We start from the raw sequence: 139,965 nt of genomic DNA on the forward strand, positions 1-139,965 counted from the left end.
AAAAATGCCCTATCAAGAGGGGCTCAACCCTGCCAGCTTTCTCTTGAAAGGCTCTTTCTGGTAAGAGCGATTTATCTGCAGATACAACTTAATTTCTCTGGGCCTGATTATTCACTGTTTTGCATGCTGAGTAACTCTTTGAACTGCTACAAAGTGAAAAAAAAAAAACCCAACAACCAAAGGCTGCCTTACATTCCACAGGTGTAGTTCTTTTACAAATAAAAAGTGAAGACAGGAAGGAGTTTGTAGGTGGTGTTTGGAGGTTCTTACTGTTGCTTCCTGAAATCAGGAATACGTTACCATTTTAAAGCTCTCTGCAGGGATACATAGGATTTTATTAGTGCTTGGACTTTAAAGTATATTATTTTAGTTGTTTGTTTGGGGTTGTTTGTTTGTTTGTTTTAATTTCCATTCGGGTGTCTTTTTCTTTTGCATACGGTGATGTTCATGATTTGATTTTCTCTTCCAGTGTTACAGCCTCATTTCTATGATACATGGTTTCTAAATGCCTTTTAGCTCCTTCTCCCATTTTTATGCTAGAAAGCAAAGCAAACAAGCAGTACATGGCCTTTAACCTTATCTTCCAGGCAACACTATCCATATATATTGGTTATCTTCTTATTTTGCTAACAGAAAACAGGAAGATATAAATGTGTAGACATATCACTTGTTTTATACACAGGTTCTTCTGGGGTGAATGCTTTCAGTTCCAGGGAGAACATGCAGCAGATGAACACTCAAATGCGGATAGATTTTGAACACTCAAATGCGGATAGATTTTGAAGTACCTCAGAAACCACGCTCTTAAATACAAGCTTTATGCAAGCAGACATTTGAAACCTGCCTATTTAATAGTGTAGTTGGTATTAAAATATGGGCCTTCATTGGCAGACCTCACATGATGCCCACAGCAGGAGCAGACTGAGATTTGCTTTCTTTTCCTTTAAAAGTGCCCTGAACAACCAACAAAACTCAGTTACTGATGGCTCACTTTAGGGTTGATTGTAAGTCTTACTCAAACCTTTTTTTTTTATCTAACTGGGTTAATTAGGTATTACTTTTCACCTAAATAATGGTTTTGTAATGTCTTAATATTTCAGCTCCTGCACCTGCTTTCATTATGCAAGTAAAAGATCTCTTCTATAGAGAGACACCTATTTTTACCAAACATGTACAAGCTAAATTGGTTTTGAAATTTCCATTCCTCTGTGAAAACTAACTGAAACTGGCCAACGATTGGCGACCATTCCCCTTCCCCAGATGATGGGGAAAGAGAGGATGATAGACAAGTGTGACTGCATAAACACTGTTCCTTTGGAAACAGCCTTAAAAAAGCCCTCAGAAAACACAACACTTTTCAGGTCACATGTTAAAGCTCTGTACAATCGGGGGTTTGAGATGTGCTAAATCTTACACGTTCTGCACAGTACTACTCACTTGAATAGAACTAATCACTCAAATTGCATAAAGCTAAGTGCTTGTTCAAATCCCCACATGACTGATGACTAATGTTCAGTACTTAAAATCCTGTCCAAATACAAAGGAACTGATTGTTGCATTTGAACAGTCAACTTTCTAATTAATCATAGTAATTTAAATCTCTATTGTTTAAAATATGTAAGGAGCATGACTTTGCTTCATTGATAGTCTGCTTTTGTCCTTCTGGAAAATTTTGCATATTAAATACCAAGCCTTAGCAGTAAAATATTTTCAGTCTGAAAGCAACTTAAATTCCATGTTTTATGACATATATTAAACTAGGAAACAGAGATAAAAGCTTCAATTGATTTGTGGATGCCCTGAATCTAAGAATAACTCGACTTGATCTTAAATGTGATGGTTGTTGGACAATTTCGTGGGCATGGAAAATTGCCTGAATGTGCCTCAGCATACAGTGCTATAACAGAATACATGGTTTAATGCTTCATCTTCTCTGGCAGCTTACCAAACTTTAGAACTAAAACAGCTATGTATTTTGCACTGCTGTATCTCAAGCAGGTCCAGAGAGTGACAGTAAGCCTTTTAGGGCAGGCACCGTTTTGTTGCCTTTATACCAGAAGCCCAGCTGGTACAGAAAGTACACTTCGGTGTCGGCACGAGGTATTTTCTAAGTAACCGAAGAAAAAGCCTCTCCCAGGCTACGCATCCCCTCTACCCCTCTCAAGAGGTCCTTCAAGCTGCTGTAATCCATGCCACAGCTGGGGCAGTGGGTTATCTCCCTCCCCGCCCTACCCTAACCTCACCCATCTGAGGATGGGCTGCCCGTCTCCCAGGGTGCTGGTCACCCAGAAGTGACTGGAAGCGCTCGGCTCCAGTCCGCGTCAGAGCCCGCCGCGTTCCTCCCGCGGAGACAGGGCATCCCCGGCGGGCACATTCAGAAGCAGCAGCATTAAGTAGGCACGCAAGCTTCGGGTGACAGAAGCTGGCTTCTGAAAGGGGGACAACGCCTACCCAGGGCCTGCGGAGCCCAACAGCACTCCGGATGAAGGCGACCAAAGGGATAAAGTGAGGTAATTCTGTATGTGTGGCTTCGGTAATTGACCCTACACCACCGTGACGAGGTGGAAGCGGGAAACCTTACAAAAAGCCCAGGCCACCCCCTAAGCCCTCCCCGGCGCCCATCAATCCCCTCGGGCCCGCTGCAGAGCCTCTGTGTTGGCGGGGAGGCAGCAGACACAGTCCCGGCAGAAGGAACAGCAGGACCTGAAGCGCGGCCCCTTCGCCCAGCCTCACCGCCACCCCAGGGAGGGCCGCGCACAGCGACTACCGGGAGCCTCGCTCCCCGGCCCACCCAGCTCCAGCTGCCGCAAAGCGCAGCCGCACGAGGGACAGGCTTCTGGGCGCACTGTCGCACTGCCGGAAGACGACGTTGCGCTTTGCGGCCCTGCTGCCCCTGAGAAGAGGCTGGGAAGCCCCGTTCGGTCTTTTCCGGGTGCCGCCGCTGAGGAAGGGTGAGTGTCCGGGGGATCTGGTCCCCGTTGGCGTGCCTGCACTCTCTCTCCGGGCCACGCTAAGGCAGCCTCTCTCTCTGTCTCTTGCAGGAGTCAGCATGCCGGCCAAGGGGCCCCTGCAGAGCGTCCAGGTCTTCGGCCGCAAGGTGAGGTCGGAGCGTGGCGCCCGCTTCATCGTCTCTTCGCTCTCCGGCTGGGCCGCACTCTGTGGTGTCTTTCTGCCCCAGCCGGGAAGCAGCGGCACCGGCTGCTTGGCAGGGTCGTGTGGCGGGGATGGAGCGAGGGAGGGCCCACGGTGGCGAGGCCTGCTCGCAGCGCACGTGTCCCGTTCCGTAGGTGCTGCACCGCGTCGTGTCCGCGGCGCCGTGCCGAAGCGGGGGGACGGGTTCCCTTTCCTTGAGAATGGGCCTGGGGCCCTTGAGTCGGAGTTTTGTCTGTTCTCTTGAGAGTACTCGGTAGCGGCCGCCGCTGTCGTCCTCAGGCCACAGAGGCTGGATTATTGCTGGTGTGTGAGAGCCGTGTTATGAGATGGTGGGGATAAGGGAAAGTTCCCACTGCTCCAATAATTCTAGGTAACAGGCTCTTTGGAGGAAATCAGTCAGGAAATACCTTGTTGCAGAACGATGAGGGTGTCTTCTATTTACAATTAAGTCTTATAACTGTCACATTGATGTTTATAAACACAGTTTTGTTAAGCTTGTGCTTTGATACCTGGGGAGTATAAGGAGGGGTTGTTGTTTAGTGTGAGATGTTGATCTTGAGCCTGAACCTAAGATTTTTACGTTGTTAATTAAAATTTAACATTGCTAGTGCCAAAATGAAATTCTGTACTAATACACATTTGGATTTTTAGAAAACAGCAACCGCTGTTGCCCACTGCAAGAGGGGAAATGGCCTCATTAAAGTGAATGGAAGACCTCTGGAAATGATTGAGCCAAGAACTCTGCAGTATAAAGTAAGTATCAACCCAGCCTCCTCTCAGATATTAAAATGTCATTATATACATAATTACTTGGTGATGGAGAAGAATTGCTTGCTTCACTAACAGTACAAATTTTTTGGTGTGTTTTTGCCTGGAATGGAAATGCTGTCATGAGAAATTCAGAAACCTGGCCACCTGTGGTTTCCTTATGGGGAAGGGTGGGCTTTTTGCTTAACTGGCTTCATGTATGCTATGTAATTATGTGGAGTATTTTTGGTACTTTACGTCTATTTTATTATAATGGGAGGACTTAAAGCCTTCATTTTTAAAAGATTGTTTAGGACTTAATGATACAGCTATTTAAGCACTGCTGATTGAATCTAGAACTGATTACATGACTATAAGGTGTAATGAATAGTGGAAAAAAACACCTACAGACTACTTCAGATCTTCAGTTTTAATAAATTCAATTTGGTTTTATGATACAGTCACAGCATTCTACTTAAGCTGTTCCCTTGCTCTTAATTCCTGTGTGCATGTGCTTGCTGTGAAGATTTCTGAAACTTACATAAATTCAAGACTTCATCAGATTTATGACACCAGTAGTAGATGAACTAGCAGAGAACCCTGCAAGAGTTGCTCTTAATTTGGGTGTATGCTTTTAAATTCATGGCTTTGTTTTTCAGAACTTTGCATAACTTCACATCTTGTAAATTTACCGTAAGTGCTAATCCTTGTGGTTTCTAATCACCAGTGAATTTTCTTCCTGTGTTTTATTTCCAAGCTGCTTGAACCTGTCCTCCTCCTGGGGAAGGAACGGTTTGCTGGTGTTGACATCAGAGTCCGTGTGAAGGGTGGTGGTCACGTAGCGCAAATCTACGGTATGATTTTTTGCAGGAATCTCTGGTGTGGGCTAGAACAGGTCAGGCCACTGTGGTGAATTGATTGACTGGATGCCAGGTTCCCACCAAAGTCACTTTTATCACTCTGCTACTCAGCAGGACAGGAACAGAGAGAAAAAAAGATGGAAGAAAACCTAGTGGGTCCAGATAGAATCACATAATGGTTTGGGTTGGAAGGGACCTTAAAGATTATTCAGTTCTAACCCCCTGCCACACCACAGGCAGGGACACCTTCCTCTAGACGAGGATGCTCCAGGCCCTGTTCAACCTGGCCTTGAACACCTGCCAGGGATGGGGCAGCCACAGCTTCTTGGGGTTACCTGTTTCAGTGCCTTATCCACCTTCACACTGAAGAGCTTCTTCCTAATATCTCATGTAAATGTACCCTCTTTCAGTTTAAAGCCATTTCCCCTTGTCACTACTTGCTCTTACAAAAATTCCCATCTGCAAAGGTAAACACAGCTTAAAAAGCAAAGGCTGTGTGTGGAATCAAAGGAAAACTGAAGATTTATTCTCTACTTTGCATCAAATGGTGATGTCCAGCCACTTCCCAGGAAGCAGGTCTTCAGTATACATATTGTTGCTTTGGAAGACAAATGTTACAATAACAAATGCCTGCCTTCCTCCTTGCTTTTGTTGTCATACAGTATGGAATATCCCTTTGGTTGGTTTAGGTAAGCTGTCCTGGCTGTGTCCTCTCCCAAGATCTTGCTCACCCCTGGCCTGCTGGTGAGCAGAGAATGTTGGAGAGGCAGCCTGGATGCTGTGCAAGCACTGCTAAGCAGTGGCCAAAATAGCAGTGTGTTATCAACTCCTTTCTAGCTACCATAGTAGTACTGGAAAGGCTGCTGTGGGAAAAACTGACTTGAGCTCAGCCGCACCCAACACAGCTGTGTATTTAAGAGACTTGAGTTTAGAATAGTAACTTGCACATCTTTATGTTCTGTTCCTTTTTCCACTGTGCAAATGTAGTTTTTTGTAAGGGCTTACTGGTTGTATTTTATGTGCAAAGCTGTAACATCAGGAGTAAGATGAATGAAGTGAATTGATAAAATTTTAAGGGAGTGTGAGGAAACAGTCTGCATCTTGCAGTGTGATAGGACAGTTCAGCTGAGCAGAAAGATTTGGGGAAGGGAAAAGGGGTTTTACTGTTAGAGGTTATATCTTCAGTTGCAAGTTACCATGCTATTCAAGGCATATTCCAGCTGACCTGCAGAGGGTCAGTTTTCTCCCCTTGCAAAGAAGCTTGAGAACACACTTAATGCTAGCTGTTGATAGAGTTGCTCTTTACACATAATAAGCTTGTTCTGCTGTTTTGGTTTGGGTATAGGTTAATGAAGTGGAGCTGAAGGTGCCTAAAGAACAGAGACATGTTTTAGTCTAGGAATTGATTGCATTTGGTTTTTCTCAGAAAATTTGGGTTATCATAGGAATCTTCATCTTGATGTTCTGACAGGTAACAACCTAACCCCACCATTGCAGTTATTCCCGTACACATGCTTTGAGTTTAGGTTCCTGTAGTACTGTGCTACAGGCTTATTGTGTTGAGGATTGCTAGAAGAACTGCTCATACCTTCCTACTGTCCCTTTTGCCTCCTTAGTCTTTGAGCACAGCGATCAATGTTATCTTTGTCAAAAAGTACAGATGTTTCAAAGAGCTGTATTACAGAGAACTGTGTGTCTAAGGATTTAGAAACTGGCTGCTTGTAGGTGGAAGATGAACCTACATTAGTGTTTGGGGGATGATTGAAACTGCCCTTGAACAATTCTTTGGCCGTCAGCTCTCAAATCGAATTGTGGGTGGCCCCTTGGTACAGGTTCCTTCAGATTTGCCAAAGTAAAGGTCACATGGAATCCGTGGGAGGGGAGATGAAGGAGGGAAAGGACAATCTGGGAGAAAGCAGGACAGCTTCTCAGATAACTGGCACTTTGTGTTTAAGTTTTAAATGCAGTTGCAATCTTTACTGATCCATTATTTTTCTTTAACAGCTATTCGTCAAGCTATTTCCAAAGCACTGGTGGCTTACTATCAAAAATGTAAGTTGTTTTGATTGTGTTAACCTTAAGTGGAAATGTATGGCTTCTGGTAGTTTTGATGAGGGGGAAAAAATGTTAATACAGATTTGTTCCACAAAAAACTCCCTAAACTGAGGATTTTAATTTTGGTTGGGTTTTTTTTGTTTGTTTGTTTGTTTTTTAACAGATGTCGATGAAGCTTCCAAAAAAGAGATCAAGGATATTCTAATCCAGTATGACAGGACTCTGCTGGTTGCAGATCCACGCCGTTGTGAATCCAAGAAGTTTGGAGGACCTGGTGCTCGTGCACGCTACCAGAAGTCTTACCGTTAAAATTGTTCTACAGTCATGTGGTAGTCAATAAACATGATTTGATAATTTTGATATTTGTAAATGGTGTTGTTTTCTGTGTGGGTGAATATTTTTTTTTTCACTGTTAAGATTGATGCACAAATTTATGGGCATTAAAGTAAAATCAGAGGGCTGTTGGCAGTTCTCTTTTATGCCTTCATAGTAAGTAAGTCTAGATGTACTGGGTCTTGGGAATAAGGATGAGTTTTCTCCTGTTGACCAATGTGTGGTTAGCAGAATGTGAAGGTTTACATCCTAGTTTTTTGTGGATGCATGCAATGGTATAGTAGTTAGTTAAAACAGGGTTCAGTCTTTGCCTTTCTGGGAAATTGAAACAAATGTGCAGACTTTCTAGTTCCTAGATGACTGCTCTTCCTGGTGTCACAAACTAGGAAGAGTAAGTAGCTTTTGTTCTTCCCATATGAAAATGTCTGAGTCTGTTTACAGACTTACTCAGTAGCGCACAAGAATGTGGATGTGAGTCCTAGGTAGTAACTTCTATATTGTATGTTAGGTGGCTTGCTTCAGTATGTCACCCTAGTGTAATGCAACACATGAAGTATGTCTCTGCATGCATGTTGATGCTGGCAATTCATGTTCCTGCAAAGGACTTCTGTTTTCCTTGTATATTCACCTAAAATACTGCACCAAGAGTAAGTTCCAACCACCACTATGGAATATTACATGTCAATGAGTACTGTCCAACAGCATGGATTGCTTTTGTTTCTGCCTACTCAGTGGCAAGGAATTTAACTCTTCAAGGCTAATTACCTCAACATAGGGCCAAGCGAGTGTTCAAGCAGCCCTTCTGAAGTATGTATTTAAAGTTTATATTAAAACCAAATTAGTTGTGGAAGTTTATTGAACTCCTGATATATGAAATATTAGTTTTCTGGATTAGGATGTCTAACTGTAGGAAACTTTATTTTTAAATTAACAAACACCATGTATTCATATTCAAAATAGTATTCTGTAAATGTGAAACATAAGGGTTTTGTGTTACAAATAAGATTGGGCCTGAATGAGTCATTCTTCAACCACATGCTCACACAGTGCAGGCACAGAGGGATGTAGACCTGGAGACCAACCTTAAATGATACAACAAAAATAAAAGGAAAAATCCCTTTGGAAACCAGACAGTTGCTTATGTTGTGAGCCAGGTGAGACAATTTGAAGACCTTAGGGAAGTAAATGGGAAAAATCTGGATCTGAAAATCTGGCAGTAATTTTCAAAGATCTGCCTAGTGTGTGTGTCTGTCAAACATGAAACGTTGGGGAAGGTCCAGTTTCTTGTCCACTGAAAATTTTCTTTCTGGAAATGAGCTCCCAGGGACAAAATATTCAGAGTCAAGTTCTGAGCAAGACATAGGATGCGTCAACAAAAGGCTGTATGGAAGGCCTGTTCTGTCCCGTGAAAGGGTTGCAAGTGAGGTCTTGGATGTGAGCTAACCCAACAGACATAGACACAAACCTGGACTGTTCTTTGTTTGAAAACCAGTTTGGAGAGGAACTGGAAGAGACATTGGAGTTTAATCAACTGAAAGCCCAGCTTCTGGATTGCTCTCTTAAGTCTGGTGTTCCTGCGTCTATTTTACACTTGCACTGCAATTTCAGTATTGGCGTGTATCTCAACCTTGACAGTTGAGATTTTTTGTTGGCTTTCTAGTGATGTGGTATTTCTTCTCTCGCTTGTTTAATGATAGATCATTTCAGTGTACTTGCTCAACACAAACCAGCTTCCTTTGTGACTTGGGCTGGGGAACTGGAAATAATAGGTGAATTTTGCCCTTTTGCTTTAGTTTAGGAAAATAGGTGCTCATGGCTTTTTATAAATGTTGATATTTGTGATGATGTATCTTTCTGCAGAAAGTCATTAAAGGCATGTTCACTCAAGTGTAGTTATTCAAGAGTTACATGTGTAACATTACCAAATTCCTTCTAAAAATGAATTCTCCATCCATCTCCCATTTTAACTGTTGGCATCTGCCACAAAATACTGCATTTGACCTGAATAGAAGTAGAACACCCTTGTTCAAACCCCTCATGCATCCGCTGAAGCTGAGGGCGCTGTTGTATATTCTGTCACTGATTTACATAGCAGGATTTTTGTCTTACACTAAGTGACTGAGATATTGTATTCCAGAGACTTGTTTTCTGTTTGGCAACATGCATTGTCTGCTCTCCTCAGTTTCCTTTCTGCCCCCATTTGTCATCCAGTGAGTTCCTCAAGAGTTTCTACCTTGTAGAGTTTTTCACAAATTACTCCAGCTCTTGGGCTGCTGTGAAATTGTAATGTTCTGCCTCCTAACCTGGCTTTCTAAGGAAAAGATGCTACGCAGGGCTAAATTCAATTGTGATTACTTGAATTCCTATGAGTGAAAACTGGCATCTTGATGGATGTTAATTAGCTTTGGCTGAGGAAAAATATGCCTTTTAGTTGTTTAGCTCATGTGGTGACTGAAAAGCAAGGGTTCACTCATCACTTAGACATGTACTGGCCTGCCAGTTGGCACATGCATACCCTATGCCATGGCTTGTCCAAAAGTGATTTTTGCCTAGCTGTTAGAGCTGTCAATTGCAGGCAAAAAAAAAGAGAGGACACAAAGTTACGGTGGTGTGAAAGTGGGGGAGGCAAGGGGAGATGCAGTACCTGATGCCAGTAACCTGAGGGGTAGATTTCACAGTTATGGGGAAAATCTGATGTATCAGGTTTTGTTTGGGCACAGAAGGGCTTGTAACTGGGGATTATTTTTTTTTTTTTTTGCTGTTCTTTTATGGAAAGGCTGAAAATAAAACTTACATTGCTACTAATATATCCAGAGATGATATCTGCATGTCATTCCTTCAACCAAAAGGCTCCTAGCATAATAAAAATGCTTTCTGAACTGAACTCTGAGCCTATAAAAATTCCCCGTTAATCCTGTCGAATGTTGTCATCCCCACAGACTTGCTTTCTAAATGAGAAATATTCACGGAATCAGGCTGGTGTCCTGGGTGGCTGGAGACTTTTACCGATCACCCACTAGAGGGCTTAACCTCGTTGGGGAAGCATAACTACCGTGAAGTCTGGAGGTGCAAGGAGAGAACCTGTTCATAGAAATGTTTCTTTTCATGATACCCCTGGTTCTGCAAGGATGGCAATCAAGCTCTTGGCACTGAGCATCTCCTCTGGCCAGAGGCACCCTTCCACAGAGAAACAATAGCAGTTTGGTTTTCAAGCCCCTGGCGAGGTTCTTGAGCAGTTGTGGAGGTGGGTCTTGGAAGAGAAGAAATGCTCATGACCTTGTTATTATCCAGTTCCTTCCTTAGTTTCACTGATGCCAATCCTTAGGAAGATCAGGTGCACACATCAAGATGTGGCCTCATTTGAACTGAAAATACCAATTCAGTGAAGGCTGGAGTGTGAGCTCTGAAAAGTACAGTGTTAATGACAACAATGGATCCAGTTCCAAAATAGGGCATGCTTGTACCCATGGCACTGAAGACAGTAATTTTCTAGCCCACTATTTATAATCCTAATGAACTGTGTAAGATATATATAAAATTAAATCCTCTCAAATGTTTTGTTGGAACATTTGGGGCAAATTTTCACTGTAATATAGAAATGTATTAATATTGAAATGTTTAAATATTATTTTAAAAGAAAAATCTGTAACCTAAAAATGTAACAGTAGCATTTTTAAATGTAGATCACTGTGATCTGTATTGTTTGTTTTCTTACAAAAGTATTTTCTAATGCATTTTTTCTGCTCAGATATTTCAGAAGTCCCAATCTGCGAGTATTTTGCTACTTGTGTATGTAGTGTGTATCATTACCTCGATACAATTTGATTCTTAATATAGTCCTCTGAGTTATAGTTCAGTGTACATGGCTGAATAATTCTTTTTTCTTATTAGATAACATCCTTAATATACTTGAGAATATACCGTTTCCTACCCTGCCTTAAGGAGAGATACTCAGATCTAACAAAGCCTCTTGCTCTGACTCTTACAAAATCCCTTTGCAGCTGATGAGGTTTAGCCTACTTCTTAAATATTAGAAGTTAAACAACTAAAATACTAACATTTGCCAAGTATTAATATATATAAATATATTAATGTATATTAATATATAAATATATATTGATATATGTAAAAAGGGTAATTTCAGTTAAACTAAGAATTCATTTGTATTAATGGAAAGATTTATTTTAAAGGCTGCATATGAAGCATGGTGTGAAACACAGTCTTGAAGAAGGAAAGAATTCAAGATCAGACTTCTCAGAAGAGTTTGAAAGAGTTTCTAAAACAGACTTAGCTTGAAAGTAAGATAGCATAGAGACTGGTAATGGAATTTAGAAACTCTAAAGCTTGGGTTCATCTCTGCTTGATCCTCTAAGAGTAGGTTTATGAGAGGGTGAAATGTTGATAGGTGCACCAAATAGTTCACAGTCTGTGAGTAGAACCATAGCAGTGTGTTAATTTGGAACTTCTTTTGCTTCTCTGGCACTCCAGAGTAGTTTTGGACCACTCTGGTGGTCTCTATCTATCCCTAGATAGTCAGAAATAAAAGTAAAGCAAAAAACCTCTTGAAATGTGAATTATGTGAATGTCAGCTTCTCAGATCCAACCATAACAAATTAATTCTTAAGAGATACTCCAAACACGGTGTAGTGTGACAACATGTCATTTTGCAGTAATTATCCTTGGACTACCAATGGTCCCAGTCTCAAAATAACATGAGTAGTAGGAGTTTCCATTAGCATTATATGTATCTTTAAAAGCACAATTTTTAATGATTCTGTTAATATTAGGGTAAAGCAGATAAGATTTTTCTATTTTAAAATATAATAGTTTTTAATTTGAGTGAAATGGAAGTTCATGTCTCTCCTTTTAGGACAGATAAGGAACATTATATGTTACTCTCTCAAACCATTTAGTTATAGTTTATAGAGTGGCATCATTGCAGGGTCTTGCAAAGGTGTTTCACTGTAATAAGCAGTAGAGCAATACTCAGTGCAAGCGTCAAAGCACACAAAGGTGTGTGACGACTGAAGGAACTCTCAAACTATCATGTTGTGGCAACATTTCTGTGTCATTGTCTGCTATGTTATAAAGGGCTGATTCAATTCAACAGAGGAGTAATACTCGCAGGTCTAGTCAAAGTGTAACTAATACAGACTCTGCTGAAGAGTTACTATGCATTACTAATGAGAGACATGCAGCCAGAAAGTAGTATGCAATGCTTGAAAAGCTCCTGAAGCTGTGTGTAGCTCCCAAACTTGATGTCTCCTTTTCTTTTCCTTTTTTGCATTGCATTATTTTAAATAATGCACCCAACTATCTAGCTTTTAAAGGGTTTAAACACACTGTAGAAATACCTACTTCTAAGATGCCATCGTAATCAAAGTCATTAATTTGGATAAATTCCCTGTTACTAAGATATACTGAAATGAATATTGTGGGAAAACTCAGTTTAATGATACCGTGGAGTATATTCATGCTTCATTCACTGCTGTCCTCTTTGCAAGGTAAGACCTTTATTCTATTTTCTATATAATGCTAATTTTTACAAGGATTTGTTTTCCTAAATATTTTAATATTACAGCTTCTTGTTTTTCTATCATTGCAAAGCAACTTTTTTGACCCTTTCTGGAATTCATGCATAATTTTTTTTTTTTTTAACACAGGTTAAAATACTGTATATTGCCATTCTGTCTCACAGGTGCAGAAACTAAAACACAACTCTTTTCCCTTTTCTTAAGATACATTTTTATGTCTGAATTTGTTACAAAACAATTATTTAGGAAAAAAAATTTAGACTTTTTTTTGTCTTGTCATTATTGTCAGATGAGTAAGCACCTAATGATCCTCAATGGAGTATGATTTTGTTTGAGCAGACTGTACCTGCCATTTGTTTAAACATATTTAGAATGCTAGGGTGAATAATCACTCTTCTAGTTATAGAAATGATCTTAGTTTCTATACAAATGAATCTTGTAGATAGTTTTCTTGCAGTAACTATGAAGATTTCTAAAGCAATATGAGAAAAAAGCAGGGGGGGTTATATTGTTTCAAAAAGCCTGAATTCCAGAGCATTTTAAATGATTTTCAGTTGAGTCTTGCAAGTAATATTCCGAAAACGATTATAGGTATCCACCCTAGAAGTTTGACTCTGGAAAGTTCTGAGCACCTCTTTTATTTTATCAGTTTTGTTCTGAGCCTCTGAAGAACTATGAAATTTTTGCTTTTTTTCTTGGTAGCACATACCAGAACTGAGATGATGGGAACTTGATGGTTAGTACTTGAGAGTCAAATTCTCAGGAAGAAATGCATGTAGTGCATCATCCTTTGGAAATACAAAATGTTTATGTGAAGGTGCTCTGGAAAATTTAGGATCATTAAAGAACAAAATTCAATAGCGTTGTTTTAAACTTGACAAACTGTAGAAAAAAACATTTAACTCGGTAACTCTTTATTCTACAGGATCTTATTGCAAGCTTTCTATTTTGAGAAGAAATTCAAGGTAAGATTTTTTTCCTTACTTGCTAAGTCCTACAAAGAGGACAAGAATGAAAGAGTGTGACACAGTGCAAATTAGAAAGTAAAATACAGCCTTGATTTTGACATGTAAAATGTCATATACATGTACATTGGATGTAAAACACACCTTCAGAATGTTTACAACTCTTTTCAAAGACTTTACATGAAGGGCATGGGCCCTTTGTTTGAAAATTTTTGAAAAATGGAGGTTCTTATGAAAAGTGATACTTCCATGCTGTTGAGAAAGCTTAGAGGAATAATGGAATGAAACCAGCATGAGATCATGATTTTGTGACTGGAAAAATACATTAAGTAAGAATCCTTCAGCAGTTTTAATTGCATGATAAAATCCTAGCTGCTATTTGAAGCACAGAAAAGTAAGTGCTATACAGCCTAAAGATAAACATTTTCAATACAAATTTTTATGTAGAAGATAAAATCCAAACAAAACCCAAACTAGGGCATGTTCCTGATCCCATTGAATTAAATGGGAACTATGACATCAATTCAATAGAAGCACCCAGTCAGACATAGCTTCAGATGTTTAATGATGTCTAACACACCTAGTGAACGCACGTCAGATGACATGCCGTCTTGGACTGTTGATAAAACTAAGTAGTTTGATGTCCTTGTTTCTAATCTTAATCAGAAATTTAAGGCAATAAAAGCTGGAGAGTTATCTCTTGCTGTTGCAAGTACCATCATGGTATATTCAAATAATACTTGAGGAAACTCACAGCCACTCACAGGCAGCATCAAGCAAATATGAAGCTGCTTTACAACTTTGTATCCTGTCATGTAAGCCTATTTTGCCTATTTATGTCTCCCTCACAAGCTCCAGGTACCTCCCTGTGCAAGCAGATACCAGAGTGCTGCCCAATGCTGTAAAATGAGACCACACAAAAAAGAAAAAGAAACAAAAACCCCACCTTTTTAAATGTTAACCCAAGAAAGACTGCTTTGATAAAGCGATGGTAATCAGAGAGAAACACTTCTCTCTGGGGAGCTGCTTATTCAGGTTGCTCCAGGGACCTTTGATTATACAACATCCTTTTTGTTTTCTTCCAGAAATGACTTTAATGTAACTCGACAGAAAAGAGATCTCGTAACAGCCGAGGTAGGTTATACCTCCAAAGCAGGAGGGAGGGAAAACCCTTCCTGCTTTTCTGCTCTGAGCCTTTGCTATGCTTACAAAGAAGCCTTTGTGGGGAGAAGGGCAGCGGTAACAGGAGGACAGTGTTGAGGGGCAGCAGCTATATACCTGCTCACCCCCCTCCTGAGCCCATGCCCTCATGCCTTCGTCCTCTCTCAGCAAAGCGCCTGGTGGGTGACCCACTGACGAGCTGACTGACGCACACCATGGGAAGTAGACCTGCGATCCCTTTGTCTGTTGTGAGGGAGAACAGAATGCCCTGGAAAGCTGTTAGTTTGGTGGGAGCCATGATGACGGCACCGCCAACAAGGATCCCTCTCACATGTGGTGCAGGGGTGGTTCCAGCCCGGCCCTGGTGTCTACCACTCTGGTCCACTGCTGCCTCAATGCTGTACCTCAGCAAAGTTGTGCTGAACCTTGATAGTAAACAGGGGAATGTTGCTCCCCTGCTGGTACACATCTCAGGCTACAGAGCCCAAACAGGGTTTGTAACCCTGTTGATGGGGGCAGATGGGTTGCCCAAGGTGATTCCTCCTCACGGTCCTGTGGGGAGCCCACAGCTGAACCATGGGTGATTTTGTCCAAGCCCCTTTGAGATCCATGTGCCTCCTGGCCGAGTCAGAAGGTAGCTGGTGTGAAATGCTGCAGTAAGGTGAATCGAGCCCCTGAGGAAAACAGGCCCTCAGGACTGACAGTCTCTCAGGAGGGAGCTGAGCAGGAAAGTGCTTTCGCAGCAAGGGCACTCTGCCTTCCTGAAATAATGTGAAGGCCAAAACCTGCTTTCCAGATGAGGACAGCTCTGAGTATCTATCAAGGTAAATGGACATGAGTCATCTTGTACAGGAAGGGAAAGGATTTTCTCCGGCTAGCAGCAGGCCATGCAGACCAGGAAGAGTTTTGGTGAGGGGGCCGTTCAGGTGGTGATTTGATGGACTCTATGTCAAGTTGATTTTAGATCGATTGTGCTACTTGGATTCATCCTACATAGTATTTCCCTTTGGAAAAGGGAAGTTTTTATGTCATTGTGGAAGGCATCAGGGAAACTTCACCTAACCCATTCCCTGTGCATTGCTGTTCACTTTGAGATCCATTATTTCAAACTCCAGAAGTGGAGAATGACTGGTGGCAGGAGGGAAGAAAGAATTTAGCTTACAAATAAAGACTTGTTGTTTTGCTTACAACAATTTGTTTTGCTTACTTGTGCAGCTGAAGTCTGGCATTTGTGTCTGTGGGAGCACAGAGGGTTAACTGTTTTCTCATAGAACATCAGAGATGGAACAAATAACCACAGGGAAGAAGAGCTATTTAAGCAAAAGGGCCAAGCTTTATAAAACTAAAGGATTTTAAATGGCCATGAAATATTTAACTACCCAGCACTTTACCCTGATAAACTTTCCAATCAGACTAGTGGGGCCAAAAACCCTTGAGTGCTTTCGGCCTGGGATAGAATCAGTTCTTGGAAGATATTATGCAATGTGACAAGCTGCAGTAGCAGAGTGCTGGGTCCAATCCAGGGCTTCCTTATACTCCAATGTTCCTTGGTTCCTAAACAAGACAGGGAGCAAATCATTCAGATCCACCTCCTCTTTTGTTTGGAGTGAACCAAAATTCAGTTCTGAAGGATCTCAAGGGGGACATGAAATCCATTGCAGCTGAAATTGCCACAGTGTGCAGCACTGAGCAATATCTAGAGAGAGGATGAAACGGATGAATATCACATCTTTGAGCCCTCCAACAATTGGTATTTGATCACAGTGAAAAGGGCAGGAGTGTTCTCTGTCCTGTTACTCATCCTTCCAAATGTAAATGCAAAACTTCTCAGGTGAAGTCTTGCTGGTTCATTGGTGCTGGAGGGTATGTGAAGGAGGCCATTGGTGATCCCACAGCACAATTGTATCCTTCCATGCTTCTCCTCCCTATGATGCTGGTTGCTGCAGTCACTGTCTTTCACACTGGCTCATGCTGCCAATCCCTCCTTCAGCACCCACGACTGTTCAATGTGCTGTCCGAGCCACAAATTATTCTTCTGTATCAGAAATCCCAACCCAGTGTTAGGCTGCAGGGCTTCAAGCTCGTATAGGCTCATTTCTAAAGTGCAAACACCCTGACTTTGGTTTTATGTTTCTCTGACAGATTCAAGCTTCTGCTCCATCACACCCTCATGGGGCCTTGACACGAAGTCCTCCAGGAGGTCAGTGCTGTGTTCCTCCCTTGCAAGACGAGAGATGGTCCTGAAAATGTTGCCTTCCCACCAGCTCTCCTGTGTTACTGTGGGTTGTGGAAGCCCTCCTCCTTGTGTCCCCTACAGAACCGTGCCTTGTCTTGTTTACTTGCTGGTAAATCTAGAGAGGGACTTTTTACAGGGGCATGTAGTGACTGGACAATAGAGAATGGTTTTAAACTGACAGAAGGGAAATTTAGATTAGCTATTAAGAGAAAATTCTTCACTATGGGGGTGGTGAGACACTGGAACAGGTTTCCCAGAGAAGTTGTGAATGTCCCATCCTTAGAAGTGTTCAATGCCAGGCTGGACAGGGCTTTGAGCAACCTGGTCCAGTGGCAGGGGGTTTGGAACCGGATGATTTTTAAGATCCCTTCCAAACCAAACCATTCTATGATTCTATGAAAATTCCTGTTAGAATAATACTTGCAAAACTAGGAACAGCCAACTAAACCAGTACTTTTTTTTTTTTAAGTTTTGAGGTGTAGTTCTATTGCAGTTTTTGTTTTCTGCCCCTTTTTATGTTTTTGGCAGAGGATGTGAGCATGTCTGAGAGGCATGTAACTGGTTATGCGAAGGGACAGGGGTGTTCAGGGAATGAGCACGCAGCTGCTCCTGGAGGGTTTTTAGCATTGTACAAACACATAAAACAGGTCCAAGTTACAGAAGCTGTTTTGCAGAAAAGTATATTGTATCCAACTGAACTTTGATATCCTTCCTGGAAAATACGCATGTCTGGGTAGGTGCTTTTTGTTGTGCTTTTCCATGTAAATAAATATATGTAATTTTACAACTCACAATTCTAACAACAACAAAGAAGTTTTCCACATTAGTGCTGTTCTATAAACAGCATTTTCTGCTTTGTCGGTATTTTCAGAGTATCTGTGTATATTTGGAAAGCAATTCTTAAACGGAAAAAATTCAAAACTAAGCATGGAAATAAGTTTTCACAGTGAAGGCTGATGTTCTTAGTCATTGGTAACTTCTGTGTGTGCTTAATTATAAAGGTCCCATTTTGTTCTCATTTAATGTCATTAGCAGCTTTACCACAGCATGGAAGGGCCTGTTTATATAATTTACTTCTTTCTTTTTGCAATGCTTTTTTAATCTGTCAGCAAGATTGTAAGCATTTATACCTGGGGTTTTCATGCTCCCCAAGAAGGAAAGCAGCTATCTGCAAAACCTGATGAAATTTTGCTTTTTGTGGGGAAAAGGATTACCTTTCTTCCCCACTTTTTGGAGAACTATGATTTAAACCCACCTCAGCAAATGATTAGTAGATGACAGTGAGGTTTTAGCTTCCAAACAGGCTATAAAACCCCTTAATGAAGCTGCTTTTAGAAACAATTGCTAATTATAATATCAAGAAGCCATTTCCATGGAATCTGGAGTCTCTGATTCCAGTCACCTCTTATGCAGAAATAACCTTTTTTTTGTAGCATGGAGGGAAGGTTATTTATAATTGTTTTTTACTCTGTAAGTTATATATTCTGGACTGTTCAGAAGCTGACTTTTGCTGTAATGCTTAGGAGGGAGGAGCTGGACATATGTATAAACTGTGCTGAATTTAGTCAATTAGAATAATCTGTGTCCTGTGTATTTCAAGATCAGCAGGACCGGGATTTGGTTTCTTTACATGGGAACTTGACCTTTTGTTTGCTGGGAGGAGGTTGACCTTTTGCTCCTTTGTTAGTTTACTTACAAGTTTCAAACCAAATGGGAGAGAACCTTGCTTCTCTTTTAACCATGGAACACAAAGGATAAAATTAGGTAGATGTTAAAAACTGGAGATTGTTGTTAGTTAATTTTCTTAGCTGATATAACTGCTTATGATCTAACAATAAACAGATTTAATGTGGATCTCTCAGCCTGTTTTCAAAATACTATATCTACTAAAAGGCTGCTGTGCTTGTTTACAGGTTCATGTCCTCTGGAGTGCCTTAATGGAGCAGCCTGCACAGAGGCAGGTGACTGTGACTGTCAGTTATTTCAGGCTCAAGGAAGCAGGTGCCAAATTGGTGAGTTTTGGGCCCAAAGAGTTGAGTTTTAGCTTCAACTGAGACTTAAGGAGCGGGTTTTTAAAACAACACTGTTAACAGCATATTTGTGGTTCCCCTGTGGTAGGACTGTCATTCCACTAGTACCTAATAGGATTAAAACGATATGCATTAAGGATATATAAAAAGCAACATCAGGAATGCCTACATGTTAGCACTTGAGTTGTAATGATGCATAGATATCGTAACAGATAGATCACTGTCTAGTACACCAGTAGCTGGCCAACTTTTTTTGTAGTTAGGTGAACAACCAAAAGTTCACTGAATTTTCTAACAAATAGTGACTTAGTTCAAATAAAATTACCACCTATTTCAATGCAGTAGTTCATGGAACCAGTGCAGGGTTCTGGTTTTGTGTGTAGGGACCAACAAGAATTTTCTTCCAGGATCTGCAGTAGAACTAAATCTCTTGCCTCTACTTCTCATAGAATCATAGAATAGTTAGGGTTAGAAAGGACCTTAACATCATCAAGTTCCAACTGCCATGGGCAGGGACACCTCACACTAGACCAGGTTGCTCCAAACCCTATCCAACTTGGCCTTGAACACTTCCAGGGATGGAGCATCCTCAGCTTCTCTGGGCAGCCTGCGCCAGTGCCTCACCACAGTAAAGAATTTCTTCTTCATAACCAACCTAAATCTCCCCTGTTTAAGTTTTAACCCATTATCCCTTGTTCTATCATGACAGTCCCTAATGAAGAGTCCCTCACCAGCATCCTTATAGGCCCCCTTTAGAATATTGGAAGGCTGCTATGAGATCTCCATGCAGCCTTCTCTTCTCCAGGCTGAACAACCCCAACTTTCTCAGCCTGTCTTCATGTGGGAGGTGCTCCAGTCCCCTGGTCATCCTCGTGGCCTTCTGGACTTGCTCCAACAGTTCCATGTCCTTTTTATGTTGAGGACACCAGAACTGCATACAATGCTCCAAGTGAGGTCTGACGAGAGCAGAGTAGAGGGGCAGGATCACCTCCTTTGACCTGCTGCTCACGCTCCTTTTGATGCAGCCCAGGATACAGTTGGCTTTCTGGGCTGTGAGTGCACACTGAAGCTGGCTCATGTTCATTTGCTCATTGACCAACATCTCCAAGTCCTTCTCTGCAGGGCTGCTCTGAATCTCTTCTCTGCCCAACCTGTAGCTGTGCCTGGGCTTGGTCTGACCCAGGTGTAGGACCTTGCACTTCGCTATGTTGAACTTCATGAGGTATTGAGATTCATGGAGTGAAGTATATAATAATTAAAATGTCTCCACTGAAGAAAATGAAAAGCTTACAATGATCTCACATGATTAAAACAGTATTATATGGATTTAAAAAAATAAAAACTGACTATATTTAAAGTTGAGGAAATTAGGTTAGCTTTTATCGTTACTAGGTATTTCCTTTTAAGCTCTTGTTTCCTTTCTGAGCTCTTACTTTTGTAGATGCCTGTGACATTTGTCAGTTTTTTACTGTGCTGCTTATAAGCTCAATGTTTTCTGTCCAGTACCCAACACTGGTAAGGACCGGGATGGGATTTGCAAATCGTGGGGACAATATCATTTTGAAACATTTGATGGCATCTACTACTACGTCCCAGGAAATTGCTCCTATATTTTCACAAAAGACTGCAGTACTCCAGAACCGCAGTACACTGTTTGGGTAAGTATGTGAGCATATGCTAGAAATAACACACTGAGTATTCCTGTATTACAGGAATTTCATTGTAAGTAAAATAAATAGAGAGACAATAAGTGAATCAGGCTGTTGCATTGCTTACTTAAATATAAAACTGTGCTGCTGGAAAATGTCAAACCACTGATGAAATGATAATCAACAGTCAGTATATTAAAAATAGTATTTCTTACCCCCCCCTATCCTAAAAAGGATCTCTGATCTCTCTTTTCTGGAAGCAAAAGTCCTAAAGCAGACCTTGGAAATAGCTATAAAATTTAGCTGTCAGGTTGTAAAAAAATTTGAGTTACTGAGTAAAGTGCAACCTGCCTGAGAGCTGGGCTCCCAAGCACACTGGGTACTAATTCACAGCCATCAGCATGCTTATGGGGAGCTGCCTCCATGGCCCATGGAAAACTCTGTCCCCTCTGTGGATTTGCATTCTAATTTTAGATTATCTCTGCGTCATGCAGTGAAGATTAACAGCTCAAAAGCCTTCATCTTCACCTATGCATGGAAGCACTCTTTTTAGTAATTTCCTCAAATTGCTGAGTATCAGTGATTAATTACTTTGGGTCAGGGAGAGTTCATACCTATACCCTCTTTGAAGGAAGATGCCTAATTTATCAGGCTGTTGGTTACTGTGGGGAGAGGATATGAGCTTATTGTATGATATTTTACACACTGTTTGGGATTTGGTGCTGACTGGGCAGGGGAGAGGAGACAAGAGGGATCTTAATTCTGAGCCCTAGTGGCCAAAGTGCCCCCAGGGGCAAGGGCCGACCTATATACTGATTTCTGCTCCTAGGACTAGTTTTCCTTTACAAACACACAACATCATCTTCCCCCAGATAATGTCATCTAGTAAAGATAAATCTGCCGTTAAAACTACAATTTCTGTTCACTCAGGTTATAGACAGATGCTGATACATCTGTCTTCCAAGATTTCATTTTAATTCTTTGGATTCTGTGTGCAGTTATCTTTTAGAACTTTTCAGAAAATGCTGTACCAAAGCCCAAGCTTATATTAAAATTTAGAATCAATATTTGAGTGGATTCCAGATGCTCTGGAAAGAGAGAAACTACCATTCAATTGCTGGAATAAATGTCATGCTTTGCTAAAAACTGAAAATGTTTATTCAGAAAAATCCTAAGTAAGGCTGAAACAATGCAGTCTCTACAGGCTGGGCAATGGAGAGCCAAGAACTTTGTCAGATCCTCACATTATTGTCCTTCTGGCTTTAATAATCCACCTGTCTAGAAGGGGAATACAAGAATTATTTAATTTTCCTTGATTGTGTTTCTGTCTTGGTTCAGGTTTACATGAGAACCATTCATCAGAACTAGTAACATTTATGATGTCTTTAGTTATTATTGTCTTTACACATAAGTATAAACTATAAGTAAAAAGTATAAGTAAAAACTCTTATGCTTACCCTCCTTTGGTTTATTTCATTCAGAGAAAGAGTAATTAGTTTTTACTTCCAGGATTAAGCGTCAGTTTAGGAAGATTAATTTGAGTATGTGTTACCACAGTATGTGTTTACCAACAGATCTTTTCTAAAAAGCCTGATAGCTCTAGTTACTTTTGCAGTTACCTTTACAATGTTGGCAAGATGTTTCTCAGTTAGTAACCTATTCAGCTTCACAGCATTGTCAAATAAACTGGTAATACAACTCCCATCCTTCTCACAGAACAGTGACACACACTCATAGGAAACATATTCCAGCTATCTAAACTCTGTCTACATTTTAATTTACCTAAATGATAGGTATCTAAAATTCGCAACTCATTCCTCTGTCTCATCAGCATGGTTTAAATTCAGCTCACAGACTATAGTCTAGGGCATCACACAGGTTTGGGTGGCTCAGCTTCACTGATATTAATGAAAGCTATTGAAGTTTTGCTCAAGCTCTTGGAGTAGGTATGTGCTTAAAATCCATTCAGACTATGTGAGTGTAATTAACTGTGTAGTTAAATGTTTAGAGCATATGCACAGAGAGTTGGAGACCTATATGCCTATCATCAGTCAGCATAAATCTGAACCCACAGTTTTCAGGTCCTGAGAGAATGTCCTGGCCAACAAAACCTATGTGATGTCTGAGAACAGGGATTTTTCTGCAGGAATTGTGATCTGCCATGCAGAAGGCTGGCAGTGCAAAGAAGCCTCCTTTTTGCCAGATTGTACAAACAAGAGTGCTAGTTTATCATGCTGGTTTCAAGGTCTGATTACACATTTTTTTAATGCAAGATCTACTTAGCTGCCATCAAACTGTAGACATGCAGTAGATGAAGAGTAGACATCCAAAATCTCAACAAATCCTGAGTGGTTCAGGAAGGTGTGCTGTAGTTCAGCTGGTGGCAGTCTCAGCTGGCATGGAGAATGCTGGTATTACACTGAGGTTTTGTATTGGCTTGTAGTCCCCTCTTATAGATCAGACCTCTAGAAACAGAGCAATAGAATTGTCTCCTCAGTGTAATTAGCAAGGCCCTACATTGACAGTTACAAGCTATCTCACTACTATGTTCCTGAAGTTCATCTACATAAAATAACTGGCTATATTACCCAGTACTTCACCCACTGTCTTGTGATGATTTGTGCTATAAAACTCTTGCTGTATTTCTCAGTAGTATTGAGTAGTGTGAACTTCTAGTTTTGCATATCTTTGTAGTTGTGACATTTTTATATTCTAAGTGTTTATTACTTTCAGTAATTACTGCCTAGAAATGAAGCATATCATATATGAGTTTATGAAAAATTGTATGATGACATCATTGAGAACAAAACATTTATTCTTATTGTGTGTACATTTTTCCTGTCTAAGGTTCATAACAGTCCCCACTGTTACGGTTCAGTATATACTTGTCAGAGGTCCATCAGCTTGTTTTTATCAAACCAAGAAGAAATAATTATTTCAGGACATGAAGTAAGAAAAGATGGAATCAGGTAAGTGTTCTAATGGTTTGATTTTAATTGCAAAAGGATAATGCAGAATTTGGGAAATTAATGCTTTTTACACCAGCCAGAGAAAATGGTTTGATACATACATCTATTGATTGCTCACTGTTCTATATTCTGCTCTGACAGACCTCTCGTGTGAGCAGATATAATGGTGCAGATGTAATATCTGAGTGAAGATAGCGTACACTTCCCACATGAATCCTGAGTTTAACTTCTCAGCTGCAATCTAACAATTACCCATCCCTACTTTCTATAGACAAAGTTGGTATCAGGCAATTCCAGCTAATCCTTGGTGCATCCTGATACCATTTTTATCAAGGCAGTTGTTATTTGTTCTTGGTAGCAATACTTAATGTAAGACATAATCTTCTAGACAAGTCTTAATTGGCTAAATCAAAGATCTTAAGCCCTCTTTTGGGCAAAAACTCCACAAAACATATCTGAGGTACATTAAATCCTCAAATTTACCTTTTTTTAATAAGTAAAAAGATGAATGCAAGGCTATCATGTTTGACTGGTTAATAAAATACAGGAAACTTCAAAGAGTTGTGGCCATACCGTTTGATATAATGTATCTGTTAGCATCTGAGTGTGATAGCTACTGTGATCCTGTTCATCCCAACAGAAACTACTTTGGAAGACTAGTATTAGATCTGTACTGCCATGTTATTGTCTGGCGGTCTTTGGCCAAAGGAGGAAGGTACACAGTATTTTGGTCAATAGTTCTGTACCGTAATTTCCTTCATTTGCAGATGAGGGCCAGGAGACCTCCATGTATGGATAAGGAGCTGCTGAGGAAACTTAGAGGGAAAAAAGAGGCTTATAAAAGATGGAAGCAATGACAGGTGGCCTGGGAAGAATACAGGAATGCTGTTTGGGAAGCTAGGGACCAGGTTAGGAAAGCTAAGGTCCAGTTAGAATTAAAGTTGGCTAGAGATATGAACGATAACAGGAAGGGATTCTATTGGTACATTGAAAATAAAAGACAGACTAGGGACAACCTGGGCCCTCTCCGGAAGCTATTGGGAGAACTGGCTGCCCTGGATTTGGAGAAGGCTGAGGTTCTTAATGACTTCTTTGCCTCACTCTTCACTGGGAAATGCTCTGACCACACCACCCAAGTCTTGAAAGGCTGATGCAGGGACTATGAGAATGAAGACCTTAGGCCCACTGTAGGAGAGGATCTGGTTTGAGACCGTCTAAAGAACCTGAACATACACAAGTCCATGGGACCTGATGAAATCCATACGCAGGTCCTGAAGGAGCTGGCGAATGAAGTTGCTAAGCCACTGGCCATCAGATTTGAAAAATCATGGCAGTCAGGTGAAGTAATGGGTTAAAACTTAAATGGGGGAAGTTTAGGTTGGATATAAGGAAGAAGTTCTTTACTGTAAGGGTTGTGAGGCACTGGAATAGGTTGCCCAAAGAAGTTGTGAATGCTCCATCCCTGGCAGTGTTGAAGACCAGGTTGGACAGAGGCTTGGGTGACATGGTTTAGTGTGAGGTGTCCCTGGCCATGGCAGGGGGGCTGGAACTAGATGATCTTAAGGACCTTTCCAACCCTAACTATTCTATTCTATGATTCTATTCTATGTTTAACCCAGTGATGACTCTGTGCCCAAAAAGGCTGCTGATGGTCATAGTGTCACACGGCTCCTCACACAATGCAGCAGGCTCATGAAGTCATGTATTCCTCATTGTGCCCATGCTGGGCTTTGAAAATAAAGATTCATTATTCTTTCAGGAGTCTAATTTGTACAACCAGTAAGTTTATACAGAACAGCATTCATTTTTGATGTTGCATATAGAGAAGGAAGCAGAAGAAAACATAGGAAAAACATGAGGAAGAATTGAACGGAAGTGACTGTATACACCTGGAAAAGAGGGTTTAGTGAGTTAGAAGGTGATGTTTTCTGTGGCATTTTTCTACCACTAACCTATCTCATCTGAAGCAGGCTGTTTATTTTTTTCAGATTAGTGTTGCCTCAGACAATCGGAAATGCTTTCTTTGAGAGACTGGCTGACTATATTCTGGTGAAGACCACCTTTGGTTTTTCTCTTGCTTGGGATGGAAACTCTGGTATTTATATTAAGCTGACAGAAGATCATAAGGGAAAACCTTGTGGCCTCTGTGGGGATTTTAATGGCAATAAACATGATGACCTGAAACTGCAAAACAGTAAGTCAGTAGCTTAGAAATATACCCTTGTGTGAATAGCTTCCATGCTCAATTTAAATATAGTACTGTAAAAAAGTAGAGTCCTGTTTCAATTCTTCCAGTAGAAAACAGAACATCTGCTCTACTCATCCTTATAATTAAAGTTTCTAAGGGAAAAGTTTCAAGAAAGTATTTAAACATATGCTTAAGTCTCTTCTTGCTCAGCGAAGTAGTTGGAGCATGTTTATCTTAGCGGATGAAAGTGCCTTCAGATAATAAATAAATTAACAAATGTGTGTGGTTTTCTCTATGTTTTAAGGTAGAGAGGGAGAGAATAGCCAAAATAGTAATATTTGCAAAAAGCACCATCTCCACTTGTTCCTTTGTATGAGCATCATAGAAGTGCCAGTTGAAATATGTAGATTTCAAAGCTGTTTCCAGGCAGTCCCTTGTATCCATACATGGCATAAGGCATCATAGGCCTCTGACTACCCTGTAGGATAAGGAGCTGCCCAATGTTGTGTCTGAGGCAGAGATTACTTGCTAAATTGGTAAAACATTCTGTAGTCTATGTAGGGACTACTCCGTAGGGATTTTTGTCCTACTTGCAATTAATGTGAAAAAAAAAAAACCAACAAACCCAAACCAAAACAGAAAAAGAACAAACTTGAGAATGTGAGGAATATTTTTCCCAGCCTCTGATAAAAACAAAGACAGGACTGTTTTACTGTTACCATTCATTGCTGAGAGAATCTCATCCCATGACCCTGGGTATTCTTGTGTCACAGGAGTTATCTCACTGAAACTGTTTTCACCCTCCCTTGGTTGTTTGGTTTTTTTTCTTTCCATTTTTAATGGTAGATAGTGGAGCTTTTTGACTTTCTAAGTGAAGGAAGATGCAGTGTGCCTATCTTTGTATAGTCTTTAAAAATGTGCTCAATGTCTATTTCTCATAATTCTTCTGCCATGGGAGCAGTAAGTTGCCTGTTTCATGCATTAACTTCTGCACAGCAGACTATACTATGTTTAATAATTAGTTAAAACTGGTGAGCTGTAATAGTGGAGAAAAATGGAATTTGGGGAGATAATGAATTCTCATGATCTCTAAAAAATAGTAATTACAATATCTTTAAATGTATTATCAGTTGTACAAGACTTCCAGCTCTTAGATACCTTAATTTCCAGAGCTCAATTTCTTCACCACCATAGTTTCTTCTAACATTTTTCTTCATCAGAAATTATGGTATTATCATAGTGTACAATCTAGAACTCTATGAATCATTTTAACCTTGAACCATTGTATAACATGAGGCCTTGACTCTGTGCAAATACGAAGCATGAAGTTCTGGTATCTTCAGAAGACTAGGCTGCTAATTCAAATTACTTCTAAACCAAAAAATTTTTCTAAGTGTTTCCAAATCTTATAAGTTATTTGGGATGATCATTTATCTTCCCCAGCTAAATTACTCCCCCAGTAATATAAAGGACACTTTTATATCTATTCTGCATCTTCCAGACTCTGAAAGCTCTGTATTTGCAATGGCCCAAGTAAATAAGTTGCTGCAAGGCATGTAATACTCCATCTCAAAGCACAGTTTAAAACCTTTTCTGTTTCCTTCATCTTTAATGGGATTTCTGTATTGCTCTAATATACAGCCTGTATTTATGTACAGAACTGCTTCAAGGACAGCAATTTTATTTTGTGTCTTTTTTTGAGGAGATACAAATATTTTTTCAAGCCATGTAGAAATGTAAATAAAATATTTTTAATATTTTTTGCAGAAGCAGATTTATGTCAACAGGTACCTCTAGATGAAACCCCAGCTTTTTATGTTTGTGCAAAGAGCTGTTTTGTCTCAGGGGGAGAAATGCTTTAAGTCTCCCTGGCTGTTGAGTAAAAGAGACTGGTAGTTAGTGTCTTATCTTTGTTTATTTGTGGAGATCCAAGAACAAATATCTGATTAGTGTGCTTTTGGGCTTTCCACATTGCAGTGTCAAACTTTGTACATCTTGTTCTAGAAACAGTTAGATTAAATTTTGGACAGTACAGCTCTGTGAAAAGAACTGTAGCTGATTTAATTTCAGTACCCTGACTCCTAACCATGCATAGATACAGATAACTGTAGCATAGATACCAATTACTGTAAGGGTCTTCAAGTTGCAGGCAATTTAGCCTTTTTAACACACTTAGAGAAAATATAATATTTAGTTCTTGCCACAAAAATATGGATATTTTGGGTCTGTTTCTTTACTGCCAAACTTCTTGTGTGTTCGTGTATCTTCCTCAGCCTGTTGCCATGGCTTCCAGTCATGCATCTTGTTCGTTAATTCTCCCATGCTCATGCTGTGAGGAGCGCTGGGCATGTAGTGGTGTGTTTGTTTTAGGGCTTTTCTGTAACAGAGGAAATGGAGGGAGATAATAGTGCTGACTGACATTTGTGAAACATGATGAAAGCCTTAAATTGTTTTAAAGAAATTTATTTTTTCTTAAGTATTCAATATATTATGCTTGTCCTTATTTGAATAGTTGTAATACAATTGTCACTGACTGCTCTTAAAAAACACCCAGCCAACATTTGTTCATATATTTTTTTAATATTTTCATTTAAATGCAGTAGAAAATACTTAAGCTAAAAAAGAAATGTGGGATCTTTCTACACCACCTATACCCTGAACACATCTGTAAGTGAGGCAATGAACACATTGAAAAACACCAGAAATTTCCAAATTATCTTTGGAGTTTGTATTGACAGTTTTATTTTTTTCCCTCCCCGGGTGCTCTTCCAATATTTTCATGCAGTAGGTGAATATACAGAAGACATTGCTGAATTTGCAAATAGCTGGGCCGTGCAAACAGATGATGTAGCTTGTGTACCTACTGCCTCAGATTTTTCCAGTCCTTGCTCAGCTGATGCAGAATCCACTGAGGTAAATGAATCATTCTTAATCTTCATGGCCTAGTGATGGTACAAGAATCTAGCAATATACACCATGTTGAAAAAAGCTTTAAATGAATTGAGGCTTTGAAAATGGGAAGATTCAGATCAGGACTGTTGCTAGGAAATGTCTGAAGATCTTCAGATGTTTAGCTTAGAAGTACAAAGGCTTAGATAAGATGTGCCAAGTGGCACAGCTCTGCTGGCAGAGCTCTTCTTTGCTGCAGTAAACTAGGGTTCAGTTTCCAGTCCTGGCATCTTACACCTTATTATTTTGGAAATCGTGAAATCCTGCAGAAGTAACATACTCAGCTCCTGCACTGAGACAAAATGATTTTTTTGTTATTTCATGCTTTTTCATCTCAGCTGGTTTAGGAGCAGCATGCAATCAAGACAGCCTAGGCAGAAGGGACAAATTTTTGGATGACTAGTGAAGGGGATATAATAATAAATTATGAGACTGAGAGATTCTGAAATTTTAACGGGGATCTAAAGGGTCCTCAATTAAGGGAACAAATCTAAAAAGAATTGTGCTTGCGCAGAAAGTATTTACTAACTGTTGTTTACTGATTCTCCTTAATGCACAGGACATATTCTTCAAGTGCCAAATATTCCTACAGTTTCCTTTTCTCAGCTGTCATGAAAGCATAGATCCATATTCTTATATTTCTAGCTGCATGAATGATCTTTGCAGGTAAGACTGAGGTTCTGTATTTATTTTTGACACATGAAATGAATGTTCACACTTTTGTTGGAGGCAAGAACTGAGCAGCACTGAGGGAAGTTAGGAAGAACCAAGCTCAAAATGAGACAGATGGGGTTTCTCGGTGGGTGATTTAGTGTGGAAACAAAGGGCACAGAATAAGCCTTCCTAGGGATATTTTGATTGCTAAAGGTTGGCATAGACTTAATGAAATACTAGACAAATACATGGCAGAGAAACCCATGGAGAAACACTAATGATAAAAGAGGAGCTTCTAATCACAAAACCCCTGAAATTGGTACTTGGAGGCCCTGAATCAAAAATACATGAAGATGATACTAGGAGAAAATATTAATGATATTGGAGGAGCTGGACCATTTGTTTGGTGGAGCTGGACTTTTTTATGAGCATTATGGTTCAGATCAGTAGAATTTCTCAAAATTGTTTTATTTATGTGTATTCAGAGTTGTCAAAAGGATTTAGTCATTAACTGGCTTTGGTGGGAGTTACACCCCCTCAACTGCTGGCATTATATGCACCCTGGTATATTTCCTTAACTCTCCAGACTCCTGTTTAGCTTTTGTCATTCAAAGTAAAGAGATGCTCCAGAGTGTAATTGAATAGATGACTGAGCTCTGTACCACTGCCTTTTTAGTGGGTTTTCTAAATTAAGAAATAATTGTCAAAAATAGGATTTTTACCAGATACTATAATGGCCTTCTCAGAATATCATCAATGTAATCAAAAACATACAAAAGGATCACAAGACTAAAAGTTAAAGTCACTCAGTATAATCCATTGCAACTCATTTGTTCATTATTAATGATTTTTCAGTTTCCTGATTTACCATGAAGATGGAAGAATTTGTGTCTGTAGGCATATCTCCAGTGTGCTTCCTGAAGTTTATGATCTATACATTGATTGCACTCAGAGAAGAAATGAGTTGTCTGTATATGGTCTCTTTGTAACTCAGGAGTTTATTGTGACTTTGTAGAAGAATAATGAAAGGCAAATTTTAAAAAAAGTAATTTTCAAATGTGATATTGCATCAGTGTCATGGTGTAAAGGCAGATTTGATTTTTGTGAACATATATATGTGTGTTGTATATGTGTGTTGATGTGAATTGTGTAAATGTTAAAAACTTTGAATGAAGTTTCTGTGACTCAGAACCTAATTAATTTAGGCTTATTTTGTTTATAAAAGAGACCTCTCTTCTTGTGGCTTAGTGTCAGTTTATGAAGTTTTTTTGTGGGGTCATAGTATATGCCAAGTATTCTTTTTATTAAGATCCATTTAATTGGATTAGATAAGGAAAGCTGGAGAGGCTCTGATCACTGTAACAAAGAGTATAGTGGTGTTTGATTTGATAACAGATGTGCTGAAAGCAGAATACAAACACAATATACTATTGTCTTAAGACCATTAATTTTGGAAACATGATCTTGTGTGTTGAAAGACAAACTCAGCTGATATGTCCCAGTCATGCTTATAATAGAAATGTCTTGTTATGACTAGTTCTTTTTGGCATCAAGTCCTTCACAGTGAGTGATGGGAGCTTTTGGACTTTCACAGTAAAAAAACATTGGTGATATCTCATCTTGTGTGACTTAATCTGAACAAAATTTGTGTTTACCTAACACTGATGAATATCTTTTTACTTGGTCCTGGTAAAAGCATCCTGCACATCTTCTTTTGTATAGACTAAGGCAGAGATAATGCTTTTGCCCAGGGTTGTGTATAAATCCTTGGGTCTGTCTATGGCATTCAGTGGATTATGCTTCTGGTGCTGAGCACTTCAGCACAAGTTCAGAAGTCTGCCAACAGGGCTCTTCTTTCCTAAATTCAAGGACTGACAGGCAATTAGAAGTTTGAACTTGTTACTTGGACCAGAATGTCTTTTATCAGTACAGGTCAGAGTTTTCATGTCATGCAGGAAGGGTGGGTTTTACCAAATGATAAAAGCACGACAGTGTGTTCAGTATAGCTTGCTCCTTTTCACAGTATTTTCACTATATGCTACTATGACTGAGTGGTGTCAGATATGTGTGAAGAATCCTGAGCAGTGTCCTGTGGCAGAGATTTGTAGATAGGGTCTGGATTCCTTCCTTACTCTCTTGTTTTATCATTTCAGAGCAGATGATGATGAAACATACTGCAGGGCAGTGACAGAGTACGCTAGAGCATGCTCTCACGCTGGGTCCCCAGTGCGGGACTGGAGGGATGACTTTCCTGCCTGTAGTAAGACTCTTTAACAAAGCATACTATGTGACCTTTGAGATACCCAATGTATTAATTTCAAATAATTCCATCTTGACAGTTTTGAGACTATAGGACTCAAACCTGTTACTGAAGTAGATCAGCCAGCTTCACTATTGCTGGAAAACAATGAAGTCAGTGTCTTGCTAGAGGAATATTTTAATTCCATTGTGATCTGATCTAGATCCCTATAAAACTCATGTTTCAACAGATCACTTGAAACATCATGTGTGCTGATTATATTCTAGGACAAAGAACAAACATCTGCAGACATTTCATGTTGCCTCTCTTCCCAGATGACCGTTCAGCCTTTACTGGTCCTACAGAATACTGTTAATACAGCTCCTAGTTATCACCACCACCCATCAATTGCAGTTGAGTCTCATGCATGAGATTTTGAGCTAGCTGAGATATGAGCACACGTTCCCCTGTCACAGAAGCTATAACTTCTTTTGCAGGGGTGATGTAAGAATTTGCTAAAGAAAGACTTAACTACTGATGAGAGATTCACCACAGTTTGTCAGTTAAAACCTCTCCAAACAATCCGTTGTACTTGATCTGAATAATTACCTATACTAGAAACACCGCACAACTGTTTATTTGAGAGAGGAAATTCGCCAGTATGGAAGGAGAAATTGCATTGATGTTCAATGTACAATGTATTTTTCTAGCTGAGAAGTGTGAAGACAGCTTTGTACACCGTGACTGCATCAGCTGTTGTCCACCAACCTGCACATTTGAAAAAGACTGTCTTGGCAGCAACCTACACTGCTTAGATGGCTGTTACTGTCCAGATGGTAAGTACTGTCAATTTTATATTAATAAAATGTGTAAACCTAATATCCAACATCATAATAAAGTTGTCAAAATAGACTGTGCTTAAGTTAAATCCTGAAAATATGAATACTGTAGATTCTTCTCTAGTTGTTGTTATTCTGTGAGTCCTCATTTTATTGTGTTCTAAACATTTCTCTAGCATGCAAAGGTGTCTCAGAATGAAATATCAGTTAAAATCAGCCATCACTAATGCTTTTTACAATAAGATGTTGCATATATTTAATCTGCTTATTCCAAAATCTGTCATGATCTATTTTAAACAGAGTATGTCTTATGTATGCTCTGTACAAGGAAGCAAATATGTTACTCAACAAAAATCAGGTACTGGACTATGAACAGTCCTGTTTCAGAAGGACTAAAGATACCTGACATCAGAATTTTTCCATTTTTGAGTCTATACAGCTTTACATGCTTAAGGCAGACATTTTTCATAAAGCAGCCCTTCAGAGTGACAACTGCTTTGAGAGAGCAACACTGTTCATCACTGTGAGCTCTCTGCACTCACCAGGCAGCTCTTTTTGTTGGTTCCTGGGTAAGACTGGTGGGATCACCTTTCGGCAGATTTGAGTGTTTCAGTCAGATGGGGGAAAAGCAGTGATCCAGAGTGTTAACTTAGTTTTCATTTCATTTGTTAACTTCCCTCCTGATAGGTCTCATTATGGAAAATGGAACTTGTATCTCTGTGTCGAATTGTCCTTGTGTTTATCACGGAACTGCCTTCCCTGTAGGCTCAAAAATTGAACAAGAATGTAGCAACTGGTATGTGAAAGCCTCATGCTTGTTTCCTCTCTCTGTGAGTGCTCCCCAATGTTAGCTGAACATCACAGTCACATTTGCATTTTAAGGAATAGTTAGTATCTATGTTTTATAGTCTTGGCCCTGTCTATCACTAAAATATTCAGGCTAATCTATGGAAAGGTTGAATTCAAGACATATTAGTTAGCACAATGCTTCTCTTTTTGCTAAAGATCTGAACACTGATTTTCTGTTTTGTGATTTTTCTTTCTAGTATTTGCATTGGTGGCATTTGGAACTGCACTGATCATGATTGCCCAGGTATCTGTATTGCATTATTCTTTTATCTCCTCAGTGAACATAGGAGATAAACTTTTCAGAGGACAACAGAAGCAAATATGATCCAAGGGCTTGGTATGCTAATTTAAGAAGAAAGATTAAGCAGATGGATGTTGAGTATAGCAGTGAGACAGCTGGTACAAAGCTGCTAACTGCCTGACCATATACATTTTACCTTTTCCTATTTGCTTCCCTAATTCAGCGTGTTACATCCACCTCTTGTTTTCTGTCTTCTGTTTATACTCTATGTTCTTTGGGGGAGATGGCTTAGTTCTACTGCCTCTTCAGTAGCTAGGCCAGATACAAGGATCTCCTCTCTTCTAGGTGCAATTGTACTGCATATAATAAGAAACCCATCATTCTGATGATCAGTGTGTTGTATTTTCTCCCTTGTAACAGCGGTTCATGTTTGGATAATGATTACATGTCTCTGTGTTGAGCTACTCAAGGGAACATGCATTAGTTGGGTAGTGAAACTCCCTAGACAGTTCTGTATCTTAGATGAGATTATACTATGAAACTTGTGAAAGAGAGAATTGTTTACAAATTAAGGATCCCCCTGTGACTGAGATAATGAACAAGTCTTAACAGTTACTAAGAAAAGCTTGACAGGTTGGATCTGTAGTGTAAAACAATTGACACTGAGAACCACTTCATTTGTCTTGTCTGCGTAGAGTGTGCATGTGGGGTTTAGTCGGATCCTGGGGGCTGAATGCCTGTTAGTAGCAGGAGCAGGTTAGATGTGCTCCCACAGAGCACCTCCTGCAGTAGCTGCAGCCAAAATGAATCTAGTTCATGTGCTCTGACACTGCCCCATGGTGTGAATGAAAGTGCAGTAAGTGGGGATCACTGGAGACTTGCTTCAGGAGTGCAGTCTTGATCTGAACTGGAAAATAAATATAGATGTGCCCTGAGGACAGCCACCTGCAGCCTCTACATGCAGTAACAAGCAGTGCCAGAGTACCTAGAATGAAAGAGTAAGAATCTTGCCTTCACACTCATTCATGCCAAAAGATGACGAGAAAGGAGATTCTAGGAAACTTCAGAATTGTAATAAAGAGAAAACTCTTTTGAATTTTAGAGAGTTCATGATTCAAAGGCATCCCATCTAGTTATAATCTGAAGATGCTGCACATTGATGTCTGCAGTGTGAAATGGTTTATCTGAAGGAAACAGTGGTATATAAAGTATTTTATTTCCAAATGCCGTAACAGCTACATAAAGTTACCCTGGATTATGTACTTAGAATTCAGGAGAAAATGTTTTATTTATGACTCCTACAAAACTCACAGAATAATTATACATTTTTATGCAAGTAAACACTCTTGTTCATCCTTTTTCTCTCAAGCTGAGTGCTCTATAACAGGTAGCTCTCATTTCACAACATTTGATGGACGCCATTTCACCTTTCTTGGGATTTGCCAGTACATTTTGGTAAAAGGCACTGGGAAAAACAAATTCACAATAACTTTACAGAAAGCACCTTGTGGACAGGTAAGTCACAAACATGTCCATCCATATTTCAGGAAATCTTGTATAGTTTCTACTGTAAATTACTGGGCTATGGTTTATGCTTCATGTTTTCTGTTTATGCTTTAAACAGAAAATATAAACTGAAACAATTTCATAGCTTTTTATGTAAGCAGCTGTATTGCTGTGTATTGTATTGCCTTTTGTAAAACAAATTGCATCTTTAGAGGGGTAAAGTCTAGAGAGTTATTTACTTATGCACATTAAACAAGTATATGCATCTTTGGTTATAGTACAAACAGATGTCTCAGGCTTTAGAAAAGCTCTTGCTGACAGCACTGAACAGATTTAACATGCTGCTAGGTAGGCAAGAGGGGTTTTTTTGGTAACATTAGATTTTGATGTGATATGTTATAGCATATTTACTTTGCTGGAAAAATGCCTTTTAGAAAACTACTGAAGAGACTAGCCACCACATATCTGTTTGAATATATTTTGGCAGGAATCCAACAACAGGCTTTACTAATAGAGGTGTTTATAAAAAACACTTATCTGCGAGACTGGATTTAATGATGTTATTAGTCACCTAGGCTCTCAGGAGAAGGAGCTCTGAGACTGTGACTCACAGCTACCAGTGTGCTGAAGCCTGGGATGGCTGAACTCATCAGCAGGGAGTGATACATTAAATCTGCCCTACTATGGGACTGTCTCTCAAAAGCTAGACTATGAGCTAGTGTCTGCTTTTTTTTTTTTATAAACACCCCCCTTTGTAAGCATAGATGTTGAGCTTCTGCATTTCAGATGGCCTCATTAAATGGTTGGTTAGGTAGCCACTGTGAGACAAGGATGCTACTGGAAATAATCCTTATCACAATTCTAGGTACCTTGGAAAGTTTCAAGATGAAAACACAGGGGGCCTGGGAACCATAAGATGCTTGATTTAGTTATGTGTCACCTTTTGTCCTGTACTTAGGTTCATAAATTTTGCCTGGATATTACTCTTAAAATGATGGGTGTTTTTGACAGTTTTTGACAGATATTGAGTTTTTGACAGATAATGAGATATTATTGCAGTATAATTCTGGAGAAAATATATCCTTTTGGTCTGCAAAGAGCATGACTACATTTCAAGGCGAGAAGTACCTTCATGTGTACAATAGTTTCTTTCTGCTGGATTGGCTGCATTTGGGCTCTGGTTGCACCAGCTTGCTATAGATGGGGTCAGACTTGCTCAAACACTGGTTAAACCAGCAATGAGGAGTACCCAGGGAGGCCATGCAAGTATGGCCTTTTGAACCCTGTACCAGTACTGGCGTCTCAGTCTAATTGCTACTAGACTGCCATAAGAGCTAAAATGCATTCTCCTTGCTCTTATATGCATATGCATGTTTTATTATATTCTAGGTACAATTTAGGGTGCTCTGTTTAATGCTTTGAGTGACAGTTTATTACCTGATGACAGTTCTGATACTTCCTTTCTATACAGCTGTTTTATCTCGTTTGTTTGGGTTTGCTTTCCATGGTAATACTAATGTCTCTGTTTCTGATGGTGAAACTCATTTCTACTTAGAACTTTGACCACGCCTGCATTGAGTCTATAACTCTAGTCCTCGAAGATGATGTGAGCAAACAAGTAACTCTCACAAGATATGGTCAAGTACAAACTGGCCCTAACCAAGTTTTTAACCTTAATGGTAAGAAGTGCATGGAGTAGATACCAGAGTTCACATTCTTTCTTTTATAAGCTCCAAAGCTTTTTAATAATATCTGTCTATGGAAAGGAATTCCTTCAAGCATAATTTATGAAACTCACAATTGATTACTTCTTATAACCTTAGTAGTGGTTCTAGAAATATACTTTTCCAGCCTGTGAAATAGAGTCTTTCGTGATGTCCTCATTTCTTTGTATTTCTTACATTAGAGAGTACCTGGAATTCCACTAATTTTGTTAAAGGGGGAGGAAGTAAGAAAAAGAAAGGAGGCAAAGAGAGGCTGAAAATCCTCTTGAGACTGATGTTAAGGTCTAGCTTGATGGAATCCATGCGCTTTGTGGGATCTACATTGCTTTCAGTGCTGACTTACGTCTGCCTGATTTCAGACAGGTTACTTCATCTTTTCAGAATGGATAGTAAAATAAATCAGTCTTAAAAGGATGTTATAAAATGCAGCACTAAAAGTGGAAATGATATTGCTAAATTTCGTATCTTACAGTGAACTGTAGTAAGAAAGAGTAAAGTAGGAGTTCCTCTTTCCCAGCTTTTGGCAAAACAGAGTTTAGGGAATTCTGTGTTGGTGCTTTCAGCTGTATCTTCTTTGAATTTGTTCAGTCACAGTACTGCTTTTGACATTCACAGCTTCCTATGGAATGAGCTTCATAGATCAGATAAACTTTCAGTTATGTTGACAGTTCTACTTGGTAACTTCATTTTAATTTAATTTTATGTCTCTTGAGTCAGTCTCTATTCACTGTTTTGTCTGTTACCATACCCTGTGACAAATACAATTGATCACAAATATTTTGGTGTTAGATTCTTGATAGTTGGGTGTATCTAGTTAAACGTATCAGTGAAGAACATCTTTAAGCTCACACTTTTTCTTTCTCTTCTCAGTTTATGCACCAAAGTATATATGTGTGCACGTGTAAAGGCTGCTTGTGAAGGTAGATCTGGTTTAACACTGCAGCTGCAAGTAGCCCCACAATGTGTAGTAAATGAATGCTTTGGCTGTGAAATTTCCATTTTCTCACATAATGGATTTGGTGGGAAGGAAAGCTGGGAATTTGATAGGGCCTTAGTTCACATACACCTTAAACAAAGAGCTGTACTGATGTCATGTCAATAGTAGCAGGAGAGAACCTTCAATCTAAAGATTGCAATACAGTTTACAGACATTTGCTAATTAATCTTATCCCTGGAGACTAAGAAACAAGTGGTTTCTTGTCTTGTCTTCTCATTGCTGGAGGCATGCAGTAGCATTGCTTTCTTCTAAAAAAATAAATAAATGTGAGAGTGGTTTCTGGATAACTCACAGGTACAGAAAGGCGAGAGACTTTTTACTGTTGACAGTAGTTGCAATTCCTGGTTTACACTGCTAATGAAAAAGAGATGTCTCATCAGTTCAGATGGGTGAGGTTATTTGGCTGCAGGTGAAGCTGTGCAGTTTCTCATTTTATTTTTATGTTTTCAGAATCTATTTTGCTTAAGAGGTAAACCAATACAATCTGGAAGCTGGATTTCAGTGCCTTTGTTTTTCTTTTCCTTTTACTCTGTGCAGGGGCTATTGAAATTCAGAATGTATCTTCTTTTTTTGTTCAACTGAAAACTACTTTTGGTTTGAAGATACTATTTTCTAAAGATGGAGAGAGGATCTATGTTCAAGTTGATGTCAACTGGAAGAGAAGAACATTAGGACTATGTGGAACATACAATGGGAATTTACGAGATGATTTTCTGTAAGTTGCACATTGTACATTCAGATTGTGTTTAAGAAGAATTTAATTTCATTAACATGCTCATACTTTATTAATGTAACCAATTAAACTCTCTTAATTAAAATGTTAGTGACTTAAAAATATGAAACTCATAAATTTAGCTAGGTCATAGAAAACTACCATATTATTTATAGAAGCTATTAGATAATGATATTTCTTGAATGCACTTTTTTCCTTCCCTGCTGTTCCATTATCATCGAAACAAATAGATGAGCAGTGACAAAAAGAGTGGATGATAATACCAGGATCATCTCACCTGATTAACACTTATTTCTGCTTGATTCCCCATCAAGTTTTAATGGAGAAAAGAATCTAATTCTGAACCATGGGAATAATTTAATTAGAAGGGCACATTTTCCTTATTCTTTTGCTTCATTTCCTTTAAAGTTCCTCAATCTATAATATCAAAACTTCTCTAGCAATAACAAATGCTTCTGAAATACTTGGTGAAGCCCAGCATCAAAATGCAAACAGCTCCCTTCTAGAACACTGACATTAACTAAGAGGTTAAATTTTTGACATTTCATTGAATGTACAAACTCAAATAAAGACCAAATTCTCATCCCATAAATGCCTTCTCCAGCTCATTTCAGAGTACTTGAATTAGGTGTAAGTGGGGGCAGACTTTGTAAGAGTATTTTGTCATGAGTACCACATTGAGGAGAAATCTTTGTTCCTCACAGATGGAAATTCTTTTGACAGGTTATGTTCAGTGTGACTATGCATCTAAAGCTTTTTGATGTATTTGTATCCTCACCCATGTAGCCCATAAGGTCAGCATGACAATTGCAGTGTTGATTTTTTCCTTTTCAGTTCTCCAGCAGGGATGATAGAAGGGACCCCACAACTTCATGCAAATGCATGGAAGGTTTCCTCAGCTTGTTCTGTGCCTATCAACATTCCAGTGGTTGATCCCTGCAATGTTAATCAGCAAAATGGTATGTTTTCACATGTGAGTCTGGAATTACCTGTATCTTATTATTATGGGACATTTTTTGTTTTCTCTGCCAGTCAAGAAGAATGATATGATGCGCATTTCTAGATTGATAAAGGAAGTATGAGAGACAGTGTCTTGCCAAGACAATGTTCAGATCAAAGGTCCTGTGTTTGGTTTCTCCATGCCTGTTGCATTAAAAGTTTCTTTATCCTTCATCTATGCTCTTTGACACAAATGGATGCAAACAATGTGATCTTTGTGCATTTGTTTAAATTCCTGAGTGAAGACTTAGTTTTGGCTGGTTGACATGCCTATGTTTTGTGTTGAACTTTCACTGTCTCCTCCTTTCCGTGTTGCTGTTCTTTTCAATTAATGAAGACAATGGGCAGACAGTAGTTGCCAATTTTGACAAAATTTAATGTTTTTAATGCTTCAGACATAAGGCCTCACTAAGGATGTGGGATTTGGCCATATTTAGACCCTGTGGGAGCAAGCCTAGAATAACCATAAACTTCTAAGAATCTGAGGCGTTCTGTCTTCTATGTCTTCAGCATTGGCTGTCTTCTAAAGAAGTACATTTCAGCCGATTTAGCTCTCTCCAAAATACTTTATGCCCACCTTCAGTTCTGTGCTTCCTCAGTGAAGGCAAAGTTTGACTTAAATGTAAGCTGCTTAGAGCAGGAGGGTGAACTAAATGACCCTCTGAGGTCCCTTCCAGCCTGAATTTTCTTGTGATCTTTTAATCATCACTGGAAAAATGGTCCTGCCTCATGCTACCACCTGTACTGAGCCAGCACAAGCATGTTTCCAGGTCTGTGATGAACTTAATCTGATGAAACTGAAAAAGAAATTGTTTGTTTGTCTATTTTGTCAGGTTACTTTTCAACTGAGTTAAGTTCACTCCTTGAATCTAGTTTACTGAGACTACAGAAATCCTTATGTCAGTGTGTGTATGTGGGAAGGAACAGAGAGGATGAAGGGTAGGGATGCTCCTTCAACAGAATTATAGAATAACAGATTGGAAGGGACCTCAAAGTTCACCTGTTCCAACTTTTCTAGGAAAAGCATGACCTAGACTAGATGGCTCAGCACCCTGTCCAGCTGGATCTTAAAAGTGTTCAGTGCTGGGGAATCCACCACTTCCTTGGGGAGATTATTCCAATGGCTAAGTGTTCTCATTGTGAAAAATTTTCCTGTCATGTTCAACCAGAATCTCCCCAGGAGTAACTTGTCCTTTTTACTCCTTGTCTTTCCCATGTGACTCCTTGCAAAAAATATTCTGTGCTATTCATTTGAGTAAGTGTCACATTAAAATGGATCAGGCTAAACCAGTGTTGCCTTCTCTTAGCTGGGTATGCATCTCACTGTGATATCATCAACCAAGAAGTTTTTGCTCCCTGTCATGCCTACATCAGTCCGGGGTTATACTACCAGCAATGCCGCTTCGATGCGTGCAAATGTGGAAGCAGCTGTTTGTGTAATGCTTTGGCACACTATGCTTACGTGTGTGGCAAGCACGGGGTCGTCGCTGACTTCAGATCTCACATTTCTTACTGTGGTGAGTAATGTTTACAGAATGGAACATTTTTTAGAAATATCTAAAATTCTATTCACTCCACAAAGTATAGGGATTGACCTTTTTTGCTGGAAACTAGAATTGTGCCATTGGGTAATAACATATTCAGGGGAGAACACAAATAGCCTTTACATTAGACACATGAGTCAGGGACCCTGAGCAATCTTACAGGCAATGCCTGTCCCTTTCCACTAGCTACAGAGATAACTTAGATTTCTGGCTTTGAACACCTTAATCATATGGAAGCTTCTATTAGGCTAAATTAGTCAGGTAGTTGCAGGAACAGGACTGTTCCTAAGGAAAGGCAAGCCAGGGTGGCAGGGGCTCCCCAGGTCAGGCAGGGCAGGGTGGAAAACGATTTGCCAAGTAGGATATAGCAATAATTTTAAACAAGGCATTTTTAAACCATACAGTAATGCCTCAACCTTAACTAGACCATTCTTCCTCTCTTGGATGCCTAAGTTACTAGATAGACACACCCACACATATAAAGAATAGATGTCTACTGCTTACAAAATAGACAATTCCAGCCAAGGAGCTGTCTAACATAAACCCACCTGAATCTAAATAGTTCTAACTTATGATGAAATCAGTAAACCAGCATGTTTTTCTCATGCATTTCAACTCACCCCAGTGCAGCAAGAGAACATTTTGCTTCTCCGTTTTGCAATTCCATTATATGTTCCTTTGTTTTCTATTTTTCACATTTTAAGAGTGTGTTCTCCCTTTTCTCTCCCTCTCTCTTCTCCAGCTGTGATGTGTCACAGTGGTATGCTTTATCATCAGTGTTCTTCTTTTTGTAAACATTCCTGTGCTTCACTTTCTATGGCAAATATCTGTGGTGATGACTGTGCAGAAGGATGTAATTGCCCTGATGGGAAATATTTTGAAGAGTCAGTCAACTTTTGTGTGTCGATGTAAGTCATAAGAAAATAGAATCTATGCATAGGCACATTTTCCTCTTTCCAGCAAGATTTAAAGTAGTTTTCCTGCTGTCTTCCTCAAGATGTAGACTGCCTAAACAGGATAGCAAGCAATAGATGAAGATTTCATATTCTTTTGTACTAATCAATAGTGGGGCCTCATCTGTTGCTTTGTGTGCAGCCATCTACTGCACTTCAGGGAAGATATATTACTGCTTTAAAGAAGGGCAATCAAACTTTATTAATTCATGGGAAAACATGTTTCTAACACTTAAGAAAAAATAGAAAGAATCTATGTAGTAGCAATCTGTAAAGAGGGATCATACAGTGAAAGCAGATAGAAGTGTCTTTCTTTCTATCTCACAATGCAAATCCCTTCAGTTAAATGGAAGGAAATGCTCAATGAAAGGAAATAGTTTTTGTTCTTTACTTTGGGAGTGGTGAAGCACTAGAACAGGCTGCCCAAAGAAGTTGTGAATGCTCCATCACTTCAGTGTTCAAGGCCTGACTGGATGGGGCCTTGAGCAACATGGTCTAGTGGAAGGTGTTCCTGCCTATGGCATGGGGGTTGGAATTGCATGATTTTAAGGTCCTTTCCAACCCAAATTCTATGATTGTGTACTGACATTTTATAGCTCGATATCATGCAAAGTTACTGAGTTCAGGCACTGAACTAATAATTGGAATGAAAACTTGTATTAATTTCACAATTATGCAGAGCTATTGCTTTTCATTGTATATATATTTTGAAAAGATCAGTAAAGTTCATATTGTAGGGATAAAGACTGTTTCAAACTATTAAAGAGTGTGAGGTAACTTGGATTCCCATATTTTCCATGGTTTCTATGGTTGCTGTGCTGACATTCATGCTGACAGAATGAATAGAATTTGCTATAGCAATCCTTACATACCAAGATTTTGACAGTAACTTGAATGGAAACTACATATTGCCATACTATTCCCATAACTGGGAAAGAAAGCTCCTTTCTGTAAGACAAATGCACAGAAACAGCAAATAAATGATACAGAGATTGAGGAAAATCCTGGCATTGTTGAGGATGGGAGGAGTTTGCTACTGACTTCAATACAGTCAGATGGTTATCCTTTAGTTTTTGACCTTAGAAAAGTGTTGTAAATATTAAGATTAAGTTAATGAATTGTAAGGCCTGCTTATCATATTAGCTTGATAAATGGATTGCCCTTAAATCCACATTTCATCTTGCTTTTGTAGTTACATAAATATTCTTTTAACAGATCTGCCTGTCATTGTCATTACAAGGGCAAAGCCCTCCAGCCTGGAGAAATCCTAGCTACACCAACAGGCTCCTGGTAGGTTTGAGCTCCAAGAATTTTACCTTTCATGTATCACAGTCTGGATGCTACTCAAGGGTGTTGAGAATTCTTTCACATAGAATGAAAGTCTATTGTATTAAGATTTTATTTTTCTTCCACACTTAGTAATAGGGAGCCTAATAGAAATTGGATTACGTAGCTGCTTATTTTAACAACAGGATACCTGGAAAATTCTGTAAGCCAGGGACTAAAGAATATCTCAAAACACACACATAGCGGATCCAGTCCTGTTCTTAGACCTGGGGGGTGTTATGATAGCAATACGAGACTGGTTTTGGAAGAATAAACAATGTGATTCTATTTTGGAATGTCTTTCAAACAAAGGCTTGCAGAGAGCTATATTTGTGTCATTTTGTATTATTAATTCATGATGGAATCCTGACCTCACTAAAACAAGTGGGAAACCTCCCAGGTTTCCTGGTAAAACTTGTTCATTTTACAAGAAATGCTCTCAACCTGCTGATCTAAAATCATGTATGTGACTTTTGTGCCAAGCTTAATTCTTGCTGAGGTCTTATGTATTACAGTTGTTATAACTGAAGCTTGATAATCACATAGTTCAAGAGGTGAGAGTAGGGGCTTAGTTTTTCTGCCATTGCTATGCCTCTGCAATGTTTTTTTTTCCACATTTTTTGTTTTTAAGTAAAAGGAAAAAATGAGGACTAGGCTTATTGTTGAATGTGGTTTTCTCTAATTCTGTATTTTATCAAAATAGAATCAAGATGTGTCTCCTAATGTATGTGCAATTAAAAATTTTTCCTACTGTAACCTTCCATATTCCCCAGCACATATAAGGTTTTGTGTAACATTGCCAGCAACCTGAATCACTTGGCCCTTTGCTTCCACAAAGCCTGACATACCCAGCTTCTTTTTTATTTCAGTGAAAATTAGGCAATCAAATAGTACACAACCATCTTTGTGAGTCTGGGCCCTCATTACAGATCATTGGTTAGAAAACATCAAGAAATTGCTGGTCAGAACTCATGCTTTTAGAATTTAATCCTCCTTCTCCTCCCTATTTCTATTGTTTAAATAGGGTTAAGACGTATTATCTTTTTTAACCTGTACTATCTTTTTTAACATTTTCCCCTTGAATGAAGATAGGCTTGCTTTTGTTTTGCAGTCAGTGTTTAAATGGAACAGTGAAATGTATTGAAGCCACCACAGAAAATACAGGTAATTTACAGTTTTGTCTCATATTAGATTTGCCCACAAAAAGTTTTTTACGTTGCATAGTCATTCGGTTTTCTCCTTATATGTATTTGCATTACGAGATACTTAACATCACAACATGTTTAAAATAAGAGGTGAGGAGCACAAGTTGTCTTGGTTATAAAGTTTTTTCTTTTTCTGTAGCACAAATTGTAAGTAAGTAAGTCACTTGGGAAACTGAAAAATTAAATAATTGCATGTGAGGTGTAGGTCAGTATGTTCTTGTGGGAATACCTAAAATTAGGCTCACTGTCCATGTTTAGGAAGCCTGAAAGTCTTGATCTCTAGAAAGCAAATTTTTAATGAATTTCTAATGGTTTATAAGGGATTTCAGTACACTGAAAATCATGCCACTTCTAAAGATTTTGTCTACCTAAGGCATTATTATTCCATCTTTAAGAATGGGCTGTGTATCAGATCCAGGGTGCGTAGATCCAGATCCTTGATATAAATAATGCTGTAATACAAATGAAGTTATAGAATTTTATCCAGATTGTGTTCTCACGTGTACTGTAAACAGTACACACAACAAATAGACTGTGAACAAAAACAAATAGAAAACCTTGAGTGCAAAAGAGCAGTTGACCTCATTTAACCTGCATTTTGCATTTGAAGTTCATATATGCCCTGAAGGAAAAATCTACTACGACTGCAGATCTCCGGTGCCTGGATTACCAGCAGCGGGTGTGAATTGCGGGATCTCTTGTGTGAACCTTGCCATGAACTTCTCCTGTGTCCCCTCACCACCCTGTGGAAGTGGCTGCATTTGCCCCCCTGGGTAAGCTTTGGCAGAACAACCTGGAACACAAGCTACATACATATTTTTCACAATTTAACTCTGCATATTTTGTTTTACTTTTTAAATTCCAGTGGTATCACACCTCTAAATCTGAACCTATTGTTCTCTAACTTTTTGCAGATATACAAAAGGCCAACTCTTTCTTTCTTTGAGAGCCCTTTTCTCCTTCCTGCTGGTGTGATGCTTTGTGCTATAATACTGCTTCAGGTGGAGTTCTACAGTTTGTCAATGCTGAGACCATGATTCCACTATCCCATGAGATATCCAGCTTGCTACCAGTATGGCTGTTATTTGGGACTCTTTAGACAGGAGATGACTCTCACCATTTGAACAGTATAGTTTATTTGAGTGTAAAAGCAAATGTTACAAAAATTGGCCATCTGTGTTCCTGCTTACTGCCCAAGTAATTGTCTCCCCTAGACTTCTACTCAGGCTTACAGTACTGATGCCTAACCCAGATCAGGGAGGAGGGTTCTGTGGGCTGGATCCTGCTCTTTTCATGCTCATGCTTTCTGCCATTTTGAACTCAGCCAAAGTTTTTTTCTCAGCACATGTATTTGGATTTGGTGCCCAGAAACAGTCTGCTGAGCTTTGGAGAGGTCAATCCAAGTACAAAGGCTAGAAGCATTTGTTATGAAGTTACTGTCAGGATCAGCTACCACTCCCTCTGCTTCTGTTCCCTCCCATGATGCCTGATATGTGCATTTTCAGATTTGAAGAGTCAAATATGCTGTGCAGATTGCTGCAATTTGGCCTCAGGTGAAGTGCTCCCTGTTTTTTCTCAACTTTTGATTTTATTTCACTGTATGTGTATCCTGACAGTATTTCAGCTGTGCACAGATCAGAATGTAATGAGACTGCCAGAATTCCCCTTCCAGCAGCTTGTGATGTTCATAGATGATTAAGCACTGGTGAAGGACAGATTTCAGGCACAGCTATTTAAGATTTCACTGGTCGTTCTTGCCTGATATTTTGTAGTACTCTAAAACCTCTACAGCTGAGGAGTTAGCTTTCAAGACCATTACTTTTACAGGAATTAAGGCTTATTTTTAACACAAATATGTATGAATTTGTTCAAGAAATCATATAAAAACTACTAAATTTTTACTTGAACATCACCATGACATTTGCATGAACTTAAACTAGCAGCACTGTCATGAAGGTTTCTTTGAAAATTTGAAATAATTAAAATACATGTTAAAAACCAGAGCTAAAGCCCTGCTTTCACAGTCAAGTAGTATTACACCATTTCAAATCAAATGTTACTTGAATATTTTTTGAACTATAAATTATAAAAGGGATACAAACAAGCCAAATCCCAAGTTTCTGCCAAATAATAGAGTAGAACACATGAATTATTTTGTTAAGTAAGAGAATAAACAGTTTGTTATTAGATAGAAAAGCAAATGTGCAACATCTAGTGCAGTTAATGCCATAATTGCTGTTAAATTGTATTTCTGAAGCCATTATGCCTTTCAGGCTCATGGTTCCAAAAAGTGAGCACAGATTTTAGCTAGGAAGGGGTCATAAGGGTTATCTAAAGAACGGGGTTCAGAAGTTCTATTTTTTATACAAGAAAATGTTAAGCATATACGTTACGATATTAAATCTATATTGACAAGTCATGAAATCCTTGTTATGAGAAGTTTTACTGTTATGTCATTTCTTTATGCTCTTAGAATCACAGAATCAGAATAGTTAGGATTGGAAAGGACCTCAAGATCATCTAGTTCCAACCCCCCTGCCATGGGCAGGGACATCTCATACTAAACCATGTCACCCAAGGCTCTGTCCAACCTGGTCTTGAACATCACCAGGGATGGAGCATTCACAGTTTTCCTGGGCAACCCATTCCAGTATCTCACCACCCTTACAGGAAAGAATTTCTTCCTTATATTCACTCTAAACTTCTCCTGTTTAAGTTTTAACCCATTACCTCTTGTCCTATCACTACAGTCCCTAATGAGAGTCCCTCCCCAGCATCCTTATAAGGCCCCTTCAGATACTGGAATGCTGCTATGAGGTCTCCACACAGTCTTCTCCAGGCTGTACAGCCCCAATTTTCTCAGCCTGTCTTCATTTAGGACGTGCTCCAGTCCCCTGATCATCCTCGTGGCCTTCTTCTGGACTTGCTCCAACAGTTCCATGTCCTTTTTATGTTGAGGACACCAGAACTGCACACAATACTCCAAGTGAGGTCTCACAAGAGCAGAGTAGAGGGGCAGGATCACCTCCTTTGACCTGCTGGTCACACTCCTTTTGATGCAGCCCAGGATACGGTTGGCTTTCTGGGCTGTAAGCGCACACTGAAGCTGGCTCATGTTCATTTGCTCATTGACCAACACCTCCAAGTCCTCCACAGGGCTGCTCTGAATCACTTCTCTGCCCAACCTGTAGCTGTGCCTGGGCTTGGTCTGACCCAGGTGTGGGACCTTGCACTTGTCATGGTTAAACTTCATGAGGTTGGCATCAGCCCACCTCACAAGTGTGTCAAGGTCCCTCTGGATGGCATTCCTTCCCTCCAGTGTATCAACCGAACCACACAGCTTGGTGTCATCGGCACACTTGCTGAGGGCGCACTCAATCCCATTTTCCATGTCACCAACAAAGATGTTAAACAAGTCCGGTCCCAACACCCATCCCTGAGGGACAGTATGATTACTGGTCTCCAGCTGGACATTGAGCCATTGACAACAACTCTTTGTGTGTGGCCCTGCAGTTAGTTCCTTATGCACTGAGTGGTCCACCTATCAAGTTGATGTCTCCCAAACTTAGAGACAAGGATGTTGTGTGGGACAGTGTCGAACGCTTTGCACAAGTCCAGGTAGATGATGTCAACTGCTCCGCCCCTGTCCATCAGTTCCGTAGCCCCGTCATAGAAGGCCACCAAATTGGTCAGGCAGGATTTCCCCTCAGGGAAGCCATGCTGGCTGTCACCAAGCACCTTGTTGTTTTTCATGTGCCCTAGCATGCCTTCCAGGAGAATCTGCTCCCAGATTTTGCCAGGCACAGAGGTGAGACTGACTGGTCTGTAATTCCCCGGGTCATCCATTTTCCCCTTCTTGAAAATGGGGGTTATATTTCCCTTTTTCCAGTCATCAGGAACTTCACCTGTCTTCCATGATTTTTCAAATATGATGGCCAGTGGCTTTGCAACTTCATTCGCCAGCTCCTTCAGGACCCAAGGATGGATTTCATCAGGTCCCATGGACTTGTGCATGTTCGGATTCTTAAGATGCTGTTGTTTCTTGTTTGCTACCTGATTTCCACCCCTACCCACTGTTTGAGCCAATTGCCTAACATTTTTGGGTGGAGTCTTGAGTTCTTCTGGAGACTGGCACCTTATTCTAGCATCCCTAGTACTTCGAGTGCTCATAAAGTGAAGTAGCTTGTGAGTGGTATTGAAAACCTTTGCTTTGGAAATCCATGAGTGGATGGACTCTAGTATGGACAAAATGGTCTTCTTCAAGTAAAAGTGTTTTACATAGTCTATTGTTAAAATTCTTGCACAACAGCTTGCAGAATTGTAACCAGTAGTTGAAGAGGTGGCAAAGCATAAGAAACACTGAAAGTCTCTGGTATTCCATAAAAACTGAATAGAGTAGTTCAAAATTTCATTAAGAAATGAGCTGAGAATGACAGTAAATTCGTCAAGCAATGATACACTGAAAGTCACCCTAAGACTGAGCTGGAGATGCAAGAGGATAAGCTGAATTACAGAAATACAGAAGAGTAGTATGGAAAGGGACCTAATAGGGCTAAGCTGTTCTCCTGCTTTCTCCTGTCTTTAGGTGGCATCAGCAATAACTCCTGATTTTGGCAGATAATTAACTTGCATTGACAGAGACTCTAAATGGCCTCCCCACGCCATCCATTCTAGTGCTTTATTATCTCTACTCATTTTTTCTGAACACTTGACTCTTCTTCTTAAAACCAATGTAACTTTAATGAACCAGTAATTATGGGGAGGAGAAAACTCTAATCTGTGCATTCCTTTTAATTTCAACTTCAAGTGAAGTAATCTCGAGATAATTCTTTGAAAACCCATCTACCTTTGTCCTCAGTCATGTGTAGCAATGACAACTGCAGGAATTGCTCCTGTAAGGAGCAGCATTGGGAGTGTCAATAACATTTGTTATTTAAAATTAATGTTGCCAAGCAGATGGAAGCAAGAGGATAACAAAAAGTGGTAAACCACATCTCTGGTTTACTTACTCATGATCTAATAAGATATCCTGCTTTTTGCATTTAATGATACTGTTTTGTCTTAACCTTGATAGGTGTTTCCACTTTCCTTTGGTAGGCAGGTCCACTGCCCTGTATAAACTGCATTTCTTTTGTCCTGCTAACTCTGCAAGAGTTGCCATAGTCCAGCTCACTATCCTGTGCTCAGAACAGGATGGTTGCTGCTCTGTGCAGAGGAGCAGGTACGTCAGTCCAGTTGCTTTCCTGGGATAGGAGGACAAGGAGGCAGCAGAGAAGGAAGGGAATCCCAGCTGCAGCCTCAGTAACACATAGATGCTCTGCAGATTGCAGAGGGGAATAACTACATTACTTGCATTGCTTGCATAGGAGCTGCTGCCACACCCCAACATACCCATTTCAAAGTAGGAGAGCTGCAGCTGTGAGCTTTGTGAGGTCTCCACCTGTGACAGGAGGTCATTTGATTCAGAAAGCTTTTGCCAAAGCTGGTTGCTTCTGGTGGGGTTTAGACAAACACATGCAGACATGCTGATCTTCCTGTGAATTTACACTTTCATCTCAATAATTCTTTCATTTTGAAGGATGGCTGAGCACAGAGGGAAATGTTATATTCCTGACAGCTGTCCATGCACCTGGAAAGACAGGGAATTTCTGTCAGGAGAAGTGATAGCTACACCATGTTACACCTGGTGAGTAACACACATTTTGCATACTTCCAGATCATCGTGGTCTAGTCACAAAGTGAATCTGTTACAGCAAATGTGCTGAGTATATTGAATCATAAAAAATGTATATGCTTATTTATAGACAGTTCCAGAATTTATCTTTTATTAGGCTCAATCACAGACTTGGAAGAGTAGGCAGATTTTGCGGTGAGTGCTTCTTCAGGTCTGAAAATGATGCAAAAGAAACCCAAGTTAAAAAGCAGTAAAGAGCAAGTGCTTGATTCCACATGTATTGGTTAATCTCTGAAAGAAAAGACATTTGACATTTTTGAGAATAGAATGTCATGAAAGACAATCAAGGAGATAAAGGAGAAATCAAATGAATGATGGTGGTAGATACTCTGATCTTTTGGGAACTGAACTGTTTGCAGTGTGAGTTACCAGACAGTATGAGCAACTATACAGGAAGAAAATGGGGAAATAAAAAAGAATTAGAACTGGAAAACATGCTAGTGCCCAGCATCTTTCTTAGGGAGCCTTACCTGACTCATATTGACGCAAACCAGTTTTTCATCCATTATAATTTGCTAGCCAAAATATCTATTTACATATAAGTTTGGCATGGCAGCTTTTAATCAGTTAAAAACTTTATTGGCAAATCAATTGAGTTTATACACTTACACAAGCAAAACTAGAAGCTGTCAGTACTACCTTCATGCAAATTCATGAAAGTCACTGAATGTAGCTGACAGGAAAAGTAATCCTGCAAAAGATCAGTATTTATTTCTTAATCTCATTCCATACTTGTCTGAATACTTACAGGTAGTAACTGGAGGTCTTTTGCATGAAGTATGTGTGGATTTTAATCAAAATTTCTTGAGGAAAAATAGTATCTATGTTTTATGAATGTGTTATGGCATGGTATCTATACTGGAGGCTGTGATGGAAATATTTGCAGAAGGCATAAAAATGTTAAGGTTTTACATTCATTTCTTGCGCATTTTTATCATACATATGTGCCAATAGCAGAGCACTCAATGCTTTTCTGCTGTGGCATCATCAATAACTTCGAATGCAATCCGCAGAATAGCTGTGTTTGAAGGTCTGAGAATTTTCTTCCTTTCATGAATTTCTGCATGGCTTGAAATGAAGAACCCAAGAAGACTTTTTATGGAAGAAAAAAAAAAAGAAAGAAAGAAAGAAAGAAAATGATACTGCTATGAGAAAATAGTGATTGTTAATTTTCCTTACAGTGTTTGTCGGAAAGGGATATTCAATTGCACTAGCTACCCCTGTCCTGCCGTATGCACTGTTTATGGAGATCGACATTATTACACCTTTGATGGGTTAGAATATGATTATGTCAGTGACTGCCAAGCTTACCTGCTAAAGGTAGGAGGATTGTTCATATATTTTCATGCACCCCAGCGAAAGTTCCTGTGAAAGGGCAAGTATTTTGAACATTGGGAACTGATCTATAGAAACAGACATTAAGAAAACAGGTGCAGAACAGATGTCTCTGAAAGGAGGAATCTGAAAATGACATTTTGTGTTCAGCTATTTGAAAATGGTACATGGGTGTGTCCTAATGTGTCTTTGTGGTCCAGAGAAAAACGTAAAACAATGTTTTCTATCTTGATCATGCTTTCATCGCAAGGAGTGAAAAATAACACTATAGAAACTGTTCTAGAACTAGGTAAAATCTGTAGATTTTTTTAATACTTATAAACTGTGCTTGGTAGAAGGTTAATGATGACCTCTGAGGCTGCTTGGAATCCTTCTTGAATGCAGTCTACATCAGATCTGGAGCTTATGTGTATATTAATATCAAACACAATGATTTCATAATTCAACAATGAAATCCTTCATTGAGACTGTCTGGCAGCTACATGCTAATGTTCCTCATAGCACACATTTACAGTACATTGCTAGCCTTTTTTGTTTAAAAATACCATTACTGACATTTAGAAATGCTTTATATTACTAACAACACTATTGTTTATTATCATTGTTGCTATTATTGACTAAGAGTCTGTCTTCTGAGTTACAGTAATGTGTTTAGAAGAATATTGATTTTCAGTCAACCCTGACTGTCTAACCTTAAGGAAAAACATGGTTTTTCAACAAGGACTACTGCAAATATTTTATCTCATGTCTGCTTGAGTATTCACAGTCGTGAAATAAAATAGATTGGGTCCAGATTTTTTAATTTGTTAAAAAAATATTAATGGAGAGAGTGATCTGGTAAAAATAATAGCTACCTCATAACAAGCTCCTGGTTTGCATCATAGTGTCTCATAAAAAAGCTCGTACTCTTAGAGATATATGAACCTTTGCACAAGCCTTCCTCCTTTAAGATGAAAAAATAGGGGTTACTTTACCTGTAAAATAATCTTGCTTGTATGATGAGGTGGAAAGGTGGGCTGCCATTCTCAATTCTCATGCCATTCATCCAGAGAGGTGGATAACACTTTTCCAAACATTAGTATGATACTGGAATATTTTGCTTTTCCAAATCAAATGTCACCTGCCAATCTAGTGTGTAAGAAAGTACCTATCTGGAAACAAACCATAGGCTTATTTGGAGTCCAAGAAAAAAGTTGGCAGCCTCATAATTAAGGCATGTGGCACACTGCCAACAGGCCTTTCTTCAGGTGAACACGATGACACGAGTGATGATCTGCCTACATAGATCTGCTTTTCAGATTTTTTTCAGCTTGTCAAACTTTTTCCCCCCAGATGAGCTAATGTGAGAAAGTAGGGCCTAGTTTGTTTACCATTTTTCTTTTCTCTTTAGCATACGGAAAACTTTCCTGATCTATATTGAAGAACTGTTTATCACAAATTCGGCACTGCATTATTATGTCTAGAGCGGATAATGTATCTCTGAGCTCATTTTTGACTGTGAAATGTTTGGAGAAGTTTTAGGAAAAATAAAAAAAAAAAAAAAAAAAAAAAAAAAAAAAACCAAAGGATGGATGGGATCATATGGCAGATGCCCAAGGGCTTTGAGGGAATTAAGACACAGAACTGATGAACTATGTGCTGTGCAATCCTGGAATCAGGGGAATGGAAGATGGCAGTATAACCAAGTATTCTAAAAGGACTTTATGGCTGAATTTGGCAGGAACAGACCAATATGTCTAATTCGCATTTGAAGGAAACGAATGGAAATTATAATAAGGAGCAATGACAATTAGGAAGAGTTGTATTCTTTTTTTAAAAAAAGAAATTAATGCATGATAAATCTTCTGAGTTATTCCATGAAGACAATAAGCACATGGATGATCAGGTCAATATGTGAATATTTTGGCTTAGAGACCTTTTGGAGACAAATTTCAACAAATATTTTTTAGAGCGTAATTTCTCATAGGATGAGAGTGCAGATTGTTTGAGACCCAAATTAAAAGTTAGAAGTTAAAAGACAGGAATAAATGGCCTTTTTATAGAATGGAGAGACTCCAGTGACATCCCACACAGATCCATGCTGAGATCTGTGTTCACCATCTTCACAAACAATTTTGAACAGGTGGTCTGAGAACTGAGGTGGAGTATGCTGATGGTAGAGAATCAGTCTGGACAACTGAAACAAAAACAAACCACCAAAACGTGTAGAAGATTTTATGGCAGAAAACACTGCATGATAAAATGGAGGATGAAATTCAACAACGAAATATACCAATCAGTGAACAGAAAAAAAAAATTAACTCTGCTGCCATGAAGATAGGCACTAAATTAGCTACAGCTATGCAAGAATGGAATTTTACGTGAGAAAAATATATGAAACAGAGATAATTGGCATCTTCCTAGTGGCAGCCTGAGTGATAATCCAAAGTGTCTTCCGTCCTCTAGTTTCACATACTCTCTTATTTGTATGTACACAGTTACACCACAGTTGTACCACATACATGTGTGCAGTTGTACCACATACTGATATGGCTAAACTACATTATATGTGCAGACATGATAACATGGTGAGGCTGCTCTCTTTTGAAATACACTTTGTGGCTCTTAGAACAGAGGTTTCCATGGCTGTCTCTTTATAACCATCCCTACACTGTGCAGTGACATTTTGTAATAGTATCAGAGTAGTATGATGAGTTTCCATTGAGCTACTCATTGTTCAGAAAGTATGCAAGAAAGCCCTGTCTCTTATAGCCTATTACCTGAAAAAACAAGCCAGATAAAAGGTGGAAAAACATATGTGGTTGCAAAAGTTTAAATGCCTTGCCCAACACCTTGTCAGGCACAGCTGTCCAGGGCAGTTTTGCGATCTAAACTATGCTACCTGTTCTACAAACCAACATATAAATATATACATATATATATTTATATTTAAGTTAAATTGTAGAATCATAGAATGGTTTGGGTTGGAAGGAACGTTTAAAGACCACCTAGTCTAACACCCACCACCATGGGAGCTATGTGCTGTGAGCTTTGTGTTCCCCATCTGTGAGGTAGTACAGAACATCATAGGTTTGATCATTACTAGTACACAATCCATTGATATACTGGTAATTCTCAGTGTTGTGATGAGCTGATTTTTACGAAAAACATCTAAAAGACTCACCAAACACCTGATATTGAAACATCTGAACTGGTTGTTATATTATATATCAAACACTGTAATAACTTTGTCCTTTCCTTTTTCTAATTTTTCGTGTAAGAAGTGGATTGCTTTGTCTTTGTTATCTTACGTACTCTAAAGAAAGGCGTTATAGCAGTGCAATAAGGGAAATAATACATGCCATAAATTTGTTAGCATACTAGTTCTTCCCATATGTAGAACTGAGTCCAAGAATTATAATCTGAATCCCATATCCCCAGTGGCATGATAATGCACTATTCCCATCAACATTACCAGCCCCCACTGTTTAACTGTTAGCCTCCCTAAATGTGATCTGTTTGAACCACTCTTTTATTTGTCACTGTATTGCACTATAGCAAACAAAGTAGTCATCCTTACCTTACACTATGTTTTTAATAAGGAGTTCTTGTGCTCTTATGGGAGAAAAATCAAATATCAACTTTCACCCAATTATGAATCCTCAAATTTTGTTTTCAACATCAGTATCATCTGTCAGGCCTTTTTGTTTAAGGTGACAGTAGATGTATGAATAAGCTCTTTATAACTAGTTCAACAGATATATCTCTTGGTCATAAAATGACCAAAAAGATTTAATGCAGCAATTAAGAAATTAGGACAGTAATGTTTCAGAAAGTGATAACTTCGTCTCTTTCAGGGAATTAGGAGTTACATTACACACTGAGAAGTGAATTCCCTGTATGGATAAATGACATTCACAGAGAAGACATCAATACTTGCTTCTAACATTTTAAAACTTCAGTAATTTCAGAGGAAAACCAGAAAAAATCTTATCAAATTCATTTGAATTTTATCAGTGTAGATCATGTAAACATATTGTTTTAGCAAATCTGAATATTGATGAATTTAAGCCAACTAATTTCTTAATTAAAAAGACTTAAATAGCTTGCTTTCTTCTATTTTATTCTCTCTTTGATGAGCCTACAAACTTTCCCTAACAAAGTGATGTTATTATTCTAGGAAAATTTTACTGTGTATTATCTATACTTGTCTATTTCTTCCGCTTGTCTGCTTCATAAACTTATGCCTTCATAGTAAACTTACTCTTTCTGTCACATATCTTGGCCTTTGTCTAGCTTTGCAGTGGTTTTGCATCCTGCAGTTCAATCCAGTTATTAAGGCTTGTTGAGTCTGTGTTCTTAGAACCCCTCAGACTTGTTCTCTTCTGAAAATCAGGACTATATTTTCTCTGATTCGAGGGAGTGTCCAAGCAGGAATTTGGATAGTTAGTCTTCCCATCAGAATATACTTAAATGTGAGGGAGCTCTGTTGTAATGCTTATCTGCTGTTAAAAAAAAATCCCATCAAACTAACAAAACAACCCACTGAGGTCTTTCCATTAACTTTAGTAGGTTTTCAATAAGGTCCTAAAGCCAAAAAAATGAAGGACTCTTTTATTCTTGTATCCTGAAAGATGGAGGTCAGCAGAACTAAGCCCTCATCCTCAAGTATTCACATTTTATGGATTAGTCTAAAGTAATACTTTAAAGTATGTGGTAAAAATATTTTCACTTCTTTTCATCTGACATTGGACGTTTTGCCATTTTAAAGTCACCTTTTCAGTCTTTTTGATGAAACCATGCAAGCTGCTTTAAAGGCAAGTTTATCACCAGATTTAGTGTGTTGGAGGATCATTAAAGCAACAACCAGACATCTGATCAAATAATTGAACTGTTATGCCAATCAGAAGCATGGATGTAAGTCTTCTGGGTCAGGAGACACCACATGAGAGCCCATTTGTTAAGGCAGAGGTTCATTCAACAAAACATGCATGATCTGGTGAACCAGCATGTATGATCTCATGAACCAGTATTACAGTTTCCCAAATGATTACTCTATTGATGAGCAGCTCCCAGTGTTAGGTACCTGGTCTGCCCTGGGGAATACAGGAAGGGAACTCTGTTCTTGCATACCCCTTCTTTTGTAACTTGAGGCAAGTTCAAAGCCCTTAGTTTATGATGTTTTTAATAGAGTGCTTAATACAGAAGTTAATTGATGCGCTGATAATCTTTTACCCTTTTTTGCTGATGTATTTATCTTCTTTGGTAAATTTGTTAAATGGTGACTGGGCAAAAGATGAAGCAATTGCACACAAAGCAACAAATCTTCAACTACTCATTTGTCACACAGAAGTAGCCTTTACCTCATTTCCTCTTATTGAATACCTGTGACATTTTGAGCATCTTTTTTCAACATTCTTTGTGCCAGGTAGCCATAGATCCATGAAGTTCGCAAACTTGTAGAATGAAATAGTATTTTGCAGGGTGTCTCTCTGAGCCTGTTTGTAAAATGAATACATTCTGCTTGCTATCACCCTATGGAGGACTAAAGGTGCTTGTTGAATGTTGTCAGGCTGAATGTTCATATTTGAGACTAATATTTTCTTTTAATAGGCTCTGAAGATTTTAATGGGAAAGTAAATAATGTTGTACTTGAAATTACAGGTATTTTAAATTTTTTAAGTAATTTTCATCTACACGTGGAATGAAACTGTAACATGGGGCTCCAATCAGACTGCCTTTACTTTTTTAATTAACATACCTAATCCTCAAAGCCACATTCCAGCAAATGGTTTCATGAATAAATGATATGACACCTAAACAACTTGTCAAAAAGTTTATAGCAGCAGCAGTTGTGTAGAAACAATGATGTGTTTCTTGACAGCTTGTATGCAAATTTGTATCCAAAAAGAGACTACAATTCAATGAAAAATGTTATTTAGTGTAAACATTTTGCCCTGCTCTAGTTGCAAAGAATACCAACAATTTGCTTTTTATCATAGAATAGTTAGGGTTGGAAAGGACCTTGAGATCATCTAGTTCCAACCCCCCTGACATGGGCAGGGACACCTCACACTAAACCATATCACCCAAGGCTCTGTCCAACCTGGCCTTGAACACTGCCAGGGATGGAGCATTCACAGCCTCCCTGGGCAACCCATTCCAGTACCTCACCACCCTAACAGGAAAGAATTTCTTCCTTAGATCCAATCTAAAGCTCCCCTGTTTAAGTTTTAGCCCATTACCCCTTGTCCTATCACTACAGTCCCTAATGAATAGTCCCTCCCCAGCATCCCTGTAGCCCTCCTTCAGATACTGGAAGGCTGCTATGAGGTCTCCACGCAGCCTTCTCTTCTCCAGGCTGAACAGCCCCAACTTTCTCAGCCTGTCTTCATATGGGAGGTGCTCTAGTCCCCTTATCCTCCTCATGGCCCTCCTCTGGACTTGTTCTAACAGCACCATGTCCTTTTTATGTTGAGGACACCAGAACTGCACACAATGCTCCAAGTGAGGTCTCATGAGAGCAGAGCAGAGGGGCAGGATCACCTCCTTCGACCTGCTGGTCACGCTCCTTTTGATGCAGCCCAGGATACGGTTGGCTTTCTGGGCTGCAAGCGCACACTGAAGCTGGCTCATGTTCATTTTCTCATTGACCCACACCCCCAAGTCCTTCTCCACAGGGCTGCTCTGAATCTCTTCTCTGCCCAACCTGTAGCTGTGCCTGGGCTTGGTCTGACCCAGATGTAGGACCTTACACTTGTCATGGTTAAACTTCATGAGGTTGGCATCAGTCCCATGATTTCAGAGTAAACCTTCTGGATGCTCTCTTTTATCTTGGGCTTTGGAAGTCCTATAAGGGTCAGTAGTGAGCTCCCTGTTGGAGACATCCCTTTCCATCCTTGTCAACAGCTGGAAGGCAAAGTGTTCAGATAACATTGGCTTGTACCTATCTTTCCATTTGTTCTACTCCTTCTGTGAGCAAAAGATTTCATTGCAGTTGGCAATGGATTTATGCCCTGGTTTCATTTTCTCCAGATCAGTGATTGCAGACTCAATTACCTCTACATGCCTTTCTGTCTCCACCACCTGATTCTCCAGGCCATTAAATTATACAGCAAATGAATCACTTTTATTCTCCAACAAAGGAAAGTTTTCTTTCAATTTGTGCAGATTAGTATGGAGGTCTTCCAGGAAAGGCTTAAGGAAAAGTTTCTTGCCATGAGAATGGCAGTTTGGAGGCAGTGCGTGAATGGTGTGACTCAGAAGTTGGATCCTCTTTCTGAGGAGCTTGCCATTTTGTGACCACACAGCTTGAAGAAAGTGACCTTTTTGTCTTGAATTTCTGCTTTGAGTTAATGTTCAGCATCCAACAGCCCATTGGCTAGACTGTGTCTGAAATGTTATAATCTGACGGCTGCCTGAAAAGGCAGCTCACTGTAAGCATGACTGAGTTGGATGACTTCTGACGGGTATAGCTTTGTGAACTCTTGATGCCTATCTTCTACTGGTACAGTATTAAAAGATGAGCAAGACCCAGCATCATGTGCTGATGTTTCAGGAAGCTCTATGGTGTGTTGGCAGCAGCCAAAGAAAAGCCTTTTGTTGTGTTTGAAGTGGGAAGATACTCAGGCTATTCACCTGTAGGTGCTGCTTAGCAGTTTATGGCCTTGGACCCTGGATGTTGTCGGTAAACTATGAGAACTGTGAATTAAATTTACTCAGATTTCGGTCAGAATATGAGTATTTTTTGTTTTGAATGCGTAGGAACTAAACTTCAGCAGTGCAAATTAGTGCATTTAACATCAGTTATACTAAAAAATTAAAAGATTTGTGGAGGTTCCAGCTCTCTCACTCCTGCCATCATTTGCTGGAGCTCAAAAAAGGCAAATTTATCATCACTATATCTTGTTATTTTTTTCCCTGTTATGTTGTGCTTTATCATTACAAGTAACAGTGATAAAATATTGACATTTATCATGCACCTATTAATAAAATAGTATTAATAGGTCTCATAAAAATACCTGTTTAGTCATTTAAAACGAACACCACCAACTGTGCTGATGATTTGTGGTTCAGAATAGCTTGTGTTGCAGAATGTGTCGCTTGGAAACAGATATTTAAATGTTCCCAAATCCCTGATCTTCAGAACATCTCCTTTTTAATTAGAAAGGGATTGCAGTAATGTGACCTGTGCAAAAGCCAAATCTGATACACAAGCAGGCAGAGCTAAGCAAATGAAAGGAAAGAAAATCTGCTTTAAATTATCTTTTCTCAGACCTTTTAATATAGTTCTCTTAAAATACAAAAAAGAAATCCAAAATCTTCCCAGTGATCTCTATCTGATTACTCAGCTTTATTCTTTATTCCGCCTGTGGTGAATCCTTTTGGGAAGTCACTTTTAAAGAAATAACAAGGAGTTATCATGGATGCATTAGCAGACATCTGCAAGTTGTTGAGGGTGAGTCAGCAGCTGGAATAATCTCACTCCCTTTGAATTTGCATCAGTGAATCTACTTAGTTATGTTCTCCATTCCTACTCAACTGTGCTACAACTGAGTTGTACATCTCTTATTTTACAGGTGTATTGTAAGCATCTTTGCCATATTTTAAGTGAAAATAATCACATAATCTGCAGCGTCTGTAGAAGACGCTGAAGAAAATAGAGTTTATGTGCATGTGTGTGCATGAGCAATTTGGTTCTTAGCTCCTAAATTTGTCTTTGTTTGTTTAATACTTGTATAGGAATATATAACATCAGCGAAAAAAAAAAACCACTGTTACCATTTCTTACCTCTTTCCTGTAAGAGCACCTCCTACTATATTTCCTATAATATTGTTTCCCAGATTTCACGTGGACTTCTTCCCAAACTGAGACAATGTGTATCAGTGCCATCTGCTGACTTTGACCAATATTGCTCCAACGTTTGAATAGTTAGGGGGGAAACCATTTGGTGATACAATTTTTCCAGGTTTCGAAAGCAGACATTAAACAAAGTTATGCAGAATGTATACATGTAAATTTGAAATGTTCAGAAGAAATTATCACTCCAGAAAAATTAAAGAAGCCTTCTAATAGGATACACTGCTTGGTGTAAACTGTGACTGAGTTTTGAGTAATCAATGTGTTTTCACTGACTAGCTGGAGAATACCCCCTCCCACCTCTCCCCTACCCCCCCCCCCCCCCCCCCCCAAAATGAAACAAGGAACTAACAGAGTAGGATTATGTCAGATGCCAAGGCATCTGTCTGCTCTCCAAAGCCACTTAAATATTTATGCCTAACTGATCACTAACCTGGGCTATGATACTTTGCTTCTCCTGGAATCAAACTCACTAGAAGTAGTAGTGTCAAATGTTAAGCTCCTTCAGAGGAATCTCAGAGCCCAATAAACAACAAACAAACTAATGCTCAGTTTCCATAAAATTTCCTGAAATTTTAAGTCTGACGAGAGCTAATGGTATCTCTCTGAAAATATGTAGGAAGGAGAAAGTAAATTCTGCTTTCCAAAATACTGTATATCTTTTTCAGTATTTTTAGAGCTTCTTGCATTTGTTTGTGCACGTGGCTATACATGAAAACCTCTAAAGAGTCATTAAAACAAAATTAAAATGTGACTAATCTATCTCCATCCAGTTCCTCATATGTCCCTTAATGCTTCTATGGATATCCTAGTTTATAAGTGAGTGTATTGTAGGGAACAAAACAAAACAAATGGGGAAATGAGATATTAAGAATGGAAAAGAATGAGTCCTTACACTGAACAGTTAGGGAGATTTTAATGAAACTTTCAAGTAAGATAACTGCTGCTGCGTTTAAATTGTCTTCTGCCAGGCTGCATTTTGACTGTGTAAGCACATTGCACAGTGTTATTACTGGTGAACAGCAATAGAAAATTTCTAATGGGATATTGAAATAGAAAGTTTCTAATAAAAATAAACTCTAGCATTCCCAAGCACTACTAAAAAAAAAAGGAAAGCAGTGCTTTGCTTTTTCAGCTAGGAAGAAATATGGAAAAAAAGTGCAGTGAAGTCTAGAAAAAGAATGTCCTGAGAAGCAGGACTGACAATGAGCTTTTGACTTACTGCCCAGAGCTGTGACTCTGTCTTTCTTGTTGCTTGGCAACTCCATGTTATCACAAAGAAACTGATATTAAGTTGGAACAGGCTGGATATGGTAATTTACGTGGGAAGATACTCTTGCAGTGGGAAAACCATTTTATTTCTAGTTTCTGTCAGCATAAGTAGGTTTCACATGATGAACTGTAGTACATCCCCTGTCGGGTGCATTTTACCTAAAAAGGTAAAGAGCGACTCTGCCTTGGAAAGTGACTGTGCAGAAAAAAACAGAAAACCAACAAACCCCACCACCTTGTTATTCATTAGACCTGCTGCTAGTGTCTACTCAGACATTTCTTCCAACAGTAGTAACAAAAGCTTGTTTTCATACCTGTGTGGATCCACTGCAGATTAGAGAGATGGAACTCTATCATTTATATTAACACAGCCCATAAGAGCTGTTGAGATTTGCCCAAGACATCACTGTCTTATACAAACATTAGAAGATTATCCTCTCTTTATCTGAATAGCCCCTGTTCTTCCTTGCGTGCTGGCAACAGCTAAGTGCAGTTTCAGTTGCACTTTATTTCTTTCCTGCTGAAAGAAGAGGCGCACATGTAGCAGTTACAGAGTAATTTGAAGACTATGATAGAAACTGTCATTCAACTTTGAATTTGGCTGGGTCTGTATGGCTGGGAAAAGACTCAATTTTGATTGAGGTATATGGAGAGAATGGCAAAGAGAGAATTATGTAAAGCAAATTTGATCATGAAAGCTTTGAGCCACAAAAGATATTTAATCCATAATGGTGTTTTTATATTTCAGTTTGGGTCTAAGGTTTAATTAGAAAGAGAGAAAGCTCAGAAGACTCAGGGTTTAATGCAAAGCCTTTTTTCTTAAATGTCTGGTTTACTTATAGCTCTACTGAACCACCACCACCCCTGTTTTTCTGCATATACATCCTGCATCACTTCTAGTATTTTAACACCAACATGTAGGCCTATAAGTAAGGAAGTACTTTACGTGTCTTCAGGACTCCCTGTTCTGGCTTTGGTCAGCAAAACACTCCCTTTTTCTCTGCTGCAGAGCTAACTTAAAATATAACTCAACTTTTGTCCTTGGCTCAAATCCCAACCATACACAGAAACTTCTGACTTGAGTATGTTGATGCTTTTCAGCTGAAAGGATTGGCCTGGTCTGTCAGAAGGCACAGGGAGCAGCTTCGATTGCATAGCTAATACAGCTACCCACTTGCCTTCATTGCCAAAAAAGGTGGATTTTTGCTGTGAGATAATTAGCCTGAATTCACTGTCCTTATTTAAAATCAAGCCCTCGATCTCTTTCCTTACAGTGAAGGCATTGCTTCCCTATTAACTCAGAGTGTCCCCTTTTGCTGAGGCTAAGCTGATGAGGAATGAACTCTGCAACAAAAACAAACCACAGTGTGCTAGACACCAAATAGATCCAGATACTGCAAGCAAAGTCCTTTTCTAAATGGGCTCATGGTGGGGAGGTAGCTCCCTTCCTTGCTCATTTTTCATTTGGCCATCACAGAACCTATCAGCTTGTATCTGATCTACCAAACTAATGAGTTTGTCTCCTTTTTAATTTACTACATCACCTCCAATAAATCTAGAAATGCTCTTGGCTGTTATCTGACTTGCAGGGGAATAATTACTGGACTGACTCCAGCAGCAAGCCTGGCTTAATTAAAACACAGAGTATTTCCCAGAAAGGTAGTGACCAATATTGCTCTGAGTGCAACCTAAACCAATTTCACAACAGAATGGAACAGATGAACTTTGCTTTACCCCAAAGCTTTCTGTACTTTTAAACTGAATTCCCCCGATGAATCATAAAGAGATTTCCTACACCCCCTTACCACTAGCAGCTAGTGGCATACCACCTATTTCTTAAGCCCTGGCATCAGGGTAACATAAAACTTGCAGTTTCCATATCTTCTATACATTGCATTTGTTAATGCCTGCTGTAGAGTGTTTCCTATGCCAAGTAGCAGCATCCTCTGGCTTGTGTAGAAGCTAGTTTTTGCTACAGCAAAGCTGTAGCAACTCCTCAGTATGGCAACAAAAATACCTCTATATTTCCTCTCATCTAGGGTTGAGTTGGTTTTTCTTTTTAGATTGAAAGTAATCTTTAAACAGTTTGGCCACTATGACTTTTACTAAGTAAAAAAACCCCAAAACCTCCTTCTTGTAGCACCTGCATTTTCTGTATGCAATGATTCTCACTGGTGAGGAAACATTGCTGGTATGTTTTTTATTCTGGAATTCTGATGAGCATAGAACAAATAAATGTACAAATGTGACAGGCAAGAAGTAGTGAGACGTATATATGCAGCACCTTGCAGAGGTACACTAACCAAGGGAGGGAGCAAAGCTCTGGGGAGAGATGCTGTGAACTCAAACCAAGGCAAGAGATCCCTCTCATTGTGGCCAAGTAGAGCTCCTCAAGAGCATTGCTGGGATCCATGAGCACTTGCTAGGACTGGAGAACTGCTGAAAACTATCATTCCCTTCTCACCCACCATGGCCATTAGCACCTGCAATTAGTTTTACCTAGCCATAGTCTCAGAGGGTGTTTAAAGGAGGATGGGAGTAAGAAGAGAAGCTTAAACATCTTTTTGTTTCCAGCACTACACAAGTACTCATATAAGACTGGATGACTCAGAGGGTCATATGCATAGCTTGCCACCTCCAAGATTTTTATTTTACAACTGTTTTGGGTTTGTAATGACTGTAAGACTGAATTTGATCAAAATTCAAACTGGATTCAGAAGCACTCTTACTGGCTTATATGAATTTTACGAAGTTAACCAGCTTAAGTAATTTCTATAGTTATGGCTTCTTGTTGACTTGCAAAGATTGGTCAGAAATAAGTTGAAAGGCAAGTTAAAATAACAAATAATAAGAGTAACTCAACTTATTTTTGTTTGTGGTAGTAATATCAACTGAAAATACAGATGATCTCCTTAGGTGATGTTTCTAGAACATAGGGAATTACAAGGGGTGGGTGTTTTCCTCAGGGTACAAAAGAACCACAGAAGCTGTAGATGAATAAATAGGAATGTTAAGCCAAGGTGCAAAAGTGATTTTATATACTTAGGATGCAAAATTAATTTACAGGCTGGAGAGTCAAAAGATATGGGTGTGGGAAAGCAGCACATTTGAATTTTGGGCACTAAAGCACCAGCAAATCAAAATCCAGCAGAGTAGACAAATTGTCTAAATGTTAGATAAAAAAAAAACCCACAAACAAAAATGTCATCAGAAACTTTGCCCCCTCCAGTAACACTGAGTATGATTCATGGCTTTGTGAATTTTGATGAGTGGTGGTACAACAATTGTTCTATCTACTACTGGCAGATGGTAGGTTTCTTGCTTTAAAAATATGAAAACAGCTTGATCTCCTGTACCTTGGTTTAAAAATAAAGCTCTTTTTATAGCACGTCTCGATTTTGACAACCATACTGTGCAGTAAATATTGGATTCCATGTATGAGCACATTTTAAAAGCCAAAACCAGACTCCTATTTTAGGGGTAGGCTGATCCTTTGAATTTATGAAGTCCTCAAAAAGAGGACTCACATCTGAACGTAATGGCTCTTTGTGTTGTGGGTGTGGGTTCAGCTTTGAATTTAAAAATTCATTTTCTGGTCTGGTAGCTTTCTGAAATTTAATTTCATTGATGTGTAAATACTAAGTTATCCATCTTTTTGTGATGGTAAGCCTGGAATAAATCTGCAGGAGTGAAATGCAACTGAATCTATAAGTAAAATTGTTTCTTCTTCATATTGCAGAGCACAGATAACTCAAATATATCTATAATTGCTCAGAACAAAAAGTGCTTTGACAATGATATTGTTTGCTCAAAGAATGTTTTCGTCACTGTTGGAGACACTGAGATTTATTTTAGTGAACTTTCTGAGAAGCAGGTTAGTTATTTTCTTTTCTTTTCTGGTTGCCCTTTAAGATAAGCGTTCTAAAGTTACAGCTCTGAAGGAGTGTGTTTTTGGAAAATGTCTCTTAGTCTGCGTTAACACAGTGTAAGTGCCTAGGCCTAGATAAAGCAGCAGGTCCCGGAAAAAAATCTCCTTCCACACTGTTTTCTTTTTTCTATTTGTCCTTACAAAGAAGACAGCTCAAGAAGCTCAAGCAATCAAAGCATGCTGGCACTTATGTAGCTCTTTCCACTTGGTTTTGAAAGGGAAACCAAAATAAAACATCAAAGCAAACTTGAATGATTGAAAATACATAATATCAAAGTATTAAATGACATTTCTCGTAATATTATTGATTCAGTTACATGATAAAGATAAAATATTCTTCAGTATACACTTTATTATTAATTGGCTGCATGCCTTAGTAGAATTACTTTATTAGATCTTAATAAATATTCATTTTTGTCAGAAGACCTTAAGGGGAAAGGAAAACAAATCTAACTATCAGCTTTGGAAGGCTGGATATTATACTGTGATACACTTTCCAGAACAAGATATTACGATTCTGTGGGATAAGAAGACAATGATGCATATTAAAGTTGGACCTCGATGGAAGGTGAGCCCAAATAAAAATCCGAGATTTGTGTAGCTCTCTGTGTTGGCAATGTGATATCTTATTGAATAACTGTGATTGATTGTCTTTTCTTCATGACTGACATTGCCAGTAATACAACTGTTTATCATGGTGTTCAGCTGCTAGCATTTCCCAGGTCAGAATAGATGGGAAATGTGATTTTATGGTTGGATTCCTAAAGAGAAGTAATAGTTCCTACATGTTTACTCTGTTGTTTCACACATCACAACCTTGCAGATATGCAGTGATTTAGCCCTTGGTTACTTTGGGGGTGGGAAGAGAGGGTTAGTTTTGTGTTACCCAGTTCACTGCATGTTTTCATAATTGCTGAAGCTGATGAAAAAGAACCTTCCATTTCTAGCAACATGGAAGATGGTAGGTTTGTAGCACAGATTGAATTAGGCTGATGATGGAGCCACACCCTGAGGTGTAGTAGAGGCTGCTGAGATGAACGGATGGAGTCACATCTTGGGTTTAAATTAAGAAGGTAAGATGCAAGAAAGGATCTAGACAAAACCTGACATTTAAACCTAATAAGTATGCTGTGATAGGGCTCAGCTATTATGCAGGGAAGAATACAAGGCTCCTTCTCTTACCAGTTGCTCTTCTCTGTTCCATTCCTATATCGTCATCTGCCTTGGTGTCTCTGGAACTCAGTCTTTGTGTCCTGGCAGAGTAACCTTATCTGCACATTCAATAATTACATTCCTGCTTTGTCTCAACCATGAGCACACTTATTGAGAGGGGGCTCTTTCCAGTAAAAGAAAAGGAAGAACTCTGTTCTAGAATACAATACCAAATTTTCTGAAATATAGGTTAAAGTTACAATGATTATCTAATCTGGTTTTAAAGCAAGATTATTATAGGCTTTTGTCCCAGTAACTATCAAATGCTTCATGTACAAGCCGATTTATCAATCATCAATACACACTGTGAAAAAAAAATCTTCTGTTTTTGTATGGGCTAGTAGGGAGCTGAGTTTTACAGACTGCATGCAGCAGCACAAATACTTCAAGTTCTTTCTGTTTCCAATTACTGTTTCTTCCAGAGGCTCCAGTTCAGTAAGACAGTGTCTGAAGCAGACCCTAAGGGAAAAGAATAGAGTGAGCCACAGCACTCTAGTAAACCAACTCTACAGTTTACTGTTGTGCACAAATATATTTCCCTATGCATGTAGATGTGTATGCATTTATATATACTTTTTCCACCAGCAGTGCATGCCCTAACACAAGAAAGCTGCAGCTGTCTCTTTTGTAACTGCTATTACAAATGTTCTAGTTACTGTCTGCTAAAATTAGAGGCAGCAAGTTTTAACAACAGTAACTAGTCAGGCTTCACAATCATGAGGTAATTCACCTGAACTTTTGACTTTTGGACTGCATACGCTACTAAGCCTTCAGAAAAAAATATGACTAGATTCCAGTCCCTTTTCACAGGCTGACAATAAGAACAGGTTCTGGAAAACAGAGATAAAAAGGAAAACATACATTTTTATTAAAATAGAAATTTGGGAACTCTAAACATAGCAGAGAATCAGATATTTTCAAAGTATAAGTTAGAGTTGCATTCATCTTTTTCAGTTTAAGAATTTCACACATGTGATTTGTACCGATCATTGTCTGTAAGTATATGTAAAAAGAAAATCCTTCTTCTCTTTTAGGGTAAACTGGCAGGTTTGTGTGGAAATTTTGACAAATATACTTCAAATGATCTGACTACCTCAAACAACATGGAGGTGAGAAATGCACAGGTGTTTGGAGACAGCTGGGTGTTAGGACAAGTAAGTCTCATGTCCAGTAAAATACTAGAAAAATAGGATGATACTTTTAATTCATAAATGAGCATGTGATAAGCACATGATGTACAGGGGTTTCCTAAACTCATGGTCAGTGTATAAGGACACATTCATTTTTTATGTCTGTAGATGTGAAATGTGTGATTAATGTCTTGTGTCACAGTAAACACATACTGAACTTAAATGAAACCAAACAATCTCTTTAGGGAAGAATATATTTTTCACTATGTCAGATAATTATCATAGCTGTCTGGATTTCAATTCTGTACAAAGTTTGATACATTGCTTCTGATGATTTGAATGCAATTTTAAAAGCAATTGTAATTTCTCTGGTGTTGGAGGCATCAGGATACTGAAAGTAAAAGTCTGGAAAAACGTTTCTCAACACTGAAAAAAAAAAAATAATTATTTTTAGTTGCAGTTTGTAAACAGAGAACTAACTGATGAAGCAGCAATGGTAAAGGGGTGAGACGGAAAGGGCTCAGAACAGCAACAAGTACAACCAAGTGTGGAAACTTGGTTTCCAAGGAGAAGGGAAGAAGCTATAGAGAGTGGATGGCTGCAACTGTGTTTTATAACACAGGAGAATAGGTATTTTTTTTTTAATTTGTACTGAGATGTGAGGTTTTATGACCTTATAAACCTCCTGAAAAATCAGTATTTGCAAAGCACTCCCTTAGGATGTCTGTGAGAACCAGTTATTAGTCTTTCCTTTACTCACAGCAGGAAACTGAACCAAAATCTCTCACCTCATGAAAGAATATGATATTTATTCTACTTTGGAGTAAATATTTCGAGGCTTCTCTCCCTCAGTATCTCCCTTTAGATCTATTTTACTCTACATAATCTGTTTAGATTGTGTGAGCAAGCAAGGCCAGTATGTAGTGTTGGTGGTTATACTGCTCATCTAAAAGGTGGTACATAAAGTCTTTGAATGAATTATACGAATTTTTCTTTCCAGTTTGTCAGTTCAGTGGCTGCTTTAAAAAGGTGTGTAGTGTTTACATAGCACATTAACTTCTAGGATGTTATGACCTTTGCTTATGCAGCCCAAACTTGCACTTGCCTTTTTTTTAGCCATATATATATATATTTGTAAAATCTCATGTAATCTTCTGATCTCTGTGGCTGTCAGAGCACTTGGTATTTGAGTTTGATATTGGCCTTGCAGGCAGGCTACACTCATCCAGACTTGACACTTCATCTGTCTCTGAAGTAGAAATTAACGATATTTTCAGAAAGGGCCTTTGGTGTTTGTAGAGATGGATCCTGCTCATATTTTCTGCAAAATCTAAGTACTGCAAAGGTGTATTTGATAGCTGGAGGCTTAGAACCCATCTGTGCTACTGGTAAGCTTGCACTGGCACCATGAAGCATGGGATGCTTCCAGGGTTTTTCCCTCCTGGGAGTGGCAGTATTTCCCCCCCCGTGGCCAAGGATCTGCACATGAAGGTAGTGCAGGCAGGTGCACTGCAGCTGAGGCTGCATCAGAAGACCTCAATGCTGCCTATGGAGCTGTCATTAGCGTCTCCTGGCTTCCCTACTGCACCAAGAGGGTATGATTTTGAATGAGATCGTGTTTTCTGAGCTAAGTGTCATTTTGTTACATTTTTTCTGTCCACTATTTTTTCTTCTTGAAGACAGGGAGCTGTAACTCAGTCATTTTTGAGTTATCATGATGATCTCTGATTCCATCTTTTTTTTTTTATGGGTTGCTCTCTTCCTACCACTGCTTCTTTATTTGAACTTACAGGGCTAAAGCCATCTGTAGTGTGGCTCCATTTAAGTCAGTGCAAAACCACCAGGGATGGATTTGGATCATGTATTTGTTTGTAATGTTACAGTTGGTTGCTCTGGTAATGATTATAATGTGTCACAAACAAAACATTTTGTCTTTATGTGCTGAGCAGACAACAGGAACATTTCAGTACTCCAGAACAAAACACAAAGATTCTTTTTTTGTGCAAATGTTTTCAGTTATAACAACAGATCACAAAAAGGGGGAGATGAAGTAGATGGAATTTAAGCTTTATTTTGATTTTCTGAGTATGCAGGTATTGAATTATGTGATATTACAGTGTGCCTGAGTCCATGGTAAACACACCTTTGTACAAATGCTTGTGATGTTTTTGCTGTTTTTAAGTGCAAGAGCCCAAATGAAACACTAAGGCCATGTGAGGTACATCAGAGCAAGTTCCCTTATGCCAAAAAGGAATGCTCAATTTTATACAGCGATGTTTTTGCACCTTGTCGCAATGTGGTAAGTTTATTAAATACCCGAGATGTGCTTTCCTGTAGGAAAATATTCAAATTCCAGTAACTAATTTCTTCTTGCCATTCCCGTCAGTCCAAATGCTATGGAGGATACAGAGTAGAGCCCTGCAAGTATCTCTTTGTGGGTGGGCTATTTTTGTGCAGAGCTCCTTGTTCCTTTCAAGGCTGGAGCCTAAACATGCTAGTGATAACTGGGAGCCATGAGTTAGCAGACTGGATAATGAAGTTTCTGTTCTCTTTAGGTTTTATTTATATCTTTTATTTATAGAGGTAATTAAATTTTTATTTTTTTTTATATATTGCAGGATTCTAAAATAAACGTTTGTCTGGTGTGCCTACAGCTTATCTCAAATGAGTTTATTTTGTTAACTGTCCTGCTCAATATGGAAAGAAATATGAGCAAGTGAGATTTCAGCTTCAGAACTATCCGTATTTTTAATTGGCTGATAGCTTATCATCTGCTTTTTATCAAAACTCTGAGGTTTGGTGTCCTTGTTTTCCCAGTACCTGGCTGAGCCTGGGGCTTCAGTTACAAGAACATCCTTAATTTCAGTCTAGCAAATAGCTTGTGTAGGAATCTGTGATTCCATTTTAGTCCACCCTTTATCAACACAACACACTATACATTTTTCCCAGTATCTGATTCTAGCCTCCCAAAAGTATTTAGTTATTGAAGGTGCTTCTTATGCAAGCAAGAACCACTATAACATTTTGTATTGGTCTCTTATTTTCTTTATTGCAATTAATACTAAATGAGATTATTAGATGTCCCGGCTGAACCTCCTGACTTTCAGGACTGAAGTTTGATATCAACATGGTTAGGAATTTGACAGAGGAGGAGGTTGCAGTAGCTTAACACGAGAAATTTATTAATGTTGACTTTAGTTACTATGTAAAGAATTTTTTGAGCATGTGCCTGAGAACATGGTGATGAGGGTATTTTTGAAATGGAAAGTAATAAATAAAATGGAGCTTTTGAGAGTTTTTAAGGAACTGCATTATTATAACCCATAAGGATGTTTTCTCTTGAACATTCATTTTCTATATCTTATCCATGTTGTGATTAAAATTTGCAAACATTCTGGCAAAAATTTAGCATAGTTATGTTAAAAAAGTAAAGGTAAAGTGACCCCTATTAAGGATGTCTGCAGCTGACTGGTGGCAGCATGGCCAGGGAACTGGCTGCCAAGAAAAAAGCCCAAACAGAGACTGACACTGAGGCATGGAAAGAAAAGAAAGTGTAGATGTGGGTTTCAGGGTATTCTTTGGAGCAGCTCTCTTACATTCACTCCTATTGTGTGAGTGGTGGAGGATCCTGCTGTTCATGGAGCTCAGCTGAGGTTGGAACCTCCCATTTCCAGGGAAACAAAATGTTGCATCTCTGTCTAGCAGTGACTGATGAGCTGCTGTTGCCCAGCTGAGTACTGAACTCATCAGGGTTGAGGATCCTCAACACTTGCAGAAAAGAAAGTCTTCCTCATAACTCCTGAGCTCAGCAGGAGCTTTGACCTGAGGCTCCCAGTTTGTCCCAACTGCAGGATCTTACCAACCCATGGGGAGATGCTGTCCTGTAGACATGAGACAGGTCTTTCAATCCAATCTGCTGTTTGGTGGTTCCTGCAAAGCTATTGGAGCCATTTTCAATAGAGCCAACACTCATGCCCCCACACCAGTGCTGTCCCTGTTTTCAAAATGAGGAAAAGAATCAAAGCAAAATGGCATCTTTCTCCAGTGAAAGCAGAAAAACAGTCTTCATGTCCCTGACAGCTTCTAGCAACTGCCAGCTGAGAAGCTGTCTCCGTGTTAGATAAGCGCTGCTTTGTTAGTGTGATGGTATTTCTGTAATCTGACGTGTGTCATTTGATGGCTCTACAACTGAGCTAGACCAGAGTCTAAACTGAAGAAAGCATTGCTTTAAACATTTCTTGTGTTGAGTAGTAAGAACACTGTTTTGGAAACACTGCTTAACCTTACAAAAAAGAAACAGTGTACCATGTGAAAACACTAATTAATGTGATAGCTTTTTAGAGTGAGATGTGGGTTTCTGATCTAATGACAGTTTGTGGGCAAAGTATATTAAAATCCTTATAAGTGCAGGAATCTTTTTCTGCAAAGGATCACTCGCTCTTTCTTTCACTAATCAAACTGCCTTTACTTTAATTACTTTATAATCAGAGCTGCATGTCTCTGCAGACTGTTGTTTGTGCAAAACTGATAGGATAACTGTAGATGGCAGTATTTGCCTTATAACAACAGAACAGCCAGCTTCAATATACACTCCAAAACTGAGGAACAGCAAGTGTGTGGACAGACATGTTAACTAGTGACTGACTGAAATTTTCTCTTGGCCTGTAACATAGGTACAAACCTATGAGTGTACTTTTTGTATAGGAATGTACCCAAACCTTAGAAAATACCTTATTTTTGCGTTAAATTCTTTCAGTGCATCCAGAGGTAGCACTTCTGCTGTAAATGGTGCAACAGGAATTTGTACAGCTCATGCAATTCAGTTTCCAATCCTCTTTTTCTTTTATTTATTTATTTTTCTCCAGATTGATGTGACTTCTTTTGTCAAAAATTGTCACACAGATACGTGCAACTGCAATCTTGGTGGGGACTGCGAGTGCTTGTGTACCAGTATTGCGGCTTATGCCCACAAGTGCTGCCAGCAAGGAGCACCAATTCACTGGCGATCTCCTTCCCTCTGTGGTATGTATCTGGGCTGGCCTCACACTGGAACTCATCTTTGAGGCATCTTTGGCCTTTTTCTGCCCAATAAGACAAATATAACAGAATCATGTGGATAATAAGTGCCCTTCTTCATCATTTTCAAGTTGTCTCTGTGTTAGATCTTAGTGTTATATGCCCAAATTTGCTGTATTACTGTAGAGGACTGTCTAGGCTCAGGGTGTGCCAATGCAGAGAGTGTTGGAAAGGCACTGGTATACCAGATCTGGGGTGCGCCCAGTGTTCTGTGTAGGGCTGCAAAGAGCTTCAGTCCATTCTACTTTTCACAGATAGTGAAAAGTAGAATAATTTATGCTGTCAGCTGTAGATTAATTCATGCTTAAGGTCTGCTGTCCTGGCATGTCTGTTTAAATACAGCTGTATGTCTCTAAATAAAAGCCTAAGGAAATAAAGTCAGTCACTGAAACTCCCTCTGAGGAAAGTGGACTTTACATTTTCAGAATGTAGATATGCATAGATTCCAATGTTACTTTGTGATAATAATGTGCTTGTTTTCATTTCTTTTAGCTTATGACTGTGATTATTACAATCAAGGTACGTACCATTTGATATTACTATCTTTGATTCATCCTCATATTTACATATGTTGCTGAATCTACTTTTCAGGTTTTCTATTCTAACATCTTCCTTTCTGTATGATGCTATTTTGAGATGTTAATCTCTCCCCTCCTCATTTATTTTCTTTTTCAAAACCAAACACCCAGGACACACTTTTCTTACACTGGTTCACTCAGAATAAATGTGGAAGAAAATATAGTTTGACAATTTCTCTTTTTCCCAGGTTAGACTGTGTTTTTTTACACTCCTGATTTGGGTATGTGTGGGTATTAATGAGCTCAGCAAGTTAGCAAAGCAAGTCCCCATGGGCCTTTTTGCTCTATGTCCAGGGATGGTGGTGGCATGGAAACAAACATAGTTGTAAGCAAAACAGCACATCTGGCATCTCAGATGAAACATGATACAGTGAACCATGCATATAAAACCCTTAGCAGCTTGTGCTGAGAATCTCTGTCAGTTGCAACAGTGCTGGAGGTCCTCTTTTTTCTGTTCTCCTCATTCCCTAGGGTAGGATTGCATAGTCACAATACCTTGAACTCACTGGACCTTCAAGTCCATTAAAAAGGAGAGGTGACTTGTATGAGCAGCCTGGAGCATTATATGTCATTTTTCAACATACTCCTTGTTTATTTAACCTCATTATATCATTATATGACTTCTTCTTTCCTCCTGTTCTGATATGGATATCTAAAATACTGTGTTTTTTTCTGCGTGATATCTCATGTATTACTTGAGATTTGTCCAATATAAACATACACAATCCTGCATTAGTAAGGAATTCAAATACTGTTGCACTAGTGTGCATCTTAGAAGGTTACACATGGTTATTAGCATTTGAATTTTCACCTCACTGAACTAACTGCCTTTGGCACAGGGAAATTCAAGTGCTTTTCTCCAGAAACAAATGGTGTGGATATAATGCATCTCTGATGATTGTGAGTTAATCAGAGTTACATAAATCAGAATAATAATTAATTTGGTATAATTTTAGGGGTAAAAATAAAAAACCCTCACAATTTTATGAACATTTGTCACACTACTCAATTATCTTCTAGGTTTTTATTCTGATGTGGCTTGCTTTGTTTTACTTTTTCTTCTTTGTTATCATATAAAAGACATTGCTCTGATTCAATTAAAACCTCAGTTGAATTAATTGATGGGCTTTTCCTTTGAGTTGGTGTCTGTAGTTTTAAAATTGCTTCTATTTTTAATGAGTAAAGGTCAGTGGCCCTGCTGTGTTGAATGATCTTAGTAATCCCTAATGTCTCAATTAATAACCTCATCATATTCAATGTGGGGGGTGAATAAATGCACCCTTCAGCACATCTTGGCAGTCAATAGAAGGATGTTACCTTGCATTTGCACTGTAAATTTAAGAACTAGGATCTATTATATTTTAAAATTGAAAGGTTACAGGTTTTTATGCACAAGCCTCACAAGTATTTTACTATAAAAGACAGTTCCTTAGAATGAGGAATTCTTAATCCTTATAGCATTCCCACTTATATTTGGGTAATATGCATGTGCTTTGTGTGGAGCAAGATATTGAAAAGCAAGGGAAACTTGACTAAATGCAGTGAAATAAATTTGACTTTTGATACATTTTTTTAGTGGTGTGCATCCTGTAATGATCATCATACAAGGATGATTTTTTTCTCCCCCGAGAGGTCTGGCCCAGTACAGCAGCAGCATGTAAATGTGAGTGGGCAGCTGTGTGGTTCTTCATTGTACCAGTGAAGGTCAAGGATGGTGTTTATGCATGTTTCTACCACAAAGTGCCAGCAAAACACCTTTTGAGACTAGGATGGCTTCTTTGATTCTCTTTTGTTCTGCATGACTTCAGACTGTTAATCTTTAAGGAAACTCCTGCTTTTGTTCAAGTCCTAGGCAAAATGTCTGTTAATATGTAGGGATAAGCATTCAATAATTTAGAATAAAGGGTGTTTTTGAGATAAATTGTCTTGCCATTTCTTTAAAAGTGCCAAGTTTGTGGGCTTTATGTGCATATGAGCTCCAACATGGCTTTCATATAAAAACATTAATTTTCAAGCAGTTTTGTTTATAAATGAGTGTTTAACTTCTAGCTGAGGCAAATCTCATCATTATGAGAATTCGTTCTCTCTTGGAAGATTCATACTTGAAAGGAGCTGTCTTAGGCCAAGAAAGGGTTCAGTTTTTTCACTGTAAGGATTAAAAGCTTTTATAAAATCTACAAATTTTGTTTATTACTCACAAAGTAAAGTTTTAGAAGTATGCTGCTCTTGGTTCTTTCAGTGGGATATAGTGATGAAGATGGATGCTGTTATATCTGGATGTATCTCTGTGAGCCTTTCCAGCCTAGTAGAAATAGCTCCAGAGGTTTGCTGCAGGGCATGGTTAGGCCAGCACTGTTTTGGCAGCAGTACCAGTTGAGGCTGTTGTCACTTTTCTATTGGCATGAGCTTTTGAATAATGATGTGGTGAACCAGACTGGAAAAATTAGCTGGTTTCTTTTCAGCTGGACCACTTCACTGCTGAAGCACTTAGGAGGGCATAATAAATCGGGCAGTAGGGGGATAGAAGCAAGTGTTTTGTGGGAGAGGATGAACTAGGCAACTGCTTAAGCAATATTGTGCCAGAAGTTGAATATAATTTGAAATCTGTTTTTTGTGGTGTGAAACTGGCTTGTAGATCTTAGAGTAGCTTCAGTGCCTATGTGGGAAATAAAGTTGTTCTGTTGAATTCAGATTCTTTCAAATTATAGAAATAAGGACATGTAAAAGACTGAACACCATAAAAAAGCAGCCCAGATTGCTTTCTTGTACAGGTCATTTTGTGAACACAGCTACCTGCAGTTCTTTGTGCTCACTTTGTATCTGTTGTATTCTGGGCAGTGAGCAAAGAATAAGGGGGTATGTTGAACAGACAGATACAGACCTACACCAGCGTAATAACTTGGGCATTGAGCTATAATTCCAATGTATTTAAGACAATATATTAACTAAGATTTTGTATGTTATGCAAGGAGGATTTTTCTTTTTCTGTCTTGATTTTTCTCCCCTTAGGTCTTGGTGAAGGCCCCTATATTTTGGCAAGTTATGGACAGAATGACACAATTATAGGAGCTAACATATCTAGTAGAAGGATATTTCCCCTGCCTAGAGCTGGAGCATATGGAAATGTATTTTTCAGCTTCATGATAACTCCAGGGCTTTTCAAAGATAAAGATTTATGTAAGTGTTCTCAACAATTTTGCTAATGGCAACGCATATTTTTCAAACTATAGAAATGATTTTGGATGACTTTTGCTGAATCTTCTAAAATAGTATAGATATTTTTAGTTATTGGAATAAATGAGATTGAAGCAGCCAGCTTCAAAACTGAGGAATACTGGGGTTATTTAAAAAAATAAACTGGTAAACCTCACTGCCACCTTTAAAGCTGACATTTCAAAAGTTTTTTAAGAAATATTGCAAAATACAAGTGATTAGAATTCCTTTGTGGAAAAAACAAACGAATAAAAAAATAATTAATTTGTATAACTGTAAAATGGAAAAGTTTGCATATGTATGTTGCCAGTATCAAAACTGAAGATAAATGCAGAATATATTCATCTCCAGTAATATCACTTCCACTTTATCTTTTCTTCTTGTTTGTGACTTTCAGTGGACTATAAAGTGTGCAACTTAGAATACGTCTCCTGCACTGTTAGTGAGCAGCATCTCCATACAATGTAGAAGGCAGTTTCTTAGGTGGAAAGCTCAGAAAGATTCCTAAGCTCTACTTTTCACTTATCAGAGATTGATCCAAACTATACAACCAAAACTAAATATGTTTAATATTTTTCCTTCTGTATATATTTTGCTTCCTTTACATGAACTTTTTTGTGCTGATCAATTCAATGCAGATTTTGTCATTGCTTTCTCAAAGAATTTAATTTGTTGGAAAAACATCCCAAACCCTGAAAAATCAAGATAGAGAAGTACTGTCTTGGTAAAATTGCAACTATGTTCACAAACAGTTGACAGTGGAGAAATTAGGGTTTTATATATGATTTCTGAATTAGAAAGTACGTAGAACAGAAGAATTAATTGTCTTGTCAATTCCCCAACTGGTGTAAAGTGGAAGTAAAACATCCATTATGTCTGTGCAGCACACAGGTAGTCCTTATATCTGTGAGGAATTAGATAGTATTGACCTACATTAAAGACACTTCAAGATTTTATTGAAGTTGAAAACCAAATATGATGTCAACCTTCTAAGTTCTTATTTTCAGAGAATTTTCTTCACTTTTGATTTCTGGCATGCATAGAGCAAAGAGAGGGTTAAGTCTTTTCTTGGGCCACGGGTTTTCTTACTGTATTGCTGGATATAACAGTGTGTAAAACAAGCCTGGCCTCAAGGTGAAGTCAAGCATGTTCTCACAAAATTTGAGTGGTGTTATTTACTAATGAAAACTTGGTACAGCTGAACTGTTAGGTATTAGTCCTTATTACAGAAAAAACTCCCAATTTGAGCAAGTCCCAGTTCCAGGCTGTTTATGAATAATTTCAAAGGCTGATAGCAGTAGACAATGTAGTTTTGATCTAACTGATTAGCTTCCTGCTAATTTCTGTTTATGTGATCATTTGAAGTCTCCTTTAGACCCTGCATTTCTAACCTTGTTTTTTGCTGGTTACATAAACCTGAAATAGTTCCCTCTGAAAACCAGCTGTTTAAAAGGGGACCACTTAACAGATAATATATAGATTTTAATCTCACTTATAAGTTGTTTTTTTTTTTCCTGTGAAAATCTTACTATTCTTTTTATTTCATTTTCTTTTGTGGAAGCTCTCTCTCTTGTTTCCCTTGAATCTGCTGAAAGACCAAACTACTTTCTGTATATACATGACAATGAAACTGCTGGGTTGGAACAGTGGCAGGCAAGTGACTCCTTTCAGAGACGAGCCACCTTCTTCCACCACCAGGGCCTCTGGAGTCCAGGGCTCAGCGCCTTCGAACTGCACAGTAAAAAAGGCTTTTTCATCATTCTCACCTCATCTGGTGTTAAAGTGGCAAAGTATGATGATTCAGAAGAATTCAAACGTTTGAGTAGCTTTAGTATTGAAGGTAAATTTTGCATTTTGCAGTACCTTCACTATGTTTAATTGATTTTGAAGGCTTTGCACACAACATGTTGTAAAAGTGAGTAGCTGTTTGTAACTTGAAACTTGACATTTCAGTGTCTTTTAGCTTGACTGAATATAAAAGACTTGAAACTGATAATGAACAAAATCTCACATATTCAGAAGTTATCAAGAATTTCTCTAATTTTTTATTTTTTTCTGAAAACTCCATCATACAGTATAAAAAGACTATAAATTTATAGTTTATTGACTACATAATCAATAAATAATACCTTTTCCTTCTTTCTCAGAACTCAGTGCCTCTGTGCCTTATAGAAGAATGTGTGAGTGGCGATATGAATCTTGTGCTAATCCTTGTGTTAAAACCTGTAGTGATCCTGAAGGAATAGCATGTAAATTCCTTCCTCTGTAAGTAAAATTAAGCTTGTATTGCAGTCCTATTGATTTCTGTAATACGTGTACCATAGGCTTTCTAAGAATGACTGCAACTGCAATATCCATTCATATTTACTCATCCAGATTTTGGTATCACTCTTGTGAGCAAGCCTCACAAGTCATATGAAAACAATTGTAAAAAGCTTCTTGTTTCCCATGGTATACATTCCTGTTTACACATGACCTTTCAACACCAGAATAAGAAAGTCTATACTTAGTCCAGGGGATTAGCTTCTGGTAGTGGCTGAGTAGAAATCTATTAAATTAAATGAAGGCTATATCCTTCTATGGATTGATATTCACATCCTAACCCACGATGCTGTGAATGACTACATCTTTCTGGTGTTTATGAAAGCAAACGCTGTAGGAATAGTAAGGGTGGACTACGCCCTCTTCTGTAAGAGAAAGGAACTTTATAATAACAGATACTGGCATGCTGTGAGGGATTTCACACAGGTGATAACTTGTTACTTGGTAATAAGATTTCCTGTCTCCACGGATCTCTTCTGGCATGTCTGGAACCACAACAAACTAAAAAGTAAAATACCTAAAAGCTCAAGCGCAAAATCTGGTGGAAAAGAAATTACATTTTCCATTTCAGCCGACCTCCCTAGGCATGTGCAGTTTATGATTAGGAATATTACTAGTATTACTGACTTTCTCTGTTGGTATTCTTACCTTTTTCCATATGGGAAGATTGGTTGTTAATGTCAAGACCTTCTCATTAAATATTCCCCCCCAAGTGAAAAAGGGACTATATGGACTTGTTTGCACTCTTCCATGCTGAAAATGCACAAGAATGAGACTTTCTATGGAGTCAGTCTAAATATTTTAATGTCTCAAATGAACATATCTGGGTAAGACAGCAGTCTTGTCGAGAAGTTCCATGTCCGTGGAAAATACTTGTGCTTAGGGATCTGAACTTCCTCCTGTTTGTGGAAGCAGAATGGTCAGAAACTATCATGCTTGTCAGTCTATGCAAATAATTGATTATTAACAATTTAGAAATAGAATTGTGCTCTTCAGTGTCTTTTTGACCTTAAATGCCTCAAATGCTGCGTTCATCACTGCAGTGGAAAGTTCTCTAAACTCTGATGGGGAAGATATTCAAGTGTTTCATTTTGCCAACGTAAAATAAATAAAAATTAATCTACCTTTCTACTGTGACTTTAGAATTAACCACACACTGTTTTAAAGGGTTGAAGGATGCTTGCCATACTGTCCCAGAAACATGATCCTTGATGAGGTCACACTTAAATGTGTTTATCCAGAAGACTGTAAGTATACTTTATTATATTGGTCTAATCTTACAAATCACTCTAAAGATCCATGGAAGAGTTTTAACCAAATGCACATTGTGTTTTTTCATAAATGCTTTACTACCGAACTTAGACTCCATTCTGAGTAATCTAAAACAAATCTCCTACATCCAAACAAGCCATAGCTAGTTAAGTTCTTTAATTCCTCTAATACTGTGTTAAATTTAACCTTCTGTGATGGCATTATACTAATTGCAACTATATTTGACTATATACTCTGCTAGTATATTGTGTATATAAGACAAATATCCCAAATGGAGGAAATACTGCATTATTTTTCAGTTTATGAGACACCAGTAACAAATTCAGTGCAACTATTTTGTAACTTCTCGTGTGTGATGACACCACATTATCTGTTTATATTGGGAAACAGTATTCTTTTAACATAACAATTACATTTAATACTGTCTCTTATTTTATTTTACAAGTTCAAAATTAAATACACTGGTTGATATTTGCTAGTGCAAAGTTACTTCACAGTATATTACCTTCCAGAGATTTATTTATTAAAAATGTTTTATTATTTTGAATATACTAAAATTCTATTTTCAATAGAATTCCCTTTTTGCTTCTATAATTGCTCTGCAAAATCAAGGTTTTCACTAATAATAAAAAATTAGCTACTTCATTCGCAAAGAAAATTAGAAAACCTCCTGAATCAGCTGAGTTTCTCAAAGTCATTAGACAACCTGGAACCACTGGCAAGTTACCTTCTCAGCAAAATGATACTCTGATTTTCTAACATTTAAATGAGACTTGAATAGAGACAGATATTGCTATTTTGCTTTATCAGTAATCAACCAAAGACGGTGAAACATGCTTTTTTTTTTTTCCTTTTAGGCATACATTTGACACCTACAGAATCATCAATTGGAACAAAACCTTCATTGCTAATCTCTCACACGGGTACTACCACAGAGTGTCCTCAGACACCTCCTTTATTTGTTACTTCAGGGACTAAGTCAACCCCTGCTGATGTGACAGGCAAAATAACCATGAAAGCAAACACAGCTTTAAGGGGAATGAATATGTCAGCACAGCCCATCATAGACGCTTATTCACTGGAAGCATATAATGCAGCCATCTACTCAATGTTTTCATTATCAAGTACAGTGGAGCCTTTTGATGTACTTCACAGTACAGCCATCCCTACTGTCCTTTCCACACTCACCTCTTCAATAGATTTTCCAACAGCTGTTCAAGCCTCAGCAGTCACATCATGTACTGTCATTTCTGCTGCATCTATAACTTTATCCATTACCAATAGCAAGTCCAACAACCTCGCTCAGTCCTTTTACAACACATTATGTGTTATTAGCATCTACTCCCCTAGTTGTAGTTCCATTTCCACCTGAAACATCAGCCACTCAGCTAGAAACTGTTCCCCCCTACCTCATTATTAACAACTTTAACCTCCAAGCTATCTTCTGTCACCTCTGAGCTGCATCCAGGGATTGGGAAAAGTGGGACTCCTTCCGTAAATCATTCTAAGGGAGCAGCAGTACCCTCTGAAGTGTCTTTTACTGTTTTGCTGGCTGGCAGAGCAACTTTCACAAGATGTGTGTTTCTTCTAGGTTCACAGCTGCCACTAAGAACATCTACTATATCTCCTATATATCTACTTTGTCTGTTAGAACTAGGTCTGGCATTGGTCAAACTGCAGTTCACCCAACGCCCATTTCTGTACTGAATTTGGTCTCTCCTCAAATTCCAACTACTAGATTTGCTAACTTTGAAACAAGTTTTCCTGAATTAACCACTGTTTCATATTTTGAAATAGAAAAATGCTTGTCTAAAACATCTCTGATATCATTAAATGCAAGTCCTTTAGCTAGTCTTTCTCCAAAGCCATTTTAATCTTTAGTGGAAATTTCAGTTCTCAAGCAAGTATCTCCTTTAATAAAAGGCAGTATTTCTTCTACTCTCCCCATAGTGGCTGTATCTTCACCTCAAGCTGCTTCTCAAATTCCTATAAATACTTCTTTGGGTCCTTCTGTAACATGCACAGTATCTATAACAGTGTGTTCTCGGATTATCTCCTTGGAATCAAAAGCTATGGCAAATGTCACCTTTGCCTCCGAAAGTCTTCACAATGTACCTTCCTCAGTTTCCACTTTTCCCATCGATCCAATAATCCCTGATATGGCTATAGCAAGTAAAGCCTCAGCAGAAGAAAAATACATGATGCACACTGATCCCTTTTCAGTGTCATCCATTTCCAAAAAAGCTAATGAAATCCATTATGTCTACAGTCTTCCCTCTTAGGACACTGGTATTACCTCTAAATGCTACATTAATAACCACTTCAGAAATAACAGATTATCCAAGCTGTTCACAGACAGACATGAAAACTGAAGCTGTGGTACAAAGTTCAGGCAATTTCATTACTAAACATCCTTCTTTTGCAATGTCATCATCTTTATTTCTTATCAACAAATCTTGTTGATATTTTGTTATCAACATCAGTACAATTGTATGTGAAATCTTCTTACTGCAAGTTCTTCATTGATTCCCACAGTCAGTAGGACATCACCATTAGCACAAAATATAACTGCTATCCAAATGTCAGTTTCATCTTTGATACACAAGGAACCTCAAAAAGTCCAGTTATAGACTTTATAACTTCTGTAGATTCTTCTACATTTATTTCAAACATAAGGTTTTCAGCCTTTCAGCAGCACTAAAAACATCCATTGTAATGCCCCTTTTACCAAAGCCTACAACTCCTGAAGCCACTTTAGAAAGCCAGTTCAGTAGGGTCTCTATGTCTTCACCTCCTAAGACCACTCATATCTTTACTGTTTCTCTAGGAAAGCAGAGCTCTTCAGTAAGTTCTTCAGAAGAAGATGGAACAATATCAGCCATATCTGCTGGAATCATCACTCAATCTACTACACCAACAATCAAGAGCACAACAGTGAATGCTACATCCTTAAAAGTGCCTTATATTTTTGCAAAAATACCACCTAGCTCTTCAAGCAGTTTTGCTTCTGTCACTCCTGTAGCCTCTAGCATTACTACAAAACCCACCGATTCTTTTGTTGCCGATTTGGAGTTTTACATGGCTTCAGCTTCAGTTCCTACCACCACAGAAACATCCATGCATGTGTCACACAGATCTTTATTTACATATGCAGTGACTCAGGCTTCACAGAGCACTAAAGAGACTCCAAAAATTATGATAATGAAAACAACTGGTACAAGTCCATTATCACAGACAAAGAGTACCTCACTTGCAGCTTCAGAAGTTAAATATGCAACCTCATTTGAAAGAACTGGGGATGTTTTAGAAAGTGGTCAAATTTCATATGAGCAAAGAAATGTTACCAAGGCAAAGTCAACCACAACTGAGAAATCTTCCCTGTCTTATTTGACAGTATCTCCAGTTCAGAGTTCACCTTTCCCAAGAAACATAACCACAATAAAAAATCTCTCTGTTTCTGGAGTCCCAGATGTAATAATATCAGATTGGTCGAATATCCCAACACAGAAATCTGTTAAACCTTATTTCAGTTTAACAGAGCCCACAGAGCTTCAGACAAGAACTGTAGTAGATTTATCTCATTCTAGTGGTGGAATGTCTCTGCCTTCCTCTCCAGAGCCTGTGGAAACACAAAGTTTTCTGGCAAGCACAGAAACAATGACAGCTGTAGCTGACAAGACTGCCTTTGGTACAGTGATGCATACATTGATGTCTCCGTCTTCTGAATGTGTGGTATGATCAGTTCTACTTGCCCCTGTATGTTAAAATAGGTACTGCTTTGCAGTCCACTGTGTTATGCTATGTATGTAATACCAGAGCTTTAAAAATCATCTAATTTTGTTTTCATTTGTCTGTTTTAAAATACTCAACTATTCTTAGATGGTTGCAGTATCGCTGCTCTTATACTGCCCTAGTATATTCTGCAACTTGGATGTAAGACTTTTAAAGCTATGTGCTGATTCTAGATAGGAAAATACATTTTTGAGCTGCAGACAAAACCATAATCCATTAGATGTTTTTGTTTCTGCTTAATCTCACTCCACCTTTCCTTTTTCCATTTGATTCTTTGTTATAAGGTTTAAAATTATGGGAATGGATGATTCTGTATTTTTTTAAAATGTTTCAGATTACTGCTGAATATAACACGCAGCCTCAGTGCACAATGTTTTACATAGAATATTCTACCAAAGCTAGATGGAGCAGGAGGGGTGTGGGTGTGGGATGTGCATTCCTGTCACCTGTCACAAAAAAACAATTCATTCCAAAATAACTGATGAGTCTTGTAGTCATGCTGATTTTGTCTCAGAGCAGGCTGATGAACAAGTGGTCCCTTAGACTCTGTAAAGGCAAAGAATGTAAGGTTGATTCTGGTTGTTTTCTCCTTATATGACAGCCAAGATACCTTGAACCTATTGACAAATGTAGCCACTATGTATGTGTTAATATGGATTGGATATTATACAACCTTTCAAGGAACTGCCTTAAGGATGTGCAGAAGCCAGACTGTGGTTTTCGAGGAATGCCGGTTCAAGTTAACTCTGATAGTTGTTGCCCAGAATGGGAATGTCCTTGTAAGTCACTGTTTTATTTTAAAATAGAACATAGAGCCTTGATCTATAAATTTCAAGTAATAAATTAAGGGATTATTACAGTGGGAATATGAGGTTGAATACTGACATGAATTTAAAAGAACTGTTCATCAGCAAAACAGAATGAAGAAATATACTGAAACTTTTGGTATCTTTGAATTCAAGAGAGTCAAAATATTTTCTTTTGAATCAAAAGATTGAAATGCAATCTGCAACATGAACATCAGCATATTCCAGCTGACTCTCTTTTCAGAATTTCTGTCAGTAGAAATGTTCAGATTCCAACATTTTGTGAAGGAAACAAATTAAATGCTGTCATTTCTGGAAGACAGAACCCCCAGATTTCAGTTAGCTCTAACTGCAGTTTTTACTCAGAAACTGCAGAAATGGGCATATGGCTGTCTGCCAAGGGAACAAAAAAGCCACAGTCATGTTAATAACCTTGCAGCATTACTGAAACCCATATTGCACTTTTCAATATCTGTCTCAAGATAGGACAGATCAGTATCTTGTTATCAGTAGCTAAAAAAATGCATACATTTTAATGTATGATTTTTATTTCACAATGTACAGATTCAATGACCTTGACTGTAAAACATTGATTTAAGTGAAAATTTTCACCAATTTAAACTTTTACTCTGGGCACATAGCAATAGGTTAAACTATTTCCACTGAGTAATGTAAGACACTTGCTTCTGCTTTTGGTTCAGTATGATGTCTGCAGAACAAGGTCATCAGTATATATATATACAAATATATATATAAATATAAACATTCAGAGGGAGAGAGCAAACATTGCTAAACTGGAATGTTTTTAGAAATGCCCTGTATATGGTTTTGTGGTAATCTCATTAAATGACAGTTCTTATTTAGGTCAATGTTCTGTACTGTCTGAACTGAGTGTTATCACATTTGATGGAAACAACATAGCCCTCTGTAATATGGCTTCCTACATTTTAGTCAAATTACCAGGAGAAATTATTGTTGCTCATATTGAAAAATGTCCAGCTAATCAGGTAAGATTCTTGTATTTTTGCAATAATTGTCATAGTTTTCTTGATTTTTTTGTGTTATAAGACTGAAATTTTGCTAAATTTTATCAATTAAAACTTACAGATAAAAGCCATACCCTTTGAAAAATGGCAAGTTATTTAATATTCAAGGAACATGTTAATCATGCTCTCTAAATCAAAGAATTTTATCTCAGGTTAAACAATAATTGTTGTATTATGTTATAATGAAATTCAAATGTAGGTTCCTTTTAACCTAATTAGGGTGACATAGCTTCTATGTCTGCATGTCTCCATTCAGGTTCTCCACCCACAAAGCTTCCTGAGGACTTGAATTTATAATTTACAGGATGGTGAAAATACTAAAGTACTTTGAATAGCTACTGAACTCTGTTGTAGTTATTTCAGGAAGGTATTAATGGTTTTGGGATTAGTGTGAAGAGCTGTTCTTTGTAGTTTTCCAACTCACTGCATTGCCTACAGCAGGGATCCAGCCACTTTGTTTTTAGACTGCCAGTTTAGGTCAGGTCAGTCTCATCCTTAGGGTCTTTACATACATCTCCTTTGCACTGTCCATAGTCCTAATTTATGTAGCCTTTGAACGACTGGCTTACATTTCCATCTTCAGTTTGTGGATAAAAAAGCTCCCGATGAAGAATTCCATCAGGATTCTTTCCTTTCCATCCCTGTTTGCTCTCTTATGTACTCTCACTGGGAGAAATGTACACATGAATTTTAAGTCCTGAGTCTTACACTGTTTTAGAGGTTTTCTTTTCAATTTCTCCCTTCACAGTTTCTTGGTTACAAACTAAATGTGTGAACACAGCTCATGGAAGCAGATGAGCTTTAGAAGTCTGTAACTATGGTTCTCTTAGAAATACTTTTTGAAAGGGCCTTGCAGCATATGCTAGATATTGTGATACTGATAATGAGTTGCTCTCAATGTTAAAGCTGTTCAGGTAAAAGCCAGCTGAGGTATGGTATATATGAGCTACATCTTGTGCAGGAGGATGCCTTGGTAAAGTAGCAGTTTTATCAGAGTTAGGGCAGGAGATTTTATCGGTGTATCTGTTGTATTTCTATGTATTTTTAATTCAACTTGTTCAGGTCATGGTGTTATCTTTTCTGTCTTCTTTTCCACATAAATCCCTTTGATTTAAATCTTTAACATGCAAATCAAGTTTCTAAAAATAGTTCACAGAAAGTTCATAAAAATAATTCACAGAAAGCTGCATTAGCTGGGAAATGTGTATTTTTGTTATTTATAAGGAATATATTAAATTAGTTCAATTATACAGCTGGTTGTAGAACTTAAAACAAAGAAAACCGTCAACTTACTTTTGCCAAATAAGAATGCTGCTGATTATTACTGCACTTCTAATCTTTTTCTGATGTTTTTCAGAGTGCAAATTCAATAAGAAAACTAGTGAGTATTTTTTTCTTTTACTAATTATAAAATACATCATTATTGCACATTTTGAAAAAATTCCCTATGGCACTGTACACAATTAGAAAATAAGTAGTAACTGAACTTGTTTGTCACTTTTCTTTTAAGGTTCCCCCTGCAAGCACTTCGGGGCTCTGTTTTAAGAAACTAAATGTAACAACAGGCACATATCAATTACTTATCAATCGTTTAGCAAGAAAAGTGAGTACATATCATGTATACATCATTTGCACACTTAAAAGATAGCTGAGAGCTATTCTGTTGTAGAATGCAATAGATTAGATTTATCATGAATGCACTATAGGATTAGGATTACTTTTGCTGATCAGGTTCCCAGTAATTCACAGTATGCTAGAAGCAAAAAATACACATTTCTGACAACATGCTCCACTTACATGCCATTTATCCAAAATGAAACTTCAAAGTTCTTTTGAGATTTTAAAGAAGCTGCAAAAGCATTTATACTTGAGAATGTATTTCCAGAAAACCCAGAGCCAAACAGAAATGTTCCAAAATGTGATAAATACTTAAGCTGCCTTTCCTGATAGTAACAGGTGAGAACAGGTAACTTTGAATAAATGAATGCGGGTGGAGGTATTTTGTTTTATCATATAATATGTGATAAGATTTATTGCTTCTGTAATTAGAAAAGATTTCTGTATCTTTTTTTCTTATACCTATTTCATTTGCAGTTATAGGAAATGGCACTGACAGGAAGCTCTCTGACTTAAAAGCACTGTGTCTGTTATTGTATGTGACAGAGGCTGTAAAAATGTATTTTTCTATAAAATATAGAGACATAAAGTGCATCTTTGCCATCTGTTTTTATCTCTAAAACATATTTGGTTTATTTTAGGTAGTAGTGAATTCTTTAATTCAATCATTACCATTTTCAAAAGAAGGACTGAGTATTCAGGATACTGGTGCAATGTATGTTGTTAATACGCCAGCTGGTATTAGCATCAAGTGGGCTCACATTACAGGCATCATCGATATACAGTATGGATTGCACTCTAACATATCCATGAAGACAGAAGGACTTTGCGGTGAGGCTATGATTTTTTTTATATTTAATAATTTCCCATTTAAAATGTACACCTGTCTTTTGTGTCTGTGACCTGCTGTCCCTATAGCTCTCCTTGTGACCCCCATTAACTACACTGACAATCCTATTTGAGGTGGGCTTGTGAAATTCTATTAATAATAGTAAATCAGTAGCTCTGTTTCAAAGCACTGTGTTTTGCAGAGCAAGAAATGATCATTAGATTGTATCTAATAAACTTTAAAAAACTGTACTCATCACTACCTGCATTTAAGAATATTGTTGAAGTCAGGTAAAGAAAAGGGTAAAATTTTCAATGGAGAACTGGCTGCTGAAGAAGTTCAGGTAGTGAGAGTATATTTCAGTGACTATGAGAGAAAAGAATAACCGTCAGATGGTAGCAGTGGCAGCTTATCACTATACAAATACTGATAAAAGGTGTATCTTCGGAAGGGTCCAAGTCCCTGATGGTAGTGAATCCAAACGGAGACCTGTTAAGGTTGAATCTAGGGTCCAAAACTGTGCTGATGTGTGTCAGACTTACAATGATACTAAATTGAGCATGTTTCAGGCTTCCCTGATTGCCTTCTTATATCTCTGCTAGTAGGAATTATATGGAAAATTGTAAGAAAATATTTGAGTTAATCTAATTCTATCACGCATGTTCATTTTCTGGTGCACTGTAATTTTACAGTCTACCCCATATTGAGCAGGAAAATTAATTTTTTATAATATTTTAAACTGGTTTCAGTTTTAAAAGCAAGCAAAAACCAATTCAGATATGGTTTAAATATAGCTGTAAACAAAATAAGCTGAAAATCAATTGCTGTATTCTCCTTAAATGAAAGTTCTCCTAGATCTACTGAGAAGGTGAATGCTGACTCTGCATCTTTTTCCAGTATCATGCTGTCTTCTCTGTAAACACTAAAAAAGATTGGGATGAGATGTGGTCAAATGTAGGAAGGATTATAGAGTAGTTATTCATTATGTCATGAAAAGAAAGAAGCAGACTCTGCAGACAAATCCAACCTCTGCTGTGAAGTGTTGCTCTACCTGATAATTTGCCACAAAGTCTGAAGCCTCTTTTAGTGCTTCTTTTCTATTCTCTGCCTTTTGTTCCTGTCTGGGATTCTCCTATACCCTCCTTCTCAAACTGAAAAAAAACCTGTGGGACTATGTGGCACAATGGCTTTATTTTTAAAGCTGTATTGATTGTGCATTTTTTTAGCATCACCCTACAAATTCTACCACCAGCACAGTTTGTGGAATGGCGTTAGGGCAGCAGCAAGAAGCAGAAGTAGTGAGAGAGTGGTGCTACTGTCAAATGCTTCTTAGGCAAATACAACCTTCTGTGTTTCTCCATGCTGCCGAGAATAACAACCTGTCACGTGAGGCTAACCCAGCCCTACATGGGACCCTGGAGGGTATCAGGATAGAGGGCTGGAAGCATGAAAGCAAGCACGGTGTGGTTAGCAATGTGGAAAGAAAGTGAAAAAAGGATAAAGGAACCTTGGTTGATTAGTTGCTGGGATGTAAACCATTGTTATGAAGATTAAAATTTTGGCATTAAAGACTTGTTACATTGTCGTGGTTTGAACCCAGCTGGCAACCCAGAACCATGCAGCCACTCGCTCACTCCCTCCTTTCCTCCTCCCACTCCCAGAGGGATGAGGAGGAGAATCGGAAGAATGTAACTCCCATGCGTTGAGATAAGAGCAGTCCAGTAACTAAGGTATAACACAAACTACTGCTGCTACCACCAATAATAATAATGATAAGGGAAATAACAAGGGAAGAGAATACAACTGCACACCACCTGGCGACCAATACCCAGCCCAACCCAAGCAGTGATCTAGCCCTTCTGGGTAACTGCCCCCAGTTTATATACTGGGCACAATGTGCTGTGGTATGGAATACCTCTTTGGCTAGTTTGGGTCAGGTGTCCTGTCTCTGCTTCCTTCCAGCTTCCCCTCCTCCCTGGCAGAACATGAGACTCAGAGAGTCCTTGGTCAGAGTAAACATTACTGAGCAGCAGCTAAAAACGTCAGTGTTATCAGTGCTGTTCTGAGGCTGAAAGTCAAAAGCACAGCACTGCACCAGATACTAAAATAGAGAAAAAGGACTGCTGCTGCTGAACCCAGAACAGCTTATAGGAAGTATATCTTTTCATTGGTTAATCAACAGAATGCATACAGTAATGAATTCAGGTAGCCAGTGGATGTCAGGGGTTTAGGTGTAGTGGTTTTTTCAGTGGTTTTCTTTCCCAAAAGAATTAATATGGCATGTTTGTACTTTGAATGTGATGCTCTGTCTCCAGGGGTGTGTAATGGAGACCCTACTGATGATCTGAAAATGCAAAACAAGACCATAATTACAAATGTGGAGGAAATTGAAGTGTTCATTAGGAGTTGGGAAATTGAGAAATCACTTGATGTAACAACCAGGAGGCCAGTAAGAAACTGTACTGAAGATAACTGTACATACTGTATGGGACTGTTAAATGGAAGCACTTTCATCCCTTGTCACAAGAAAGTGAGTATGAAGATCAGAGAAATTACAGGTGCAAATTACAGATTTATAGTTAAGAAAAGAGCAAGAGAGGTATGTATAGTTTTTATGTATTGCTTATTTCCATGAGCTGACAACTGGATGGGTGGCTTTAATGCCTCTGTCATTTTGGCTTTACTCTTGTCATATTGTCCATTGTAAACATACATCCATATGGATCTGTGTGCTATTTTGGTATTTATTAAATTATTTAATAGGCAAAGCTCAAAGGAGAGACATCAGATCATCATCTCAACACAAGCACATTCCAAATAATTAATTTTTTAATAAATGTTTGGCACGTGTCACTAGAACAGAAAGCCTCATGCTTCTGCTGCATACATCAGCAACTCATGCAGCCTGAGACTGCTTGAACTAAAGACATTTCCAGTTAAACAAATTTTAATATACTCACTATTATGTTGACAATTTGGTAACATTTCTTACAGAAAGCATTATCTTTTGTTTCTGGGCACTATACTTTCTAATAGGGATATTAGCTGTAGCACACAGACTACCACTAGAGGTGGGTAGTGCAGCACGGCTGCTTTCCTACATGAGGAACCCCCAGATCTCTGAGGTCTGAATTACTTTCCCCATGTAATACAAAGTGAAAGGATTAATTACTGAAGGGACCCATTCCTTCTCAGAGACAGATGTGTCCACATTCCTGATTCACTTCTTGCTGTTCTGCCTTTCCATCATTGTTTTGCATTGTGATAATCTTCAGTTTTCATCACAGACAAATACTATTAAAGGTATTGCAGGAAGCTGAGCCCCTTCCTTCAAGCTTCCGAGCCCTCTCCTCACTTTCCACAGGTATAAAAAAATGATGGAGTTCTGAAAGAAAGGCATTAAAGAATTTTGTTTTTTTGTCTGTTTAAGATTAATAGATATTAGTCACAGAAATTTAATGGGAGGGAGCAGTGATAAGCAGCCTGGACTCAAGAAGGGAGAATAGTACCAGTGGGTAGAAGAATGCTTTTCATAACTGTTTTAACACATCTCATTTAAAAATAATTAAAAGGAATTGGAATAGTCAGAATTCCTACTTCATATACACTTCCAAGAAAACTCTCATAGCCTCAAATATAATGCAGGTGCATCTTTTACTAGTTCATAGCAAAACATGATATAGCATCAAAACTGCCAAGGATTTATTTAATCCATTAAGAAATTTGTTTTCTTTCACATACATGATGGAGGTAGAGCCAGGGTGGATAGAGCAAATTGCACTCTTCACAGGCATGAAGCAACTGGGCAAAGATAGGAAACAATCATCAGGGCAATTAACCTTATGGTAAAGTGAGCTACTGCATGAAGACTGCTGAAACCATAGGGAGAGCTGGGCTGCAGCACCATAGTAAACAGGAAAAATCTGACTTTTCCACCTTGTTACAAGCCTGTAAAAATAAGAACAGAAAAAAGATGGGTTGCACCACCTGCATTCAGACCCAATAGGCACAGGCTATTGGGTCTTCCTGCAGACACAGAAACGGAGCACTCAGTAATAATTCATTCACAGCAGGAATTTATGGAAGGTATAGCAGCAATGCTTAGCTGAGATTGTTGACTTCTAGCTGACGGCAACAACTGCAAAAGTGGTGCAACAATGTGATTAGGACTGTCTTCTTTGCCTACTAATGGGCATTAAAAAATTCTGTCGGTTGAAGTTTTGCAGAATGAGTGTTCTGGGAAAAAATGCCATTTTTTTTGCTTCAGACAATGCTTATGGTTTTTTCCCTTGCAGCTGTATTATTTCTTGTAATTAATGATTCATTTGGAGAAAGCTCTTCCACTTGTTAATTCTCAATTACAATATGTTCCCAGGTGTCACCACAGGAGTTTTGTGAGAAGATGTGGATCAACAGTACCAATTTTTGGAATTATGAGTGTGATGCACTTTCTGCATATGTGGCTTTATGCAACAAGCACAACATCTGCATTAAATGGAGGACACCTAATTACTGTTGTAAGCAGATAGCTATGTTCCATACCCCAGAGTGGCCTTATGCTGCTGCAGTGTTTAGTGATGAGTTAAAAATATTTTTTTCTATTGTTATTGTGAGTACCATCTCATTCTATCACAGCATTAGTTACTCAGGGTAAAAGTTATTAAGACGTATTGTTTAAGTCAAAGTATCATGAATCAGTTTTAATATTGATTGAATTAGTTTCTTAAAATACTGTTAGAAATTTAAATGCATGCTTTCTATGATACACTTGCTTGTTCTTACTACCTGTTATTCCAATTAAATGCTAAAAGAATAACAAAAGCACTCACTGCCTTTTTTTTTGTTACTTGCAGCACTGAGTTGTCCTGAGGGCAAGGAATACCAGCCTTGTGTGCAGCCCTGTGAAGCCAAGACATGCTTGAATAAATGGTTCTATGAAGATTCTCCCTGTTCCTACTTAAGGGAGGACTGTGTTTGTAGAAATGGCACTATTCTGCACAGAACAGACTCTGACCTCTGTATACCAGAAGAAAAATGTAGTAAGTGCTGCAGGAGAGGGCAGTTTTGTAGATATGCTAATATTAACTGCAGCTCACTAGAAGTGATGTTCAAGTTCCCTGTCAGTCCTCAGTAAGTGTGATCTGGTATATATCCCTTCAACAGAGCCTTCATCTGTCTCACCAGTTTGAGCTTTCAGTGCACTTGGATTCAAGAGCCAGTGCTGATGTATTTCTGTCAGGGAAAAATAATGGTCATTCTTCCATAGCACCCAGGTTTTCTTTCCTAGATTACTCAGGAAGGAATAGCATGGGCAGGTTCTTTCCCTCACACTCAGTATTTATTTTCACCCATAGTGAAGCCTTTGTTCATCTGGACTTTTTGAGTTCATAATCTTTTCTTGGATTCCTTAATCATAATGCTTCACAGCACTCTTATTTTATGCAATGCTTCTATGGAATTCCTAGTTGCTTGCAGGAAATCTGCACTCTCTACTTAATAAAGGGATATAATGTTTTTGCTCTCAGCATGTACAGATAACAAAGGACAACCCCGCTCTGCTGGGGAGATCTGGAATGGGTCAATGAGAGGTTGTTGCATGTACAGCTGTTTAGAAAATGGAAGCATTGTTGCTGTAGAACCTGAATGCAATGAGGATCCACTACCAGTCTGTGAAAGAGAAGGGGAAGTTATCATCCATATCATCGAAGAAAGAGCTTGCTGTCCAAAGAGAGTTTGTGGTATGTACCACACTTATTTTCAGTAACAGAAGTATAAGATTAAGTTCTTGATATTCAGTGGCAGAGGATGATCTTCAGACAGAGTTCAAGGTAGCATTTTTCAGAAGTGTTTTTTAGGTACTTGTGGTTGCTTGGTCCAGCAAAGCAGGCTGCTTTACTATGTAAGAACTGACTCACTGAAATATTTTTTTAATTCTTGTAAGTCTGCTTGTGAAACAAATCTTCTGTTCAAAAGGAATTTTAAAGCTCTTCGGATGAATTTCAAAATAATAAATAAATACTTGATTATAGAAGTACCTTGGTAATTGGGGCAGTCATCAGAGCCTGTTCACTTTTCTTATTGCTTTTGTATCAAGAGCAGTATCCTCTGACCTACTGCTGTTTCACAGCAGCAGTATTCTGTGAGCTGATCACTGAATACTAATATTTTGTCTTTCCATGGTTAAGGAATAAGCTCATTGCTCCTTAAATGTTAATTAAAAGATGCTAATTTCTTCATAACATCTTCAAGGAAAATCAGCACAAATGGTCAAAGTGATATGCTTTTGCTCATTGCACACCTGTAACCAACACTGAACTGTCAATTCGTTAAAGGAGTATTTCACTGGGACATTTTAGCTGTCTTCAAGTGTAGGAAGCAGTGTAGGCAAACACCTGCTTTAAGAGGGATATAACTGTGCTTGCACAGTGCCACGTGATTGGAGTTCCACCAGCCTTGGGTTGAGCTCGGAGGTCTACAGAATGGTATGGAGTACACTTTCAGCTGACTTGGGCTGCTTGTAGTTTGTGAATCTCTATATTGAATTTTTGTGAATCTCTATATTGAATGGTATATGCATCTTGAGATATAGAACTTGTACTCGTATCTGTTCAAATGTGTCAAAATTGATTGTTTTTTTTTTATCCCACAGAATGTAACATGTCATTGTGTGACACCATTATTCCAATATGTAAACCCAGTGAAAAATTAGTGGCAGGTTACCATCCCCAGTCCTGCTGTCCACAGTACCGATGTGGTAAGGGAAATACAAACACACAGTTTCTGGGACATTTTCCACACTTGTATTATGTGTTGTAAGAAAACCTGCCTTACAAGTTTTTTTAATTGTTAACAGAGTGGGACACTAAATAGCACCAGGCAATGACTTTTTTTTTTCCTACAAGCCAATATTTTCTTGTGTTTGTGTTTGGTGTTGCTTTTGACTTACAGATAATTTGGGGTAGATGAAGAATATCTTTTATCTGTCTTTTTAGTATTATTTCTGTGTCTGTTTTTAGAATAGTGTTTATTTCACATCCTGCAGAATGTGATCCTTCAGCTTGTTTCAATGCTTCCCAGCTGGACTGCAGAGAAGATCAATTTATTGTGGAAGCAAAACAGGAAGATCCCTGTTGTTTCTCTTATCTCTGTGGTAAGAATCCTCTAATATTTTTATGATTAACTAAGGAATGGTAAAGTATTTACAAAACCAGTCTATAGTTCTAAACCTAATCATTTAAGTCAGGAATTCATGTAGAGGTCAGTGGGATTTCACACAGGTCAGACTGCCTAGAGCTTACGTTATTCTTCGGTTTTAGGATCTTTCATTTCAAACATAATTTTGAACACACTACTTGAACTTTGTTATGGTTTTATATTTGAATGTCAATCCATAAAAGCTCTGTTATCCAAGTAACAAACATGATATAACTTGTTATACAGCTTATTATATGGAAGTCACATGTGCTAACATTTTAGTACTGAAAACTTTGTCTGCTTTTTTTAAAAATCTAGTTTGTGAATCCTGTATTGAGCCCATTCCCTTGTGTAATGAGGGGGAGATTCTCACTGTAGACCATAATACCATACATTACTGTTGTCCTCATTACTACTGTGGTGAGTATAATTCTTTATCAGTAAAATACATTATCAAATTTAGTAACTATGACAGACTCTGTGTGTGGAAATTCAGCATTTAGGGTGGGCTGCAAGAGAGATTAAGAGATCTAAATTAGGTTGTTCGCATAGAAGTGGGTTCAAATTTCTTGGTTTACTCAGTGGTGGTCTGACCAAACCAGTCAATGAAGGCTGGAGAAGTTATTTAGTTCACAAGAGAGAATATAGGCACTTTCAGGGTGATCTAAGTAATGATATATTGGTGTGGAACTAAGTCCCATCATTGGAGTATAAATATACAGTTGTTCACATACTAAAACACCTGCTATAAAACAGCTTCCATATTGTTCCTCTGTTCTACCATTTGTTAGTGTTTAGTCAGTTTCTTTGCAGTTTTAGCTTTTAGAGGAAGCAATAGGCCAAGGGTTTCAAACACTGCTGGGTTGACTACTATTCAAAAAAAGAAGCAGCCAGAAGAAAACAATTTGCAGTTTGATGTGGCCTTTGGTAGCCTCATAAAACCAAGAAATTGTGCTGTATGTCCCTAAGTAAAGTCTACATGTGTAACTGCTTGATTTGGTTTAACTCTTGTCCTGTTGGAGTCTTTTAGTAATTTCAATTAATTAAGTAGTCTTCCAGCAAGTCTGGAACTTAGTAATTTTTACTTCAGCTGGTTCCATATTTTTTTTGGTCCTTTCCTTTTCCTTGCACTTGCACCCAGGTTGCAGTTTCTGCAACGGGCCTTTGGCACAGTTTTTGCCAAATTCTGGCAGGTAGAAAGTTAGATCTTAGTATTTGGTCATCTTTCAGAGTCCCAGTAAGCCACCTCTGATAAGGCAGGCAGATATTTTCTTACTGTAGTCATCCTAGTAGGGCAGTTGCTCCCTGTTATCTTACAGAAGTGCACATTTGCAGCTGGTACTAGTTATCAGCTTGAGTGCCTCTGAAGTAAGAGGAATATTAAATGACTCCTGTGTGAAGTTTTCTGAAAATATCAACATGCTTTAAGGCAACTTAAACAATTTTTCAAAATCTTTATTTTTTAAGTTCCAAATATAATTCAGATGCTTAAGACACACAATAAGAAATAGTTAAGATGTCATTAAAATAGTTCATCAAGAGAAATATAAGCCAGAAAACTCAAAGGAAATTTGAGTAAATGTGTGTCTCATACGTTTCTTCTCTCCCTGTCCCCTTCAGTTTGTGATGAAAATCTTTGTTCTGAGCCTCCTATGAATTGCACCGATGAAATGACACTTGCAAAGGAAAAAATACCTGGGCAGTGTTGCCCAGAATGGCACTGTGGTAATCATTGCTTTATTCCTTAGTCATTTCTGGTAACAAAAGCTAACGAGTAGATAACTGACTACCATGGTTTTCTTGTTTTCAGAATGTAGCTGTGAAAACGCTACTATGCTGACCTGTAAATTGGTAAGCACTGTCCTTTACATAATTTTATTAATGGTGTTCAGTCCTTTTACTCCTCCCTTTCCATTCCTTGTTTCACTTAGTTTTAAAGGGTGTTGAGGCTGAACAGGGGCAGGCATGTAACTCCAAGTGTCTGCACAGTATTTTCAACTATTCCTTGGGGAAATTTTGTCTTCTGTGTCATAAGATGTCAAAAGAAGAAAAGCAACTGCAGTATTCTTCTGTTCAATGTTGACTCGAAATATGCTGGGAAGGTTTTGCATGTAAATAAACCCAATTATTTTTAATAATTAATGAAGAATAAGCTTTAAGATCATATACATAATCTGAAGAAATATGTTATTTTGTTAATCTTTTATGCTTTTTATTAAAATGATTTAACATCACTGAATTTAGCTGTTACGAGAAGCTGTAAATATTATGCTCCTCACATACCTTCTCATAACAGGGACTATGATCTGGAAAACAATTATGAGTGAATGTTCAAATTCCCATTATTACTGCAGTGATGGAGATACTTTCCCTATCAAATGCCTGTCGCTTGACCTTCTCTTTTCCCTTATGTGAAGACTGAATAATGTAAAGTCTAAACAGAAGTTGCAAATTTGAATAGCTATTACCTAGCTTTTGGAAGAAAATTCATAGAGGATAGTCTGTTGCTGCTATGTTTATTACTGACATAACTTTGTATCTAGGAAAAATTGCTCTTCAGGGACTCCGCTATTCAAACGCATTCTCTTTGCTCCTGTTTAAAGCGATAAATACATCTAGTAACTCTGAATGTGCTACTGTTTCTTAAGTATGTTGCAATTTTTCTCTTTTATGAAAGCAGGGGTGGAAGTGATGAAAGTAATATTTTACATTTTTAGAGGAAAAAAATGTCTGTTTAGTACTACATTTAATTGTCCATGACTTTGCAAACTCTTATCTTTTTATCCTCAGGGAGAAGTTAAAAAAATAGATAGTAATGTTTCCAGTGCTTGTGGATGCACTCACTACATTTGTGGTAACTTTTTTCATATTCTTAGCTGTTTTAGTTTAGTTTGGTTTTTTTTTTTTTTTTTTAAAGTCATGCAAAGAAAGCAGAAATATGGCCATAATAACTTTCTCAAGCATAAACACTCCTTTAACTTGATTTCATGGGTATCTACTTAGTTATGCCAATATGCTCTCTTTTCTGAACACCATGCTTTGTCTACTAATCCATCCATTTTGTGTCTGTTCTGGTGGGGTGTAGGAGTGTCATAAAACTGCCCTTGCTTTCAGAGTCAGGCATGGTCTGTCTGGTGGGAGCCAGATAGGGTGTAGATTGTGAACCTTAGCTGAGTGTGAGCAGTGTGAGTGCTGCTAGTTCAATATTGAGCACTAATGGGACATCTCACACGAGAGCAACAGACCTGTCCAGGCAGCACAAGGGTACATGCCCTGTCTTAAGATCAAACCTCTGCTCCCCTCCCTCACTCAGCCGCCCTCTGTAGACTAGATTTCAGCTGTGCTGTGCATGGGGGTGCTTGCTGCCCCCTGCAATTCTGACTGTAGCCTAGCTAAACTGCCTCTGAGAGTAAAGCACACATTTACAATACAGCTTGAGGATATTACTGTCCCACAGATGTGCTAGTTTAATGGACAGAAAGGCTACATTTTGTGATGTGCAGAATGACTCATATGGTGCATGTAGCCCAATGGTAAATAATAGAACTCTTTAAAAATAAGACCAACACTTTTTTTTTTAATTCCATAGTAGGAACACTATCAACTTTAGACAGTTTTACATTTTGTAGCATTTTCTTAAGCTGAAAATACACCTCTACTTCTCCCCTTTCCTCCCCCCAACCCCATCTGATAAATAAACCACAAACCAATCAAGTCTAAAAGTTAGAATACTTTTGCTGACCATAGGACTTTGCCCTCCATTTGTGTCCACAAGGATTCTGTTGATTTGCGTGATGATTTTTTCCCCCTTCTGGTAACATTTATTTCTTTTGGTGTTAGAGAAGGATGATGTGTGCATCTTCCAAGAGGTCACAGTACTGAATCCTGGACAGTCAGTGATTCAGCTCTTGGATGGAGACCTTTGTTACACTGTACAGTGTTTACAAGAAAAAGACCAGGACACAGGATACAATGCAGTGCATTTTACAGTGGTGAACTGTTCCCAGCAATGTGAAGCTGTGAGTATTCTTAAAATACAGGAATGATGCAATTTGTGAGCTCAACTACACCAGTAAGGATAAGTCACAAATGACGACTTTGCTAGTCCTGTTTGCTAAGTAAGAATTTGAGAACTTAACTGTGATGTATATCTTGAGTCTCCAGGATTCTTTTGAAAGGTAATTTCTAGCAGAATATGGTTTTACAAAACACTTTTTTCCCCTTTTTTGTTTTCCTTTCTTTCCAGCATCAAATATACATTCCTTCCTCCAGTTACCATACTTGTTGTGGTACATGTCAAGACATGTTCTGCTCTTTTCATACTGAGAATGGAACACTAATCATGTATGAGGTAAGTGCCTCTGGACAGAGATTGGAAGTAATTATAATAATACAATAAACATGTGTCTGACAGTTACTGCTTAGTTAACTCATGTTGTGAGTCTTGCTTCATACCTCCTTACTGCTGGTTACACACTCAGGGACTATTTATGGTATATGATGGGAAAAAAGTGTGTTTATTTAAAGGCCTGCCATTTCATATTAGGTGTAATACCTTGTTTAATTTTATTTGGTGTAAGATTTTCTGCAAAAATATATAAATATCATCATTTACTTCAGGCTGGATATGTTTTAAAGTGCAGGGTAAAGTTAAAATTATAACTCTAAGTAATGTATGATGATCTAGATGCCTTGGGAGCTTCTAAGTCTGCATCAGGATTCCTACATCCCCCTCTTCCCAGGGCCACTCTTCTCCTCATTCTGGTTTCTACAGAAAGGAAGTGTGCAAACTGAAGCATTGGGGTTTAGGATCCTCATGGTTTGTTTCAGCATTCATACAAGGAAATCTAGATGTTGTCATGACTTGGTTCATGCTTCCCATTTAGAGCAAAAGAAACTATCAGGCTTTTTTTTTTCTGGAACAGAGTCCTTTTGGTCTGCATTAGTACACCAGTGCTGAGCCGTGTGCTGGAGAGTAGAACTGTGCCTCCAGGGAGGAGTAGCCATTGGTAGTTAGAGGATGGTCTTTGCTGCCTGTAGGTGGTCTGCAACTCCAGTAGGTACTACAGCATGAGGGGACCACTTTCACAGACATTTGGGGTTGGAGATAAAGCCAATATGTTTCATATTTTGTGACAATGGTCTTGATGCATACATTCAGGAAGGCAGCACCTGGACCTCCAACTGCACTAACTACAAGTGTGCAAAGACTGCTGCAGGGGCTGTCATACTGGGATCAAGTGTTGTCTGCCCCCCTTTTAATGACACTGAGTGTACAAAGGTTTGTACTTTGGTTGAGGTAAGTGACAATAACTGACCTGGAGTCAGTTATTATTGACTGGACCTTGACACAACGCATGCATACTTCATACACTTTCTTTAAATTAAAAAAGTGGTAAGTAAAAACATGTAAGAGAACTATTTACAGTCTTGTTTTGACTGACAAAATACCTGCGAGGAGTACAACAGTTTGTTTGGGTCCTAATGATGACTGCTTTTAAAATTCTGTGGAATTGGAATCATAATTGATACATCACTACACAAAATGCTAATCACTATGGCTTACTTTAGTTTAGAATAACACTTTGCCCAGTTTGTAGTACATATACACTAAATAAATTGGATCAAGCAATTCAGAAATGCTGCATATAAAAGAGGGCAATATTAAAAATTCCTGCAGTTATGCAAAGATTAGGAAGATGACAGAGTATGCATAAACTTTATTACCTCTTTAACTAAATGTTATATAACATAAAAGAAAATAAAATTATCTAGCATACATGAACGGGCATCTACCTACATCATATATCTGAAAATGTAAATTAGGCACAACCATAAAAACAGGTTTGAAGAATGCGAATGTTTCATGTATGTTACATAGTTTTTACAATTTAATTTCTAATTTAATATTTCTCTGGCTTCACATTTCTTATAATTCTTGCACTTGCAGTACACCGTATATTCAATGTAAGCTACAAATAATAATAAAAGAAATATACATGTAGAAATATACGTTTAGAAATATATGAGAGATGGTAGTAGCACCGCTGCCTTGACTACAGATTATAAATTTAGCACAGTCCTACTTATCCACTCCATTTGTTTGAGTCCTTATTTCTTGCAATCCTGAAGAAGGCATTCTATCTAAAATTAATGTCTGTTCTACTTTGACTTTATGCTCCAGTTTCTTCCTTGGAACCCTTTTGTCACCATCTATTAGGATGTTTGCTTAGTAATATTCATTAAGACTTTAAAGAACGGAGCCCTAAAATTAATTTTCTGAATCATTCTAACCTGTTTTTCAGAGATGCTGAGTATAGACTTGAACCAGTAGATAAGGAGAAATCTGTCAGGCAGCTTAGGACAATTGCCCAGGGAGGTTGTGGAGTCTCCTGCGTTGGAGATATTCAAGGCCCGCCTGGACAAGTTCCTGTGTGATGTACTCTAGGTTACCCTGCTCTTGCAGGGGGGTTGGACTAGATGATCTTTCGAGGTCCCTTCCAACCCTCGGGATTCTGTGATTCTGTGATTCTGTGACTATGGATTTAAGAGGCTGAGTTTAAGTGCTCATTTAAGAAGTCCTTGAACAACTTATTCAATATTTTTCCTGTTATGAAATAAAAACCACATTCTAGCATGAAAAGACTGAAGCTTAACAATGTCTTTAGCCTGTTTTTACTATAAGAGTGCTATTTATGTTCAACTGTCTGTTTGATAGGCGGTTCTCAGCTATGCACTAAAATTGTGGGTGCCTGTTTCTTGCTTGTTCCCATTCTGTCAATCCTGACAGTGCCTCTTTCCTTCTCCCTCTCACGCTCCCTTTTAATCTCAGAAGGACATTTTCTTCACTTTTATACATTTTAACTTTTAGCTAACAGGCATCTTCAGCAAAAAAACAGTAACAAAGACTATAACTGAGAAAAAGAATTGAGCACATCAATGGTTCTGAAATTCTGCAGTTAATGTTCTCTTTCAAGAGTGTGTATACATACACATATACATTTAATATTGTAAAAAGCTACTTATTAGGTATTAATTTTTTCCTTAGCATACCCCTGGAAATCCTTTTATATCACCAGCAAAGTTGCACACCTGAGTTTATTGAACTGTTCTAATAAAATCTGGCATTGGGAAATAGATAGTAGTGGATGATATAAAAAGTTGCTTATAGAAACTCAGTTGCTTAGCCAGAGACACACTAGATCAGATCAGATGTGCAGCAATGAGTTCATTTACAGTGTCAAAGGCTATAAAGAATTTGTGAACTAAGCTTCCAGCTCATACATCTCTTTGTAATTCTCTTGATTTCAGCAATGCTACTTTTTATTAGTTGGACATCTTTAAAACATGGAATGTATTGAGATAAAATTCACCTTTGTATTGGCCACTGTTTTTTTGCTATATTCTCTTTTTATTTTCCTAGAACGGAGGAATTGTGCAGATGTATAATGATGGCTGCTGCAAGACCTGTAAGTGAGAAACTCTGCAATATGTGCTTAGTTTGGCTTTGGTTTTGGAGGGTTTGTTTTTTAACCTCACTTGCTGGGACATAAAGAAGGAAAAAGCATGCAGTCCCCCCATAAATCACATAAAATTGTTATAGTTACCTAACTATTAAAAGGCTTTGCTTCACTTGGCTGCTGACATGGTGATCTTTAACTTTATTGTTCTGGAGTATAACCAAAACTCTCCAAATATAACCTGTGGAAGATCAAAAGTTACTTCTATTAAAATAATGAAAAGATTTTCATTTTCTCTGCAGTTTTCACATGAAATGTTTTTATTATCAAGGTATTTAACTGTGTGTACATAAAAATAAAACACTGTTGTGTAAAACTAATTGTGCAGAGCAAAAATCTGTGAAATGCCACAGGAAACCCTCCTCCTCATTTTTGTCCTTTCTTGCATTCAACATTGGAGTTAAAATATAAAAGGAAATTAGTCTTTGGTATTTTTTTAGAGAAACCTTTAATTAATAATATTGCATAGGAAGTCACAGACTTATAACCATATACTGCACAGTTTTTAAATATAATTCAGAAGTGAAATGAATTGTAAATAATTTGTGTTATAAGAGGAAATATTAATATTTACCAAATATGCACTACTCTAGTTTCTAAGTTACGCAAAGTTTTGAAAATGAACTGCAATTATTGCTGTTCTGTTGTACCCAAACCCTAGAAAATAAAAGCTATTTTAATACAACATAATATGTTTTTGTTTGAATGAGAATCGGTACAGAAGTGTAACACACTAGAATTGTACTAAAATCTTACTAATCATTATTGTTTCTTTAATGAGCTAAACTATATTTAAAAATATTTAAATGTCCTCCTCCCAAATTAGGTTGAATTTAAAGTGTAAAGAATTAATGGCTACTGATTTTCTGTTGATTGGGAAGATTTACAATTTTGGCCGTATTCTGTGGCCTCAGGAAAGACATTGTTATACTTCAGAAATACTTGCTGAGATGGCTGCTAAAACCCCAGATATAGTTAATACAATTATATGTTACCTTAATTTTATTTTCTTTTCTTTTTAACTAAAAGCATGTGCTCTGTGGTGAAGCAGTTAAAAAGAGTACTTCTAAATAGAGCTTGGGGTTTTAATGGGAACAAAATAATCTTTCTGAAAGTGCTTGATTCAATGCATGCAAAGTGAGTGCATATATTTAATTCTTACCTTGCCATAGAGAGACTCATTGCAAAAGTTTGATTTACAAGGAAGCATCATTCCAGTTTTGTGTTAACCAGGGGGAAAATAAAGTTTAAGCCATCTTTAGTAAGACCTGAAGCAGCTGCAAAGTTTCTAAATTTGGTAGATTAACAGGAAAGCTCATTGTTTTCTGCTAAAAGAAAAATTGCAGTTGGCAGTGTAAGAATTAATGAAATGTCATTTAAATAAACATGTTTTTGTTTCACAAGAAACTTAATATTCCTAATGATTCTGCCAGGTTCTGGATTGGGTCTATTACCCTTTGCCATTAGCCCAGTAGTGCCTACTCATAGTATTAATTGTGAACCAGGTATTATTTTTAATAACATTATTTTCTTTTTTTTTTAATAATAGCATAAGCACTGCTTGATATACGTGTATAGCTGGCATTACATTAAATGTCACCATGCAGTTAATGGTACTGTGCCTGATACTGAGAGATGCTCATTCCCTGTTGGTGTCCCAAATCAGTGGTGTTCTAAAGCCTGGTCAGGGTTCACTGCTCAGCACCTGTCAGAATCAGGTTCATCCATTTATGGTACATGCTGCTGGTAGTTCTTATTCTTGTTAATTTCTGAAACTGGTTTTAATACTGTACAGGGAGTTTGTAATTAGAAATGATACTTTAAAAATTATTATCATCCTGAATGCTGTTGCCAAGAGATTCTAAATTTGATCCCAGGTCACTAATTTAATGACTGAACAGTGCCTTAAAGTAGAGCAAGTCTGCCCAACTTATCTGTACAGATACGGATTCATGCTGTATTTTTGTCACAAATATCATGTTCTTACAAAGTTATGAAAATGGAGGGGGGGAGGGAGGGGGAGAAACGTACAATTACAATCATACATTTATAAATAATTTACACTAGGAATTATGGAATGTTACAGAGCTGTTGCATTATGATCATAATTCGTTGCTTTTAAAGACAGATAAGTCACAGAAACTCCTTAATCAAATAAGGAGTAAAAAAACCACACCTGCCACGGAATGCAGATTTTTTTGACAGTTGAAACTTGGTGAGAAAAAACATAGCAGGGTTTTCATTAGACATCAGCATCTTATACACTGGAAAGTCATGTATCCCTCTCTATATGACTCATAGAAGTACAAAGACTGCATTGTCTGCACACACTAATGCTGGCAAGGACTGTCTGATGGAAATATCACAGGACTTCTTTTTCTTATGTGCTACTGAGAAGGAAAACCAAGATACTGTGGGCTAACAGCTTTGATAGTACAGTGGTGTACTAGTTCAGCAACAAAATCTTGTTTGATCCTGCAATGCGCACATTAAAATCTAGCTGTGCCCTGCAGCCAGCCTAATTTTTAAATACCCACTGGAGCAGGATATCCTGGTCACCAAGAGCACATTTATCTTGTAAAAGAAATCACAATCTTCTGGAGAACAGAAATATTGCTCTTTTCTGTGTACACCCAGACATGAAGCCACATGCTGCACGTAGAGAAACTCTGCTGGATGGTGCTTATTATTTGAGATGTTGGATGTCCAAAATAGTTGCATAGCAAAACTAATAGGTAATTTTGACGGGTAGTGAAATAGGAGATCTAAGTAACTGCTGTTACACAGACAGATCTAACAGCCTGGTATGGAGTGCAGAATGAAATATTGTATGTTTAATTGTGTCAGTCTTAAATTACACCTTATATTGTGTTAAAAATGGTTTTGCAACGTACAGATTTATTTTTCAAATAAAAAAGAAAACCTCCTATCAGTATCTCCCAGAATGTACCCAAATTTCCTTAATCCTAGATCCATATGCTGACTCAATGCTACATGCTTCAGTTCTGGTGGTATAAACTGCACCATATTTAGCAAATATATGTATCTCTCTCCTTCAAAGCTTCCTTCTTCATCATTCTCAAAAATATATGGCATGATAGTGTTTCTATTTAAATTTTAAACATTCAAAGTAGCATCACGGTTGTAATCACATTTACAGCTTTACCTTCTCAAATATTGAGTTCTGAAAATTTTCTTAAATGCAGAGTTAAAATCTTGTTTACATTCAATATTCCTATTAAAAAAATTAATTTTAATACTATTCAAAATTATTTGTGACATCTTTTTTCCAATTGCTTATATTTGTCCTGCCATATGTGTAATTTAAAATCATACTACTATTTTGATATTTATATCTGTTTAGCTTAACGGGACAACTGATGCTTCATATGTGCAGCTAAAATATTGATAATTATGCACAGAAAGTATTCATTAATGTATTTTTTTTGCCTAAAAATAATTTGATTATGGTAGTCCTAGTTTCAGTGTGCACAGTAATGAAAACAAAGTATATTTACTGAATATAGCTTCACTTTGTAATAGCTTCACTTTTTTAGTAGCAGCTACAGTACAAATAGTGTATTGATTCAGTATGCATTTTATGTATTTCATCAGGCAAAAAGGAAGAAAGGATTTGCCAGAAAATAACAATCAGGACAACCATAAGAAAAAGTGACTGTATAAGTCAAAGCCCGGTAAGCATAGAAGACCTGTGTTTGATGCCTACGGCATACCAAATCAAGTATTAAGTGGGTTATAGCTCTCAACAAGCACCAAAAAATGCTGCTATCTTCTCAAAAGCAGACCTTTGACCCTAGGAATGTTATCCTACTTGTAAATGGAGTAAAATTAGCTATTCCTATGGCAGAAGGACTGAGCCCTCCTACCTGGAAAATCATCTGGCTTCAAATGAAAAGTACACAGCATAATTATAATTCACATGGGCATTGACTGAACTCTTCACCATGAAATTACATCCCACTCCAAAAGAGGAGCAGAAATGCTTTCACTTAGGATGTGATTTCTCTTTGAATTCCTGCTGCATTCCTCTTTGAAGACCTTTACACTCTGTCTTCTCCTCCACATAGCATGTGTCTCCATATAGTAAATTCATGATGGCGCTTATTTATGGGTCTGCTTAAGACAACTTTTTTCTCATCTTGGGTGTAGCCCCATCTACAAAGCATCTCCAGGCAGCAAATGTGCTTCTCATGTGGCACTTACAGGAGAAGCAATTGGCACAGTATCTCTATACTTCCAAAAGGCCCCTGGTAAGACTCTGTTGAAGAACCTATAAAGGCAAAATATCATCAGAGATTGAAAGCTGAGCAGGTTAATTTCCATCTTGACAGAAGTTCAACAGTGACATGCCCAAAATTTAATAGTAGAAGTAAGAGTGTGTGGTGTATTTATTTAATTTTAGAAAGAGGACTGGTAATAAGAATTTAACTGTTCAGGAGTGAACATGAATTTAGCTGCGCTGTTTTGAAGTTATTAAATTGTAAACTAGGGATTCAGTTTTGTTATCCACAGCAGAACATTTGGGTCAAGGTTAAGAAAGAATACAAAGTTTAATTTAAAAGAAAAATATATTAAAAATGTGTCTACACTTAGAATGAATGTATTTTAGAAGATAAAATAATTTTTGAATTAAAAATGAGTTTTTATCACAAAGAAATTTGAAATGCAATATCCTTGTAACAAAATTTGAGATGCCTAATTTCAGCTCTTATTATACTCCTAGATAAATGTGGCTTCTTGTGATGGAAAATGCCCATCTGCAACCATTTTCAATGTCAATATTGATACCCATTTAAGATTCTGTAAATGTTGTCGAGAAAATGGAACACGTAATCTGACTGTGCCACTGCGCTGCTCAGGAAATGGCACTGAAATCATGTACGTCATTCAAGAACCTATAGAATGCTCATGCCAATGGAACTGAACATTACTGTGGATATGATTTCATCTGTAGAAGTAAAAGGAGTTTCCTTTCACCAAACTTTTTTTGATGTCGGATGACTATAGTAAAATTGCAGGGATAAAAAACCAGATGTGCTCAATTATGCTTCATAATGTAATTTTTCACAGATTTAGTAAAGATGATGTTCTTCACGTTTTCTTTTGAAGTACTGGTGTATATAGGAAGAAAAATATAAATCCTTTTGAAAAAGGTATAATTTCGCCATCGTTTATTTCTACTCAGTGGGCTTTCTGACAAGCTGTTGAAAGCTGATTAATGCCTGTTTCCAGTTGGACTGTGGCTATCTATCAAAGTTCAGAATTTCTCAGTGGCTCTTTTTCTTTTACTCATAAACTTCCTGTTGAGAACCATCCTCGCTCTCATGTTTAAATGGGAGTTTGATAATGACTGAATAAAATAGTGGGTTCAACTGAAACATTTTTTACCTTGCAGAAAAGTCTGTCTTTTGTCCATTAAACTGCTGCCATTGAGGGGACTATGCTTACACTGTAAGTCATTGAGAAACAACACGACTATGGTCTGTAAATACCTGTAGTAAATCTCCAGAGCATATAGTAGAATCATAATAATATCTTTAAACTTGAGACATTGATTTTTATATATACATATTATACATATGAAGTATGACTAGCCAAAGGCTGAAGAGTTCAAGCTTTTGTGCCTTTATGAAAAATATCTGAAAGCTGTTTCTGAGATGAAGGATTCTAGTTTATATCCATTTATCAGCTTTCATAAATAAGAAATTGGCTTTATACTAGCTGTAGAATAAGATTCTATGTATATATATTTATTTAAAAAACAGGATACTGCACATATTAACAATTCATAATGGGTTTCTTCCTTTGTTTTATAGAATCATAGAATGGTGTGGGCTGGAAAATCATCTAGTTCCAACCCCTGTGTCATGGTCAGGGAGACTTTCCACTAGACCAGTGTCCTGGGTTCAGCAGTAGCAGTCATTTCTCTCAAAGCCCCATCCAACCTGGCCTTTCCAGTTTGAGCATTTATGTTGAGTATATTTTTATAAAATACATAAGAATTTTTTTTTTTTAATGTTTTTAATACTGAGATTAGGACTCAACTTAATTTAGGATTCATAATTTTTGAGTCCAGGAAAAAAATATCCAGGTGAAAGCTAGGTTTTGAAGGGCTTTTGTGAGCTATTCATGTTCAGTCAGATGGTGGATGTCCATGATTGAGCATCTTAAACTGAACATACTCTCTCTTTTATTAAACATATTACATAACCTTATCTTAAAAACTAAGGATACAGTTTTAGGCTTGGTTTTAGAACATTACTTTGCTTTAGAAACTTGCTAAATGAAACTGGTTTAGATGCTGACAGTATTTTCCTTATCATGCAAATAGTTTCAGGATTAAAATTCTTGTTTAAAAGTCTGAAAACTTTTTGACAAAGTTTTTATTTCAAGCTGTCATCATTCAGTTACAAAAAGTTTGGGTTATCACCTTGGCTTATACAGAGAAAAATAATAAAAACAAAAAATTCCAAGGCTATTTTACTATTTTGTGTAACAAATTTTTAAACATTTGCTGTATTTGGTTTGATGGCTTATAAAGAAAAATAGCATATACAGCGATATAATCCATCTTAACTAACAATACTGTTATCTCTTCATCCACTTCCTTAGAAATAGTGACTTGGTTTAAAAATTAAAGAACAATCCCTTGTAGTATCAGTAAAATATTTAACCATTATAAAGAAACAGTGATCACCTAGCAACCCAAATAAAGTGCTGTTCTGAGAAAGCATTTGCTTCATTTGCGTGTTTTTATTATTGGTAACAACAGATATTTCAAGTTGTGTTACAGACTATGGCCTAGAACCAAACTATTCTCTGATATTATTGTTGGAATTTGTGTACAGCAACTTTTCATGCAGCCAGGAATGGAAATTGAGTCATAGTCATAGCTGTATAATCATGCAGCAAATTAAAAGGATCTTTTGATTTATGAACAGAGATATAGGAATCCTATATTTACATCAAGACAGTTTGACCCAAAACTTCTTTATGAATTTAGCATTTGATAAACTACTTAAGGAGGATGGGACTTTTCCATATAATGACCAAACACTTGATGTGCTTTGATTGAACAGCTGTGCTTTTTATAAGCAATGTGCTTTTCTAAGATTTAGAACTGTAATTGTAATTACAGATAAATTAATAAACATTAGTTTGCAGAATACTAGATGTTGATGCAATTACTTTACCTGTGCCACTGAAAATGAAAATTGTAATGAACCTGGAAATTATAAAGGCAATTATGCTTAAAATTAACTCCACGATAACCTGTACTAGTATTTGTTTTATTAGCTAATAAATTAATAATAAATAAATTGTATTAAAATACCTGTTTCCCATTTACCCAATCTGTATTTTTAAGTGCAACAATCAGCAGGATATAATTGTGTCAGCATCCTCTCTGAAATCTACAGCAAAATCTCACATTTTCAGTGGAGCTGGATATGATGTAAGATTGCCTTTCATTTTACAATTAAACTTCAAATTCAGACTGCTTTGGACTGGTCAGAAAGCAAACATCTGTTAAACCTTGGGAACCATTTTCTGGACAGCCATCCCACCCCCATCACCTCCATGAAGGTGACGCTGGCATGACATGGTATGTTTTATAGAATGTGAACTAGCCCTCAGGGCCTTTGCAATAGAGAGAAGGTTTGAATCAAACTGCAGTGTGGCAGGACTGTTCTGCTCCAAATGGTTTTCCCATTTGTAACTTAAATGTAGATGCAGTTTGTGGTTCTGCTTTGGTTTCTTCATCTCTCTTCAATGATCCATTCCTGCCTCAACCCCCAGGCTCGAATTGTGTGTAAGCCAGTTTGGACAGGCACCCTGTGAGCTGCTTTGGAAAGCTGATCCAACTCAAACTAACATAGTTAAATACCAAAATTAATTAGTTTGCTCATTATTGACTGAAAGAGCTTTAATACCCACAGAGTTCCCTCCCTTTTGCCCCCGCTCACATAAGTTCTGCTCCTCTAAAACAAAAAGGCTGGGAATGCATGCCTCTCTCAAACTCCCACGCTGCCACTGGAAAAGGCAAGGAACTAGGGAGAAGCTGTGTGCACAGCCACATGCTTGACTTACACTCCAGTCTGCTGAGCCCTGCCAGTTCCCCCATCCTTATCTGGTTCCACCTGTCCTTCATTACTACATTTCCACTGCTTGGTTCTCCTGCATGCGCTTGCAAAAGGAATTCCTCAGAACAAAGGCTTACCCATAAAATTATGCAGATTTTTTAGGGAATAATGTAAATATAGCTCTATACTTAGACCGTAACTGAATAAGCCTCTAGTAAGGCTTTCACCATATTACTTATAATATTTGACTTCTATAATTCCATTGCCTTATTACCAGGCCATTTGTTAAGACCAATTCTTGTCCCAGTATGCAATTAAAATTTGAGGCATGTTTTTCAATATTGGGTTTAAGTCACTTACTGTGTGTTTTCATTAATAAAATCCAAGGCATAGAGTATAGCTATACAGGTAGCTAACAGTCTTATTTTTAGCTAGCCAAATGTGTATACTATCAAAGTAGAACCTTTGCATCATTTATAGTATAGTTCTTTCCATCTCTATCTCTTTTTCTTCCATTTCTCCTTTTATACAGATTTAAACAACAAATCCAATGTCTGAATATTACAGAAGTTCACTCTTGTGTAAAAACTTAATGTCAAATAAAGGTGTGGGCACCCATTAGCAATATTGTGGCAGTGGGAAACACTGACTTGAACTAATTTTTTTCAAGCTCTGTCCCATGAAATCCTTTCCCAGAGCTTACCTTGAGGTTGTACTGCTGGTGTGATCATGTATGGGTGCATGTCCTACAGAAAATCCCAGTCATGTGTTCTATTACAGGGGACAAAACAGAAATGAGTTATCACACGTAACTGTAGCAATATAGCAATTGTGGAGGAGCAGAAGGCCAAAACCATCAGCAGATATTTCTTACAGTTACAGTGGGATATTGGTACTGCATTTCCCAGATCAGGTTGGATTTCACATACCCAACCATTCTGGGAATTATTTTCACTAAACATTCATGAAGTGAATGTAAAAAGTCTTTCAAGGGACAGACATTAGCACTTAACATTAATGCAAAAGAAGAAAGGCTTTCACTGCAGAAAGGTGATGGTCGAGAGGGTCTCTATGTAACACTGTACCAAGTCTTCTCTAAGCTTTCTGTAAATGCCAAATGGAATGTGCAAGCTGCCTAGAGGACAAGGAAACTCAAAAAATTAACAAGTCACCACAGTTTAGGGTGGAAGGGCATATTCTGAGCTGATGAACCATGAACTCCAGCAACTGCAAATGATTCATTGCCTAGTCCTTGACAGCCACATACTGACCATTTTCAAACCACCTTTTTTGCCTATTTTGACAAGTAATTCTATAGACCTTTGAGGTGGTCATACACCTATCCAAATCAGTGGAGAAAGATTCTCTAAGATCAGAGATTTGAGAATCTCACTCAAAGTAGATAGTCTAAAAACCCTCATATATGTAGTTCCTGCTTTCACAAGATGGTTTTGTATGAAGCACATGGCAACGTGAAGAGCTTCTTCTGTAGTGATTCTGCATTCTGGAGAAAACCAACAGTGAACAATGTTAAAAATCGTGAGAACTGCCGAGTCAAGGAAGGAGTTATGTTTTGGGAGTGTTCTTTCGATTAAGCTGGAATGTGCCATGCACACTTAATTTAATGAGATCAAAAGACGGATGCCTCCCGCAGTTGTCTTGAAAACCACCCCATTAATAAAGCCTCCCTTTGCGCTCGGTGATCACAAAGTGCTCTGGGAATAAACAGTCTATCTGCCCTGTAAAACAGCTGGACGGGCACAGCCAGAATCTGGCCTTGATAGCTACAGTAGCCGCTGGTAGCGCCTTAGCTCCGCAGCGTGGCCTCACTCCCGGCAGCAGGAGCGCACCACTGCGCTGCTACCGCCGCTTCCTGCAGACCCTTCCGCATCGGGGTCGAGAGCCCTGGGGGACGGAGCTGCGCCTCAGGGGGCGGAACATAAGCGGAACGATCCGGGGTCGAAGCCGTGCGGCAGCTCCGCTGGTCATGAGGGGATCCGAGACCTGGCAGCTAAGGCCCTGCCACACGGTGCTCCCCGCTGCCCCCTCCGGGCAGGGAAAGCGAGCAGGAGGAGAGGAAGGCGGCCGGGGTGGAGGTGCTGCCTAGCCGCAGTGTGGAGTCTGCCGGCTCTGGGACAGGAGAGCCCGCAATGCGGCTCACGTGTGATGGGAACTGCCGCTATGCCGCTCCGGCCTGCTGGAGGGCAGTAGTCCTATGGGGTATACGTGTGTGAGCCTTTGAGAGCAAGCGGCTGTGGCTGTGTCTCATTCGCGGTTAATGCCCAGGTCTTCTTGGTGCTGTAAGGATTTCTACCGGTAGTTATGTGCTGTAGTTACCTACTAGACATGTAGTAAGTCCTATAGTAAGTAGGTATTGTGTGCATAAGGAAGACATAGTGAGAGTTAGGAGATTTATAGGGTCTGCTTTTATATTGAGGGAGTATGATTTTGTATTTTCTGTAAGCAGTTTTAGACTTGCTTGTGCAGTTCCTGGTGTGCACCTGGTTTTGATGAACAAATACAACAGAAATTAACATAAACTGACTCTGTTTATTCCTCATGGACACCCTAGCAAGACTTATCAGTGGGTTCTGCAGCTGTGTATGGTGCTTACAGTTGAAAGATGTTACCAGGCATATTTTGAACACTGACAAAGGGGCATCTCACTAGAGTTGTGTACTGTGGAAAACAACTGGAGCCTCTCGAGGAGAGTGCGAGGATTTACACTAATTTCAATGAATTTCGACCCAGTAATGCCTTGTAAGACTTCAAAACCCCTGACTTTTTCTCTCACAGCAAAAGGGTTTTAACTGACTAATGAACAACAGGCCCAGCCACAGCTTGGTGAAGTTACAGGATGCCTTCTGCTGATCTTAGGAAACTTTATATGGGGCCTGGGAAGAGGCAGGGCCAGAGCAAAGACACAAACCTCGCGTGTCCCATTGGCTGCTGCCGTGTCTGTGTGAATTATAAATACATGTTAGTTTTTCTCTTCTTATGTCTTAGATCTTCTGGCATGATTTTGATTTGAAGCTGTGATTCAAACACATAAGTGTCACCGGGACTACAGTGTTTCTTTATGGATCAAACAATTGTTTTCCTGATTTTATTGAAATACTTCTTCAAGGTAAGAAAAACACTCCCTTTTCTGAGGATGGATAGATACTCTAATTGAATGTTAAAAAATCAGTGTTTTGTGGTTTGGGCTGTTGCTTTGTCATTCTGGCAGTCACAGGGAGCCCTCAGTTATTGCTGCTGAGGATTCTCTGGCTTATTTAAATTGTTGGAAGCTCTTTTTAGATCCTGAATCTGCTTTATTGCTTGCTGCTTCTGGTTTAATGTTGTTCCCTGGAAGATGTAAGAAATCCCAGCATCTTTAAGTCCTAAGCTAGCTTGTATCACTGTATGTATGACTTTTTGGATGCTTGCAGACATGCATGTTGATGGTGGCAATTCAGAGTCATTCTGGGACCCAAGAGTGTATTCTGGGTATACCTTTAGGAAGTGTACTTCTCTCCAAAACTGCCATTTGTGTGTTAGCCCTTTGTGTTTAATTTGACTGTTAATTGAAAGAACTGCGTAACATAGGAACTGCATGTATCTTTCTGCTTAATTTTTCTGTATCTATATTTAGTTTTTGTATGTGTAATCTTTACTTTAAAGGTGGCTTAATGTGCTTTGCAGCAAAGGTGACTTAAAAGCTCTGTCAGTTACTTGTACAAATACCACTCACTCCCTTTGTTTAGAGAAGAGAGACATGGATTTTGGAGTGATGAAATGCTGTTGTGGTACCCAGCATCCTGGTTTATTCCTCAGAAATATTCAGATAGTGTCTGGTTGTGCTGGCCAATTTTGATCTTGAGAACAAGTGCATTTTGTGAAAGCCACCATGCAGTGGTCCGTGATTTGCCTTATGGGAGTTTGCTGACAGTTGCAGAGTAGTAGAGAGAGCCTGGCTCTTTAGGATAGTGGAATGGGGTGAAGTAAAAACTTCAGTGAGTTCCGTATCATTCCTCCAGCAGTGGCAAAAAGCACATTCTTGGGGAGGACTGTAAAAAAAAACATCAGATGCAAACTACCTGTACTGTGCTAGTTTCTCACCATTTCCAGCATAGAACTTCTTGAGATGGATGTAGTAGCAGTGCATTTTGTGAGCTTATGTAGTTCTCTTCTGTGAACTGGTCTGTCCTTTTCTGAAACCTAGTGAAACTTCTAATGGGCTCATTTTAAGCTTTGTCAGATAAACTGTTTATTTTGTGAAAAACTGACTCTTTTTGTTTGCTTTGAATTTGGAACATACTGGCTATGTTTCATCCTTCTCAGTTCTTGTACTTGAAGAGAAAGTGAAAAACTCTGTCTCTACTCACTTCTGGCTGCTAAAGATTTTTTAGACCTCTTGTATTTCTCCTGTCTCTTCTTCAGCCTGAGAAGCCTGCTTGAGTTAGATGTTGAGAAATAATCAACAGCAGAAGTCAGTAAGAGTTTGTTGTTAGATCCCCTGGCTACTTGTGTAGCTAGCCTGCAGATAGATTTGAACCCTAGCTCTTTGTAGTCAGTTATTTATATATTCATTTATTTAAAATAGCTCAGTCTTTGGATGAGGCACTGACAAGGTGCTGGCAGCAAAAAAGAACATTGTAAATCCCTCTCTATGCATAGTGAATTTTCTGTATACTCTTGCAGATTTAGTTCTCATTCTTATTTCTAGGAGTGTATTTATGTACAGTAAAATGGCATATGGTAATGCTTATGGTGGAAGTGGTTAATTACTGCAAATACACTTTTTAATTCTCTTTAAAAGGACATTTTCCTATCCTTTAGACTGTTTCTTGGAGAACACAAACCAGCTATACACCTGTCAGCTTAACGCCTGCTACTTTTCCTGGAAAAGTGCTCCTTAAACACTTTTGTGTATGACATCAATATTTGTCTGATATGTCAGTTCAGGGACTTCCAAGAGGTTGCATGTACCCTGTTATAAATGGATATAGAGGTTAAAGGCTTTATAAAATTTATAATGTTTATACTTTTTAAAGTATAATCTAAACTTTAAACATTAAGATCTTGGCAGATTTATCATTGCATTAGTTTGGTATTAGTTAAAGGAAATTACCTGAAACCAAACAGAACTCCAGAGTGGTTTTGTGTTTTATGGTGTTTTGTTTGTTTGAGGTTGTTTGTAGGGTTTTGGTGTGTGGTAGATTGCTTTACAGGACAACACCAAGTAATATAATGATAAAAGTTCTAATTTTTATTTTAGTCTACTAGTGTCCTTATTTGACTTCTGGGTTGTGTTTCTGAACTACATTTTGATTTCATTGCTGAATGATGGTATTTATTTGTCATCTGATTTCATACAGGAAATCAAACTAGAATTTAACTGCAGACTTTTAAGAAATGTAACATAATAGGGATTGGCATCACATGCCCCAGTTTCCCTGAATTTTAGAGCTGATTCAAGTTTATATCCTATTAGATAAAAGCAGCCTGTGAGTTTCTGTTCCAAATGAAATTCAAACACAGAAGGAGCCTGCTTCTCTAAAGAGCTAAGCCAAAGTCCTTCAAAGGCAGGTAGTTATTAAAGAGGTACTGTCAAAAATATGTCAAAACTATGTAAGAATTGTATCTACAAGGAACTGGTCTCTGTGAGAAGTTGAAATGCTGAACAAACCTTGTACTGTCATGTCTAAATTGGATTGGTAGGGAGGTGTTCAGTAAATTATTTCTTTATCTCTTGAATGCTGCTGTTTCTTGGGAAGCTGTGAAAGTGATGCCACTAGAGTCCTTACCATGTAATGTGAGAACAGGACTGAGACCTCCAGCTTCCAACTGGCTGGTGTGATCGCAATACATACATTGCAAGTGAAATCTCTGACCTCTTGTCTAAAATGACAACAGACTTATCTTTTCCTAGCAGGGCATATTTGGGTAAACTGACATGGTTTGGCTACCTCTGGAGAGAGAGAAAAGTAGAATAGAACCTGTACATGCAGAATTTATAAGGAATTATGAAGCCTCTGTATGTAACACTATAGGGCTGGTGATGCTGGTTCATACAGGAACTGTTGCTAGCTGACAAGTTCTAGGTAAAAGCAGTTACTTGTTTAGTTAAAGGTACATTTCCTGTATTGTCTACTACACTCAGTCATGTCTGTTTCTGTTACAGGGTTCAGAGAGTCTAGTCTGTGGCCAAATGAAAAAGCCTGCTAGAACAATTTTGATGGAATGGACTGAATTGCCCAAAGGAATGGATCCAGATTATTATATTGTAACATACCAGCAAGCAGATGCTTTTAATCAAAAAGTAAATTTCGTTAATCTAAGGGATAACAAGTTCCATATGTATTTAAGCTGTAGGTGTCAGTAGTTAATAGCATTGTGTGTTTGTTTATAAAAATACAATGTAAAATAGCAAATAAAGGGAAGGTTTGAAAAAATTACACTGAATTCTATAGTTCATGTCATTTATATGCACTCATGCAGAGTCCTGTTGAAGCCATTGGAACTGAAAAGACTTGAGTCTGGTTGAATGGTTGATAGGCATATGTTCAAAATAAAGAATATGCAAGTTCTTTGAGGTACTGTTGTATGAAGGATTCTGACTTCTCCAGGAGAGGCACAGACACTACCCTCAGATCTCTGTAAGAGGTCATCATTCTTATTTTGAGGCCAGGATATTCTGGACCTTAAAAGAAAATAGGGGTGTTTTAATATGAAGGTTTTTATTAATAGTTTGATTTCTAAAAGGTTTTGGTTTAAATGCATTGGGTATTTTGCAGTTTAACTGCAGCCTTAATTTTGACATGCTGCAATATAAACTACCTTCCTAAAAACTTCATACGTCATTTATTAATTGCTTTTTTATTACTTTCACTATATCCAGAAATTCTTTTAACTTGCAGAATGTAAGAAACATTTCTAAAGCTGAACAAAAACCTGTCAGTACTACAATTCTGCTTGAGGAAAATAAGAAGTATGATATTACAATAGAATCCCTAAAAAATGGCCGAATCTTAAGTGTAAAATCATTTAAGACACGTAAGTAGAGTAGCACAAAAAAATATTTTGGTATCGTTATAGTTAGTCTAATGCTGAAGAGGAAAGAAGTAGGAATTGAAATCCTGCACTTACTCATGTATTTAGGAACTTCGCATCAATGTATATTTTCAACAATGCGGAGTAAAGGGAATCATTTTATATAACTCATTTGGTTAGTGTAATAATTCCGCAGTCTGGAACTGATGTAAAAGTTCAGGAGATTTTTAATGTTACAGGCTTTGCTGTACTACAGGAATTCTAACAGAAGAGATTTATGAAAGAGGACCATGGAGAAAGTTACTTAAAGCCTGGAAATTTCATGTTAATAGAGGGTTGTGATTGCTTGTCTTATATAAATGAAACATATTAAATACTTTTGTTTCTGCTTTGTAGCAGTCCCTCTTTAAAAAGATTAATGAGTAGCTAGAGGATCTTAGTACTGTGAGTAACTGGGACAGCCTTTTAGTATAAGAGTTTGTGGGTCTAGCCACTGGACCTAAAAACCTCATCATTTATAACTGTAAATCTGTTCAGAACCACAAGTCTCACTGATTACTAGAATGAGAATGCTTTCTAACTTAGTTGTGTAAATTGCTTTAAAATAGTTTATAGCATTACCTTTTGTACACATTACACGCTCATACTAACTTTGGAATACAGACTGGGAGCTGAATACAGATAACATCACTGAGAAAAATACGTAGCAAGCTGAAAATATTGCAGCATTTTCATGTCAATGAAAATGTGCTGAAAGCATGTTCAGGAAGCTACAACAAATAATTCTTGGTTATGCAATTATTATGTTATGCACTTGATGTGTATTACTCAGCTGATATTCTAGCAAAGGGTGTACTTTCTCAGTTAAACACTCCTTAAACTGTGCGCTTTTATTTCTGGTTGCTTCAGACATAATTTTATATACCATGATAGTAAAGAAGAGCATGGCTTTCTCAATGGCTTAGTAAGATGTTTCTTGTTTTGATGCTACCTTTCTTTCCCTACTGTGTGTAGCCCTCATCACTTCTTAAAGGAAAAAAACCTAAATATTGATGCAGTAGTACTTTGAGGTAATTATCCCCGTGTGGTAATGACAGCATTTTTCTTTTTTCTTTGCCTACTAGGTGGAATGTCAGAAAATGACATCAAAACATTTGTGACAGCAACTACAGTGTCTTTTAACTGGAGCACGGTGACCAAGGAATTTGCAGCTTCAATTTCACTGAATGATACTTCTCAGAGTATAAAAAGCCACAGTGGATTCTTTGTATGGAGTAATTTAACACCTGCCACCTTGTATACATTTAAGTTTATTTTTGAACAATTAGATCTTGAATTTGTAAATGTGTCTCAGTCACTGGATATTCAAGCTGAAACAGGTATATGTTAGAGTTTGTTGTTGTAGCACTCAGGAATTTAAAGGAGTGTTGATTTGTGATTACTGGAATTTGGGCATTTGCAGTTGTGATTTAATGAAATGCTGTCATCATCAAAATGTCTCTATAAAAAAAATCTTAAATTGTACCTTTGCCCTGAATGGCACAGAATGTTGTTTCAATCCTGGCCTTGTTCACCTGTAGGCACGTGTTCGCAAGGATGGGTGGCATTCCAAAGCAGCTGCTATCAAATGAGTAAGGAGAGCAAGACGTGGAAGGTGGCACAACAAATCTGTGAAACATCTTCACAAGGGGCACATCTTCTTGATATAGGGAGTAAAGAAGAACATGGTTTTATTTTGTCTTATCTCCAGACAGTTGGTCAAATAATCATGTTATGGATGGGTCTTAATGACCTAAAGGTCAGTATATCCTATCTTCTTTGCTATTATGTGTGTGGAAGCAGGAGAATTTTGATACACAGAACCTGAATCTTTGGAATAAAAATTGCTACATAGTTAACTGGTTATTTGTTTGCATAGCTTTTAGTAGTTAGAAAAGAAATCATTATTTCTTCCCAATACAAATACTTAAAATACTTAGCAGGTCATAGCTGGGAAAAAAAAAAGACATTTTACACATAAACTGTTTAATGTTTCTCTTTCACAGGGATGTTGTTTTGCCTGTAGGTGGTGCTGCATTACCACATTCTAAATCTTCCTTCAGTATGATACTATGGCTATCAAAGTCTGGGGTTGGCTTTCCCAGTTTTGGTGCAGGTCTCAAGCGTTGAGTGTTGGGCTTAGCAAGGTCTGTCCAGATTGATTGCTGGATAGGCAACAGAAGAAAGGATTAGAGCAAGGTATTTCCTGTAAAAAATTTATTTTCCTCATATTTGGGGTACAAGGGCTCTTAATGCCAGCTCTGCTGTTACATAATGACTCGGTGTGGTATGGTGTGTGAGCGGAGAACAGCTAGAGATAAATAAAAGTATTGGGAAAGCTCCCAGAAAGATGGAGACACTCTGCTAGAAATGTGTGAACCGGTCTTTCTGTGATTTGGCTTAGCGGAAACTTCTTTTGTGAGAAGTATCAGAAGGCTGAGAGAAAACCACTGGGTTTTGGTTTGGAAACACTGAAATTTAATACTTTTTTGTCAAATTAATTAAAAATGCTGTGAAAACCAGTAAAAACACAGTAAATGTTATTTGAATGGGCAGGAGGGTAAGTGGTAAACATGTCATAGACAGAAAATTTCTTTTTTGCAGAATCTGTTAAATAGCTTAATGGGGCTACACAAGTCAGAATGGGATAACTCGGCAAAATGAGGAAACATAAACTTGTCTAGGTTTATGGTTAGAGAAGCACTCTAACATTTCTGCTTAGTAAAGTACCCAAAATACATGCCTTTACATGTTACTGTTTTATGCATGAGGTTTTAGAGTCGCTGTAGTTCTTATACCATAGGGATATTAATTGTAACCATTTGGGGATTTTAGAATTAAGGCAGGATTTGTAAGGTGCTGCCACAAATAGGTGTCCCATGAGAACATAATATTTTTGCATGTTGGAAAGAGTGCTAGAAAGGTTGGGTTTTCTTTTTAAACTCTGATTACACAGAAAAGAGTTAATTGTCTGTTTGTAATTTCAGTGTTAGTCAACTGTTCAATCATTATGTGCATTTTCATGCTTGTGGGAGTCCAGTCAGGCAGATGAACTAGATGAGTACCTTGTTTAAAGAGCAGCAAGGGATAATAATACACTTTGGTTTTCAAGCACTTATTTCTGAAGTAGTTGTACTTAATTAGTATGTTCAGGTACTGTCTGAGTATGTTACGATCTTTGTAAGTGGCACTGCTTTCATTTGCTCTCATCTTACCAGAATCCCAAACTTGTATCAAATTTTACTTACCACAGGAGTTCAGAGATCTTGGGACATACTATGGAAATCATAGGACTTGTTTAAAATCTAGCAAAGATAGCAAAGATTCAAGTACTTTTGCTTTTTCTTTCATATTTGGACCATTATGGAGTTACATTTCTGTTTCCAGTTTTTATTCTCCCACTACCTATGGGACTTGAAATATTCTATGAAAACAAGTTGGGACAGTAACCTACTCAGAAGATTTCAGAAGCCTTGGGAAAACTGCCAAATATTGTGATACAGACGAAAATTAGCAGCACTGTGAGCAGGACAAGTTCTGTAGCATTTGTGTTCTCACAATTTCTCCAGAACCCTATTTTGATCTGCATTTGCATTCAGACCCTTCCTGATGAAAGAGCATTCTTGTGAAAGACAGCAGGGACCCCAGAGATGTAGGTCAGTGCACTTGGCTAAGAATAAACAGAACATTTTGGTGATACCCTCTTGTCTGTCCTGACATTCTCTGCAGTTCTTCAGAGCCAGGAAAGAGAAAAAGTAGCTGAAGACTGTTTACCAGGGTTTCTCTTACAAGTCCTGCTACACAGGTTTATATCGTAGTAGTATCTTGCGGTTTTCCACGCCTGTAGTTAACTGGTGCCCAGGAAGACCAGTATAAGAAAAAGATATGCATTGATCTACATAGTACTTTAGAAACAGCAGGCTAGACACACAAGTCCTCCTAAAAGACAAGTTGAATTATTTAATATTTTTGAAAATCTTTTTTACCTTCATGTCCTGGTTTGAGCAGTAGCAGTCATTTTTCTCCTTCTTGGTAGCTGGTGCAGTGCTGTGTTTTGACTTCAGGGCTGGGAACGGTTGCTGATAGCAAGTATGTTTTGAGTTACTGCTCAAATGTTTGGTTTGTCCAAGGACTCTTCTGAACTCATGCTCTGCCAGGGAGGAGGGGAGGCCAGGAGGAAGGAGAGACAGGACACCTGACCCAGGCATATTCCATACCATAGCATGTTATACCCAGGATGTAACCAGGAGAGACCCGGAAGGGCTGGGACTCTGGGGTGATGGAGGAGGTATCAGTTGGTGCTTGGTCAGGCAGGGTGGGGTGAGTTATGGGTCGGTGGCTGGTGAGGTGTTGTATTCTCTTTGCTTGTTGTTTGCTTTATCATTATTATTTGTAGTAGTAGCAGCAGTAGTGATTTGTGTTATACCTTAGCTATTAAACTGTTCTTATCTCAACCCATGGGGGCTACATTCTTTGGATTCTCCTTCCTAACTCTCCGAGAGTTGGGGGAGTGAGGGAGGGAGTGAGTGAATGAGCTGTGCAGAGTTGGTTTTAAACCACGACACTTCTTCAGAAAATGAAAGGCATCACAGTATTTTGATTTTTTCTTTCCTTTTTCAATTCAATCAGCTTAATCTCAACAAACAATTTTTTTGTTGTTTTATCAGAGAAATGGAAAAATCTTTTTTTTTTATCTCCTTCTGCCTTTGTAATATCTTTAACAAAATGGAAAAGTAATGGAATCCTTGAAATTGTAGTGCAACCTTGCTTTTTCTCAATTATAGTACTTAAAGCATTTACTTAGATTGTAGGACCACAGACTTGTTTAGCTGGAAGCACTTGTGCTAGTATGCATCCTGAGAGTGCTCCAATGCCATGAACAAAATGTGTTGGTTTTTTTTATTAATCCCCTGTAGATGCTTGTGTATGTTAGTTGAGTGCAAACATGTCTCCCACTAGAGGGGTCTGCGTTGAAATGCTGGAAGTATTTGTAGAACTCTGCTGAACAAACTGGAAGTACCTCAGAGGTTAGAATCATGGAGTCAGGTATGAGTGTCCTAACTGCTGAGCTACCAGCAAATAGGAGAGGGTGGAAAAGAGCATTTCCTCATCTGACTGTGAATCTAGCCTGTATTTTTGTGGCTAGACAAACTGCTTTTGCTTTCAGATTGAATTTCTTAATATTTTTGACTTGATGAATTATTTTTATGTGAATAACACTTTTAGAAAATTATCCATCCATGATGATTAGATTATTTGATTAAGAGCAATTTTTAAAAGATTGCTTGTAATGATCAGACACTCTACATTAGCCTTATGTTGCTTATATTATAACCTTGTAATCTTTTGTGATAGAAGGCCTAGAATTTTACACTGAAATATTTACTTTTATCAAAGCATTCCTATATAATTAATTTGTATAAACTATGTGAATTTTGGATTTAGAACATATGCTTGCAATGAGGAAAGCCTTATTCATCAATATAATGTGAAAGTACATGGGATTTGTATTTCATTTCAACTTAGGAAGAAGGTCAGCTTGTGTGGACAGATGGATCTCCTTATCTTCTAAAGGCTGATTTCTCAACCTTGTCAATGATACCGGAAAATGAAACTGACTGCTATGCCCTTCAGAGAGATCCCACTGGTCCAGGCTATTTCTTCACAGGATTTTTCTGCTACATACCACTGCCATATATTTGTGAATATGAATGTAACTAATTTTTTTTTCTAATCTTTCGCATTTATTTTTGAAAACCTTCCTCCAATTATCACACAATAGTTAGGGTTGGAAAGGACCCTAAGATCATCTAGTTCTAATCCCCCGGCCATGGGCAGGGACATGTCCCACTAAACCATACTACTGAAGGCTCTGTCCAACCTGGCCTTGAACACTGCCAGGGATGGAGCATTCACAACTTCCTTGGGCAACCAATTCCAGTACCACACCACCCTCACAGTAAAGAACTTCCTTCTTACATCTAACCTAAACTTCCCCTGTGTAAGTTTGAACCTGTTACCTCTTGTCCTACCATTACAATCCCTAATGAAGAGTTGCCCCCCCCAGCATCCTTATAGGCCCCCTTCAGATATTGGAAGGCTGCTATGAGGTCTCCATGCAGCCTTCTCTTCTCCAGGCTGAACAGCCCCAACTTTCTCAGCCTATCTTCATACAGGAGGTGGTCCAGCAACCTGATCATCCCCGTGGCCCTCTTCTGGACTTGCTCCAACAACTCCATGTTCATCTTATGTTGAGGGTACCAGAACTGTAGTATATTTGTCTTTGAAGATAAAAATGTTTTCATGATTTTCAGTGTTGGTTTGTTTGTCTTTTTTGTGTGTGTTCTTTTCCAGTACCTCTGATACCAGAAAACTTCACATTTAGTGTGCATGATGTCACGACAACAGAAGCTGTATTTATGTGGAGTGATATGGACATGTGGCATAAGTCAGACTTTGCACTTGTAATGAAATACTATTTTGATCAGAGTAAACCATGCATTATGAACTTGCCTGTGAATACAACTCAAACAAAAATTGTGCAGTTGTCTCCTGGTCTTCACTATAGTTTTTTATTAGCAGCAAGGAACCCAAAAGGGGCGCAGACTATTTTAAGTCCAATTCTGAAGGTAGAAACAAGTAAGTTACAAAAATAAATAGCAGTAATAACCAGATAGTCATACACTTCTATTTTTCCTTTAATTACACTCATTCTTATGTTGAAATTTTGTCTGAAAATGTAAATAAATCTGAACATGAATTCTGAATCCAGGATTTGCCAGTTTGCAGAGTGGATTCCAACACTGTCATTTTGCTTCTGTGCTAATATGATTTATTGGGATTCATGAGGAAGAACACAGGAGTTTTTGGTGGCTCCAAGCAGAAAGCCAGCTATACCTTCTGTGAAGTTTATTTTCAAAGATTGTTCTTGCCATAATCTTACTCACAGAATTCCTACTGATGTCCAAAGGCAAAGCTGGATGTCAGAGTAGCAGTAAGGTATTTTGACCATGCTGATGAAATGCAGAAACATACTTTCTAATCTGAAGTAAAAGATTTTGTTGGAATTCGCAGAGGTATCCCTGATAAATGCAGTTAAGTTTAAGACAAACTTTACGGTTTAAAAATACATTGTGTTTTGACCTGCAGGATGATGTAGTGTGGCGTAAGAAAAATTCATGAAGTGATTAATTTGTGTGCTAGTAAAGTTTAGCTGAATGAAGTGAAGTGAAACCTGCCAGCTGGTAGATACAAAACATGTCCTCAAAGGGAAAAAATACTTCATGGTCACAAATTTATGTGCGAATTCTCTTCATGTTCTGTTTCTGCCCTAACATTTTTACCAATTCTGTCAAGGCAGTCCAAATCAGAGAGGTTCATTGTCTTAAAATCCAAACAAAATAAGGTTGTTTGTTTGTTTGTTTGTTTTTCTGTTAATGGAAAGAAGCTGTTCCTTTTCTGCTTCAAGTACATTTTGTACATTCACATCATCTTCTCCTGGGCTGCTTTAGTGCACTTGAAAGACCTCTTATTTCTTGTGCCTGCCTCTCTGCTCCCTAATCCAGTAGTTGGTTTTCTGTGCATAAGACCTTGAAATGCACTCTGGCCTTTATAGTGAAGGAAAGATATTCTTGCTTTCTCTTGTGAGAAGCAAATACGTGTTTTACCTCAGAAATCAGCTTTTCAGCTGTAACATTGCTATTTACAGAAACATGATTGTCTAGGCAAGGAAAAGCAGAACGATTTACTGATTATTAGACTAGTGACTGAATTGTTGGAAGAAGTAGGAGACGTGAAGAAGGGTTTTAATATGGACGCTTACACTTTCTGAAGTTCATAATATATTGCCACTTAATTCATTAAGACCAGGATTTAACCAACCTGAGTAATTCATACCATTTGTCATAGGTGATGTTTCTGATCTGACTGAAATACAAAACAGGACCTCTGTGGGGAGACAGAGTTCTACATATGAAGAGCTAGGTGATTCAGAAAGATCTCAGCTAGAAAGTATGAGTATCTCCCTGTGTACCAGTATTAGATACACTGTTAAAGTTTCTTTCATTTGCTTTAATACTATTTAGCATGTATGTAAGTGCATACTGTACAATTCTAATACAGCTTTTCAGGCTATATTAAAAAGAAAAAAGTTACTGGTAAAAGGCATCAGAAGCTATTATGCCATTTCTATCATCTTCATCTTCATCATCTTCAATAGGACCGTTGTACTCCCAGAAGTTGGAGTCTACGTATGTTTCATCTGCAGAAATACATTTAAATTGGAAGCCTCTACAGAATTCAGCCAGTGCTTCATTTCATTACTACCTCATCAACATTTTGGATACTGAAACCAACATCTGGGAAGAGTTACCAGTTGAAAAAAGCAAGACTTCAATAGTAATAGGAAATGTAAAGCCTTATCATCAGTATCAGGTATATTTACAGAATGTGGCAAAGAAAGGAACTCTAAGCTGCCACGAGAAGCCTATATTAATCACAACAGGTGATGTATCTATTTTCTAGTTGTTTTATTACACTAGGCAGAGCTTAGTTTTAAAATTCAAGATACAAAAATATTTTTAAGGACATGTACAGATTGTGGTTTATTGGAATGTACTGGGGAAAAGTCGAGGCAATTCTTTTAGGTATTATATATTTACTGATTTTAACTTTCAAAACCTTCCAAAAGAGTGAATGTACCTATCACCTTATTTATTTATTCATTTATTTACTGCACATGAGTATGTGCTAAAAAAGGTGGCATCCGATTGGATAAATACAGATTTATGGTTTGTATATTTAATTTTCGCAAAGTAGAAAAACATGATGTCTCAAATTATGTAGGTGAAGGCACATTTTTTTTCTCTAATCAGATCCTGTGACTCAGACTGTATATTCTTTTTTCTTACCCTTTATATGTCCAATGGAACAAAATATGCTTGCAAAATAAGTCCCTATTTCTCATGAGAAAACAGCAGTCTCTGCCTGTTACAGGCAATTGTCTAAAAACTATTATAAGGAGCAATGAAATGAATTAGTAGTTTTAAAATAATGAAAATATTAGAAGATAACCCAGAAAGCATCATTGGAAAGTCATTGTTAGTAAGTTTGATCTATGGTTTTATACTGACATCTTTTTCTTTGATGAAGCTGTCAGTCCACCTACAGATGTTTATATTCACCCAGAGGATGTACAAGAAGAGAGTGTAATCATTCACTGGAAGCTGCCACCAGAGGGTCAGGAATCCTACATTCAGATGAAACCCAATACAGTCATAGGTGAAACTAAGAAGTTTCTATTAAACAATAAAGAAGAATTGAAGGTTGATCTCCTAATTCCTGGAATGACTTATGAAATAGCAGTTGCAAGTGTAACTAATGGAAATATGAGTGAACTGAAGACCATTCAATGCACTTTAAGTAAGACATCATTTAATGGTTGAAACTATTGACTATAATACAGACAACATCAGTTTCATTATCATTACTATAATCTAACAAATTTAGTAGACCAAGTCAATTTGCTAAACAGTGATGGATGAGAACTAGAATGTGAAATACACTGACACAATCCTAATTGTTAACAGCACTGTAGATGCTGTTAACTTTCAAAGAGGGTGCAGCTTTGGAAAACACATTCGTAGTACTGATAACCGCAATGAGGACCACAGCTGTCAATCCTATTCCCACTGACAGAAGAAATTTGGTGAATCATTGATTTTCAGTGAAATAGGAAAATATTGGAATTGTCAAAACAAATTATTTTTTTTATGGAGATGCATTAGTTGCTCTGTGAACTCTGAGAAATTACCCTGCTGTTGGTAAGAGGGTGCTGGGAAAGGACTTTAAGAGTTAGAAGTACTGGTAGTTGAAAGGTGAAAGCTTTACATTGTTATGTAGTCCGCGGAAAGGACTCAGTCAGAGACCAATATGATCAGACAAAAAGCCATTTATTGCAAAGCATTAACTCCTTATATACTATTGCTTACACACACCTACAGCAATTTGGCATATCATGATTGGATACTTGTCTTGAAGACCCTTAGTGACTAACATATAATTGGTTAAGCACAGGTGTGAGAACTTTACCTCGAACGCTTGCCAACAGTCCACAGTTCTCATAACTCGGTGAATTCCAGCTTCTTATCTTGCTTGCTTAAGCTTCCTCATGCCTCCCACGGCCTTGCTGTATCCCTCAGAGTTATTCAGAGATCATGTACCAAACATCCATTCTTCTGTGAGAACACTGTCTCCACAGAAGGGTCCTTCCTGTTAGTCGTAGTTTACCAAGATGTTGAAATACTTTTGGGCACAATATACAGGTTTTGGCATATGTGAAAGGAATGAGCAGGATTCACTTATACATGGAGTATTCAAAGGCTGCAGCTGTCAGGTTATAGATATATGAAATGCTCTGTTGTAATTTTTCCTAAATGATTACAGTATTTTGGAGGGTAGCAAGCTTAGTCTTTTCCAGATTTTTTTTTATGCAGGAATAGATTTAATACCTCATTCAAAGACACAGAAGACAGAAAATTCTAGATGGGATTATTCACAGCTGTCAGAGCCAGCTGTAAGGGAAGAAAATAAACACATAACTGTTGCATCTATCAAACATATCATTCTCCATGCTCATGTCCGTGTCCATGGTATATTTTTTTCAGCTATCCCTTACCTTCTTGATGTGTGTGTGGTTGAAACGTTGATTCGTTGATTGGTACCTTTGGAATCCTAACTTGCTTTGATTCATAAATAAATTTTCTAAAGCCTCAGGATTCTAGTAATAAGCACCTAAAAAGATCAGATTGTTTATTGTTTCTGAGCAGCGATGTTTTATTATGGTAGTTATTAATTTGAACTGGGCAAGCATGTTTCTCAGGGCAGATGCTTCAGATTTATTGTGTGGTGTTCATTGAATTTATCTGCAACTGATTTAACAGGTGACATTTTTCTTCTTTTAGAGCCCAAGCCTGTTCAAATTGTAGTTCCTTACATGCTTTATAGCAATGCTGTGGTATTATTTGTTCGCATGCCTGATACCGGAGTATTTGATGGCATATATGTTACAAGCAAAGGAGGACCTAATGCAACATTCATTTTAAAAAGTGATGGTAAAATAACAATTGAAAACCTTACATCAGGGGCAGAATACGATTTCTGTGTCTCCACAAAGAGTGGAAAAATGCTGAGCTCCATTTACCATGTATCTGGTGTAAAAACATGTGAGTATTTAAAATTTACTCTTATAAAATTGCTCCATAGAGAATTTTTATTTATAAATTCTTTTACCTTTATTTTTATTTCAGTGCAGTAGAAGAGATAGGCTATTTAAAAATCACCTTGATATACCCATGTGAACAATTAATAATTATACTACTAACACTAGCTGGTTTTTAAACAAGAATGACAATATCTGATAAATTCTAAACTTTTTTTTATATCAAGTCTATAAAATGTTTAGCAAATATTTCAGGAATTTAGGCTGTATTAAATTATCCTTTTGGGAAACAAGACACATTTTGACTGTTTTAGGTAAGAAGATGAGTATCAATCAAATTAGCGCTGTGTCTTGAAATTAGTAAGTTTATTCTTTAAGCAAATAATAAAAGCAGTGAGATTCTCATTTTTCAAGATAATAAATTCAGTAAAACACATTTTAAACAGTATTATGGGAAGGGGACACCTTCTAGCAAGGCCTTTAAGAAAGGAGTTTTAATAAAAACTTAAAAACTGTTTAAAACGGTTACATGCTAAAATTCTATGTTTGCACTTTCTTACTTCTTATTATAATTATACTTCCAGAAGTTTTTCTTTTCCTGTTTTATCATTTCCTTTGAAATTCTTTTGTGCTCTGCTTCTTTCAGAGTAGACAAGTTATAAAAAAAAATTAAGATATGATAAAAAGAAACAAGGAGTAAAGAAGAGGAGAATGAGGACAAGACAGAAAAAAATCTTCCCCAGACAGTGAAAACCTTGAAAGCTGATTTTTCTTAAAATACAGTTTTAGTAAAAACTTGGGTTTTGATTGCTCTTATGAAAGCATTTCCTAAATTTAGCATGAAACTGCCTTAGAAAACCTAGTTTTAGTCTGTCTCTTCTGTCTTATACAAGACTATACTAAATAGGGATAAAGTGTATTTGTGTTGTGTGGTGTACTCAATTTTGCAGAGCTGTTTGACAAACTTTAGGTACATTCTGAGTGCTGTGGTGATGGTATTGGAGGGATTAAATTCATTTGGAGGGCTTTCCCATCTACAAGTTCCAGCTGTATCCTCAGGGAGAAATTCCTGTTCAGCCCCATGTAATTTTAAGATAAACAAGCAAACAGTTTTCTTTAAATAATGGCGATATTATTTCTTTCTTCTTTCTGATTGTTATTCTACTTTGGAATTTATTTGCATGCCTGAGATCTGATTTTGCTCTCTGCTTCTACTATTGATTGTTTTCACTTTTATGTCTCCATGGGAGATATAAAAAGTGTGGAATTGAAAGAAATCTTGGATTGAACAGTAAGGTGTTTTATGTTCTTCTGTAGGTCTGGCAGCTCCACTCAATGTGCGAGAAGGTAACGTTACAGACACTTCAATACAGATTTCCTGGGACAGAGCTGATGGAGATTTTCAGCAGTATGAAGTTACATGTACAAATTGTGCAAATGCTCTCAGGGTATGTTTCTTAAAAGACCACTTGTGTGTAGGCAATGTGGTTATTTTTCAAAGTCTTCTATTAAGTAATCAGAGGTTAAATTAAAAACTCTATGTCCTGTTAAAATAGGGGGAGGTATCATTTACGTAAGATAAGCAAACTTTGCAAGCTGTTCAGTGAAAGTTATATTTGGTTTTCTAGGTCCAGAAGGTCAGGCAAGAAACAGCAACGTTTTCCAACCTCACTCCTGGCAAGCTGTACAACTTCACAATTCGAACAGAAAAGGAAGGTTTCAGAGACAGTATTTTTGTGACAAAAGAAATACAGACAAGTGAGACCACAATGTTGTCAAATTCAGCATTTCTTGAGGAACTAGATGATCTTAAGGTCTTTTCCAACCCTAACTAGTCTATGATTCTATGATTGTAATTGGCTGTTTATGAGGTTTATGCTTTACAGGCAGAAAGCAGTTTGGCCCTGAATCTCGTGGGCAACAGGAATCCATACACATTAATACAGTGTTATCAGTCTGTGGTTCCTTGAGATAAGCAGAGACATGACATAATCTTTGTGGAGTTTTCGTTGCATCCTGATGATACAAGACCTGTCATAAAGTAATATATTTAGAATATATTTTAAAATGATATTTTTAAAGTAATGCTTTTTTTTTAATTGACACAGAACCAAGTGCAGTTCAATACCTGAACTATAGCAGAGACTCTGAATCAATAACTGTTACCTGGCCACCAGCTCAAAATGCATTTGATGGATATGTTCTTTCAATAAGCAGTAAGGTCTTCAATGAGGAGCAGATGTTACCTTCTAGTGTAAGGTATGAGCATTACATTTAAAAAGTAACTGACATGAACTCAAAACAGATGTTTCAAGTTATTTAAAATAAGTAGCCTAAAATGTTACTTAGATGTGGTGTGTATTTGATGTTTTACTTGATACACGTTACTATACTATTACTATATTTTAAGAATTGCATTTTTTAACAAATTACAAATCTCATTGTGATGTTTGTGCAAACGAACAAAATACTGCACTGGAGTGGGCACCAGTAGAGCTGTATGTAATTAGTTTAATCTTTTAAGACTTTCTGGTACGTGAACTTCATGTAAACCTTAGTGTGTTGCATCCTATTTAAAATTTGATTATACTACAATAGTTTCTGACTGACTGCACATACACATGTATAGACACATCATCTGTAAATAATATTCATGATACTGTAAAGAATTAACATATGACCACAGGCATACATTTTTAAAATCCTAAGGAACACAATTTCTCTTTTTCATCTTTGTAGAATGTACAAATTTGGGAGTCTTCTGCCTGGCACTGATTTTTTAATCAGTATTGTGACAACCAATGGATTAAAGAGAAGTTACCCAACCATCTTCAAGATTAGTACCTGTATGTTCACAATGTATTAATAACTTTTAATGATTTCAGATAATTAAGATTGTTACATTTTAAGGTATTGTCTAAAAAAGGCTATTCCTTATTAAATCAATGCATCTTAACAATGTCTGTATTAATGAATATACGTCTTTTCAATGTAAGCATCCTTGAAAGTTATTTTTAAAACAGAAACAAGTTTCCTCTGTAGTTAATGAGATTCTGCCAGTAACTGAATCAGCAGTAATATTAGGATGGTACCACTTTTCCATAAAAATAGGCAAATACTAACTTTATTTCTGATCCTATTGCTAATATGTAGAAGTGAATTTTATTTATTTTATATTCTTCTTAAATACAAAATGAATTCTATTTTGACACTGAGTAACAAAATAATGAGTTACAGAAGTGTCTTCCTTAGATGCAAGTTCCTTAAAATTAGTCTAGATTATTTTGTTATTAAATTTTATATTCACTCCTGTTTTTACCTCAGATCCAGATCCACCATCAGATTTACAGGTGTTTGGGCAAGAAGAAAATGCAGTCTATTTTTCTTGGAAACTACCAAGAGGAGGATTTGATATGTTTCAGGTGAGACAAGAATGGTAAGAAACCAATGCAATCCTTTATTTACTTATTTTGGTAATTTCTCAATGAAATTAGTATCATGTGTGTACTGCAAATCCAGCAATAAATATGTGTCTTTATAACCAACTAAGTATGGGAGGGAAATATTGCCATAGGAGGAGGCACTTTCTTTGACAGTGACTTGAATGACATCAATCGTCTCTAACTGGAGAGACACAGATTCAACTGATGGACCTTTTGGTGGGTAAGGAATTGGCCGGATAGTTGCACTCAAAGACTTGTGGTCAATGGTTTGATGTCCAAGTAGAGACCAGAGAGGAGCAGTGTTCCTCAGGGTTCAGTATAGGGACTGGCACAATTTAATATCTTTGTCAGTGATAGGGACAGTGGGATTGAGTGAGTCCTTGGCAAGATCGCTGTTGACACCAAGCTGTGTGGTGCAGTGATCACACTGAAGGGAAGGGCTGCCATCCAGAAGGACTTTGACAGGCTCAAGAGGTGGGTCAATGCCAGCCTCATGAAGTTTGACAAGACCAAGTGCAAGGTTCTGCACCTTGGTCGGGGAGATCCCAAGGACAGGCTGGGTGGAGAATGGCCTAGAGCAGCCCTGAGGAGAAAGGCTTGGGGGTGCTGGTTGACAAGAAGCTCAACATGAGCCAGCTTCATTGTGCACTCACAGCCTGGAAAGCCAACTCTGTCCTGGGCTGCATGAAGTGATGAGCATGTTGAGGGAGGTGATCCTGCCCCTCTACTCTGCTCGCATGAGACCCCCACTTGCAGTGCTGTGTTCAGCTCTGTGGCTCCCAACACAAGAAGGACATGGATCTGCTCAAGCAAGTCCAGAGCACTAGAGCAATTCTCCTGTGAAAACAGGCTGAGAGACTTGGGCTTGTTCAGGCTGGAGAAGGCTCCAGGGAGATCTTAGAACAGCCTTCCAGTACCTTAAGGAGGCTTACGAAGCTGGAGCAGGGCTTTGCATGAACTAGACAATTTTATAGGTTTTATTTTTCTTGTTTTGATGCGAATTCCAATTTTTAAGGATATCTTTTCTTAAAGTAATGCTCTTTATTGTTCAAATGTTTTTGCTATTTCTACATTTCCTCTACAAACTTTTTGAGTAGTGTATCGTGTTAAAGTTACATTTCAGTATTTTTCATACCATAACACTTTTGGTTGCTCTTATAATTTCCTTTTAATTTGCTTGATAATTTTAAATTATTTTTTCTTTTAAATGTAATTAAATTAAATGGACTTTTAATTTTTACTTTTACAAAGAGGCTGAATGTTAATATTTCATGGCTGGAATTACAGAGTGGCTCTTCAGCACTTGTAGTTTGAACCATATCCTTTGCAATACTTAGCACAGCATCTAGAGTTATTTGTGTTCTTTCAGTTCTCTGGTCAGAAACAATCTACTGTGACATCTGTATATTTTGTCTGTGGATCACTGACATTCAACCAGTCTCCCTTTTGTATCCTCTCTTTTACTGTTTTGTATTATCCTTTTTATTTTTCAGTCACTGTATGAACACGATCATGTGGTCAGTAAGACTTGTGACAGTAAACTGTTTTTTAAATATGTCATTTGAATCAAGAAAGGTTTCAAGATATAGTCTTGTACAGTTAACTTACTTGAGCAGGATATTCTTCAGTATGTGGCACTACCATGAGACAAAATACTTTGCTTTAAGGATCTTACACAGTTTATACCCCAATATTACAGTACCCAGTTGTTTTCCTCCCCCTTCCCCATGACTTCAGTTATATCCTTACCTAGAACTTGAAATCAGAGTATTCTTGGTTTAGTTTCTTGACATTTCTTCTCTCTTCATTAGTGGAAATTTGCGTTGATCTGAATGAGCAAGAGTATCCAGTTAACTTACAACAGCACATTTTGCTGATGTAGCCTGGAATATTTTTACAAGTTTTAAAATTCAATTATCCCATTCATGTTTTGAACCAGTTCGGATATACTTTTGTATGTGGTCAGGTTATTTTAACCATCCTGTGGAAAATAATTGTCATCTGTAATATTGATCTTCATGGCACAGTATTATTGTTCAGCATTTCACAGAGCAAGCAGCCACATTAGACAGTGCTTTGTCTGAATAAATGAACTTACCTTTAAATCTTTAATGAGAAAGGCTTCCGCAGACTGGTTGCTTAGTAAGGTGCACCTGCATAAAAGGGATCATTTTACTAATCATTTAAAATTAATTATCCCAGCTCACCAACTTTCTATGCAATATATTGTAATTTGTAGAGCAAAGAGTGCACAATAGGTGCTTTCCTAACTTGTCCATACTAGAGTTAAATCTTTAATCCCTTGCTTTGCTTCTAGCATTTTGTAGTGCTGTAATTCTAATAAGGTGATGACAGTCTCCAAGACTTAGTGTGTATTAACAGGTACTCTGCTGATAAAATAAATGGCGGAATTGGATCATTCCTCCCCAAATGAATAGCAGCTGACCCAGAGTACTTTCGGGTCATCACTGCCATGCATAGAATATCCTTTTGTTGGAGGAAATAGAGTGTCAGGGCAGGACAGGACACACTGATGTAGGCAACTACAAGCCTTCTTGATCTCTTAGTACTAACTGCATGCCTGAGAAACCCATGTGTACGTGTTGGAGATGCTTGTCTAGAGCCCTCCTCTGCAAGGCAGATACAGTGTGCATGTTCCCTTTCACCAGTGCAGATATAAAACAGCCTGCAGTAGCAGTTTTCTATGTCCACAGAAAGGACTGTCACAGGAAAAGGAATTACCACAGCCTCTAGGGATTAAATGCCCAAATTGTAATTACTTATCTCCAGAACTTTTATTCTCTGTAGTGGCTCTAAACCTAGTAAGTTTTCAAGGTATACCAGGGAGCATGGCTGAGTGGCTGATTCCTTGAGACTCTTTTCAGAATTGGAGTTTTTTCTTTAAATTGTGGAAAAATTTGTATAAATTTTTACATAATCAGGTATTTGGAATCTCTGAACATTGCTGTTATGAGGTGATATAGTCTGATAAATTATTTCTCTTCCATAGCTTTCATATTATTTGATGAATAATGAAAAGCTGGTTACCGGACCCATTTATGACAGCAGAGCTGCAGTGAAAAACCTGACCCCTGGGACAGAATACCTGTTTCAGTTAAGGACAGTTAGAGGCTTGGATTCCTCTCTGGCTGTGGAGAAAAAAGTCATCACAAGTAAGGAAATACCTTGTAACTTGTCTTTTGTTTTCTTTTTTTAAAAAAACAGTAAATGTTCAGAGACATTTAAATCATTGTATGTAAGTGACTCAAAAAGTTCACACAGTTCAAAATTGCACTAGCTTTTGGGTGCAGGTTCTGCTTCCTCTTGTGATAGTTTTTCAAACAGGAGCCTTGCATGTAACTTGCTGGGTTGAAGTTGAGGAGATCAGACAGTTGCAGGTACCTGTTTAAAGAAGGAGGTGGACTCACAAAATTCTTCCAGCTCTAGCAGAATAAGATCTTGCCAAATGAGCATCTTATACTTTAAGAATTACCTTGCGTTTTGTTTATAGTTGTTTCTGCATCTCTTAAATTCTTGCAAGCCTGTGGTCTAAGACTGGAGGATTGCTCCTGTGCAAGGCTGCAGAATGCTTAAAAGAGTAGGAAGAACTGTGCTTCAGGTAGCATAACAAGGTCCAGAAAATTAATCCATATCTTGCACTTTTTTTCTGTCCCTGAGCAAACATGGATTTTCCAATCCTTTTGTGATACAGCATAAAAAAAGGAGAATTTGTTTGTGGCAGAGTTTTAAAGGAATAGATTTATACTAGATTCTGGGCTGCCAAAGCATATAAAAAGCAGCTAAGTGTAATCAGAAAAGAAATAACCACCAAATTTAGACAGGTGCGTGTCATAGTTCTCTCCCTTCTTTGATGTATTTGATGTGGTTTATTTGGACTATACCTCCTTAACCTGTTAATAGCCAAGGAGTCTCTTCACTTAGTTGTTCAAAGATGGGTGAGTCTGAAAAAACACAGAACTATTCCCGCAGATTCTTGCTAATGAAAATTGCAGTAGAATAACCATCGTCGTGATCCTGAAGGTCCTTTTTAGTCTCAAGCAAATCTTTCAAGTGTACTGTGGGTGAGTCTAATACATGACTAGATTATGGATAATGTTAATGGCAACCCTTGAGGATTTTTTTTTTGCTGAACAATCCAGCCCTTAATGGGATTATACTGATTAGCAGTTTTCAGGGAGCTTTGAGAAAGATAATTCAATGATCTGGACGATTAATTCTTTAGGAGGAATTGAAACATTTTTTTTCTATCCACAGATGTGCTGCACAGATTAATGGAGGTGCTATTTGTAATTATCTGTGATTTTAGGAATCTTAATATAACCAAAAGGAATATTTTAAAAAGGAAGAAGGGGGTAATAAACTGAGACTGTATGACTTACTGCATCCCTTAGTGAACAGATGGACAGGTTTCTAAAATCATATGGTCTGTGACGTATTTCAGAAAACTTTTAACTCTCTGTTTAAAAATATCTCTGTTTACAAAGTGCTCCATTCTCATTCTGATTCACCAGTGAGAAATGTTGCTGTTCTTACAGAAGATCTGATAAGTGTGGAATTTTCTTCTATAAGTCATATATGGAACACAGGAGGTACATCCTTGGGTTCTACCCTGTGCAGCATAATGGCTCTGTTTGCTATATATTCATTCAAACATCTAAAATTTGTATGAATATTTCACGATGAACTCTAAAATCATTAAAATAATAATAAAAATGTACTTTTCTTATATTTTAAGGACTATGCATTATTTTTTTCTTTGTTAACCTGAATAATTTTTACTGTAGAACCAGCTGGGATATGCGGTCTAACGTTAAAAATGGTAAATACTTCCTCTGCAACTTTAATGTGGAATCCAACCAAGACCAACTTCACATCTTACAAAGCATCTTTATCAAACAGCACCTTTATAAAAAAGTTCAGTATTCCAGAAGCACTGACTGATTTCAGTGTTACAGACCTGACTGCTGGGGGCATTTATAATTTCACACTGCAAAGACTAAGAGGAAATATTGAAGGAGCTTCTGCTTCCATTGAGATTGTAACAGGTCTGTATGGCTTCATGCTTTCTCTTCTTGCTGGTGAATGGTAACTGTCAGTAACAATGCGCATTTAGCTTTGTACATCCCACTTTGTAGAATAACATTGGAATTTCAAGAGATCTTGTATGTTTGCAGTGGTTGTGGACATTACTTATATCCTTATATTCAACTTGCATCTAGTGATACACTACCAGAAACATAATTTCTTTAGCTATGCTGCATTTCTTTTGACAATTTTTAGTATTTTCATTATTTTTAAGGTCTTATCCAGTGGAGTTATGCATGAGCTGTTTTACCTTTATCTGATTACAGCAGGATCTTTTGCAGTGAGTGAAGTTAGATGTGTACAATGTTTGTGGAGTTAAGACTTTATACTGTAAATTGCTCCATTCAAGGCCTGTTTCTTATTAGATTTGTAATTAAAACATAGTGGGGTAAAAATCTCAGTCTCAACATGTTTGCCGTTTACTGTAATGTAATAATGTAAAATACAGGTTAAATTTAAAGGGCAGAAATATGCACCAGAAGTACCTCAACCAATTTCGCTTACTACTTTCTTATATTACTTTTTATAGGGTTTTTTGTAGCAATGGAATGTAGTGGCAAATCTGAAATGTGACGAATAGCAATACTGACTGGGCTTGCTCTGGGACAGCTCTTAGCTATGTGTGTTTTCCAAATTCAAAAGGAGACAGATGCACCTAGCTCTGGATTGCACAGGTGGATTAATTATATGGTATTATAGGTCAATAATGTTTGAATGACATATTGAAGAAGCTACAGTCTGGTTCATTATTAGGCTTAGAGCAGATGATGCAGACTTAAAGGTGCATTTAATGGCAGAAGAAGAAAGCAAGACGGTGTGACAGGAGTAGGTGGAAACTTGGCTTTAATAAGGGGAACAAAAATATCCAAATTTGAAGGACTTAATAGACTTCATGGAATTACTGGGATTCCAAATACATGAAGAGTATAAAAGAGTTAACAACCTTGTGGCTAGCAATGAAACTATCACCAGCTGTATCTTGAATTTCAACTGTAGCACTAGTTGTGACAGTAGTGGTGCTAACTTTAAAGTTGAGTACTGAACAAACACCAGGACTGTGCAGAGTCTTTGATAACTGAACACTTGGCAAAGACACTTGAGCTAGCTCTTTGCAAATGTGGTTGTCTGCACAGAATACCTGGGAGATCATCAACCAAGTCTCAGAGGTAGTATAGCAACTGTAGTATAATATATGGCTCTATCCAGGCAAATTAGCAATTATCCTTCATGAAGCAAGTAAACTGTTCTTGGACGATTTTATATGCAGTTGTAAATAGTAATTTATTTGTGAAGGGGTTTATTTAAGTTAATGTCTTTTATTCCACAATTCTTTTTCAGAACCTGCGGAGCCAGTAGGACTTAAATTCTTCAATGTTTCATCATACTCTTTTTCACTGTATTGGAGACTACCATATGGACATGTAGACAGATTTCACGTGGCTCTTATTCCTGATCATGGTTCTGTTGTTATCCTAGATCTTGGAGTTAGGGAATATCAAGTAGGTGCATTTATTACAGGACTTGCATAGCCAGCTTTTCCTTATGCACTGTGCTGATAAGAAATTCAAGTTTGCCTCCTTAGCTATTTAATGCAAATATTAATATGAAAGTATTAATGAAAAATTGGTGAGAGCAAATTTCAGCATCCAGAGTTTGTTACCTAACAGCA

At 37.9% G+C, this 139,965-nt stretch overlaps 2 protein-coding genes and 1 long non-coding RNA gene across 3 annotated transcripts; all 3 read left to right on the forward strand.

Moving 5' to 3' along the window:
• Positions 1–2,846: 2,846 nt before the first annotated feature.
• On the forward strand, positions 2,847–7,175 carry RPS16 (ribosomal protein S16). The gene is made up of 6 exons (XM_005147912.3): positions 2,847–2,951; positions 3,042–3,097; positions 3,805–3,906; positions 4,658–4,754; positions 6,765–6,812; positions 6,979–7,175. Exons 2-6 carry the CDS (start codon positions 3,050–3,052, stop codon positions 7,122–7,124), a joined length of 441 nt encoding a protein of 146 aa, XP_005147969.1. The 5' UTR covers positions 2,847–2,951; positions 3,042–3,049; the 3' UTR covers positions 7,125–7,175.
• A 5,425-nt stretch (positions 7,176–12,600) lies between these two features.
• OTOGL (otogelin like) lies at positions 12,601–108,298 on the forward strand. The gene is made up of 59 exons (XM_034063322.1): positions 12,601–12,652; positions 13,608–13,647; positions 14,733–14,781; positions 16,951–17,008; positions 17,573–17,722; positions 18,958–19,056; positions 20,578–20,732; positions 23,571–23,692; positions 25,681–25,886; positions 28,669–28,793; positions 29,389–29,495; positions 31,637–31,743; positions 32,433–32,558; positions 33,249–33,357; positions 33,608–33,654; positions 35,021–35,166; positions 36,713–36,836; positions 38,416–38,593; positions 39,446–39,570; positions 40,918–41,127; positions 41,897–42,062; positions 43,323–43,397; positions 44,545–44,597; positions 45,249–45,411; positions 50,217–50,324; positions 51,554–51,692; positions 65,558–65,692; positions 66,171–66,314; positions 67,993–68,112; positions 70,271–70,387; positions 72,954–73,110; positions 73,657–73,683; positions 76,752–76,919; positions 78,517–78,795; positions 79,103–79,220; positions 80,445–80,524; positions 81,407–81,703; positions 83,377–84,281; positions 84,943–85,120; positions 86,012–86,154; positions 87,551–87,574; positions 87,704–87,796; positions 88,452–88,641; positions 90,955–91,169; positions 93,015–93,156; positions 93,493–93,678; positions 94,165–94,377; positions 95,289–95,393; positions 95,682–95,789; positions 96,152–96,253; positions 97,454–97,558; positions 97,644–97,684; positions 98,624–98,687; positions 99,674–99,852; positions 100,080–100,184; positions 100,995–101,114; positions 103,257–103,302; positions 106,969–107,048; positions 108,098–108,298. Exons 1-59 carry the CDS (start codon positions 12,601–12,603, stop codon positions 108,296–108,298), a joined length of 8,226 nt encoding a protein of 2,741 aa, XP_033919213.1.
• A 15,764-nt stretch (positions 108,299–124,062) lies between these two features.
• LOC115946320 (uncharacterized) lies at positions 124,063–125,066 on the forward strand. Its single transcript, XR_004080422.1, has 2 exons — positions 124,063–124,242; positions 124,884–125,066. It is a non-coding gene; the product is annotated as an uncharacterized lncRNA (long non-coding RNA).
• The last annotated feature ends 14,899 nt before the right edge of the window (positions 125,067–139,965 follow it).

This window comes from Melopsittacus undulatus, chromosome 5, assembly GCF_012275295.1.
Source record: "Melopsittacus undulatus isolate bMelUnd1 chromosome 5, bMelUnd1.mat.Z, whole genome shotgun sequence".
Taxonomy (NCBI): domain Eukaryota; kingdom Metazoa; phylum Chordata; class Aves; order Psittaciformes; family Psittaculidae; genus Melopsittacus; species Melopsittacus undulatus.

Bases quoted from the DNA above. Each gene is read 5' to 3' on its own strand.
- RPS16 (XM_005147912.3), top strand. From the start codon at position 3,050: ATGCCGGCCAAGGGGCCCCTGCAGAGCGTCCAGGTCTTCGGCCGCAAG. The intron at 3,907-4,657 runs GTAAGTATCAAC...TTTATTTCCAAG, and splicing joins CAAGAACTCTGCAGTATAAA to CTGCTTGAACCTGTCCTCCT. The intron at 4,755-6,764 runs GTATGATTTTTT...TTTCTTTAACAG, and splicing joins TCACGTAGCGCAAATCTACG to CTATTCGTCAAGCTATTTCC.
- OTOGL (XM_034063322.1), top strand. From the start codon at position 12,601: ATGATACCGTGGAGTATATTCATGCTTCATTCACTGCTGTCCTCTTTG. The intron at 28,794-29,388 runs GTAAATGAATCA...CTTAATGCACAG, and splicing joins CTGATGCAGAATCCACTGAG to GACATATTCTTCAAGTGCCA. The intron at 99,853-100,079 runs GTGAGTATTCTT...CTTTCTTTCCAG, and splicing joins GTTCCCAGCAATGTGAAGCT to CATCAAATATACATTCCTTC.